General features: G+C 34.2%; 9 protein-coding genes and 2 pseudogenes across 18 annotated transcripts; all 11 read right to left on the bottom strand.

Annotated features, from left to right (window-relative positions):
- Positions 1–333: 333 nt before the first annotated feature.
- Positions 334–3541, bottom strand: LOC110617183 (G-type lectin S-receptor-like serine/threonine-protein kinase RKS1). 2 transcript variants are annotated; one of them, XM_043957487.1, is made up of 7 exons: positions 2208–3541; positions 1968–2102; positions 1716–1879; positions 1406–1616; positions 1033–1102; positions 788–938; positions 334–703 (listed from the first exon to the last, which is right to left on the bottom strand). In XM_043957487.1, exons 1-7 carry the CDS (start codon positions 3502–3504, stop codon positions 398–400), a joined length of 2334 nt encoding a protein of 777 aa, XP_043813422.1. In that variant the 5' UTR covers positions 3505–3541; the 3' UTR covers positions 334–397. The 2 variants fall into 2 exon arrangements, with proteins under 2 accessions (XP_043813422.1, XP_021615501.1); XM_021759809.2 differs by having other exon boundaries at positions 335–703; positions 1033–1270.
- Positions 3542–16883: 13342 nt separating this feature from the next.
- Positions 16884–29479, bottom strand: LOC110617324 (annotated as a pseudogene).
- A 6388-nt stretch (positions 29480–35867) lies between these two features.
- On the bottom strand, positions 35868–39264 carry LOC110617181 (G-type lectin S-receptor-like serine/threonine-protein kinase RKS1). Its single transcript, XM_021759807.2, has 7 exons — positions 37980–39264; positions 37748–37882; positions 37462–37649; positions 37127–37337; positions 36753–36990; positions 36508–36658; positions 35868–36395 (listed from the first exon to the last, which is right to left on the bottom strand). Exons 1-7 carry the CDS (start codon positions 39256–39258, stop codon positions 36090–36092), a joined length of 2508 nt encoding a protein of 835 aa, XP_021615499.1. The 5' UTR covers positions 39259–39264; the 3' UTR covers positions 35868–36089.
- Positions 39265–41531: 2267 nt separating this feature from the next.
- On the bottom strand, positions 41532–46358 carry LOC110617187 (annotated as a pseudogene).
- Positions 46359–50495: 4137 nt separating this feature from the next.
- LOC110617329 (G-type lectin S-receptor-like serine/threonine-protein kinase RKS1) lies at positions 50496–55903 on the bottom strand. Its single transcript, XM_043957464.1, has 9 exons — positions 55075–55903; positions 52573–53696; positions 52341–52475; positions 52055–52242; positions 51723–51933; positions 51349–51586; positions 51104–51254; positions 50702–50992; positions 50496–50570 (listed from the first exon to the last, which is right to left on the bottom strand). The coding sequence occupies exons 1-9, from the start codon at positions 55752–55754 to the stop codon at positions 50496–50498; spliced, it is 3093 nt and encodes a 1030-aa protein (XP_043813399.1). The 5' UTR covers positions 55755–55903.
- A 6520-nt stretch (positions 55904–62423) lies between these two features.
- On the bottom strand, positions 62424–65058 carry LOC122723816. The gene is made up of 2 exons (XM_043957465.1): positions 64418–65058; positions 62424–64068 (listed from the first exon to the last, which is right to left on the bottom strand). Exon 2 carries the CDS (start codon positions 64062–64064, stop codon positions 62424–62426), a length of 1641 nt encoding a protein of 546 aa, XP_043813400.1. The 5' UTR covers positions 64065–64068; positions 64418–65058.
- A 57-nt stretch (positions 65059–65115) lies between these two features.
- Positions 65116–74375, bottom strand: LOC122723820 (nephrocystin-3-like). 4 transcript variants are annotated; one of them, XM_043957497.1, is made up of 6 exons: positions 68262–68393; positions 68021–68170; positions 67175–67397; positions 66999–67090; positions 66684–66819; positions 65116–65169 (listed from the first exon to the last, which is right to left on the bottom strand). In XM_043957497.1, the coding sequence occupies exons 2-6, from the start codon at positions 68097–68099 to the stop codon at positions 65139–65141; spliced, it is 561 nt and encodes a 186-aa protein (XP_043813432.1). In that variant the 5' UTR covers positions 68100–68170; positions 68262–68393; the 3' UTR covers positions 65116–65138. The 4 variants fall into 4 exon arrangements, with proteins under 4 accessions (XP_043813432.1, XP_043813433.1, XP_043813431.1 ...); XM_043957498.1 differs by having other exon boundaries at positions 65124–65166; XM_043957496.1 differs by lacking the exons at positions 65116–65169; positions 68262–68393 and adding exons at positions 65841–66033; positions 74338–74375.
- LOC110617179 (G-type lectin S-receptor-like serine/threonine-protein kinase RKS1) lies at positions 68619–71887 on the bottom strand. The gene is made up of 7 exons (XM_021759803.2): positions 70495–71887; positions 70263–70397; positions 69977–70164; positions 69645–69855; positions 69282–69519; positions 69037–69187; positions 68619–68924 (listed from the first exon to the last, which is right to left on the bottom strand). Exons 1-7 carry the CDS (start codon positions 71774–71776, stop codon positions 68619–68621), a joined length of 2511 nt encoding a protein of 836 aa, XP_021615495.1. The 5' UTR covers positions 71777–71887.
- Positions 74376–82798: 8423 nt separating the features above from the next.
- LOC110617182 (G-type lectin S-receptor-like serine/threonine-protein kinase RKS1) lies at positions 82799–86330 on the bottom strand. The gene is given in 8 exon segments (XM_021759808.2): positions 82799–83288; positions 83402–83552; positions 83647–83884; positions 84021–84044; positions 84047–84230; positions 84352–84539; positions 84638–84772; positions 84870–86330. Coding segments are annotated over 8 exon segments (2499 nt in total). The 5' UTR covers positions 86143–86330; the 3' UTR covers positions 82799–82982.
- Positions 86331–88588: 2258 nt separating this feature from the next.
- LOC122721247 lies at positions 88589–110421 on the bottom strand. 5 transcript variants are annotated; one of them, XR_006351011.1, is made up of 4 exons: positions 110294–110421; positions 96115–96185; positions 89376–95493; positions 88589–88774 (listed from the first exon to the last, which is right to left on the bottom strand). XR_006351011.1 is itself a non-coding variant. In XM_043957490.1 (3 exons), the coding sequence occupies exon 3, from the start codon at positions 94174–94176 to the stop codon at positions 92227–92229; it is 1950 nt and encodes a 649-aa protein (XP_043813425.1). In that variant the 5' UTR covers positions 94177–96182; positions 98493–98642; positions 98734–98905; the 3' UTR covers positions 88589–92226. The 5 variants fall into 5 exon arrangements, 1 of the variants encoding a protein (XP_043813425.1); XR_006351008.1 differs by lacking the exon at positions 110294–110421 and adding exons at positions 98493–98642; positions 98734–98905 and having other exon boundaries at positions 89376–96182; XR_006351010.1 differs by having other exon boundaries at positions 89376–96185.
- Positions 99054–102627, bottom strand: LOC110617180 (G-type lectin S-receptor-like serine/threonine-protein kinase RKS1). 2 transcript variants are annotated; one of them, XM_021759805.2, is made up of 7 exons: positions 101183–102627; positions 100951–101085; positions 100665–100852; positions 100129–100339; positions 99754–99991; positions 99509–99659; positions 99054–99396 (listed from the first exon to the last, which is right to left on the bottom strand). In XM_021759805.2, exons 1-7 carry the CDS (start codon positions 102459–102461, stop codon positions 99091–99093), a joined length of 2508 nt encoding a protein of 835 aa, XP_021615497.1. In that variant the 5' UTR covers positions 102462–102627; the 3' UTR covers positions 99054–99090. The 2 variants fall into 2 exon arrangements, with proteins under 2 accessions (XP_021615497.1, XP_021615498.1); XM_021759806.2 differs by lacking the exon at positions 100951–101085.
- Positions 110422–120199: the final 9778 nt, after the last annotated feature.

The raw sequence follows: 120199 nt of genomic DNA on the forward strand, positions 1-120199 counted from the left end.
GTTTTATGTTTATAGTTATGGTGAATGTACAGGTTAAGTTTGGTGAATGAAAAAGTTTAAAAGTTTTTATGTATATGTATGATCATGTATGAGATTTAATAGGTATACAGGATCTATGTTAGGCTGGCTACGGGTCCCGACGACCTTAAGTAGATCTGGATCCTAGCGCCGATAGCGGTCCGATTTCGGGTTGTTACAGTTTCCTCTTATACCAGACAGTACCACATGCACAACATGTGCTTAGAGAGTTTAGCTCATACCATCAAAACAACATAGTTTAGATGTTCAACATAAAATAATAATAATAAACAGTAAAACGATGTAGCTTTAACAGTTACTACTAAATATCATAGATCCCTATACTAAAAATTTATGTAATTGATGATATATTGATTATTCAACGACATACCAACTCAGTAATTGTTTCCTCATCTACAGAATAAAATTCATTTTTCGTTATTGCTGAGTTATAACTAGTAATCGGTTTTCTAAAAATGAAAGGGGGTTGTTTAGGAGAAGGAAGACTAATTTCACTATTCAACATTACAACAACAGCTGACATGCTTGGTCTTTTCAATGCATCTTCTTGCACACACAAGAGCCCAATTTGAATGCATCTCAATACTTCATGAGCAGAACAAGACTCTTGCATTGATGAATCAACAATCTCTAATGCTCTTTCTTCTGTCCATAAATGCCACACCTGTAACATCAGCATATATGAGATGAATACTAACAATTAAAATAATCTTTAAGTTGTAATAGTTTACCAAATTTCTTAACTTACTTTTCCTGCCATGCTTAGGTAAGAATCCCCTTGACAAGAGCTATTGTTCTTTTTTCCCGTAACGATCTCTAATAATATGATCCCAAAACTAAAGACATCAGATTTTGTTGAAAACTTTCCAAATACCGCATATTCTGGTGACATGTACCCTCTGCATATGGAAAATACAATTTTAATGCAAGAAAGAATGGTATCCTTAATAGTGGTTCCATATGTCTTGCTACTAGGTGTCTAGGTATACTTACAATGTTCCGACAATTTTGTTTGTCTTTTCTTGAGTTTGATCACCTTTGAAGATTCTAGCTAGGCCAAAATCTGAAATTTTTGGATTCATTTCTTTATCCAATAAGATGTTGCTTGTTTTCAAATCTCTATGAATAATTCTTAATCTAGAATCTTGATGAATATATAAGATTCCACGAGCAATCCCGACGATAATATCAAAGCGTTTTCTCCAATCTAAAATTGACCTTCTTGTTTCATCTAATAAAAATATTTACATTTGAATTAGTACCATTTTCTACCGTCTATGTTTATAAATCTATTGCTTAAATAGATAGAATTAGATAATTTATCGAACACAATGCTCAAATAAAATAGGATATAGATAAGACTTACCGAAAATAAACGAGTCCAAACTTTTGTTTGGCATGTATTCATAAACTAGTATTGATTCCTCTCTCTGAATGCAACATCCTATAAGTTTCACCAAATTTTGATGTTGAAGTTTTGCAATTAACAAAACTTCATTTTTAAATTCTTCTATTCCTTGCTCCGAAGTTTTAGATAGTCTTTTCACAGCGATCTCCTGGCCATTAGACAATTGACCCTACAATCATATTTATAAGACAACCTTTTTACTCTATGTAATGAGATTTAGAGTTAGCATTCTTCTGAAAATCTCAAATGACATATAAATTACATATACCTTATAAACCAATCCGAAACCACCTTGGCCTAGTTTGTTAGCCGGAGAGAAATTGTCAGTCGCTGCAAGTATTATATTGAGATTGAAAAATGCAATCTCTGGATTACTCACTCCACCTCTATCTTCATTTGCTTTGATTGTATTAAGCAATTTTGCATTCCTCACTTCCTCAGCAAAAGTTATTTCCATCATAAAACAATTTAGAATGAAAAAAAAAAAAAAAACTGCATAAACAATAAGGTTTTTTCTTACCTCTTTTTCCTTTCTTCTTGAACCACAAATACACAAATAAAATGATTACGAACCAAGCTAAAAAAATAGATACCAAGAAAATAGCCAACAAATGCTTCTTCTCCAAAAATCCATTTGATTTTTGTGTAATTTCAGCTGTGATTGTTGGAATTTAAAAGAAGAAAAGAAAGAGAAATTGTTAAAGGCAAGATCATCCATATTGGTTTTATTCATAACTAGTGAAGAGCAAGAACAAATTACCTAATTCGAGGGCGTCAACACGAACATAGATGTCACTTCCTTCTTCCACATTAATTACAGTGTCCATTAATTCACCATACCATGCCAAGCACCCAGGTTCTTTTCCAGAAATAGAAGTGCTTGAATATGCATAACATGTACAATTCTTCTTGCATTCCAATTCACAATCCAAAAGACTCATATTCAAGCCCAACCAAACTGCTTCTGAAGTATCAGGTACCTTAACAGTTGCCACTTTCACAAATCCTTCTCCTTGATTACACAAAGAAGATGATTCTTTTCGCTTTCGAACACACCCACCTGACCCATCCTTCAAAATATTCCAGGCCCTTGGAGATTGAGGCTCGTACCCAGGTAAGCAATCACATTCAAATTTGCGATAAAGATATGAAGGATTACACTTGCTATAAGTACCACAATGGCCATATGTCTGACATTGATACTTATTTGGAGCTGACCATAATTCTTTCCATTTTCCTTCAGTTTCATGCCATGTTAAATGTATAATCAATCCTGAATAATCCAACTTTGTTCTCAGTATAACAGAAACATCAGCAGGAAAATAGGTTACAAATGTCTCTTTTTGGCTATCGACAAAACTGAAGTTCCTTCCATTAATATAACTTTTTACTGGCCATGGGACACCTCTCCAATATCGCTTTGTACCCTTGTATAGAATGCCCTGAGGTGATCCTTTTAGATTGAGCTCAAGCACGTAGTCTCCAGTTCCAGGGTCATCTGTTGATCTCCATGATGTTAAGAATCGGTGAATCCCTGTCTCTCTATTCAACCCAAGTTTCATTCCTGGTAGGAGAGTATCTGTAGGATGATCAAAGCTTTCCCACACAACTCTTCTACTTCTTTGTTGGACCAAAATCAAGTTTCCTGAATCCATGAGCTGAGCTACACAGCAAGTGTTTGTCTTTGTTACTTCCCGAGAGACATTTGCAGACCATACTAGAACTTTTTGGCTACCGCTGCTGTAGAGAACGAGATTTCCAAAATGATTTACTGAAAGAACTCCTGTAGAGCCATTGATAGGATGATTTCTGTTTGCTACCCATACGATAGTTTGCTCTCGTACTTTATAATACCAGATTCCAAGATATCTATACTTGGAATTGCCAGGACTGAAAAATCCAAGTGCAAAATTGTTTTCTTTGGAGATTAGAAGGCTGCCATCTTCAATAGTTTGATTTATGGCTATGGTGTCCATAGAAGCACAAAGCGCAAAATGGATTATCATCAAAAGGAAGAAAATGAGAAAACATTTTTCAGCTACCATAGTTGAATCCATTGATTTTTTGAACCTAGTTTGAGGTTTCTCTGTTGATATCTTGACAATAACATTATTAATAGTAGTTGTCCAGTTTCCCAACTTGACTTTTCCTTTCGTTTTACCCAATTTCCAATAGTCTAGGATTGCGATCAAGTTGTCCAATTTTATTAATTGTAGTGGTCCAACTTTTATTTTTATCTTTTCTAATTTTTGCGCTTCAAATATGTTTGAAAAAAGAAATTATTAGTTGATGTGGAAAATTTTATTTATTAGTTTCTCGATTTTGAAAAATATCTAATGTTTTAAAATTTCTATTAATTAGTTTTTTATTAAATATTTTATTATTTAATCCCTATATATTAAAAAAATTTATTAGTTGATTTTTCAGATTTTAAAAAATTTACTATTTAATATTTAATCTTTCCGTATTAGGAGAATTTTTAACTTTTTTTGCGATAATTAACGACTAAAATTAATAGAGGATCAACTAATCGACCTTATAAAACGTTATAGAGGTCTTAATGAATTTTTCAAAAATTAAGAAATCAATTAATAAATTACTCCATACTATAAGAACTAAATAATAATTCTCTCTTCAAAAAATTATTCTTTCGATTTATAATATATGATAAAGAATATAAAATATTTTGGATAAATTATATTTTTTTAATCAAATCTCAATTTTTTTAATTAATTTTAGTAAAATTGAAAATTATACATATAATTTTAGTATAATTTTGATCAAAGCTTTCCCACACAACCCTTCTACTTCTTTCTTGGACCAAAATCAAGTTTCCTGAATCCAGGAGTTGAGCTACACAACAAGTGTCTGTCTTTGTTACTTCCCGTGTGACATTTACAGACCATACTGAAACTTTTTCGCTATGATTGCTATAGAGAACGAGATTTCCATATTGGTTAACTGAAAGAAATCCTGAAGAGCCATTGATAGGACGGTTCCTATTTGCTACCCACACCACAGCTTGTTCTCGTAATTTGTAATACCAGATTCCAAGATATCTATACTTGGAATTGCCAGGGCTGAAAAATCCAAGCACAAAATTGTTTTCTTTAGAGATTAGAAAGCTGCCATCTTCAATGGTTTGATTTATGGCTATGGTGTCCATAGAAGCAGAAACTGCAAAATGGATGATCATTAAAAGGAAGGGAAGAAGAAAACCTTTTTCAGCTTTCATGTTGGAATTTCAATGATCTTTGACAATTATGTGGACTTCTGAACATGTTCTGAGGTTTCTGTCTTAATGTTTTGGAAAGAAACATGTGGACTTGACTTTTCCTTTCTTTTTAAACAAGTTTCAAAAGTCAAGGGTTGCCTGACAAGTTGAGGAATCGTGTGTTTTGAGCAATTCTTACAAGCATCTATATCAATACTTAAACCAAGATTGAAAATGCAAAAGCTCAATTAGTTGAAAGGAAATGACAAAATTAAATTCTGTGGAAAACTTTTGGTCTAGCCCCACCTCGTTGATCGGATTGGATTTAAGTTTTTTCTTCTATCTTGACTTCTGTTTCTTTCTGTTAGTCATCGGCTCAACCAATTCAGATTCACACCCAACAAATCTATTAATGGAGTAAAGCGCTCTCTTCACAATTTTAACAGTACTCTATATCTATAGTTTAAGGTTTCTAATTAAAAAAAGGGACTCGTATCTCTTGAAAGTTCACCAGAGATATTCAGTGATGATAAAGTGAGATCCTTTCGGTATTCCATATCTGGATACCTGGACAGGGACTCAATTCAATGGGTCGGCCATTGATCCATGATTAATTTAGTTAGTTCTTTTCATGTTTGATATTGAAAAAGGGAACTTGTAAGATAGAAAAGACGGTCAGGGGTCCACCGGAGATATTCCGGTGGAAATCCTCCAACACTTAAGTTAGATTAAGCATTATCTGAGATTTATTAATATAAAGAGGAAATAAAAGAAAATAAAATAGTAAAGTATTTTCAAAAAATTTCCAAAGGACCTCTATCTTAAGTGTTCTTCGGTGAATATCTGAGAGAGAGATTAGCTTTTTCCATGAGTTAAATCCTCTAAGGGAGAGTGAAATATGTGATGAGAGCTTAAGAGTGGAGGGAGTCTAGGAGTGAGAGCTGCCTTGGCGAGGTTGGTTGTGGGATATTTGTATCCCAATTCCCTGCTTTACCTCCCATCAGATTGGATGGTGGCGTGATGCGGCAGATATGTCAGGTAGCTAGCAGACGACTAATCAATGCAAAGTCGTTGAGCCCATACCCTTTGACAGGTATGCTAGGTGGCAAGACAGCCTTTCTGCACGTGTATTTAATATTTTGGAGAGGGTTAGAAGGGTCGACTATCGCATGGAGATCGATTGTCTTTATACTTATTGCTATTGTATGGCACGAGTATTGAAGAGGTCGTCCTGCTCGTTCCAAGTATTTGGGAGATCAGGGATGCTAATGGCCTGATCTTCAAACCCCTATGAGTTGGACTGTCTAGACCAGATAAAAAGGTTAGCTCGTCTCTTTCAAATCACATCAACGTGTGTCACACAACAATATTTTCTTTTTATATATTATCAAGTGGTGAGTTTGATAAAAAATAGAAGTGAAGAGGAAGAGCAATATCGTGGCTGTTTGATATCCAAAAAGGTCATAAGTAACGTATTGTTGCTTGTAGTTCGTTAGTATTATGGATGTCATTGAGCCATTGGATCTCTTTTGTCTCACCTACAAATTAGAGTGTTGGATACTATTGAGCTCATATCAACTATATATACTAAGTATAAATTTGAAATTCATTTTAGCTTATCCGATTTATTTAAATGTCTCATTATTTTACTGTAAATACTTGTAAGTCAATAAAAAATATATTTTCGATTAAAAAAATAAATTATTTAAAAAAAATTTCTTTTTAAAAAAATTATCTTTTACACTTTAAAACTTTTATTAAAATTTATATATAAATTTATTAATATATTTTATTTTTAAATTAAAATTAAATAATAAAAATAAATTATCTTATCTAAAAAATATTTTTCCAATAAAAATTTACTTTTTATAAATAAATAAAGTTTTAAATTTTTTATTTTTTTGTCAATATACGGCTTACTATTTGGTGACAACGGATCAATTTTCTTTAATTAAGCATTATAATAATTTTATTATTTTTATTTGATAAACTTTAAATAATTTTTTTTATCTTTGAATTGATTATTGCTTTTGCGATAGAGGCTATTATGCCGAAATCGGGCATCGATTGTACTGTAGGTAATAGACTTGGCAATTTTTGCGACAGAAGCTATTATGCCGAAATTGGGTATCGGTTGTAATACGGGTGATAGACTTGTCAGTTTTTGGGATGAAAACTGTTATGTCAAAGTCGGACACCGATTTTAACATGAGTGATAGACTTGGCAGTTATTGCGACCGAAGCTGTTATGCCGATATCGGGCACCGGATGGAACATGGGTGATAGACTTGGCAGTTTTTGCAATAGAAGTTGTTATGCCGAAATCGGGCACCGGTTGAAACATGGGTGATAGACTTGGGAGCTTTTGCAATGGAAGCTGTTATGTCAAAATCGGGCACCGGTTGTAACATGGGTGATAGACTTGACAGTTTTTGCAACGGAAGCTATTGTGCTGAAATCAGGTACCGGTTCTAGCATGGGTGATAGACCTAGCAGTTTTGGCGATAGAAGGTGTTATGCCGAAATCAAGCACCAGTTGGAACATGGTTGATAGACTTAAGTGTTTTTGCAACGGAAGCTGTTATGCCGAAATCGGGCACCGGTTGTAACATGGGTAGACTTTGCAGTTTTTGCAACAGAAGCTGTTATGCCGAAATCGGGTACCGGTTCTAACGTGGGTGATAGACCTGGAAGTTTTTGTGATGGAAGGTGTTATGTCGAAATCAGGCACCGGTTGGAACATGGGTGATAGACTTGGGAGTTTTTGCAACATAAGCTGTTATTCTGATATCGGGTACTGGTTGTAACATATGTGATAGACTTGGCAGTTATTGCGACGGAAGCTGATATGCCGAAATCGGGCACCGATTGTAACATGGATGAAAGACTTTGCAGTTTTTGTGATAGAAGCTGTTATGCCGAAATGGGGCATCGGATGTAACATGGGTAATAGACTTAGAGGCTTTTGGGATGGAAGCTATTATGCCGAAATTGGACACTCAGTTGTAACATGGGTGATAGACTTGGCAGTTTTTGCAACGGAAGCTGTTATGCCGAAATCAGGCACCGATTGTAACATGGGTGATAGACTTGGCGGTTGTTGCAACGGAAGCTATTATGTCGAAATCGAGTAGCAGTTGTAACATGGGTGATAGACTTGGCAGTTTTTGTGATGGAGGTTGTTATGCCGAAATCGGACACCGGTTGTAATATGGATGATAGACTTGAGAGTTTTTGTGACAGAAGCTATTATATCGAATTCGGTCACCGGTTGTAATATGGGTGCTAGATTTGACAGTTTTTGCAATAGAAACTATTATGCCGAAATCGGACACCGGTTGTACCGGGGGTGATAGACTTGTCAGTTTTAGCGGCAGAAACTATTATGCCGAAATCGGACACCGATTGTAACGTGGGTGATATACTTGACAGTTTTTGGGATGAAAGCTGTTATGCCGAAGTTGAGCACCAGTTTTAACATGGGTGATAGACATGGTAGTTATTGCGACGGAAGCTGTGATGCTAATATCGGGCACCGGTTGTAACACGCGTGATAGACCTGGCAGTTTTTGCGATGGAAGGTGTTATGCTGAAATCAGGCACTGGTTAGAACATAGGTGATAGACTTGAGAGTTTTTGCAATAGAAGTTGTTATGTTGAAATCGACCACCGGTTGTAATATGGGTGATAGACTTGGCTGTTTTTGCAACGGAAGCTATAATGTCGAAATCGGATACAGGTTGTAACGTGGGTGATAAACCTGGCAGTTTTTGCAATAGAAGGTGTTATGCTGAAATCAGACATCGGTTGGAACATGTGTGATAGACTTGGTAGTTTTTGCAATAGAAGTTGTTATGCCGAAATTGGGTACCGATTGTAACATATGTGATAGACTTGGCAGTTATTGCAACGGAAGGCACCGGTTGGAACATGGGTGATAGACTTGGGAGTTTTTGCGATAGAAACTGTTATGCCGAAGTCAGACATCGGGTGTAACATGGGTAATAGACTTGGTAGCTTTAGGGATGGAAGCTATTATGTCGAAATCGGACACCGGTTGTAACATCGACTTGGCAGTTTTTGCAACGTAAGTTGTTATGCCGAAATCAGCCACCGGTTGTAACTTGGGTGATAGACTTGGCAATTGTTGTAACGGAAGCTGTTATGTTGAAATCGGGTAGCGGTTGTAACATGGGTGATAGACTTGGCAATTTTTGGAATGGAAGCTGATATGCCGAAATCGGGTAGCGGTACATGAGTTTACCTCATGAAGGATAAAAGCCAAACCAGAAATCACTTAGACATGTTTTTGAACCAAGTCAGAACCCAGTTTAAAAAAAAAAGTGAAAATTATACGCACAGAGGAATCGAAATCACAAATCACCTTTGTCAATCACTTTTTCATGATAATGAGATAGTTTATCAAAAGATATGCTCATACAAGATATGCTCATACACTCCTCAACAAAATGGGATAGTAAAACAAAAACACAATCACTTGTTATAAGTCACTTGAGCACTTCTCTTCCAATCCCATTTGCCCAAAATGTTTTAGGCAGAAGCCATACCTATTGCAGCCTATTTAATCAACCGTATACCTTCCTCTATTTTAAATTGGAAAATATCCTTTGAAGTATTACATCAACAACTACCAGAATATCACCATCTCCGAGTGTTTAGGTGTCTTTGTTTCATCACCAACACCAAGCCACATAAAACTAAACTGGAACCAGATCCATTAAGTGCATATTTTTTGGAATAGCTCAAGGCAAAAGGCATAAAAAGTCATGATCCTCGAACTCAAAGATTGTTTTCCTCCAGAAATATCATCTTTTATAAGTTATTTTCCATTTTCAGTCCCAACAAACCAATTCCTCACCTGTCATTCCTTTACCAAATATTCTTGTCACTGATCATGTTCCTTTTGGCCAACCAGGTTTGGATATAACCACTACACCATCTCACCTAGATACACAGGAATCTCTTACACCACAACAAGAAACCAACCTGTACAACAGCTTCGCAGAAGCACAAGACCCACTTCTAGACTTGCATGGGTTGAAGATTTTGTAGCTCATACAATAATATTTAACTCTCTTCCAATGGTTGTCTTTCTGCTCATGGTTCTGCATGTATGCTAGTTCCTGAACCATCTTTTTCTCCTCATTGTCTAGCTTTTATGGCTATCATTTCAACTATCAAAGAACCTTATTCACATCTCCAATTAGCTAAAGATGACATTCAGTGGGTTCAATGCATGAACTAAGGGTTACAACCAGGTTGCAAGAATCGATTATGTTAATAGTTTCTCACCTATTGCTAAGGTAGTGACAGTCTGATTGTTCCTCGCCATAGCCTTAGTAAAAGGATAGCCAATACATCATATTGATGTTAATAACTCCTATCTACACTAGTTTATCGAAGAGGATTTATACATATCACCACCCGAGTGCTATACTAAAGCTAAACCTGGTGAGGTTTGTAAGCTCATTAAGTCTTTATATGGCTTGAAACAAGCGGAACAATGGAATCAACATTTCACCTCAAATTTGCAAGAATTTGGATTCAAAATGCAGTCTCCTTCATACTATTATTTGTTCACAAAAATTCATGAAGGGAATTTTCAAGCATCGCTTATGTTTGTGGATAACATGTTAATTACTGGAATGAATGAAGACTCCTAAATTGCAACCAAGAAATTTTTAGATGATGAGCTAACTATGAAAGACCTTGGATATATCAAATATTTTCTTGGAATTAAACTTGCTCATTCTTCTGGGTTATTCCTTAGCCATCATAAATATATTGAAGATTTGTTAAAAGAAACACATCTTTTCTAAGCAAAGTCAAATCTATTCCCTAAGATAAAGGGTCTTCATCTTACTGCAAATATGGGAGAACCAATGCTTGATTCAGAGAAACATAGACGGATTATTAGCAAACTTTTATATCTCAACTTGACTCATGCTGACATTACTTTTGTTGTTCAACAATTAAGTTAGTTCTTTCATTTACCTTGCATGGATCATTGTCAGGCAGTAATTCACCTCCTCAAATACTTGCGTGGTTGTTCTTCAAAAGGCATTTTTCTTCCTGTATCCTCTGATTTCTCACTCACAACATACAGCGATATAGACTGTGTAGCATGTACCATGAGCAGATGATCCATAACTGGTTTTTGTATATTTCTTAGACCTGTCCTTATCTTTTTGGAAAGAAAAAAAAATAGACCAAATTCAACCACTCCTCAACAGAAGCAGAGTACTATAGTATGACTAGCACCGTATGTGAATTGAAGTGGATTACATATTTGCTTCAAGATTTCCAAATAATTCCTACTTAGACCATCAAATTGTGTTGCGACAACCAAGCAGCAATACACATAAGCAATAACCTAACATTTCATGAGGGTAGTAAACACATAAACATTGATTGTCACGTGGTATGAGACTGCATCACAAGTGGTTCCTTCAAACAGTGCACACTTCCTCAAAGCAACAGCTTGCAGAGGTTTTTACAAAATCCCTATTGGCTACAATTTTTCAATTCATGATATTCAAGCTAGGTCTGGTTACTCCTAACCAGCCTCACAACTTGAGAGGCATGAAAATATATTTAGTATAACTATTATTTATTTGTAAATAATAAAACACTAGAATATCATAGAAGGTTGTAGAATAAAATGCCAAATGTTTATTAGTATAGTTCAAAGTATAGCTGGAAATTTGTTACAACAGTTTCATGAATTCCCTCCAGCATGTATATAAGGAGCTACATGTATACTGAGCAAAATAATAAGAAAACATTCTTTCTGCTCCCTACATTTATTTCCAAATTTGTTTGTAGAGAGACCATATTAGTTCAGGGAGTCATAAGGATGGTTCCACCTCTCAGGAGTAATAAGGCTGTTGTGCTAAGGCTTGAGTATTGGAGTGATAAGGGTTAATTTTTTAAATATTGAACAATTGAATGAGTCTTGTGATTAGGATTCTTAGGGTGATTCGTTCACTTACTGGTGATATTTTTCCATTATTCTCTCCTATTCAATAGGCAACTTTAGTTATCAATTCTCTTATTTAAATCATGTGTGTGCTGTAACGAATATATATATTCGTAAAAAAACATCTCTTTTTCACTTTGTTGTCTTGGTATCAGAGCTTTGACGATCTCTCACCATGGCTTCGTCAAATCTGAATGTCGCCTATTTCGTCACTTTGAAACTCAAACAAACAAACTATCCTCTGTGGAGAGAACAAGTTTTGAGTTTAGCTGAAAGTTAGGAGCTGTCAGATCACCTTGTTAGTGGCTTTCCTGAGGATCAGAAATTCAATAACCCTCCCAACCCAATTCCCGAAAATTATTAACCTCAACAATCAGACACATTCAAAGCATGGCAAAAGTCCAACCGATTACTTCATGGATGGATCTATGGAACATTAAGCGAGGAATCACTCGGCCTTGTCATCGGATTAAAAACTGTTCATACTGTTTGGAGCGCTTTAAAAGATGCGTATGCCCAAGATTCACAAGAAAGGGTATTTACCCTCCGACAGCAATTGACCTACTTTCGCAAAGAAGAAAGTCGGTCCATCACAGAATACCTAAGATTGTTTAAAGAGATCTGTGACAATTTAGCAGCAATTGGAAAAACAGTACCCGATGAAGAGAAAGTATTTTGTCTTCTTACCAGTCTGGGACCCCAATACGACACGTTCACCACAACGATGCTCAAGCCACCGCGACCAACGTATAATGAGCTAGTCTCCCAACTTAAGAATCTCGATCAGCGACATATGTGGTTTTCCATACAAACTGAAACAGGTCTTGACCAAATTGCTTCTCACGTGGCTTTCTATGGAAATCAACAGACTTCTTCAAATTCTTCTTCGAATCGACGTCCTCGATTCAACTCTCAAGGGCGTGGCTTCCAAGCTCAGCAGACACAGGGACAAAGACAGAACAAGGAACCAAGCCTCCCTCAGCGGCGACCTCCTCCCGCAGGGCGTAGAAGAATGACACCAGCCGAACGGGAATCGTACAAGAATGAAGTTTGTCAATACTGCAATAGGGATGGACATATTGCCAAAATTTGCTGGTGGATTCCACAAGATAAATTGAACAGCCCTGCTCCAGCTCTTATTGCCCTCACACTGGATAATGATGTTATTGACACTGACTGGGTTGCAGACTCCGGTGCGTCGAACCATATGACAGGTAACAAAAAGCTATTACATAAGCTTCATGATTATTATGGACCTGATTCCATAACCATAGGAGATGGAACTTTTCTATCTATCGATGGCGTTGGGAAGGCTTCCATAGAACAGAAAAATAAATTATATATTTCAAATGTTTTATCAGTTCCTGCTCTAAAACAGAATTTGTTGTCTATTGGACAATTAACTGATGATTATCCTGTCAATTGTGAATTTTCTAATGTTTCTATTTCTGTTAAGGATCGACAAACAGGACAGGTATGGCTACGAGGGCCACGGAAACATAATCTTTATATTTTGACTGGTGCACCCAAAGCGTATTTTTTCAATCGGTTTAAGACTGGTACTGCGGCCATATGGCACCAGCGATTAGGACATCCTCAATCATCTGCAATTTATGTTTTATTTAATAAGAACCTAATTGATGTAAAAGGGTCCTTGCATTCTAAATCTTTATGTGATAGTTGCTAGTTAGGGAAGTTGAGTAAATTTTCATTTTCTTTGTCCACAAATAATAGTTCCTCTGTCTTTGAAAAAATTCATTGTGATTTATGGGGATCAGTCCCTGTTCTATCTTTTGCAAAATTTAAATATTATGCTTGTTTGGTTGATGACTATTCTAAATATTCATGGCTAATACCCCTGAGGAAAAAATCTGAGTTTTTTGCTGCATATAAAGCTTTTGAACAATATGTGCTCCGCCAATTTGGTAAGCACATCAAAATTTTTCACTCCGATGGTGGAGGTGAGTTTTTAAACACTGCTTTATCTTCGCATTTTCTTGCACAGGGAATTAAACATCAAGTGTCTTGTCCTTATACACCTGAGCAAACCGGTGTTGTTGAACGACGACACTGTGTCATCCGTGAATTAGGCTTAACTATGATGTACCATAGTCATGTGCCGTTGTCAATGTGGGTTGAGGCTTTTCAAACTGCAGTTTTTTTAATAAATAGATTGCCCACTTCTGTGTTAGGACATGACACACCATATTATAAATTGCATGGGTCTCATTTTGACTATAGTTCTTTGCGAGTTTTTGGATCTAAGTATTTTCCGTATATATGGGACACAAGAAATCATAAGTTCGACCCTAAATCGTGCTTATGTGTCTTTATAGGATATAGTGAAAAATACAAACGGTACAAATGTTACAATCCTAAAACTAAGAAGATAATAATATCTAGGCACGTGAGTTTTGATGAAACAAGTTTTCCTTATAAATCTGCATCCTCTAATAAACTGTTTGCTGTCCAGCTTATAGATTCATGGTTACCCCCATCTAAGAATAACAATTTTTCTATAAGTTCTGTCACTGGTGCAGGTACTTCTACATTACCAGAAAATATTACAGCAGAGCATGAGAGTATGGTTTTGAGAAGTGCCTCTAGTACATCAACAGAACAGCAGGATGTTATCCTCGTACCTGAACTGCCACATGAACCTGTTCAAGCCACAACAACAGATTCTGCACCTGCTATTCCACCAGCAAATAACACTCCACAACAGGATGATTTTTACGCAGACTTGTTGCCGCAACTACCCATGACGACAGATCACGAACCTGCAACATCTTCAACTTCTATTTCATCAAATTCAGCAGCATATACTGATGCCAATACACCAACAGATGCAGCCTCTCTTACTAATCAAATTGCGAACTCCGAATTACCATCTTCAACTCCCAATTTCAGTGACTCCTCACCAGTAATTTCAGCTGCCGTTGATTCGGCGATCAGTCCCTCAGCAGTTCATACTGACCAAGGACAGTTGACCTCAGCTGTTGGAACCTCCAATTAGAATTTGTCTACTTCAGCTATCACATCTCCCGCAGAGAATTCAAACGATCAGAATCAGATTGCGGCACCGCACCCTCAACATTCGATGATCACCAGGTCACAATCAGGTATTGTAAAACCAAATCCCCGTTATGCTTTGCATGTGTCAATATCTTCTGATGTTCCACCCGAACCCAAGACTGTTAAAAGTGCTCTTGCACACATAGGTTGGAACCAGGCAATGTTTGAAGAATATCAAGCTTTACAATCTACTCACACATGGAAATTAGTTCCAAGACCAGCAAATGTAAATATAATAGGATGTAAATGGGAGTACAAAGCTAAACTCAACTCTGATGGGAAATTAGATAGATTAAAAGCTAGGTTAGTGGCCAAGGGGTTCCACCAAAAAGATGGTGTTGACTACACCGAAACTTTTTCCCCTGTAATAAAACCAGGGACCATTAGATTAGTTATATCTGTTGCTTTAGTAAAACAATGGCCAATAAGGCAATTGGATGTAAAAAATGCTTTTCTCCATGGTTTTATTACTGAAGACATTTATATGGAGCAGCCACCCGGAATGAAAGATCCCAATTACCCCAATCATGTTTGCAAACTCCAGCGTGCTTTATATGGTTTGAAACAGGCTCCAAGAGCATGGTTTAATCGGTTGAGTACTTTCTTACTAGATTATGGTTTTTTTTGTAGTTTAGCTGATCCTTCCTTGTTTGTCATGCATACATCGACAGGTATCTTGGTTCTACTAATCTATGTGGACGATATGTTGTTAACAGGGTCTTCTATGCCTCTAGTTCAGAATTTCTTGCAGGTTTTGAATTCGGAGTTTTCCATGAAAGATCTAGGTCCGCTGCATCACTTTTTAGGGATCCAAGTGCAGACAACGGATTCTGGTTTACATTTAAATCAAACGTGATATGCTCACACTATCTTGGAACGAGCTCAAATGGTGGATTGCCAGCCAATGCCAACTCCTCTTGTACAACGAATGGATGTTACTTCTGATACAACACCCCTTGGTGATCCCACACACTTTCGTGGCCTTGTAGGCTCGTTACAATATTTAACACTTACTCGTCCTGATTTATCATATAATGTTAACTATGTTTCACAATTCATGCACAATCCAACAATGTCTCACTTGAAATATGTTCGTCGTATTTTACGATATTTAAAAGGAACAATACATTATGGTCTTTCATTTACGGCAGATACATCACTTGCTCTTAGTGCTTTTTCAGATGCAGATTGGGCGGGTTGTCCAACCACACGGCGGTCCACTATCGGCTATTGTACGTTTCTCGGCGCTAATATCATCTCCTAGTGTGCCAAGAAACAATACACTGTTGCTCGCTCTAGCACCGAGGCAGAGTATCGTTCCATGGCTCACACAGTAGCAGAGCTCACTTGGCTTGGTTATCTCTTAGATGACTTGCGAGTTTATCCTCCCAAGCCGCCAATTTTATATGGCGATAATCTAAGTGTGTTACACTTGACAGTCAATCCAGTTTTACATACACGAAGTAAACATGTTGCCTTTGATTATCACTATGTCAGAGAACGCGTTGCTCAAGGAGTTCTGATCACGAGATACATTCCCTCAGCATATCAAGTTGCTGATATATTTACAAAGTCAATGACAAAAACTCGCCTAGCACAATTTCGACGCAAACTCTGTCTCCATCCTGGACACAGTTTGAGGGGGGATATTAGTTCAGGGAGTCATAAGGATGGTTCCACCTCTCAGGAGTAATAAGGCTGCTATGCTAAGGCTTGAGTATTGGAGTGATAAGGGTTAATTTTGTAAATATTGAACAATTGAATGAGTCTTGTGATTAGGATTCTTAGGGTAATTCGTTCACTTACTGGTGATATTTTTCCATTATTCTCTCCTATTCAATAGGCAACTTTAGTTATCAATTCTCTTATTTAAATCATGTGTGTGCTGTAACGAATATATATATTCGTAAAAAAACATCTCTTTTTCACTTTGTTGTCTGACCAAAACAGAAGAAACAGAGAAAAAAACAATTAAGAAAGAAAAATAACCATGCCACAAAATCTTCCTTTCTACTTACACATTGCTTAGCTAAAACATTTACTGTTCAAATAACTTCTCTAGGAACATTTTAATAGAAAAAGCTGGCAGAGTCTTGATAAATTTGCCTACAGAGTTGAGAACTGAAGTTTGTAGATTAGACTCAACATGCTTAAAAACATCTTTATTTCAGGCTTTAAGTTTTAACTTTAGCTTTCTATACAATTAATGAAGCATAAAATAATTAGCGACACAAAACTTTGGTAATTGTTTTGTTGTCTACAGAACAAGTTCCTCCTTTTCCTAGTAATGAGTTAGAATTATTACAACACTTATTAAGAATGAATGCAGGTTGCTTAGGTGAAGGAAGTGCAAGTTCGCTACTCAACATTAAAACAACAGCTGACATTAAGGGTCTTTCTCTGACATCTTCTTGTACACATAAGAGTCCAATTTGGATGCATCTCAGTACTTCAAGAGAAGGATATGATTCCTTTAAGGATGAATCAACTATCTCCAATGGTTTATTTTCTCTCCATGAATGCCATATCTATATAGTTCATAACATTAATTAGTAAGAGAAGAACTATCGAAGGATAAATATTTTGGAATAATAATTTATCTTTAACTTACTTGTCCTATCAAACATAGGTCAGAACCATCTTGAGAATAGCTATTGTTCTTTTTTCCTGTAATGATCTCTAATAATATGACTCCGAAACTGAATACATCAGATTTTGTTGAAAACTTTCCAAACACCACATATTCCGGGGGCATATAACCACTACATATCAAAGACATACACAATAAAAAAGGACTTAATGCTAAATTTCAACTTTTTACCCAAATTAGTGTACAAGTTTCAATTAAAGCCCAAATTAGCCTAAAAATAAAGATTTAAGCCCCTTGACATTGATTAAATCAAGAAATTTGGCTAAAAAATTTTGATATTTTTTATGAGCTTAAATAAAAACTGCTAGGCTAATTTGGAAAAAATTAAAAATGAGCTAAATTAAATATATACAATAAGTACAGTAGTGAAATTGAATATTTAGCCCAAAAAAATTGTCAATTTTCATTCCAATTTGTTGGATTCAAGAAAGAATAATATTCTTAGCAATATTAATCCTTTCTTTATCTTGTTTAAGGGTGTGAAGATATATATATATACTTACAACGTTCCAACTATTTTGTTTGTCTTTTCTTTAATTTGTTCGTCTTTAAAGATTCTTGCCAGACCAAAATCTGAAATTTTTGGATTCATTTCCGCATCCAGTAGAATATTGCCTGCTTTTAAATCTCTATGAATAATTCTCAATCTAGAGTCTTGGTGAAGATATAAGATTCCACGAGCAATCCCAGTAATGATATCAAGGCGTTTTCTCCAATCTAAGACAAAACTTCTCATTTCATCTAGCAAAAATTTCATTTCATCCAATATACAATTAGACAAATACTAAGAGAAATTTAAGGACCAAAGTAAAATATACAATGCCAACTTACCAAAAAGGAACGTGTCCAGGCTTTTGTTTGGCAAGTACTCATAAACTAAAATTGGTTGTTCACCTTGAATGCAACATCCTATGAGTTTCACAAGATTCTTGTGCTGAAGCTTTGCAATCAACATAACTTCATTTTTAAATTCTTCTACTCCTTGCCCTGAATTTTTAGATAGCTTTTTCACAGCAACCTCTATCCCATTAGGTAATTGACCCTACAATCAGGCTTAAAGGAGTAAATGTATTCCTCTGCATAATCAAATTTAAAGCTTGCATTCTTCTATAGAAACTGAAAATGGTAGATAGAAAATAGGACAAACATACTTAAATTGTTGATACCTTATAAACCAATCCAAAACCACCTTGTCCTAGTCTATTAGCTTGAGAGAAATTGTTAGTCGCGACAAGTATTGTGCTGAGATTGAAAAACACAATCTCTGGATGACTCATTCTACCTTCGCTTTCATTTCCCTTATAGTATGCATCATTGATTGTATCAAGCAACCTTTCATTCCAATTGTTCCTCACTTTCCTCATTAAAAAAATAATTATAATTCTAGAATATAAATATGAATGGAAAGGCATAGAAGAGAATAGATAATAATTCAAAAATGCAAATAAAGAGATTACAGACCAAGTTGAAATAAAGCAATTACATCTTTCTTTACCTATTCTTCTTTTCTTCTTGAACCACAAATATGCAAATAGAGTGATGACAAACCAAGCTGAAACAACAGAAACTGCTAAAATAGCCAATATATGCTTCTTCTCCATAAAACCTTTTGATTTTTGCGCAATTTCAGCTGTGGTAATGGGAAGTTAAACAAAAAATATTAATAGGTTACATGATGAAAGAACATTCCAACAAGGCTAATCGACATTTTTTATAAATCGATTTAGTTTAAACACTACTATATTTTAGGATTTAAACAATAGTATTTCGACAGCCCGTGTGAAATTATACTATAGTAATAAAAGCAAATATAGCATATAAAGTAGAAAATTATAGTCTATTAGGTAATAGTGAGACTTAGTGAAGAGCAAGATCACCTTACCTAATTCGATAGCATCAACACGAACATAAATATCACTTCCTTCATCATTACTAATCACAATGTCCATTAATTTTCCATACCATGTCACGCAACCAGTTTCTTTCCCAGAAATAACAGCGCTCGAATATGCAGAACATGTACAATTCCTCTTGCATTCCATTTCACAATCCACAGGACTTGTGTTCAAGCCCAACCAAACTGCTTCTGAAGTATCAGGAACCTTAACAGTTGCCACTTTCATAAATCCATCTCCTTGCTTGCATACTGAAGATGATTCTTGCCGCTTTTTAACACAGCCACCTGACCCATCCTTTAGAATATTCCAATCCCTTGGAGATTGAGGCTCATACCCTGGTAAACAATCGCACTCAAATTTGCGATTGAAATTTAAAGGATCACACTTGCTATAGGCACCACAATGACCATATGACTCGCACAGATACTTCGGTGCTGACCAAAATTCTTTCCATTTGCCTTCGGTTTCATGCCATATTAGGTGCATAAGAAATCCTGAGTAATCCAACTTTGTTGTTAGTATAACAGAAGCATCAACAAGAAAATAGGTGACAGATGTCTCTTTTTGGTTGTTGACAAAACTGATGTTTCGCATATCATTATAAATTTTTATTGGCCATGGGAGACTTCTCCAATTTAGTTTTCTACCCTTGTACAAAATGACTTGTGGTGATCCTTTTGGATTGAGTTCAAGTGAGTAATCTCCCGTTCCAGGGTCATCTACTGATCTCCATGATGTTAAGAATTGATGAATACCCGTCTCCCTATTCAACCCAAGTTTCATTCCTGGTAAGAAAGTATCTGTAGGATGATCAAAGCTTTCCCATAGAACTCTTCCACTTCTTTCTTGGACCAAAATCAAGTTTCCTGAATCCAAGAGCTGAGCTACACAACAAGTGTCTGTCTTTGTTACTTCACGTGAGACATTTGCAGACCATACTGGAACTTTTCCGCTATGATTGCTACAGAGAAGGAGATTTCCATATTGGTTAACTGAAAGAACTCCTGATGAGCCATTGATTGGATGATTCCTATTTGCTACCCATACCACAGTTTGTTCTCGTACTTTGTAATACCATATTCCAAGATATCTATAATTGGAATTGCCGGGGCTGAAAAATCCAAGCACAAAATTTTTTTCTTTGGAGATTAGAAGGCTGCCATCTCCAAAGGTTTGATTTATGGCTATGGTATCGATAGATGCAGAAACTGCAAAATGGATGATCATTAGAATGAACAAAAGAGGAAAACATTTTTCAGCTACCATGATTGAATTTCAACGATCTTTGCTAATATTGGAAACTGTTTTGAGTTTCTGTCTTGATATCTTGGGAAGAAATTATTAATTAATTGTCGCTGTCTTGATATCTTGGCAGTCGTCTTTGATTGCCGGTCAAGCTGTGGAATCGCGTGTTTCGGGCAATTCTTACCGACACCGATAGTCAAAACCAGCTCAAAATACAAAAGCTCCATTAATTTAAAAAAATTACAAAATTAAATTCTTGTGAAAATTTTTTTATCTGGTCCAATCTCGTGCATTAGTTAAGAAAGTTCGTCGATAATTCAATTGTCCGAATTTTAAATAATTCAAAAAAAAGTTGATAATTTATTTTATTAATATTTTTTCTATAATTTAATATCCTTTAACATTTAAAAATTTATAAATTTATTGATGACTATAATTTATAACCTTAACTCTTCATGAGATTAGATTGAAACTTGTTAATGGCTATTTCTAAGTTAAGATTCTCATGTGCACTCAATAGTTTTCTATTTCAATTTCTTTTGCTCTTCAAACATTATGAAAAAATTTGATTATTTCCTTTTATATATAATATATGTTAAGGAATATAAAAATATTTTACAATAGAAAATACAAGAAATATTTATAGGCGGACTAATAAGTTCATTGATTTAAAATTTTATTAGTTTTTTTTATCAAATATATAAGCTGATCCCTAAATTTTATTAAGATTTCATTGAGTTCAATTTTTCTTTTATTGAATACTAATAAGTTCATATTTTAAATCATAGCATCTCCTATCTCAACTTGCAAAAAACGAAATTAAATGCACGGAATAATTTTAGTTAGTATAGAGCGTGAATACATTTTGTGATTGAGTGAGTGAGACTTAAAATTATGTTCATTTTCTCTCTCATCTCCTCCAAAGAATGAAAATATCTATAGGTGGTGATGAAGCGAGATCCGGAGGGTATTCCAAATTTGGACATTTGGGCAGAGGCTCAATTCAATGGATTGACCATTGATCCATGGTTAATTCCGTTAGGTGTCTCCATGTTTGATCTCAAGGAAGGAGACCTGTAAGATAGAAAGAATGGTCAGGGATCCACCGGAGATACTCAGTAGTTATGAAACAAGATCCAGCCAGTATTCCAGCTCTGGACACTTAGGCAGAGGCTCAATTCAATGGGTTGATCATTCGTCCATGATTAATTCTGTTAGGTCTCTCTATGTTTGAACTTGAGGAAGGGAATATGTAAGATAGAAAGGACGGTCAAGGGTCCACCGGAGATATCTTAATGGAGATCCTCCGATACTTAAGTTAGATTAAACATTATCTAAGATTTATTAATATAAAGAGAAAATAAAAGAAAATAAAATAGTAAAGTATTTTCAATGAATCTCCAGAGGGCCTCTATCTTGAGGGTTCTTCTGTGAATATCTGAGAGAGAGATTAGCTTCTTCCATGTGTTAGATTCTCTAAGGGAGAGTGAAATCTGTGGTAAGAGCTTTAGAGTGGAGGGAGTAATTCCTCTGGGAGTGAGAGCCGCTATTTGTATCCCAATTCCCTGCTTTACATCTCATCAGATTGGATGGTGGTATGATGCGGTAGGTATGTCAAGTAGCTGGCCCATACCCTTTGACAAGCGTGTCAGGTGGCAAAGCAGTCTTTCTGCACGTGCATTTAATATCTCAGAGAAGATTAGAGGGGTCGACTATCGCATGGAGGTCGATTATCTTTATACTTATTTATACTATATAGCACGAGTATTAAAGAGATTGTTCTACTCGTTCCAGGTATTTGGAAGGTCAGAGGTACTAATGGTCTGATCTTTGGACCTTATAGATTGGACTGTCCAATCAGATCATGTGAAAATGTTAGTTCGTCTCTTTCAAATCATATGTACACCTGTCACGATCACAACTATCTTCTACTTTTTATATATTATCAGGCGATGAGGTTAAAAAATAGAAGTGAAGAGGAAGAGCAAATGGTGCCTGTTTGATACCTAGAAAAGTCAGAAGTAATGTATTGTTGCTTGTAGTTCATTGCTATTGACCTCATATCAACTATATATACCAAGTATAAATTTGAAATTCATTTTAGCTTATCCGATTTACTTAAATGTCTCGTTATTTTGCTGTAAATACTTGTAAGTCAATAAAAATATATTTTTGATTAAAAGAAAAACTAAATTATTTTTGAAAAATTCTTTTTAAAAGAAAATTTATTTTTTACACTTTAAAATTTTTATTAAAATCTATACATAAATATTAATATATTTTATTTTTAAATTAAAATTAAATAATAAAAAATAAATTATCTTACTTGAAAAGTATTTTTCAAATAAAAAATTATTTTTTTATAAATAAATGAAGTTTTAAATTTTTTTTATTTTTTATCAATATACGGGCTTACTATTTGGTGACAAGGGATCAATTTTCTTTAATTAAGCATTATAATAATTTTATTATTTTTATTTGATAAACTTTAAATAAATTATTTTTATCTTTGAATTGATTATTGGACACTTTTCATGGAAACATGGTTAGGGTTAAATTTGTTTTTCTTTAATTTTTTTTATTTAAATTTTGCATTTACTCTGAATTTAGGATCAGTTTAGTTTAATTATTAAATATAACGGATATCTATCGTTAATTGCTAATTTAATTGTAACGGAAAGCTATAATTGATTATAACTGATATAATGTTTAACAAATTATATTTAATTATTATTGTTTGAATATAAAATGATTATTTTTTTGAACTTTAATATAAAATGATTATTAAAAATATATATCAATCTATTACATTAATAAAATAAAAAAAATTAATTTATTATACAATATTTATAATAATTAAAAATAGATTTTTACAATATAATTATTTTTTATGCATATGTATAATGTTTATCATATAATAATAAATATTATAATTAATTTAATTATTATTTACATCATGTTTAATTAATATGTATGTACTTTTAATAGTTTTTTTTTGTGAAAATTTTAATTTTAAAAAATTATAATTAATAGATCAGTAAAAGAGTAATATAGTCTAAATAAAAATAAAATCAAATGGTTACCGCTGATAAAAAAAATTATTATAAAATTAGAATTGATTCAAAATGTAGTTTATAAATTTAATTTCAGCTATATATTTAAAAATTTATTAAAATATTTAATTTAATTTTTTAAAATCTATAAATTATTAATTGTATATAAGTGTTAAATTAAATATTTCTTAATTATTGAATTTTAGTAAAATTATATAAATTATATTTTTCAGGAAAAATGAAATTGATAATTAAATTAAAGTAAAAAATTAAAATACTTCAATCAATTTAATTCAATTCATCACTTTCTAATTTTATAAATCAAATTAGATTAATTGAATAACAAAATCATTGAAAACTCAGTTTAAATCGATTAATACTAAACTAGCCTTACTCATTATTCATTAAAAATATTTTTAAAATTAAATTTAATTATTTTTTATTATAAAAATACTAAAATAGTTTATTCCATGCTATTTTTCTCAATGAGCATCTTGATCTTTTTCTCCTAAAAGTCAACTTTGGCTGTGAGAATGGATAACGCTGAAACTAGAGAATCTAAGCAATCAAAAAGCAGAAAGACAAAGACTGAACAGGACAAGTAATTTGCTTTAAAAAAAGAAACGCACAAGTAAATTTCGATGGTAGCAGTTGACAATGGTGTACAATTTTTTCCATTAATTTTATTTTATATTCATAATTATAATATGGAGTTTAAATATATCGCTATTAATTTTATTTCGTATTCATAATTATTAGAGTTATTTTATTTTTTTTATTTTTTTTCTAAATATATAAATATGTAATATTCTTTTAATGCATTTCGTTTAAAAATTTATAAGAAAATAAGAAAATTAAAGTTTACGTAAAGGTAGCTAAATTGATAAATTATATTAAATTTGTCTGTTGATTACTTTTTCGTACTTAAATTTTAGATCGTGTCATTCTTAACAATAATAATGGGAAAAGAAAATTTTCTCAATATTTTGCTTTAAGAATAGTCAGAACAGAGGCAAGGAGAGGAATACAACTCAACAGTAGAGTGTTGCCATGTCCTATAAACCAAGTTAACCCTGTAAGAACTGTTAGTGTCTAGAACTTGACTACCTATTTGTGGAGAAACAGAAGAGCATCAACTGATAAATGTGACATCCAATTTCTACAGGCTGATGAATTGTGATAGTAATATTGAACCATTTGTTTATATTTCATCCTCAGCAAAGACAATCTTTTCTGCATGGAAAATTTCTCACCCTTTCTTTCTAAATTATCTAAGTAGTATACAATCTTCTTTAGGATTCTTTTGGGCGTGACGGAGTGTGTTGAATTCTACATCGGTTGTGGAAAAGAGTAATGTGCCCATTATATGAGCCATAGGCACTCCTGTGAGGAGGTGTGTTGAATCTCACATCAGTTGTGAAGAGAGGTAATGTGCCCCCTTATATGGGTCATAGGCACTCATCTCCTTTGAGCTAGTTTTGGGCCTGCCCAAATTTAATAGCAACCACAATCAAAGAGTTCCAGTATGGTCTACAAATGTCTGATAGATACATTTGTAACCGAGATCTTGATTAATTCAGGAAGCCTAGTTTTGGTTCAAGTTGGCAAAGCTTCAACTATCCCAGAAATACTTGATCTTAACTAGACATTTGACAAAACTGATATTGGATGTATCTAAGAAACTCTTCAAAGTCCCATGCATGCCTCACCAGTAACCTTTTGACTTGTGCTGATCCTGTTGAATTTAGCTGAATCGAGTAATCTCTAGTTCATGGATAATCTGCTGACCTTCTGGTATCAGAAACCACTGAAAACCCATCTTCCGTTTCAGCCCAATTTCAATTCCTTGGAGCAGAGTGTCTGTCCAGCAATAGAAGCTTTGTCATGTAGTTCTTTCACTTCTATCTTGGATTAAAATCAAGTTTCCTGAATCCAAAATCTGAGGTTTTGCATATACCTGTCACTTCCATCAATAAATTTGTAGATCATATAGGAAATTTCTAATGTTGGCGACAGAGCAATTACTCTTGAACTTTACGGCAAACTTGAACTGGACCTAACTTTTACTGCCGATGTCCGATAGAGACCCATCATAACTTTTCGAAAAGGGAATTTCGAGATGCACTACTATCAAAAGTGTGACGAGAGTTACAAGCCTGTCACAAAGTTCGATATGAAAATTCCATTGTTTAGAAGTCAATTTTGCATTTTAATTATTTTTTTAGATATTTTAGATATTTTCGTAATTTTGCATATTAGGGTTTTGTTTTCTATTATAAATAGCCTCCCTTAACTATTAGAAACTCACTTTTCGATTTTTGAGGAATTTTAATAAGACTTTGTCATCTAGCCTATTTTTTCTTTTATTTCGTCTTAACCGATCGATATTGATTAAAACTTCTGACGGAGTCTAAATAGTCCTTTATCAGTTGGTTACTACTACATATTATACATCACTATATTAAAAATTTATATAATTGATGATATATTGATTATTCAAAGACATACAACCTCAGTAATAGTTTCCTCATCCACAGAATAAAATTCCTTTTGTGCTACTAAAGGGCTATAACTATTACTTGGCTTTCTAAAAATGAAAGGGGGCTGCCTAGGAGAAGGAAGACTAATTTCACTATTCAACATTACAACAACAGCTGACATGCTTGGTCTTTCAAATGCATCTTCTTGCACACACAAGAGTCCAATTTGGATGCATCTCAATACTTCATGAGCAGAACATGACTCCTTTAGTGATGAATCAACCATTTCCAATGCTCTTTCTTCTTTCCATAAATGCCATATCTGTAACATCAACATATATTCAACAACTTTTAATAGTTTAGAACATAAGGTCCAAAAGAATATTCGATTTGTAATAGTTTACCGAATATTTTAGCTTATTATCTTAACTTACTTTTCCTGCTATGTTTAGGTAAGAATCCTCTTGATAATAGCTATTATTCTTTTTCCCTGTAACAATCTCTAATAATATGACCCCAAAACTGAAGACATCAGATTTCGTTGAAAACTCTCCAAATGCCACATATTCTGGTGACATGTATCCACTGCATATGAAAAATGCAATTTTAATGTAAGAAAGAATGGTATCCTTAGTAGTGGTTCTATGTGTCTTGCTACTAAGTGTATAGATATACTTACAATGTGCCAGCGATTTTTTCTGTTTTTTCTTGACTTTGGTCACCTTTGAAGACTCTCGCTAGGCCAAAATCTGAAATTTTTGGATTCATTTCTTTATCCAATAGAATGTTGCTTGTTTTTAAGTCTCTATGGATAATTCTCAACCTAGAATCTTGGTGGATATATAAGATTCCACGAGCAATCCCGACAATAATGTCAAAGCGTTTTCTCCAGTCCAAAATTGACCTTCTTGTTTCATCTAATAAAAAATATTTGCATTTGCATTAGTGCCATTTTATGCAGTTTGTGCCTATGAATCATATTGTTCAAATAGATAGAATTAGATAATTTATGGAACACAATGCTCAACAAAATAGGATATAAATAAAGCTTACCAAAAAGAAATGAGTCCAAGCTTTTGTTTGGCATGTATTCATAAACTAGCATCGGTTCCTCTCCCTGAATGCAGCATCCAAGAATTTTCACAAGATTTTGATGTTGAAGTTTTGCGATTAATAAAACTTCATTTTCAAATTCTTTTATTCCTTGCCCTGAACTTTTAGATAGTATTTTCACTGCGATCTCCCGGCCATTAGACAGTTGACCCTACAATCATGTTTATATGAGGACTTTTTACTCCATGTAATGAAATTTCAAGCCAGCATTCTTTTTGCAAATCTTAAAATGGCAGATAGAAACTAATACAATGTGTGAGGATCAGCTGTTTGATGTGTGACTGAGTACCACATTGGCAAAATTTCGGCAAATCGAATTGAATATAATAACCAGCACGAAACTACTAAATAATAACTTAGGTTAATCATTTTGGACCAAGTGAAAAGTGGGTTCAAAAGTTATTTAAATAAATTTGAGCTGGGCTGTTTTACGAGGGCCATTACAGTTTTGAGAAATTTGCACATAAGAAGTGTATACCTTATAAACCAATCCAAAGCCACCTTGGCCGAGTTTGTTAGCTAGAGAGAAATTGTCGGTCGCGGAAAGTATGGTACTGAGATTGAAATACACAATCTCTGGATAACTCACTCCACCTCCATCTTCATTTTCATTGTAGTATGGATCATTGATTGTATTAAACAATTTTGCATTCCATTTGTTCCTCACTTCCTCAGAAAAAATTACTCCCATCATAAAACAATTTAGTAGTGTAAATATATTTAGAAAGGCACAAATTTGCATAAACAAATAAAGTTTTTCTTACCTGTTTTTCTTTTCTTCTTGAACCACAAATATGCAAATAAAATGATTACAAACCAAGCTGAAACAATAGATACCAACAAAATAGCCAACAAATGCTTCTTCTCCAGAAATCCATTTGATTTTTGTGTTATTTCAGCTGTGATTGTTCCAAGTTAAAAGAGGATAAGGAAATAGTGAAAAGCATGATCATCCATATTGATTTTTCAATTAAATATAAAAACTGATTTTCTTACCTAATTCAAGTGCGTCAACACGAACATATATATCAATTCCTTCAGCTATATCAATTTCAGTGTCCATTAATTCACCATACCAAGCCAAGCAACCAGTTTCTTTCCCAGAAATAGATATGGATGAATATGCAGAACATGTACAATTCCTCTTGCATTGTAGTTCACAATCAACAGAACTCATATTCAAGCCCAACCAAACTGCTTCTGAAGTATCAGGAACCTTAACATCTGTTACTTTCACAAATCCTTCTCCCTGGTTGCACAGAGAAGATGATTCTTTCCGCTTCCGAACACACCCACCTGACCCATCCATCAAAAAATTCCAGTCCCTTGGAGATTGAGGCTCGTACCCGGGTAAACAATCACATTCAAATTTAGGATAAAGATACAAAGGATTACACATGCTATAGGGACCACAATGACCATAAAACTCACACAGATACTTCGGTGCTGACCGTAATTCCTTCCACTTGCCTTCATTTTCATGCCAGATTAGGTGCGAAACCAATCCTGAATATTCCAACCTTGTTCTTAATATAAGAGAAGCATCAACAGGAAAAAAGGTAAAAAATGTTTCTTTTTGGTTTTGGACAAAACTAATGTTGTTTAATACATTATTTTTCCCTGGCCATGGGACAAGTACTCTCCAATATCGCTTTGTACCCTTGTACAAAATGCCTTGAGGTGATCCTTTTAGATTGAGCTCAAGCACGTAGTCTCCAGTTCCAGGGTCATCTGCTGATCTCCATGATGTTAAGAATTGGTGAATACCTGTCTCTCTATTCAACCCAAATTTCATTCCTGGTAATTGAGTATCTGTCGGATAATCAAAGCTTTCCCATAGAACTCTTCGACTTCTTTCTTGGACCAAAATCAAGTTTCCTGAATCCTGGAGCTGAGCTAAACAACAAGTGTCTGTCTTTGTTACTTCCCGTGTGACATTTGCAGACCACACTGGAACTTTTTGGCTATGATTGCTATAGAGAACGAGATTTCCATATTGGTTAACTGAAAGAACTCCCGAAGATCCATTGATAGGATGATTTCTGTTTGCTACCCACACTACAGTTTGCTCTCGTACTTTGTAATACCAGATTCCAAGATACCTATACTTGGGATTGCCAGGGCTGAAAAATCCAAGCACAAAATTGTTTCCTTCGGAGATAAGAAAGCCACCATCTTCGATGGTTTGATTTATGGCTATGGTGTCCATAGAAGCAGAAACTGCAAAATGGATGATCATTAGAAGGAAGGGAAGAAGAAAACTTCTTTCAGCTTCCATGTTGGAATTTCAATGATCTTTGCTAATATTTGGTTGAGGTTTCTGTCTTGATATCTTGGGAAGAAATTATTAATTAATTGTGGTTTTCGTCTTTGATTACCGGTCAAGCTGTGGAATCGTGTGTTTCGGGCAATTCTTACCGACACCGATAGTCAAAACCAGCTCAAAATACAAAAGCTCCATTAATTTAAAAAATTTACAAAATTAAATTCTTGTGAAAATTTTTTTATCTGGTCCAATCTCGTGCATTAGTTAAGAAAGTTCCTCAATAATTCAATAGTCAGTATTTTAAATAATTCAAAAACAGTTGAGAATTTATTTTATTAATATTTTTTCTATAATTTAATATCCTTAACATTTAAAAATTTATAATTTTATTGATGACTATAATTTATAACCTTAACTCTTCATGAGATTAGATTGAAACTTGTTAATGGCTATTTCTAAGTTAAGACTCTCATGTGCACTCAATTGTTTTCTATTTCAATTTCTTTTGCTCTTCAAACATTATGAAAAAATTTGATTATTTCCTTTTATATATAATATATGTTAAGGAATATAAAAATATTTTACAATAGAAAATACAAGAAATATTTATAGGTGGACTAAGTTCATTGATTTAAAATTTTATTAGTTTTTTTATCAAATATATAAGCTGACCCTAAATTTTATTAAGATTTCATTGAGTTAAATTTTTCTTTTATTGAATACTAATAAGTTCATATTTTAAATCATGGCATCTCCTATCTCAACTTCCAAAAAGAGAAATTAAATGCATGCAATAATTTTAGTTAGTATAGAGCGTGAATACATTTTGTGATTGAGTGAGGGAGACTTAAAATTATGTTTATTTTCTCTCTCATCTCCTCCAAAGAATGACAATATCTATAGGTGGTGATGAAGCGAGATCTAGAGAGTATTCTAGATTTGGACATCTGGGAAGAGACTCAATTCAATGGGTTGACCATTGATCTATGGTTTATTCTGTTAGGTCTCTCCATGTTTGATCTCGAGGAAGGAGACCTGTAAGATAGAAAGGACGGTCAGGGGTCCACCGAAGATACCGGTAGTGATGAAGCGAGATTCAGCAAGTATTCCAGATCTGGACACCTAGGCAGAGGCTCAATTCAATGGGTGACCATTCGTCCATGATTAATTCTATTAGGTCTCTCCATGTTTGATTTTGAGGAAGACAATATGTAAGATAGAAAGGACAGTCAATGGTCCATCGGAGATACCGGTGGAGATTCTCCGATACTTAAGTTAGATTAAACATTATCTAAGATTTATTAATACAAAGATGAAATAAAAGAAAATAAAATAGTAAAGTATTTTCAAAGAATTTACAGAGTGCCTCTATCTTGAGGGTTTTTCTGTGAATATCTGAGAGAGAAATTAGCTTCTTCCATGAGTTAGATTATCTAAGGGAGAGTGAAATATGTGGTAAGAGCTTAAGAGTGGAGGGAGTAATTCCTCTGGGAGTGAGAGCCTCCTTGGCGAGGTTGGTTGTGGGATATTTGTATCCCATTCCCTGCTTTACATCCCATCAGATTGGATGGTGGCATGATGCGGCAGGTATGTCAGGTAGTTGACAGACAACTAATTAATATAAAGTTGTTGAGTCTATATCATTTGACAGACGTGTCAGGTGGCAAGACAGTCTTTCTGCACGTGCATTTAATATTTCGGAGAGGATTAGAGGGGTCAACTATCGCATAGAGGTCGATTGTCTTTATATTTATTTATACTGTATGGCACGGGTATTGAAAAGGTAGTCTTACTCGTTCCAGGTATTTGGGAGGTCAGGGGAACTAATGGTCTGATATTCGAACTCTTATAGGTTGGACTGCCTAATCAGACCAGGTAAAAATGTTAGCGCGTCTCTTTCAAATCACATGTATACCTGTCACGATCACAACTGTCTTCTACTTTTTATATATTACCGGGTGGTGAGGTTGATAAAAAAATAGAAGTGAAGAGGAAGAGCAAAATGGTGCCTGTTTGATGTCCAAAAAAGTCAAAAGTAATCTATTGTTGCCTGTTCATTAGTATTATGGATGCCATAGAGCTATTGGATCTCTTTTGTCTCACCTATAAACTAGAGTGTTAGATACTATTGAGCTCATTATCACTTATATATACTAAGTTTAAATTTGAAATTTATTTTAGCTTATTCGATTTACCTAAATGTTTCGTTATTTTGTTGTAAATACTTGTAAGAAACGCTTTTATTTATACGACTATATCATTATCAATACTATACAGAAATTTCCTTCAACATCTTGTCATATAGAGTCATTGACGGGGCTATTGGTTATGGGTTTAGCTAAATGAGGGAAACAGTAAGGGAAGGAAAGTGATAAGAAGGGAAATGGAAAGGGGCATTTTGAATGTTAAAAAATATATATCTCTTAAAAAATACACATGTAAGCTAATTACTGGATAATTGAATCCGTTTTTGATACGTTATGTGTGATTGCATAATACGCTCTGCTGGAAAGAAAAATTTTTATTAAAATTTATATATAAATTTATTAAAATATTTTATTTTTAAATTAAAATTAAATAATAAAAATAAATTATCTTACTTGCAAAATATTTTTCAAATAAAAAATTATTTTTTATAAATAAATGAAATTTTAATTTTTTTTTTATTTTTTGTCAATATACGGGCTTACTATTTGGTGACAAGGGATCAATTTTCTTTAATTAAGCATTATAATAATTTTATTATTTTTATTTGATAAACTTTAAATAATTTTTTTTTATCTTTGAATTGATTATTGGACACTTTTCATGGAAACATGGTTAGGGTTAAATTTGTTTTTCTTTAATATTTTTTATTTAAATTTTACATTTACTCTGAATTTAGTTTAATTATTAAATATAACTTTAATTGCTAATTTAATTGTAACGGAAAGATGGTAATTGATTATAATTGATATATTTATATTTAATAAATTATATTTAATTGTTACTATTTAAATATAAAATGACTATTAAAAATATATATCAATCTATTACATTAATAAAATAAAAAAATTAATTTATTATATGACATTTATAATAATTAAAAATAGATTTTTACAATATAATTATTTTTTATGCATGTATATAATATTTATCATCTAATAATAAATATTATAATTAATTCAATTATTATTTACATCATGTTTAATTAATATGTATGTACTTTATTAAATAATTTTTTTATATGAAAATTTTAATTTTAAAAAATTATAATTAATAGATCATAAAAAAGTAATATAGTCCAAATAAAAATAAAATCAACGGTTACTGCTGATAAAAAAATTATTATAAAATTAGAGTTGATTCAAAATGTAATTTATAAATTTAATTTCACTTACATATTTAAAAATTTATTAAATATTTAATTTAACTGTTTAAAATCTATAAATTATTTATCGTATAATTAAACATTCCTTAATTATTGAATCGATTCAAACCCAGTAAAGGCCTATAGGGTTTGAAAACCTCAAATTTAGTAAAATTATATAAATTATATTTTTCAGGAAAAATTAAATTGATGATTAAATTAAATTAAAATAAAAATTAAAATACTTCAATCAATTTAATTCAATTCATCTCTTTCTAATTTTATAAATCAAATTAAATTAATCAAATAACAAAATCATTCAAAACTTGGTTTAAATTGATTAATACTAAATTCACCTTGTTCATTATTCATTAAAAATATTTTTAAAATTAAATTTGATTATTTTTTATTATAAAAATACTAAAATAGTTTATTCCATGCTATTTATTTCATGCTATTTTTCTCAATGAGCATCTTGATCCTTTTCTCCTAAAAGTCAATTTTCGCTATGATAATGAATAACGCTTGATAGAGCATAATTTAGTTCATTTTATAATAATATTATTGATAAATATTTACATGATTTCTGTTTAATTTATTGTTTTTAATATTATTTTGCAGAAAATAGTGTAAAAGGACAATCCGAAAAAAATCCCCCTGAAACTGTCTTATTTGGAGTAAAAGAGGGTAAATCTGCCAAGCCGGATTCAAGTTAAATAAAAAGAAAACATTTTGAGGCTTAAATATTCAAGTCTGGACAGCCCACCAATGCTCAAGGACCGCGCCCCGCACGATGGCCTGCAAACGTGGCCCGTTTCCTCACTGCTCACGCACGGCCCGCGCATCCCCTCACCAAGCTCTCCTCGTATGGGCCGCACTCCACACATTCACAACACATGCACGTGGGCCCGCCTCAACACTCACGCCCCAGCCCATGCAAACTCACGCTCACGCGAACCAAAGCTCCTCAGCAATGCACTGACCAATTCACGCCACTCACGAAGCTCACGCATGGGCCCCGCCATTCTCTCCAGTGAACCAAGCCATCCGCACGTCCACCTGCCCCCTCCAGCACCTCACCACACTCGATCCACTCCCAGGCCAGCAATCTTCCAAAATAGTGCGCTCCTCTGCACCTATTTAAAAGCTCTTCAGTGGACAAGAATGAACAATTCCAATCTTCGGCAATTCCGCAGGCGCAAGGCAGAATTCTTTCTTCGGTTTTATTTCTTTTACCTTTTATTTATTTTCTATTTTTAATTTAGCCAATAAGTGGCTAATTTCATCCAGTTGAATATTGGTTAAAATTTTAATTAGTTAATGGATTGTGACACTTGATCAAATATTATTTAATTTTTAGAAATTCAATATTCATGTAATTTTATATTTAATTTTCATATTATTTTGTTATTAAAATCCACGTTGATTTTTTATTGCAAAATAATTAGTTGTTAGTTTGAATAATTTAAGTCCGTAATTGCTTGGGTTATTCTTACGTGAGGACACTTGGGATGGAACCCAAGGAAATTGCATGATCTAGCATTATCTTCGTACGTTTGGGTAGCTAGAATTGGGTCTCTCTATTTCTTAATGCAATTGACAATTGTTTTGATGCCTAAGGCCCAAGGACGTTCCTTGGCAATTTGTTAATTAGTAATTAATTAGAGGACATTCCCTAATTAATTTAATAATAAAGAGAGATAATGGTGGTGAGAAGCGTCTTCCATCTCCATAACTAATCTATTAGGTCAACCCAAAAGAGCAAAGTGTCTGTGATCAACCCCAACAACTAAAGTGGATCCAATATTTCAACTAGAGCTTTTCTCATATTGATTTACTCTTTTATTTTAATTATTTGCTTTCTATTATTACTCTCATTATTAGTTACTACAATCAATCTCAAAACCCCCAATTTTACTTTTATTGCAATTTATTTTTATTCTGTTTCCAGTTTATCTCATTTGATCCCACTTTCAGTCTTTTATCTCATCTTTAATTTATTATTGTTTCAGTTTATTTTATTGGTCTTGTTGAGAAAAATAAATAGGTAATCAATTCCCTGTGGATTCGATCCTTTCACCACTATCTGCAGTTGTAAATTGTTGATAACCAGAAAGGTTATTTTTGGCCGGTTTCGACAACCGCGATTAACGCTGAAACTAGACAATCTAAGCAATGAAAAAGCAGAAAAACAAAGACTGAACAGGACAAGTAATTTGCTTAACAAAAAACACAAGTAAACTTCATTTTATATTATGATGTTTAATGATATATTATAAATATTACGCTATTAGTTTTATTTCGTTGTCCCAAGGTAAGTGACCAATAGAGGAGTGAATAGGTCACTCTACCAATTTTTCAACCCTTGCTGAAAGCTTTAATGAAAAGTTATGGCTACTAATTTTGAGTGTGAAAGGTGATGGATTCAAATAAACATTTCAAGTATTTTCTTGGAAGATTTTGAAAAATACTTAACAATAAGTACACTAGAAACAATAGAAGCAAATTAAGGAAAGCAGAGATTAAAATAGCAAGCTAAGTTTATAAAATTCTCATCAACAGTAATTGATCAAACCAAAATTAGGCCTATTTTTCATATTATTATTGATGTTAAATTCCACATTTTCTATTTAATTTTGTAGTTTTAATATTGTTTTGCAGAAAATAGTGTAAAATGGTGATTTGGTGAAAAATGACCTAAAAACTGCATAAAGAGAATGGAAGAGAAATCCAAGAGAGCAAGTCTGGTGTGCCAAGCTCAGTTTGCCCAAACAACTGCCCAAACCAAGCTGCAGCAGAAACGGAAGAAGGATGAATAGTAGTGCAGACTTGCTATTTGACTAGTTGTTTGCCCAAACAACTGGGCAAATAAATCCTGCAGAACAGAGGTAGAATGACAGATAGCATGGAACTGGCTGTTTGACCGACTGTTTGCCCAAACAGCCGGGCAAACAGATTTTGCAGTAGAAAACATCAGAAAGGCGGGAAACTAGAATTTCAAACTCTACAAAGTCTATCCTATCCCAAACACTTCAGGACACCTCAGCAGCACCTCAAGGACAGCTCAATTCCTTGGAGCAGAGTGTCTGTCCAGCAATAGAAGCTTTGTCATGTAGTTCTTTCACTTCTATCTTGGATTAAAACCAAGTTTCCTGAATCCAAAATCTGAGGTTTTGCATATACCTGTCACTTCCATCAATAAATTTGTACATCATACAGGAAATTTCTAATGTTGGTTACTACTACATATTATACATCACTATACTAAAAATTTATGTAATTGATGATATATTGATTATTCAACGACATACAACCTCAGTAATAGTTTCCTCATCCACAGAATAAAATTCCCTTTGTGTTACTAAGGGGCTATAACTATTACTTGGCTTTCTAAAAGTGAAAGGGGGCTGTCTAGGAGAAGAAAGACTAATTTCACTAGTCAACATTACAACAACAGCTGACATGCTTGGTCTTTCAAATGCATCTTCTTGCACACACAAGAGTCCAATTTGGATGCATCTCAATACTTCATGAACAGAACATGACTCCTTTAGTGATGAATCAACCATCTTCAGTGCTCTTTCTTCTTTCCATAAATGCCATATCTGTAACATCAACATACATTCAACAACTTTTAATAGTTTAGAACATAAGGTCCGAAAAGAATATTCGATTTGTAATAGTTTACCGAATATTTAGCTTATTATCTTAACTTACTTTTCCTGCCATGCTTAGGTAAGAATCCTCTTGACAAAAGCTATTGTTCTTTTTCCCTGTAACAATCTCTAATAATATGACCCCAAAACTAAAGACATCAGATTTCGTTGAAAACTTTCCAAATACCACATATTCTGGTGACATGTACCCATTGCATATGAAAAATACAATTTTGAAGTAAGAAAGAATGGTATCCTTAGTAGTGGTTCTATGTGTCTTGCTGCTAAGTGTATAGGTATACTTACAATGTGCCAGCGATTTTGTTCGTTTTTTCTAGACTTTGGTCACCTTTGAAGACTCTAGCTAGGCCAAAATCTGAAATTTTTGGATTCATTTCTTTATCCAATAGAATGTTGCTTGTTTTTAAATCTCTATGGATAATTCTCAATCTAGAATCTTGATGGATATATAAGATTCCACGAGCAATCCCGACAATAATGTCAAAGCGTTTTCTCCAGTCCAAAATTGACTTTCTTGTTTCATCTAATAAAAAATATTTGCATTTGAATTAGTGCCATTTTATGCAGTCTGTGTCTATGAATCATATTATTCAAATAGATAGAATTAGATAATATATGGAACACAGTGCTCAATAAAATAGGATATAAATAAGGCTTACCAAAAAGAAATGAGTCCAAGCTTTTGTTTGGCATGTATTCATAAACTAGCATCGATTCCTCTCCCTGAATGCAGCATCCATGAATTTTCACAAGATTTTGATGTTGAAGTTTTGCAATTAATAAAACTTCGTTTTTAAATTCTTTTATTCCTTGCCCTGAACTTTTAGATAGTCTTTTCACTGCGATCTCCTGGCCATTAGACAGTTGACCCTACAATCATGTTTATAAGAGCCGGACCTTTTACTCCATGTAATGAAATTTCAAGCCAGCATTCTTTCTGAACTAATACAAGGCCATTAGAGTTTTGAGAAATTTGCACATAAGTTGTGTATACCTTATAAACCAATCCAAAGCCACCTTGGCCGAGTTTGTTAGCTAGAGAGAAATTGTCAGTTGCGGAAAGTATTGTACTGAGATTGAAATACACAATCTCTGGATAACTCACTCCACCTCCATCTTCATTTTCAATGTAGTATGGATCATTGATTGTATTAAACAATTTTGCATTCCATTTGTTCCTCACTTCCTCAGAAAAAATTACTCCCATCATAAAACAATTTAGTAGTGTAAATATATTTAGAAAGGCACAAATTTGCATAAACAAATAAAGTTTTTCTTACCTGTTTTTCTTTTCTTCTTGAACCACAAATATGCAAATAAAATGATTACAAACCAAGCTGAAACAATAGATACCAACAAAATAGCCAACAAATGCTTCTTCTCCAGAAATCCATTTGATTTTTGTGTTATTTCAGCTGTGATTGTTCCAAGTTAAAAGAGGATAAGGAAATAGTGAAAAGCATGATCATCCATATTGATTTTTCAATTAAATATAAAAACTTATTTTCTTACCTAATTCAAGTGCGTCAACACGAACATAAATATCACTTCCTTCAGCTATACCAATTACAGTGTCCGTTAATTCACCATACCAAGCCAAGCAACCAGTTTCTTTCCCAGAAATAGATGTGGATGAATATGCAGAACATGTGCAATTCCTCTTGCATTGTAGTTCACAATCAACAGGACTCATATTCAAGCCCAACCAAACTGCTTCTGAAGTATCAGGAACCTTAACACCTGTTACTTTCACAAATCCTTCTCCCTGGTTGCACAGAGAAGATGATTCTTTCCGCTTCCGAACACACCCACCTGACCCATCCATCAAAAAATTCCAGTCCCTTGGAGATTGAGGCTCGTACCCGGGTAAACAATCACATTCAAATTTAGGATAAAGATACAAAGAATTACACATGCTATAGGGACCACAATGACCATAAAACTCACACAGATTCTTCGGTGCTGACCGTAATTCCTTCCACTTGGCTTCACTTTCATGCCAGATTAGGTGCGAAACCAATCCTGAATATTCCAACCTTGTTCTTAATATAAGAGAAGCATCAACAGGAAAAAAGGTAAAAAATGTTTCTTTTTGGTTGTGGACAAAACTAATGTTGTTTAATACATAATTTGTCCTTGGCCATGGGACAACTCTCCAATATCGCTTTGTACCCTTGTACAAAATGCCTTGAGGTGATCCTTTTAGATTGAGCTCAAGCACGTAGTCTCCAGTTCCAGGGTCATCTGCTGATCTCCATGATGTTAAGAATTGGTGAATACCTGTCTCTCTATTCAACCCAAGTTTCATTCCTGGTAATTGAGTATCTGTCGGATAATCAAAGCTTTCCCATAGAACTCTTCCACTTCTTTCTTGGACCAAAATCAAGTTTCCTGAATCCAAGAGCTGAGCTACACAACAAGTGTCTGTCTTTTTTACTTCACGTGAGAAATTTGCAGACCATACTGGAACTTTTCTGTTATGATTGCTATAGAGAACGAGATTTCCATATTGGTTAACTGAAAGAACTCCTGAAGAGCTATTGATTGGATGATTCCTATTTGCTACCCATACCACAGTTTGTTCTCGTACTTTGTAATACCATATTCCAAGATATCTATAGTTGGAATTGCCGGGGCTGAAAAATCCAAGCACAAAATTTTTTTCTTTGGAGATAAGAAAGCCACCATCTTCGATGGTTTGATTTATGGCTATGGTGTCCATAGAAGCAGAAACTGCAAAATGGATGATCATTAGAAGGAAGGGAAGAAGAAAACCTTTTTCAGCTTCCATGTTGGAATTTCAGTGATCTTTGCTAATATGGGTGAGCTTTTGAAACTGTTTTGAGGTTTTCTGTCTTGATATCTTGGGAAGAAATTATTAATTAATTGTGGTTTTCGTCTTTGATTACCGGTCAAGCTGTGGAATCGTGTGTTTCGGGCAATTCTTACCGATACCGATAGTCAAAACCAGCTCAAAATACAAAAGGTCCATTAATTTAAAAAATTTACAAAATTAAATTCTTGTGAAAAATTTTTTATCTAGTGTAATTTCGTGCATTAGTTAAGAAAGTTCATGAATAATTCAATCGTCAGTTTTTAAATAATTCATAAATAGTTAATAATTTATTTTATTAATATTTTTTCTATAATTTAATATTTTGTAATAATTTACTTTTGACTCAACCGATAATTTTTTCAATGAAAAATAAGTTTGAATTTTAATTTTTTTTCTTTTAATTTTTTTCTCTTCAAATGTATTAGAAAAAGAATAAATTTCTCTTTATAATATATGATAAGGAATATAAAAACATTTATTTAATAGCAAATATAAGAAAAGTTTATAGCTTGGCTAATTAGTTTAATTATTTTGGGTTAAAATTTTATTGTTTTTTTTTAATTCTCTATTATATTCTTTTGTGAATGGGAGGGTGACACTTGAAAATCCATCTTTCTCTCATCTGCTTGGATGAAGGACAGCGTCCATAGACGGTTAGGCTACTTAATTTCAATAATTAATAAAATATTTTATTATTAATTGTATTTATTTTTTTTTTAAATGAAAATTAAAAATTGGGATAGAATCTGATATATCTCAAATTTATTTAGATTCATTTACCATCAGATTAAAACTGTGAGTATTTTATTATTAATTGTATTTATTTTTTTTAAATGAAAATTAAAAATTGGGGTAGAATCTGAGATATTTCAAATTTATTTAGATTCATTTACCATCAGATTAAAACTGTGAGTGCAATTATATCAGATTAAAACTGTGAGTTCAATTATATTTATTGATATTGAATAATTTTGAATGTTGAATTTAATTTTTCACACCTAAATATTTTATTGAGGAATTTTCTTGGTATTTAAAATGTGCATCACCAAATTCCCATGAAAAAAAGTGAATATTTCAAATACAATTCTTATTTACAGTGATTTTGCAATTTATTAATTATATTTATTGTTAGATTTGAATTTTCTTTGCATGAAAAATCAAATAGAGGAAAGACAGTGAGAGAACGAATCAGTGAAAGCGAGAAGGAAATGGAAAAAGTAGGGGAAAGATTTTTTTTTTTTTAATATTTTTTGATATTTGAAATGGTTGAACTGTGATCAAAGAAATAATAAGTCATTTTTCAATTTTAAAATTTTTATATATAAATTTATTAAAATATTTTTTTATTAAATTAAAATTAAACAGTAAAAATAAGTTATTTTGTTGAAAAAATAATATTTTTTAAATACTATAATTTCTCTAAATAAAGGAAGTTTTAATTTAGTATTATAATACTTTTATTATTTTTATTTGATAAAGTTTAAATAAAATTATTATTTATCTTTGAATTGATTATTAGACACTTTTCATGGTAATATGGTTAGGGTTAAATTTGTTTCTTTAATAATTTTTATTTAAATTTTGAATTGAATTCAAATTTAAAGTATGTTTGATTTAACTGTTGGATAAATAATTTATTTATTTTAATTTATATATATTAAATGTTTGATAAATTATATCTAATTAATAATGATATGTATCAGTTTATTATATTAATAAAATAAATATTAATTTATTATATAATACATATAATAATTAAAAATAGAATTTTAAAATATTATTATAATGTTTATCATATAATAATAAATATTAATATTTTTAATTAATATATTATGTATTATAATTTTAAATAATTTATTAATGTAAATATTTTATTTTAAAATTATAATTAATAAATTATAAAAAAGCAATATAATTAACAAATGATTTTAAAAATAATTTTAAAATTCGAACCCATTCGAAATGAACCAATGCTGTCATTATAAACTAAACCCTCAGTTTGAAATTAAAAAAATTTCACAAAAATTTAATTTAATTAATTTTTATTTTACTAATTCTATTACTTGGAATAAAAAATTTCAAATATTTTTTAACTTAAAAAACTTTCACTCTAAAATAAATTAAAATTTCAAATGATTTTGCAAGAGGCTTTTTGAATTTTTTTTTTTTACAAAATAAAATGTCTGGAGCTTGACTAGCTATTTTTGGAGAAATAGAAGAGCATCAACTGATGAATGTGACATCCAATTTCTGCAGGGTGATGAATTATGATATTAATATTGAACCCTTTGTTTATATTTCATCCTCAGCACAGACAATCTTTTCTGTATGGAAAATTTCTTATCCTTTCTTCCTAATTTATCTAAGTAGTATACAATCTTCTTTAGGGTTTGCATAACTTCTTCACTCACCGGATTCTTTTTCTCTTGAATTTTCAAAACCCGCTCGAGTAACTCCAACAACTCAGCATCTCCCCTCCTTAATCTGGTCTGAATCGATATCAAACAGTCTAGAGCCTCCCCTGCGCCATATGAACATCATATATAAATATATCAAATCACATGCAAATGCAGATGCAGAGGCTCATTGTGATTATATCACCACAAACGTAAATAATAAGCAGCCTACCAACTGGAAGAGTCTTTTTCGAATGCCTTTTCACGGATGCGTAAAACCTTCAAGGCAAGTTGCTCTGCTTCTTCATCTCGATTCAAATGGTATAAAGTCACTGCAAGATGCAACATTGGGAAGGTGATAGATTGATCCTCGGGGCTTACAGTTTTTGCCATGAGCTCCAGACTTATCCTCAACAACCGCTCAGCCTCAACAAAATTCTTCGATTGTGAATAAGAGGTAGCAAGATTTATAAGGTGGCTAACTGAGCTGGGATGATCTTTTCCTTTGGATCTTTCAGAGATCAACAAGCATTCCTCTAGCAATTCTCGGCCTTCTTTTCCTCTAAAAAACAAAAGAGGGAGGGGGAAGAAAGTTATCACCTTTTCAGAACACTTGTGTTATGTACTCTTTTCTAGTATTTGATTTATTTTAGGATTAGATTGCTTTATCCTTTATTTTAAGATTAGATTGTTTTATCTTATCTCTTAGTTTTCTTATTCCTTATGACTCCTATCTTAATAGAATTGTGTTAAAAAGTAACACTATTAACTATTTATTTCATCTAAATAGTTCAAAAGGTCAACCCTCCCTTTATTGAGCTCACAACAACTTGAACACTAATTTTACTGTAAGTAGACCATAACAACTTGCCTGTTATAACATAGTATATATTCAAGCTATCATAAGAAATATACTAGTTTCCGAGGTAGTCACATCTCCCCATAGTTTTCACAGAAATAAATAACTCTAAATGACATCCCAATTCCCACCCCAAAAGATGTCAAAAAATATTAATGACAAGGAAAAACATTACTTAGAAGGCTTTGGCATAGAAACCATATCCCTTCAAAATGTTCTAAAATCCAAAGGACACGATTCAAAAAATGAATTATGAAATTCAAAATTTGGTGGAAAATGTCCCGTGATTTTCTCAATGCATACTGAGTTTTTATTCCTATCATATTTTTTAGCTTTGAAAACAAATCAGCTTTGAGCGGCCAAGTGAAAATGTCTGCAACTTGATTTTCAGCAGTTTCATTTCAAAAGCATCAACAAAGTGAGAAAAAGGAGAGGGAAAGAGAGAGAGAAGATCCAGCACAACAAGCAATCAAAATGAAAAAGAGATCTGCCTTCACCTTCCTACAACATGAAGTAATTCTGCCAAATCAATCCTCATCTTCTCCATGATACTGTCATCCAAAGCTATATAATTTGTGTCCTTGATGAGCTGAAGATCCTTTTTATACAAGTCAATAGCTTCTTCAACGTTCCCTATGTAAAATTAGACATATGAACCATCGTCAAGTGTTTGCGTGTATATACATATAGAAAACTAGAGTTTAGCAGCTAATATTGCCCAAGAACTTAATAGCCTTAGATCAGAGAATCCACTGTCACAAGTGAGTCTTTCAAGAAGCTCAATGTAAAGGATGTCTGAATGCCTAGCTTACCGGTTGAGCACTTCGCATGGGCTAGAGAACACAAGGCCATGCCAACTCTTCCGTCATTTTCTCCATATAACTTCCTATATATGCTCAAAATTCTAGACAAACAAAAGAACAATGAAGTAAATAATCATACCTAAGCACTAACTATTCAGCAAAAGCAAAACAGAGATAAATTAACCTATTAAAATGAATTTCAGAATCTGTAGTTCTTCCTTCCTTCATCATAAGATTGCCAAGACCAAATAAAGGGACAACCAAGTCTTCGCTCTCAACGCCTTTGCTTGATTCTAAAATAGCTATTGAACGATGGTAGACCTCCATGGCTTTTTTGACTCTTCCAATAGAACCGAGAATTTTTGCCATCCCCAACAACGGTGAGATAAGAAATATACTACTTTTCCCTGGAAAACCAATGTAAAGATGCGTGTTGAGCTTTAGAATCTTTAATTGCTAAATAATTGAAGAAAATTTCCAAAGATCAATTATAGTACTGTGGTCAAATGTAAAATCTATTTGAAAAAATCATACAGTTGTTGATTTAGTCTCAATTTTCATTTACATGAATACATTGTTCTGCTAGTCAATGTGAAACTTCTGCATAACCACAGAAAAACTTTATACAGTCTAGCAACAAAATTAGGGTTCAAACTTCCAAGATGCATTCTCTAAACAAACTGGATGAGCGCAAAAACATGGATCAGTTGCAGACAGACATTCAAACTTTTAATTCCAGAAACACCCAGTGTAAAAGGAAATAATTTGCTATTGACCAAAAAGCAAAGTGTTAAAACAAGAAGAAAATTTTTAATTGCTTTTCTCCAGTAGGGGAAAACATATGCCTTCCAGCTTCAACACTTTAACACTGTAGCTCACCGGTGACAAAATTGTTAAAAATACGATGTTATACTATTAATAACAAGGTAGCCTGTCGCAATAACTTGATATAACAAGTACTATACAAAGTTGAAAAGACAGCAGAAAACTGATATGGTTAAATTCTAGTGCTGCACCAACAAAGACAAATAACAACAAATTTACACAAGATTGGACTTACCATGTTTGCTTTCTAGAACACCAATTGCTCTTTTATATACAACCATGGAGCTCTGAAACTTCCCCAAAGCTGAATACATGCTTCCCATATGTATTAGGACTGAATCTAGAAGGGGCTCATCATCTTTTAGACTTTCAACAACCTTGTTCATCTAGTCATCCACAAAAATGAAGCATCAGAAAGAAAGATATTAGTTAAGAATATGTTTGTCTTTGTCAACATGTTCATAATCTCCCACATTATTACAGTGCGTACAAATGCACTCAAAAACTGTTCAAGTGTAGCAGCTTCTTCGATGCCTCTACTACCTGCATTAATCTGCTCTTTCACAACTCCATAATTTGCTTGGAGTAGGTCCACTGCATCATCTTTGTTTCCCATCAAAGTCATTGCCTTAACTTCATCATACAACTCTTGCAATTGTCTCTCCAAATCATTCATGCCATCTGAAGCATTACTTGGGCTTTGAAGCAATGTCTTAGACCTGCTAATATAAAACTAAACACACGATCAAAGCCATCAACTTTTTAAACATATTAAGTTGCTAAAGCATTTATCTTGATATACGTTCAAATCTTAAAAGTGATCTCAGAATAGGAGACATCCAATCTTTCACAAAGTCAAGAAAAGATAAATATATAAATATCTAAAAGTTTCTCTTGTAGAGCAACTTCCTACCTTAGGAGATCACTTGGACTCGAGGCAGCTGATGAATTTCCTTCACATGCTACCTCCACATTTAATGAGGCAACTGAAGTAAATGTTCTCAATGTGCAGTAACGGCTAATGGCTTGAGCTGGTACCATATATAGTTTGAAATTACATTTCATGCCCGTCTGATGACTTGAATGCAAGTGAACAAAAGCTTGATTAATCCTGAAATGTTAAGAAAAGGATTTACAACCTTGCAAACCTATCATAAAACTAGAGCATGTTCAATTACGCACTAATTAATTTACAAGCGAAGCTAGAAGTAAAAAGAGAAGTATAAGCTAAACAATGTTGCACTCCAAGTCAATAGAAACCCATTAGGAGCTAGTCTTATCAGGCAAAACCTGTCCAGGAAAGAAAGAAGGAAGTTAATTTCCTTATCCTACCCTACACCCGTTTTCTCTTAAGATAATGATCAATCAACAAAAGGATTTTCTTTGCATAGAAAGAACAGAACGAAACCTCAGAAGTGCCCCTAAGAGAATCAGAAACCCATCATGAATTATATTTGTCCCAGTCTCTTTATCTACAAAAATTACATAAAATGAGGGTAACTTTCAGTAGTAGCAACATTATCTAAATGGGTCATCTTGTATTCACTATAAAAAGTGGATGCTCCTACTCAAGGTTTGATCCCTTCACTTTGATCATATTTGTCTCTTTTAATATGAGATGGGTTGCCATTAGAGCAAAGTTGTGGGAAGGTCATATTCCATTTTCGATAGCCTTTTTTCCTTCCAACTTTCAATCTTAAGCACCCATTAAAATTTTCTGAATACCGAGAAATAATAAACCCTAAACCCTTTATTGCTCTTTGAACAATTATGGTACGTATTTCAGTGGAAATCCAAGCGGAAAACAGTAAGAAGTGGCACTTGTGAAATCACCAACTCGAGTAAAAGCTTCTCTTCTTAAAATCCTACCTCTATCATTAACCATTAAATTTATGTATGGCCTTTTGGAATGATGGGTTTTAATTACCCTATTAAGATGAACCAGATAGCCAAATCCAATAAAACATTTCTTAAAGAAAAAGTGCAAGAGGAAGAAGAGAAGAATAGCATAAAAAAAAATTAGAGAAGAGACGGTACCGGTGGTTGCATAAAGAGGGAGAAGATAAGAGAGAGGCTGCCATTTCCAGGAATTGCAAAGCAGACAGACAGCGGCCAAGCTTAAGTGGAGTCGCTTGTACACGACCTGTGGAGTGGTAACCGAAACATGGCAATTCTTTAATGGTATCCTTGTGCTATTTTCTTTCTCTTTTTTTTGGAATGGGAAGCAAGATTAATTCATTTTTTTTGTTGATAAAAAGAAATCAATTTAAAAATGAAAAAATAAAAAAACCCTAGCCTTTCAAATTTTTATAATTACACTGTTTCTTGCTTTTTTTACTAATTAAATTCAATAAAATAGATAAATAAAATTGAAAAACTAAAATTACAATAAAATAATACAATAATTAAATATTATAAATATAAATATTAATAAATAAAATATTGATATTAATCAATAATTAATATTAATAAATAAAATAAAAATAATACTAAATAACAATCCCAAAATAAACCAAGAGCTCTCACTGTAAGACAGCACACGTGGCAAGAATCTAATGTATAAGAAACGCGACCATTTAATTCCTCTCTGCATGAGTTAGAGCCCTTCTCTATACCAGGCGGTCATTTAATTCTTCTCTACCCGCATGCGGACAAGCTGCGAAAGCGATTGGGTTTGCTATCTTTCCTCACGTCACATCACTGGGCTGGACTTCTTCCCACTGGATATGGGCTTGCGGGCGACCCGCCCTGTCCCACGTGTCTGGATCAAGGCTAAAAATGCTGGTCTGGTCTGCTGAAGTGGACTTCTGGAGCTTTGAGCATGCTCCATTTTCTTGGGCCTGGCCTCCCGAACTTGTTCATGAACTTACTTAATGAATTAGTTCATGAACTTACTTAAACGAGATTACTCACGAGACTATTTAACGAGCATGCTCAATGAGGCAGCTCGCGAGCCTGCTCAATGAGCCAGCTTGCGAGCTTACTCACGAACCTGAAAACGAGCCAGTTCGCGAGTCTTAACGAGTCGAATACTATTGAGCTCAAGCTCGACTCGTTTAGGTGACGAGCTTTAAAATTGAGCTCAAGCTCGGCTCTTTTCAAAAACGAGCTGAGTTCGGTCGAATTTTTATCGAATTAAGTCTCGAGTAGCTCATGAATAACTTAGTTCATTTACACCCCTAAATAGATATATTGCACAATCACTAACAAATCATAAAAAAACACAAAATTTAACATGATTCAGTATAATTTAGTTTGCCCCGTAATAAATCCATTAACAAAGAAAAAAGAATTTACTATTAATTATTGTTCTCCTCTCTCAGAAATCCCTTATGGCTCAATCACTCACAATTTAGCCTTAATATCGGCCACTACTTGAATAAAAGCTTAGGTAAAAATCCTTCTGACAAAAGCTATTATTCTTTTTCCCTATAATGATCTCTAATAATATGATCCAAAACTAAAGATATCATATTTGGTTGAAAACTTTTCAAATAACATGTATTTTGGTGACATGTATTGCGCTGCGTATAAAAAACACAATTAAAATAAGAATGAAATTCGTGTGTCTTATTGCTAGTTGTGTAGGTATACTTACAATATTCCACCCACTTTGTTCTTCTTGTCTTGAGTTTGGTCGCCTTTAAAGATCATATCTAAGCCAAAATCTAAAATTTTTAAATTCATTTCTTTATCTAATAAAATGTTACTTGTTTTTAAATATCTTTCTCAACCTATAAACTTGTGAATATATAAGATTTCACAAGTAATTTCAATAATCATATTAAGACATTTTCTCCGGTACAAGATTAACCTTCTTGTTTCATCTGGTAGAACATTTGAATCGGTGCCAATTCATGCCACCTATATCATCAATCAATTTAATTCAATTCATCACCTTCTAATTTTATAAATCAAATTAAAATAACCGAATAATAAAATCATTCAAAATCCAGTTTAAATCGATTAATACTAAACTAGCCTTACTTATTATACATTAAAAATATTTTTAAAATTAAATTTGATTATTTTTTATTATAAAAATATTAAAATAATAAAATAGTTTATTCCATACTATTTTTCTCAATGAGCATCTTGATCCTTTTCTCCTAAAAGTCAACTTTCGCTATGAGAATGGATAAACGCTGAAACTAGACAATCTAAGCAATGAAAAAGCAGAAAAACAAAGCCTGAACAGGACAAGTAATTTGCTTAAAGAAAAAAAAAGCACCAGTAAATTTCGATGGCAGCAGATGACAATTGAGTCCAAATTTTTTTCATTAATTCTATTTCATATTTATAATTATGATATAGAGTTTAATAATATATTATGATTCGTACACCATTAGCTTTATTCTATATTCATAATTATTAAAACTATTTTTTTTTTCTAAACATATAAATATATAATATTCTTTTAATATATTCTGTTCAAAAACTTATAGAGAAATAAAAAAATTAGAGTCACTGTGCACGTAACCAAATTGATAAATTACGTTAAATTTGTACGTTGATTACTTTTCATACTTAATTTTTAGATTGTGTGATTGTTTAATTTTTAATAATAATAGTGTGAAAAGAAAATTTGACCCTAAATAATTTAAGAATAGTCGCATTGAATTTCTCAATATTTTGCTTTAGGAATAGTAGGAATAAAGGCAAGGAGAGGAATACAACTCAACAGTAGAGTGTTGCCATCTCCTATAAACCAAGTGAACCCTGTAAGAAAGGTTAGTGTCTAGAACTTGACTACCTGTTTGTGGAGAAACAGAAGAGCATCAACTGATAAATGTGACATCCAATTTCTACAGGCTGATGAATTGTGATAGTAATATTGAACCATTTGTTTATATTTCATCCTCAGCACAGACAATCTTTTCTGCATGGAAAATTTCTCACCCTTTCTTTCTAATTTATCTAAGTAGTATACAATTTTCTTTGGGGTTCCTTTTCTCTTGAATTTTCAAAAGTCGATCGAGTAACTCTAACAACTCAGCATCTTTCCTCCTTACACTTTTACATTTTAAGATTTAACAACTCAACATCTTTCCTCTTTACACTTTTACATTTTAAGTTTTAGACGGTTGTGAAATCGTTTTCTTAATACTAATTTGATAACAGTTTAAAATTATCATAAAAAAATTCATTTTTTATTATATTCAATAATATACTTTAATAAAAAATTATATTTTATATTTAATAAAATTATAATTTTTATCGCACTTTTTATCAATTTTTAATTGTCCCCTAAAATTTATTTCTATAGTAGTTTTAATCTAGTCTGAATCGATAACAAACAGTCTAGAACCTCCCCTATTCTGTATGAACATCATATATAAATATATCAAATCATATGCAAATGCAGATGCAGTGGCTCATTGTGGTTGCATCACCATAAATGTAAACAATAAGGAGAAGCTTAAAAACTGAAAGAGAATCTTTTCGGAATGCCATCTCAAGGATGTGCAAAATCTTCAAGGCAAGTTGCTCTGCTTCTTCATTGCAATCCAAATGATATAAAATTATAAAATGAGGCAATGAGTAGGGTTTCATGAACCGTAATCCATATGTTCGATAAAATGTGGCAATGAGTAGGGATAGGGATACTGCTGCTGGGCTTCAAATTCAATATGCAAACTCATTAAACTTTTCTCCCGTGCATTTGGTTGGTTTATTGCTGGTTCACCGGATGAAATTCAGTTCAGTTTCTTTAGTCTCCCATGACTAAAAAATTTGTACCTGCATTTTTCAGCTTTTGTTCTTCCATAGACCACGTGATCATCAACCAGACCATGTGAGATGGTGATCTTTCGATCTCAAAAGAAGAGAATTTTTCATTAGTCCTTGAAGTTCCAGGTATACATATCTGATCAATGGTTCCTCAGCAGTTCTATCAATTAAACAATATCTAAATCTCAATCTCCATAGCAACCACAATCAAAGAGTTCCAGTATGGTCTACAAATGTCTGACAGATACATTTGTAACCGAGATCTTGATTAATTCAGGAAGCCTGGTTTTGGTTCAAGTTGGCAAAGCTTCAACTATCCCAGAAATACTTGATCTTAACTAGACATTTGACAAAACTGATATCGGATATCTCTAAGAAACTCTTCAAAGTCCCATGCATGCCTCACCAGTAACCTTTTGACTTGTGCTGATCCTGTTGAATTTAGCTGAATCGAGTAATCTCTAGTTCATGGATAATCTGCTGATCTTCTGGTATCAGAAACCACTGAAAACCCATCTTCCGTTTCAGCCCAATTTCAATTCCTTGGAGCAGAGTATCTGTCCAGCAATAGAAGCTTTGTCATGTAGTTCTTTCACTTCTATCTTGGATTAAAACCAAGTTTCCTGAATCCAAAACCTGAGGTTTTGCATATACCTGTCACTTCCATCAATAAATTTGTAGATCATACAGGAAATTTCTAATGTTGGTTACTACTACATAGTATACATCACTATACTAAAAATTTATGTAATTCATGATATATTGATCATTCAACGACATACAACCTGAGTAATAGTTTCCTCATCCACAGAATAAAATTCCTTTTGTGTTACTAAGGGGCTATAACTATTACTTGGATTTCTAAAAGTGAAAGGGGGCTGTCTAGGAGAAGGAAGACTAATTTCACTGTTCAACATTACAACAACAGCTGACATGCTTGGTCTTTCAAATGCATCTTCTTGCACACACAAGAGTCCAATTTGGATGCATCTTAATACTTCATGAGCAGAACATGACTCCTTTAGTGATGAATCAACCATCTCCAGTGCTCTTTCTTCTTTCCATAAATGCCATATCTGTAACATCAACATATATTCAACAAATTTTAATAGTTTAGAACATAAGATCCGAAAGAATATTCTATTTGTAATAGTTTACCGAATATTTAGCTTATTATCTTAACTTACTTTTCCTGCCATGCTTAGGTAAGAATCCTCTTGACAAAAGCTATTGTTCTTTTTCCCTGTAACAATCTCTAATAATATGACCCCAAAACTAAAGACATCAGATTTCGTTGAAAACTTTCCAAATGCCACATATTCTGGTGACATGTACCCACTGCATATGAAAAATACAATTTTAAAGTAAGAAAGAATGGTATCCTTAGTAGTGGTTCTATGTGTCTTGCTGCTAAGTGTATAGGTATACTTACAATGTGCCAGCGATTTTGTTCGTTTTTTCTAGACTTTGGTCACCTTTGAAGACTCTAGCTAGGCCAAAATCTGAAATTTTTGGATTCATTTCTTTATCCAATAGAATGTTGCTTGTTTTTAAGTCTCTATGGATAATTCTCAACCTAGAATCTTGGTGGATATATAAGATTCCACGAGCAATCCCGACAATAATGTCAAAGCGTTTTCTCCAATCCAAAATTGACCTTCTTGTTTCATCTGATAAAAAATATTTGCATTTGAATTAGTGTCATTTTAATCAGTCTGTGTCCATGAATCATATTGTTCAAATAGATAGAATTAGATAATTAATGGAACACAATGCTCAATAAAATAGGATATAAATAAGGCTTACCAAAAAGAAATGAGTCCAAACTTTTATTTGGCATGTATTCATAAACTAGCATCGGTTCCTCTCCCTGAATGCAGCATCCAAGAAGTTTCACAAGATTTTGATGTTGAAGTTTTGCAATTAATAAAACTTCATTTTCAAATTCTTCTATTCCTTGACCTGAACTTTTAGATAGTCTTTTCACAGCGATCTCCTGGCCGTTAGACAGTTGACCCTACAATCATGTTTATATGAAGACTTTTTACTCCATGTAATGAAATTTCAAGCCAGCATTCTTTCTGAACTAACACAAGGCCATTACAGTTTTGAGAAATTTGCACATAAGTTGTGTATACCTTATAAACCAATCCAAAGCCACCTTGCCCGAGTTTATTAGCTAGAGAGAAATTGTCAGTCGCGGAAAGTATTGTACTGAGATTGAAATACACAATCTCTGGATAACTCATTCCACCTCCATCCCCATTTTCAATGTAGTATGGATCATTGATTGTATTAAACAATTTTGCATTCCATTTGTTCCTCACTTCCTTAGAAAAAATTACTCCCATCATAAAACAATTTAGTAGTGTAAATATATTTAGAAAGGCACAAAATTGCATAAACAAATAAAGTTTTTCTTACCTGTTTTTCTTTTCTTCTTGAACCACAAATATGCAAATAAAATGATTACAAACCAAGCTGAAAAAATAGATACCAACAAAATAGCCAACAAATGCTTCTTCTCCAGAAATCCATTTGATTTTTGTGTTATTTCAGCTGTGATTGTTCCAAGATAAAAGAGGATAAGGAAATAGTGAAAAGCATGATCATCCATATTGATTTTTCAATTAAATATAAAAACTGATTTTCTTACCTAATTCAAGTGCGTCAACACGAACATATATATCACTTCCTTCAGCTATATCAATTACAGTGTCCATTAATTCACCATACCAAGCCAAGCAACCAGTTTCTTTCCCAGAAAGAGATGTGGATGAATATGCAGAACATGTACAATTCCTCTTGCATTGTAGTTCACAATCAACAGGACTCATATTCAAGCCCAACCAAACTGCTTCTGAAGCATCAGGAACCTTAACAGCTGTTACTTTCACAAATCCTTCTCCCTGGTTGCACAGAGAAGATGATTCTTTCCGCTTCCGAACACACCCACCTGACCCATCCTTCAAAAAATTCCAGTCCCTTGGAGATTGAGGCTCGTACCCGGGTAAACAATCACATTCAAATTTAGGATAAAGATACAAAGGATTACACATGCCATAGGGACCACAATGACCATAAAACTCACACAGATTCTTCGGTGCTGACCGTAATTCCTTCCACTTGCCTTCACTTTCATGCCAGATTAGGTTCAAAACCAATCCTGAATATTCCAACCTTGTTCTTAATATAAGAGAAGCATCAACAGGAAAAAAGGTAACGAATGTCTCTTTTTGGTTGTGGACAAAACTAATGTTGTGTAATACATAATTTTTCCCTGGCCATGGGACAATTCTCCAATATCGCTTTGTACCCTTGTACAAAATGCCTTGAGGTGATCCTTTTAGATTGATGTCAAGCACGTAGTCTCCAGTTCCAGGGTCATCTGCTGATCTCCATGATGTTAAGAATTGGTGAATACCTGTCTCTCTATTCAACCCAAGTTTCATTCCTGGTAATTGAGTATCTGTCGGATAATCAAAGCTTTCCCATAGAACTCTTCCACTTCTTTCTTGGACCAAAATCAAGTTTCCTGAATCCAGGAGCTGAGCTAAACAACAAGTGTCTGTCTTTGTTACTTCCCGTGTGACATTTGCAGACCACACTGGAACTTTTTGGCTATGATTGCTATAGAGAACGAGATTTCCATATTGGTTAACTGAAAGAACTCCCGAAGATCCATTGATAGGATGATTTCTGTTTGCTACCCACACTGCAGTTTGCTCTCGTACTTTGTAATACCAGATTCCAAGATACCTATACTTGGGATTGCCAGGGCTGAAAAATCCAAGCGCAAAATTGTTTTCTTTGGAGATTAGAAGGCTGCCATCTCCAAAGGTTTGATTTATGGCTATGGTAGCAGAAAGGAGTCAGAGTCCTCTAAGCGTCTGGAATACACATGAAAGATGGGAGGGTGACCTAGCACATGAGCGAAAGGTGTAGGAGTAGTCTGAGGAAACAGAGAGCGAACAGATGATGGCGGAAAAAACGGAGTGGACTCAAAGAATGTTACATCCGCAGACATAAGATATCGATTCAGATCAGGAGAGAAACAACGATACCCTTTCTGACGTCGAGAGTAGCCAAGGAAGACACATTTGAGTGATTTGGGATCCAATTTAGTAACCTGTGGACGAACATCACGAACAAAACAAGTACAACCAAAGATATGTGGCTCAATAGGAAATAAAGATTTAGTGAAAAATAAAATGTTATAAGGAATATCACCATGAAGGATGGAGGAAGGCATGCGATTGATAAAAAAACAAGCAGTGGATACAACATCAGCCCAAAAATATTTAGGTACCTTTATTTGGAATAAGAGGGCTCTGGCTACTTTAAGAAGATGCCGATTTTTTCTTTTAGCAACTCCATTTTGTGAAGGAGTGGCAACACAAAAGGACTGATGAAGAATCCATTTTCGTAACAAATAAGATGGAAATTCTCGAGAGAGATACTCTTTAGCATTATCACTTTGCAATATACGGATGGAAGTATTGAATTAGGTTTGGATTTCAGCATAAAATGCACAAAAAATAGAAAATAATTCCGAACGACTCTTCATTAAAAATAACCAACTAGTACGAGAGAAATCATCAACAAAAATAACAAAATACTTAAAGCTAGACTTAGACACAACAGGACAAGGACCCCAAATATCTGAATGGACTAACTCAAAGGGGGACGAAGTCCGTTTATTGACTTGAGACAATATAGGTAAACGATGATGTTTGGCAAATTGACAAGACTCACAATCTAGAATAAACAAAGAATGAAACTGTGGATATAACTTCTTCAAAGCCGAGAGAGAAGGATGCCCCAAACGACAATGAACATTAAAAGGTGTTAAACGCGTGGAGCATACCAGAGATCGAGGAGATCGAGGTAGTTGCTGATCCAAGACGTAAAGACCCTCTGACTCACTCCCTCTATCAAGAATCTGCTTCGTCGAAAGATCCTGAAAAATACAGTGATCAGGAAAGAATGAGACACAACAATTCAATGCACAAGTGAGTTTACTAACGGAAAGCAAATTAAATGTGAACTTAGGGAGACATAACACAGAGGATACAAAAAGAGAAGGGGTTAAATTGACATGAACAGAACCCATGACAGAAGATTTAGTGCCATCAGCAAGAGTAATATAAGAAAGCACGTAGTCTCCAAGACATAATTTGTCCTTGGCCATGGGACAACTCTCCAATATCGCTTTGTACCCTTGTACAAAATGCCTTGAGGTGATCCTTTTAGATTGAGCTCAAGCACATAGTCTCCAGTTCCAGGGTCATCTGCTGATCTCCATGATGTAAAGAATCGGTGAATAACTGTCTCTCTATTCAACCCAAATTTCATTCCTGGTAAATAAGTATCTGTCGGATAATCAAAGCTTTCCCATAGAAATCTTCCACTTCTTTCTTGGACCAAAATCAAGTTTCCTGAATCCAAGAGCTGAGCTACACAACAAGAGTCTGTCTTTGTTACTTCACGTGAGACATTTGCAGACCATACTGGAACTTTTCTGCTATGATTGCTATAGAGAACGAGATTTCCATATTGATTAACTGAAAGAACTCCCGAAGATCCATTGATAGGATGATTTCTGTTTGCTACCCACACTACAGTTTGCTCTCGTACTTTGTAATACCAGATTCCAAGATACCTATACTTGGGATTGCCAGGGCTGAAAAATCCAAGCACAAAATTGTTTTCTTTGGAGATAAGAAAGCCACCATCTTCAATGGTTTGATTTATGGCTATGGTGTCCATAGAAGCAGAAACTGCAAAATGGATGATCATTAGAATGAAGAAAAGAGGAAAACATTTTGCAGCTTCCATGATTGAATTTCAATGATCTTTGCTAATATGGGTGAGCTTTTGAAACTGTTTTGAGGTTTCTGTCTTGATATCTTGGGAAGAAATTATTAATTTATTGTGGTTGTCTTGATATCTTGGCAGTCGTCTTTGGTTACCCGTCGAGCTGTGGATTCGTGTGTCTTGATATCATTCAAAATTAAATCTCTATATAAGATAATTTGACAAAAATACTCTTCAAGTGCCTGTATAAATCCCTGCATAAGATAATTTGACAAGTAGACTATTAAAAAAATTAATTAATGAAAATATATTTTAATTAAAAAATTAAATTATTTAATTTTTATTATAAATCCCTGTATATTTTAAATATTAAAATATATTAGTGAAAATATATTTTAATTTAATTAAAAAATTAAAAAATTAATTTTTATTAAATTAATTTTAATTAATTTTTATTAAATTAATTTTAATTAATTTTTATTAAAAAATTAAAAATTAAAAAATTAAATTATTTATTTTAATTAATTAATGAAAATATATTTTAATTAAAAAATTAAATTATTTAATTTGACAAGTGACTGTATAAATCCCTGTATAAATCCCTGCATTAGACACTTTTCATGGTGATATGGATAGGGTTAAATTTGTTTCTTTAATAATTTTTATTTAAATTTTGAATTGAATTCAAATTTAAAGTATGTTTGATTTAACTGTTAAATAAATAATTTATTTATTTTAATTTATATATATTAAGTTTTTGATAAATTATATTTAATTAGTATTTAAATGTAAATTAATTAATAATGATATATATCAATTTATTATATTAATAAAATAAATATTAATTTATCATATAATACATATAATAATTAAAAATAGAATTTTAAAATATTATTATAATGTTTATCATATAATAATAAATATTAATATTTTAATTAATATATTATGTATTATAATTTTAAATATTTTATTTTAAAAATTATAATTAATAAATTATAAAAGAGTAATATAATTTAAATAAACAATAAAATTAAAATAATTAATAGATAATTGAAAATAATGCGTATCAGCTGTCATTAAAAGCTTACCAAGTGTTTGAATATCTATCCGTCATCAATCAATCATCAGTAAAAAAAGCCTACAGGGTTTGAAATCACATATCATATAATTATATTTTTTAGGAAAAAAATTAAATCAATAATTAAATTAAACTAAAGCAAAAAATTAAAATACTGCAATCAATTTGATTCAACTTTCTAATTTTACAAATCAAATTAAATTAATTGAATAACAAAATCATTCAAGCATCAAGCTTATTATCATCTAAATAAATACCCCTAAAATTAATTCCATTCAATTTCTCAGCTTAACGGAATAATGCAATTAGGTCACAAATTCACAATTAAAAAAAATACTTTTTAAATATATTAATTAAAATATTAAAAAATAATTTAAAATAAAATTTAACATTTCTATTATAAAATTTCAAATGATTTTGCAAGAGTTTTTTTTTTTTTTTTGAAATTTTTTTTTACAAAATAAATTATACCAAACAGAACCCATGTCTGGAACTTGACTAGCTGTTTTTGGAGAAATAGACGAGCATCAACTGATGAATGTGACATCCATCAGCACAGACAATCTTTTCTGTATGGAAAATTTCTCATCCTTTCTTCCTAGTTTATCTAAGTAGTATACAATCTTCAAGGCAAGTTGCTCTGCTTCTTCATCTCGATTCAAATGATATAAAGTCACTGCAAGATGCAACATCGGGAAGGTGATAGATTGATCCTCGGGGCTTACAGTTTTTGCCATGAGCTCCAGACTTATTGTCATACCCATTCTCTAATCTGTAGAGACGAATATGACCCGGAAAACTGACAGAACTTCCTCTAATATTTATACATATAAATACATATAACCTGCTATAATTTCCAAATAGAAAACTGATGGTGGATCTAGCCAATCCACAATATATTTACAAAAAATAAAATACATTCTTCATTGGGCTGTACAATCTATACATGATCTATCCAAAGTACAAAAAGAAATTACAAAAGACCTAGGATTGGTTCGACCTCCTCTAGACTCTGAGTGGATGATGTGGAAGGAAAGACTAAGCGGATCACCAAAAAGGAACTGAAATAGTAAAAGTATAAGGGTGAGTACAACATACTCAGTGAGCGGATAAATAAATAACAAAGGGGAAAAGATAAGGTTTAGGTATTTAATAGTACCATATAAATAAGTCAGCTGAATAAATACAATTTAAGTCAATCAAAATAATTGTGAAAAATAGAATCCACATACACTCATAACATGTTCCCTGCAGATAATGCTGGCATCTCAGGTGTAATAAAATAATGACAGCCTGAGAGCAATGCTGGTATCTTAGGCTCTATGATGACAAATTTGGTGATCATACACATGTGTAGAGCTACCCCAAAGGGTGACCAACTGACATACGCCCCAAAGGCTATCTGTATATCAAGTGTTGGGAGAGTCGAACCTTAGACCTTTCAAGGCTACAGGATGCACTTTCCACCAGGCTAAGCCTTGGAGTGCAAATATAAATTAACTTTATCCTTTCCCAATTTAAATAACAGAAAAATATCAATGTTATATATTTATCCACTCACCAGTACTGAGGATAGAATAACCTAGGTCGCAGGAGCACCCCTATTGTCTATTCTGGACGCTGGATCCTCTTCTAGAATTAAAAAGAAAAATAATATATCAAATAATAAATAAACATTCTAGGATGAAAATATAAAATGTAAAATACAAAATTTTAAATATATTTTTATATATATTTTTAAGAAAATTTCAGCAGTATTTCAGCATAGCTAGACCTCCCAAAATTACACAAACTCAACAAAAGTACTCAATAATGTATTTAGATCAATCTATGAAAATCATTAATCCAAAAAGAAATATAAAACCGTCAATGGATCTAACTAAAACATAACCCATTTTTATCCTCAAATCACAAAAATCACTATTAAAAGGTAGAGAAAATAAACTATATCGCAATAAATCGAATAAAGGGAATAAAACTTACCTACCCAATTTTGGAACCTCTGGAAGAAAATATTGAATTTTTGAGCAGAATATAGATTTAAAATAGGATCTAGCAGTCTATGGGTTGATTGGGTTGAGAGGGAGGAGATTTGGATTAAAGAGGAAATTTTTTTTTTTTTTATAAAAACAGAGCATTTCTATCGCCTTTGCTTCTCCCCACGAAGACGAAGGCTCTGGTTTCGGGAAGGAACCAGAGCCTTTTAATGTTTTAATTGTTTTTTTTTTTAATTTTTTAATTAATTATTTATTTATTTTTAATAATAAGAATTATATATACATATTTAAAAGTTATGGGCCTTTTCTTTTTTTTTTTTTTTCCTATGGGCCAGATATGATAATTCTCTCCTCCTAAAAGAAATTTCGTCCTCGAAATTTACATACCTGGTGAAGGGAATAAATGTGGAAATTGAATTCGCATATTCTCTTCTTTTTCCCAGGTAGCTTCTTTGGCAGAATGGTTACTCCATCGAACTTTAACCAGGGGTATTATCTTACTCCTTAGAACCTTCTCTTCTCTGGCAATGATCTCGACTGGCTCTTCTTCATATGTTAAATCTTCCCTCAACTCGATAGGTTGTTTCTGGAGAATGTGGGAAGAATCACTTCTGTATCTCCTTAACATGGATACATGGAAGACATCATGAATCTGAGATAGCTCTGGAGGTAGTGCTAAACGATAAGCAACTGGGCCAATTCTCTCTAAAATCTCATATGGTCCGATGAATCGCGGACTCAATTTCCCACGTTTGCCAAAACGTACCACCCCTTTCCAAGGAGAGATCTTCAGAAATACTTTGTCGCCAACATTATATTCAATATCCCTTCTCTTCAGATCTGCATAACTCTTCTGTCTGTCTTGTGCTGCTTTTAATCTACTTCTGATCATCTGAATTTTATCTGTAGTGTGTTGCACTAATTCTGGACCTTCTAATTGTCTTTCCCCTACCTCATTCCAACACAATGGTGTTCTGCATCTTCTCCCATACAAAGCTTCATATGGAGCCATGCCGATACTCGAATGATAACTATTATTATAAGAGAACTCCATTAAATGCACATACCTATCCCAACTTCCTTTACACTCCATCACACAAGCTCTCAGCATATCCTCCAATGTCTGAATAGTTCTTTCTGATTGACCATCAGTTTGAGGGTGAAAAGAAGTGCTAAACTTCAACTTAGTGCCTAAAGCATTTTGCAAGCTAGGCCAAAAACGAGAAGTGAATCTTGGATCTCTATCTGAAACAATAGAGACTGGAGCACCATGGAGTCTTACAATCTCACTGACATAGATCTCTGCTAACTTGTCTAAAGAATAATCCATCCTAACAGGAAAAAAGTGTGCTGACTTGGTTAACCTATCAACTATCACCCATACTGCATTATGTCCACGCGAAGTACGAGGTAACCCTGAAACAAAATCCATAGTAATGTGTTCCCACTTCCATTCCGGAATAGGGAGCGGTTGCAGCTTTCCTATTGGATGTTGATGTTCTGTTTTAATCTATTGGCAAACTAAGCATGTGGACACAAAGTCAGCTACTTCTTTCTTTATGCCTGGCCACCAATAGTTTTCTTTAAGATCTCTATACATTTTTGTACTGCCTGGATGCATAGAGTAAGCAGAACAATGGGCTTCCTCCATAATCTCTCTCTTCAAACTTCCCACTCTGGGTACACATAGTCTATCACCAAACCTTAAAGTCCCATCCTCCCTTAGAGAAAAGTCGGTACGGGTGCCATCTCTTACTTCATTGCTGATTTTACTCAACTGCTCATCTTGATTTTGGACTTCTCTGACTTTTTCTATCAATACTAGTCGAACTTTAAGAGTTGCTAACAATGCTCCTGCATCATCCACTGCTAGTTCTACCCTTAAGGATCTGATCTCTAGGAACAAAGGAAGTCGAACTGTTTTGAGATAGGCCAAATGACTAAAGAACTTGCGACTAAAGGCATCAGCTACCACATTAGCTTTACCTAGATGATATTCAATAGTACAGTCGTAGTCCTTAAGTAACTCAATCCACCGTCTCTGCCTTAAATTCAACTCCTTCTGTGTAAGAAGATACTTCAAACTCTTGTGATCTGTAAAATTCTGGCAAGTCACGCCATAAAGATAATGCCTCCATGTCTTTAATGCAAACACAACTGCAGCTAATTCCAGATCATGGGTGGGATAATTTAATTCATGTGGTCTAAGCTGTCTAGAAGCATAAGCTATCACCTTCCCATGTTGCATGAGTACACAGCCTAAACCCTTGTGAGAAGCATCACTATAAACCACAAATCCATCTGTACCTGAGGGTAGGGTAAGAACTGGGGCTGATGTGAGACATGTTTTAAGCTTCTCGAAACTCTCTTGACATTCATCTGTCCATTCAAACTTTGCATTCTTTCGAAGGAGCTTAGTCAATGGTGCTGCAATGATGGCGAAATCCTGAACAAAGCGACGATAATACCCTGCTAAGCCCAGAAAACTTCTAACCTCTGTAACATTAGTTGGAGGGTCCCAATTGACTACTACTTCAATCTTCTTAGGTTCAACCAAAACTCCATCTGCTGAGATAACATGTCCCAAGAAAACCACCCGATCCAGCCAGAACTCACATTTGCTCAATTTAGCATATAGTTGCTTATTCCTCAAAATTTGCAGTACTATCCGTAAATGCATCTCATGCTCTTCCTTGCTACGAGAATATACTAAGATGTCATCAATAAACACAATAACAAAACTATCCAAGTAGGGCTTAAACACCCTATTCATGAGATCCATAAAAGCAGCGGGTGCATTAGTTAACCCAAAAGGCATAACGAGGAACTCATAATGCCCGTAACGAGTTCTGAAGGCTGTCTTAGGTATTTCAGACTCCTTGATCTCCAATTGATGATACCCAGACCGCAAATCAACCTTAGAGAATACTTTAGCACCTTGGAGTTGATCAAAAAGATCATCAATGCGGGGTAAAGGATACTTATTTCGCACAGTAACTCGATTCAATTGTCTGTAGTCAATACACAATCTTAAGGAACCATCCTTCTTCTTCACAAATAGCACAGGGGCTCCCCAAGGTGAAACACTGGGTCTTATGAAACCTTTATCAAGTAGCTCCTGCAATTGTGCTTTTAACTCTTTCAGTTCTGCCGGAGCCATTCTGTATGGTGCCATAGAAATAGGAGCTGTACTTGGATTTAAATCAATAGAGAATTCAATCTCTCTATCTGGAGGCAACCCAGGAAGTTCTTCAGGAAATACATCAGGAAACTCGTTTACTACTGGTATATCCTCCAATTTAGGTCCTTCTAGGTTACTGTCCACCACATAGGCTAAATATGCTTGACAACCCTTCCGAAGCATCTTCCTAGTGGTCATGGCGAAAATCACATAAGAAGGAAGTAAACGCCTCTCCCCAAAGAAAGTGAACTTGGACCCTTCTGGACTATTAAATACCACTGATTTCTCAAAGCAATCTATTGTGGCATGATGACGGGATAACCAATCCATACCTAGGATGACATCCAGATCTTGTAGACACAAAGGAATCAGATCCACTAACAACTCATGGTCGCCCAACTTAACAACACAATCCCTATACACATGTTCACATACTACAGAATCCCAACTAATCCACAGTCTAAGGGTTTTAATTCTCTATTAGCATGCTCAGAGAAGGATTGAGATATGAAAGAGTGAGTGGAACCAGGATCTATAAGAATGTACGCATCTTTATTAAAAATAGTTAACATACCAGTCACCACCTCTGGAGATGCTCGTGCCTCCTGCTGTGTCATAGCAAAAACTCTGGCTTGAGTGCGAGGTCTGCCAGGTTGCATCATTGGTCTAGGCTGAGAAGATGAAGTAGCTCCACTGGCTTTGCTTGTACTTGGTCCAACTTGTGCCGTGGGTACTCCCTGTGATGGTGTCATACCATACTTTAGATTCTGAGATGCCACTGACCCTTGCTGAGAACCACTGTCTTTGGCTATCAGCAATGGACAATCTTTCTTAAAATGCCCCGAAGAGCCACATTCAAAACAACCCCTATCGAATTTTCTGCACTCCCCAGCATGATATTTACCACAGGTGGCACATTGAGGAAAATGTCTCTTCCTTTGCTCAAACCCAGAATTATATCCTTGCCCACGTGTCTGTGCCCCAAAGGAACTACCCACTGGTTGTGCTACTGAACTCTGACTAGATTGTGGTCGAGCAACCTGCTGCTCTGTGTTAACAAAAGAACCTCTACCACTACCTCTGTATCCCGCTTGGGACTGAAATGAACTGCTCCCTCTCTTAGCTGGTCTTTCTCTGAACCCCTGTGAACCCTGCATATGTTTTCTACTCATCCTCTGCTCATACTCTTTTTCTTCTTGCTTAACTTTCTCAACATTCAAAGCTGCTTCCACCAACTCTCTGAAATTATTACCTCTGAACCAGGTCATAGATGATCTGATATTAACATGTAGACCCTGTCTGAATCTGTCACATTTAGCTTTCTCAGAAGGCAGTATGTCTGAAACAAAGCAATAGAGGTCTTCAAACTTGTCAACATACTCTCTTATTGAGAGGCTTCCTTGAAACAACCTGAAAAAGGCATCCTGTTTCCCCTTCCTGTAACTTTCTGAAAAATACTCCTGGCGAAATTCATATATAAATTGATCCCAAGTCAGTCTGACTCTATGTCTGCGACGAATGCCATCAAACCAACCATCAGCTTTACCCTGAAGCAATCCATGTATATTATCTACTTTATCTGCATCAGTCAACTTCATTAATTCAAACACTTTTAGCACTTTCTTTAACCATTTATCTGCAATGTCAGCATCAGAAGAACCCTCAAAATCATAAGCTCCCAAACATCTAGTACGATCCACTATCTCCCACGGATCTCTAGGTTTGGCTGTAACAGCTACTGTAACAACTTGTGCCACAAAAGCACCCAGGTCTGCATTTATCTGAAAAGGATGGGCTGGTGCTACAGGTGGAACAAAAGGTGGAGCTGCAGGTGCGACAGGAGGTGCAACTGCAAGTGCTGAAGGAAATGATGGTGCAGTCGAATATGCCCCTGATTCAACACCATGAGAAACAGAATCTCCCTGTCCTTCTCTGCTCTCAGATAAATCATGATCTGCCACCCCTTCTAGAGGTGGAGGTGTAACTATAGGATCCCTATGAGGTCGACCAATATCAGCTAATCTAGCTGTACGAACGCCACGGCCCCGATTTCTAGTACCTACTCTGGGCGGCATTGTCCTACAAACGAAAATACGAGAAGAATTATGAGAATATAATTAAGAATACTAACTTGAGGAAAGTCTATAGAATCTATAAACCTAAGCTCTGATACCAAAAATTGTCACACCCATTCTCTAATATGTAGAGACGAATATGACCCTGAAAACTGACAGAACTTCCCCTAATATTTATACATATAAATACATATAACCTGCTATAATTTCCAAATAGAAAACTGATGGTGGATCTAGCCAATCCACAATATATTTACAAAAAACAAAATACATTCTTCATTGGGCTGTACAATCTATACATGATCTATCCAAAGTACAAAAAGAAATTATAAAAGACCTAGGATTGGTCCGACCTCCTCTAGACTCTGAGTGGACAATGTGGAAGGAAAGACTGAGCGGATCACCAAAAAGGAACTGAAATAGTAAAAGTATAAGGGTGAGTACAACATACTCAGTGAGCGGATAAATAAATAACAAAGGGGAAAAGATAAGGTTTAGGTACTTAATAGTACCATATAAATAAGTCAGCTGAATAAATACAATTTAAGTCAATCAAAATAACTGTGAAAAATAGAATCCACATACACTCATAATATGTTCCCTGCAGATAATGTTGGCATCTCAGGTGTAATAAAATAATGACAGCCTGAGAGCAATGCTGGCATCTTAGGCTCTATGATGACAAATTTGGCCCAAGAGCTAATAAAATACTGGTCATACACATGTGTAGAACTACCCCCAAAGGGTGACCACCTGACATACGCCCCAAAGGCTATCTTTATATCAAGCGCTGTCCCAAATACAGTATAAATATATATCATGCTGAAAATAAATCACCTGTCATCAAGGTGTTATCTGTTTGGTGCATATACAGAATGTAATCGGCTATTTATTCAGCTGTGCTTTGAATTCAATGTTCATTTATTCAAGAAATATAAATTAACTTTATCCTTTCCCATTTTAAATAACCAAAGTAACTATACACATATACATATATTAAAAAAAATATCAATGTTATATATTTATCCACTCACCAGTACTGAGGATAGAATAACCTAGATCGCAGGAGCACCCCTATTGTCTATCCTGGACGCTGGATCCTCTTCTAAAATTAAAAAGAAAAATAATATATCAAATAATAAATAAACATTTTAGGATGAAAATATAAAACGTAAAATATAAAATTTTAAATATATTTTTATATATATTTTTAAGAAAATTTCGACAGTATTGCAGCATAGCTAAACCTCCCAAAATTACACAAACTCAACAAAAATACTCAATAATGTATTTAGATCAACCTATGAAAATTATTAATCCAAAAAGAAATATAAAACCCCATTGATTTGATCTAACTAAAACATAACCCATTTTTATTTTCAAATCACAAAAATTACTATTAAAAGGTAATAAAAATAAACTATATCACAATAAATCAAAAAAGGGAATAAAACTCACCTACTCAATTTTGGAACCGCTGAAAGAAAAAATTGAATTTTTGAGGAGAATATAGGTTTAAAATAGAATTTAGCAAGTTTATGGGTTGATTGGGTTGAGAGGAAGGAGATTTGAATTTTAGAGAAAAATTTTTTTTTTTATAAAAACAGAGCATTTCTACCGCCTCTGCTTCTCTCCACGAAGACGAAGGCTCTGGTTTCGGGAAGGAACCAGAGCCTTTTAATGTTTTAATTGTTTTTTTTTTTAATTTTTTAATTAATTTTTTATTTATTTTTAATAATAAGAATTATATATACATATTTAAAAGTTATGGGCCTTTTTTTTTTTTTTTTCCTATGGGCCAGATATGATAATTCTCCTCAACAACCGCTCAGCCTCAACAAAATTCTTCGATTGTGAATAAGAGGTAGCAAGATTTATAAGGTGGCTAACTGAGCTGGGATGATCTTTTCCTTTGGATCTTTCAGAGATCAACAAGCATTCCTCTAGCAATTCTCGGCCTTCTTTTCCTCTAAAAAACAAAAGAGGGAGGGGGAAGAAAGTTATCACCTTTTCAGTAACACTATTAACTATTTATTTCATCTAAATAGTTCAAAAGGTCAACCCTCCCTTTATTGAGCTCACAACAACAACTTGAACACTAATTTTACTCTAAGTAGACCATAACAACTTGCCTGTTATAACATAGTATATATTCAAGCTATCATAAGAAATATACTAGTTTCCGATGTAGTCACATCTCCCCATAGTTTTCACAGAAATAAATAACTCTAAATGACATCCCAATTCCCACCCCAAAAGATGTCACAAAAAATATTAATGACAAGGAAAAACATTACTTGGAAGGCTTTGGCATAGAAACCATATCCCTTCAAAATGTTCTAAAATCCAAAGGACAAGATTCAAAAAATGAATTATGAAATTCAAAATTTGGTGGAAAATGTCCCGTGATTTTCTCAACGCATACTGAGTTTTTATTCCTATCATATTTTTTAGCTTCGAAAACAAATCAGCTTTGAGAGGCCAAGTGAAAATGTCTGCAACTTGATTTTCAGCAGTTTAATTTCAAAAGCATCGACAAAGTGAGAAAAAGGAGAGGGAAAGAGAGAGAGAAGATCCAGCACAACAAGCAATCAAAATGAAAAAGCGATCTGCCTTCACCTTCCTACAACATGAAGTAATTCTGCCAAATCAATCCTCATCTTCTCCATGATACTGTCATCCAGAGCTATATAATTTGTGTCCTTGATGAGCTGAAGACCCTTTCTATACAAGTCAATAGCTTCTTCAACGTTCCCTATGTAAAATTAGACATATGAACCATCGTCAAGTGTTTGCGTGTATATACATATAGAAAACTAGAGTTTATCAGCTAATATTGCCCAAGAACTTAATAGCCTTAGATCAGAGAATCCACTGTCACAAGTGAGTCTTTCAAGAAGCTCAATGTAAAGGATGTCTGAATGCCTAGCTTACCAGTTGAGCACTTTGCATGGGCTAGAGAACACAAGGCCATGCCAACTCTTCCGTCATTTTCTCCATATAACTTCCTATATATGCTCAAAATTCTAGACAAACAAAAGAACAATGAAGTAAATAACCATACCTAAGCACTAACTATTCAGCAAAAGCAAAACAGAGAGTAAATTAACCTATTAAAATGAATTTCAGAATCTGTAGTTCTTCCTTCCTTCATCAAAAGATTGCCAAGACCAAATAAAGGGACAACCAAGTCTTCGCTCTCAACGCCTTTGCTTGATTCTAAAATAGCTATTGAACGATGGTAGACCTCTATGGCTTTTTTTACTCTTCCAATAGAACCAAGAATTTTTGCCATCCCCAACAATGGTGAGACAAGAAATATACTACTTTTCCCTGGAACACCAATGTAAAGATGCGCGTTGAGCTTTAGAATCTTTAATTGCTAAATAATTGAAGAAAATTTCCAAAGATCAATTATAGTACTGTGGTCAAATGTAAAATCTATTTGAAAAAATCATGCTGTTGTTGGTTTAGTCTCAATTTTCATTTACATGACTACACTGTTCTGCTAGTCAATGTAAACTTCTGCATAACCACAGAAAAACTTTATACAGTCTAGCAACAAAATTAGGGTTCCAACTTCCAAGATGCATTCTCTAAACAAACTGGATGAACGCAAGAACATGGATCAGTTGCAGACAGACATTCAAACTTTTAATTCCAGAAACACCCAGTGTAAAAGGAAATAATTTGCTATTGACCAAAAAAGCAAAGTGGTTTAACAAGAAGAAAATTTCATGCCTTCCAGCTTCAACACTTTAACACTGTAGCTCACCGGAGACAAAATTGTTAAAAATACGATGTTATACTATTAATAACAAGGTAGCCAGTCGCAATAACTTGATATAACAAGTACTATACAAAGTTGAAAAGACAGCAGAAAACTGATATGGTTAAATTCTAATGCTGCACCAACAAAGACAAATAACAACAAATTTACACAAGATTGGACTTACCGTGTTTGCTTTCAAGAACACCAATTGCTCTTTTATATACAACCATGGAGCTCTCAAACTTCCCCAAAGCTGAATACATGCTCCCATATGTATTAGGACTGAATCTAGAAGGGGCTCATCATCTTTTAGACTTTCAACAACCTTGTTCATCTAGTCATCCACAAAAATGAAGCATCAGAAAGAAAGATATCAGTTAAGAATATGTTTGTCTTTGTCAACATGTTCATGGATATCAGTTAACCTTTTGACTTGTGCTGATCCTGTTGAATTTAGCTGAACCGAGTAATCTCTAGTTCATGGATAATCTGCTGATATTCTGGTATCAGAAACCACTGAAAACCCATCTTCCGTTTCAGCCCAATTTCAATTCCTTGGAGCAGAGTGTCTGTCCAGCAATAGAAGCTTTGTCATGTAGTTCTTTCACTTCTATCTTGGATTAAAACCAAGTTTCCTGAATCCAAAATCTGAGGTTTTGCATATACCTGTCACTTCCATCAATAAATTTGTAGATCATACAGGAAATTTCTAATGTTGGTTACTACTACATAGTATACATCACTATACTAAAAATTTATGTAATTGATGATATATTGATTATTCAACGACATACAACCTCAGTAATAGTTTCCTCATCCACACAATAAAATTCCTTTTGTGCTACTAAGGGGCTATAACTATTACTTGGCTTTCTAAAAGTGAAAGGGGGCTGTCTAGGAGAAGGAAGACTAATTTCACTATTCAACATTACAACAACAGCTGACATGCTTGGTCTTTCAAATGCATCTTCTTGCACACACAAGAGTCCAATTTGGATGCATCTCAATACTTCATGACCAGAACATGACTCCTTTAGTGATGAATCAACCATCTCCAGTGCTCTTTCTTCTTTCCATAAATGCCATATCTGTAACATCAACATATATTCAACAACTTTTAATAGTTTAGAACATAAGGTCCGAAAAGAATATTCAATTTGTAATAGTTTACCGAATATTTAGCTTATTATCTTAACTTACTTTTCCTGCCATGCTTAGGTAAGAATCCTCTTGACAAAAGCTATTGTTCTTTTTCCCTGTAACAATCTCTAATAATATGACCCCAAAACTAAAGACATCAGATTTCGTTGAAAACTTTCCAAATGCCACATATTCTGGTGACATGTACCCACTGCATATGAAAAATACAATTTTAATGTAAGAAAGAATGGTATCCTTAGTAGTGGTTCTATGTGTCTTGCTGCTAAGTGTATAGGTATACTTACAATGTGCCAGCGATTCTGTTCGTTTTTTCTAGACTTTGGTCACCTTTGAAGACTCTAGCTAGGCCAAAATCTGAAATTTTTGGATTCATTTCTTTATCCAATAGAATGTTGCTTGTTTTTAAGTCTCTATGGATAATTCTCAACCTAGAATCTTGGTGGATATATAAGATTCCACGAGCAATACCGACAATAATGTCAAAGCGTTTTCTCCAATCCAAAATTGACCTTCTTGTTTCATCTAATAAGAAATATTTGCATTTGAATTAGTGCCATTTTATGCGGTCTGTGTCTATGAATCATATTGTTCAAATAGATAGAATTAGATAATTTATGGAACACAATGCTCAACTAAATAAGGCTTACCAAAAAGAAATGAGTCCAAGCTTTTGTTTGGCATGTATTCATAAACTAGCATCGGTTCCTCTCCCTGAATGCAGCATCCAAGAATTTTCACAAGATTTTGATGTTGAAGTTTTGCAATTAATAAAACTTCGTTTTTAAATTCTTTTATTCCTTGCCCTGAACTTTTAGATAGTCTTTTCACAGCGATCTCCTGGCCATTAGACAGTTGACCCTACAATCATGTTTACAAGAGGACTTTTTACTCCATGTAATGAAATTTCAAGCCAGCATTCTTTCTGAACTAATACAAAGCCATTACAGTTTTGAGAAATTTGCACATAAGTTGTGTATACCTTATAAACCAATCCAAAGCCACCTTGGCCGAGTTTGTTAGCTAGAGAGAAATTGTCAGTGGCGGAAAGTATTATACTGAGATTGAAATACACAATCTCTGGATAACTCACTCCACCTCCATCTTCATTTTCAATGTAGTATGGATCATTGATTGTATTAAACAATTTTGCATTCCATTTGTTCCTCACTTCCTCAGAAAAAATTACTCCCATCATAAAACAATTTAGTAGTGTAAATATATTTAGAAAGGCACAAATTTGCATAAACAAATAAAGTTTTTCTTACCTGTTTTTCTTTTCTTCTTGAACCACAAATATGCAAATAAAATGATTACAAACCAAGCTGAAAAAATAGATACCAACAAAATAGCCAACAAATGCTTCTTCTCCAGAAATCCATTTGATTTTTGTGTTATTTCAGCTGTGATTGTTCCAAGTTAAAAGAGGATAAGGAAATAGAGAAAAGCAAGATCATCCATATTGATTTTTCAATTAAATATAAAAACTGATTTTCTTACCTAATTCAAGTGCGTCAACACGAACATATATATCACTTCCTTCACCTATATCAATTACAGTGTCCGTTAATTCACCATACCAAGCCAAGCAACCAGTTTCTTTCCCAGAAAGAGATGTGGATGAATATGCAGAACATGTACAATTCCTCTTGCATTGTAGTTCACAATCAACAGGACTCATATTCAAGCCCAACCAAACTGCTTCTGAAGTATCAGGAACCTTAACAGCTGTTACTTTCACAAATCCTTCTCCCTGGTTGCACAGAGAAGATGATTCTTTCCGCTTCCGAACACACCCACCTGACCCATCCTTCAAAAAATTCCAGTCCCTTGGAGATTGAGGCTCGTACCCGGGTAAACAATCACATTCAAATTTAGGATAAAGATACAAAGGATTACACATGCTATAGGGACCACAATGACCATAAAACTCACACAGATACTTCGGTGCTGACCGTAATTCCTTCCACTTGCCTTCACTTTCATGCCAGATTAGGTGCAAAACCAATCCTGAATATTCCAACTTTGTTCTTAATATAAGAGAAGCATCAACAGGAAAAAAGGTAACAAATGTCTCTTTTTGGTTATGGACAAAACTAAAGTTGAGTCCATTAACATGATTTTTCCCTGGCCATGGGACAACTCTCCAATATCGCTTTGTACCCTTGTACAAAATGCCTTGAGGTGATCCTTTTAGATTGAGCTCAAGCACGTAGTCTCCAGTTCCAGGGTCATCTGCTGATCTCCATGATGTTAAGAATTGGTGAATACCTGTCTCTCTATTCAACCCAAATTTCATTGCTGGTAATTGAGTATCTGTCGGATAATCAAAGCTTTCCCATAGAACTCTTCCACTTCTTTCTTGGACCAAAATCAAGTTTCCTGAATCCAAGAGCTGAGCTACACAACAAGTGTCTGTCTTTGTTACTTCACGTGAGACATTTGCAGACCATACTGGAACTTTTCTGCTATGATTGCTATAGAGAACGAGATTTCCATATTGATTAACTGAAAGAACTCCCGAAGATCCATTGATAGGATGATTTCTGTTTGCTACCCACACTACAGTTTGCTCTCGTACTTTGTAATACCAGATTCCAAGATACCTATACTTGGGATTGCCAGGGCTGAAAAATCCAAGCACAAAATTGTTTTCTTTGGAGATAAGAAAGCCACCATCTTCGATGGTTTGATTTATGGCTATGGTGTCCATAGAAGCAGAAACTGCAAAATGGATGATCATTAGAAGGAAGGGAAGAAGAAAACCTTTTTCAGCTTCCATGTTGGAATTTCAATGATCTTTGCTAATATTTGAAACTGTTTTGAGGTTTCTGTCATGATATCTTGGGAAGAAATTATTAATTAATTGTGGTTGTCTTGATATCTTGGCGGTCGTCTTTGATTACCGGTCAAGCTGTGGAATCGTGTGTTTTGGGCAATTTAAAAAATTTACAGTGAAATTTCGATTGATTTTAAATAATTCATAAATAATTGATAATTTATTTTATTAATATTTTTTCTATAATTTAATATTTTCTTGTAATTTACTTTTGACTCAACCGATAATTTTTCCAATGAAAAATAAGTTTGAATTTTAATTTTTTTTTATTTAATTTTTTTCTCTTCAAATGTATTAGAAAAAGAATAAATTTCTCTTCACAATATATGATAAGGAATATAAAAACATTTATTTAATAGCAAATATAAGAAAATTTTATAGCTTGGCTAATTAGTTTAATTATTTTGAGTTAAAGTTTTATTGGTTTATTTTTTTTTTAATTCTCTATTATATTCTTTTGTGAATGGGACGGTGACACTTAAAAATCCATCTTTCTCTCATCTGCTTGGATGAAGGAAAGCGTCCATAGACCTTTAGGCTACTTAATTTCAATAATTATTTTTTTTAAAATAAAATTACTTATTGTATTAATAAAATTAGAGTGATTCAAAATATAATTTATAAATTTAATTTCAGTTACATATTTAAAAATTTATTAAATACTTAATTTAACTGTTTAAAATCTATAAATTATTAATTGTATATAACAGTTAAATTAAATATTTTTTAATTATTAAATTTTAGTAAAATTATATAAATTATATTTTCAGGAAAAATTAAATTAAATTAAAGTAAAAAATTAAAATACTTCAATCAATTTAATTCAATTCATCACTTTCTAATTTTATAAATCAAATTAAATTAATTGAATAACAAAATCATTCAAAACTCAGTTTAAATCGATTAACACTAAATTAGCCTTACTCATTATTCATTAAAAATATTTTTAAAATTAAATTTGATTATTTTTTATTATAAAAATACTAAAATAATAAAATAGTTTATTCCATACTATTTTTCTCAATGAGCATCTTGATCCTTCTCTCCTAAAAGTCAACTTTGGCTGTGAGAATGGATAACGCTGAAACTAGACAATCTAAGCAATCAAAAAGCAGAAAGACAAAGACTGAACAGGACAAGTAATTTGCTTTAAAAAAAAAAAAAGCACAAGTAAATTTCGATGGTAGCAGTTGACAATGGAGTCCAACTTTTTCATTAATTTTATTTTATATTCATAATTATAATATGAAGTTTAATAATATATTATGAATCATACACTATTAGTTTTATTATGTATTCATAATTATTAATGTTATTTTATTTTTTATATTTTTTCTAGACATATAAATGTGTAATATTCTTCTAGTGTATTCCGTTCGAAAATAAAACTAAAATTATTGTGAATATTGATTATTTTTCATATTTAATTTTTAGATCGTGTCATTTTTAACAGTAATATTGTGATAAGAAAACTTAACACAAAATTAGTCGATTAATTTCTCAATATTTTACTTTAAGAATAATAAGAATAGAGGCAAGGAGAGAAATACAACTCAACAGTAGAGTGTTGCCATCTCCTATAAACCAAGTGAACCCTGTAAGAACTGTTAGTGTCTAGAACTTGACTACTTGTTTGTGGAGAAACAGAAGAGCATCAACTGATAAATGTGACATCCAATTTCTACAGGATAATGAATTGAGATAGTAATATTGAACTATATGTTTATATTTCATCCTCAGCACAGACAATCTTCTCATTTCTCACCCTTTCTTTCTAATTTATCTAAGTAGTATACAATCTTCTTTAGGGTTCTTTTTCTCTTGAATTTTCAAAAGTAACCGAGACTTTAAATACTTTTTTTTTAACTAGCTTTTAAATAAGTAGTCTAGAAGACTTATTGAATCGCACATCGATTTAAGACAAAATGTATTCGGTAATGATATGAATAATTTTATAGAGCTAATTTTATGAATAATTTTATAAAAAAATTAAATAAATTTTTATAAAATTTTCAAGAAAGAATTAGAAAGTATTTAAATTGGAATTTGAAAAAAAATGTCTGCTTCTACAAAATAGAAAAAACTTATTTGATTTAACCGTTAAATAAAACTTGTTATTTATTTTATATGAATTTTTTAAAAAAATTACATAATTACAGCAGTTGATATATAAATATAAAATTTTTTAAAAGTTCCGGATAGTCCTTGAAGTTTCAAGTGTACATACCTGATCAATGGTTCCTCAGTAGTTCTATCAATTAACCAATATGTAAATCTCAATCTCCATAGCAAGCACAATCAAAGAGTTCCAGTATGGTCTACAAATGTCTGACAGATACATTTGTAACCGAGATCTTGATTAATTCAGGAAGCCTGGTTTTGGTTCAAGTTGGCAAAGCTTCAACTATCCCACAAATACTTGATCTTAACTAGACATTTGACAAAACTGATATTAGATATATCTAAGAAACTCTTCAAAGTCCCATGCATGCCTCACCAGTAACCTTTTGACTTGTGCTGATCCTGTTGAATTTAGCTGAATAAACCCATCTTCCGTTTCAGCCCAGGGCTTTTTGTCAATTTAGGGGTAGAATATTTTTAATTTATATATTCACTATTGAGATAAAAATATTTGTAGATTTATAGTTGGAGTGTCAGGCGGCAGCAGAAAATATTGTTTGGCGCCTGTCAAACAGGCGCCAGATCCTGGCATCACTCTAAATGGCGTCAGGTCCTGGCGCAAAAATGGTGTGGCACCACTTAGAGTTCCGCCAGGCCATTTTTTTTTTTATATTTTTAATTATTTAAATATTATAATTATATTAATTAATTAATATATTATTTTTATATTATATTAATATAATAATTATATTTATATTATATTTCTTTATTATAATATATTTTATTAATTTTAATATATTTTTATAATAATATTATAATTAAATAATATTAATTATAAATATATAAAAATAATTCGATTGCGGTTAAATATATAAAAATAATTCAATAATATTATATATATTTATTGAGTGATAAAATTTTTTATTATTTGAATAAATTAATATAGTGGTTAAATAGTATTAGTAATTTTTTAATTATATAATAATATTATTTGATAATTGTATAAATTATTAAAATTAGTTATTATATTTTATAAAAATATTTTTAATATATAAGAATATTATAAAAATTAATAACAAAGAGACTGCACACAAAAATATTTAAAATTATAATATTATCTTAAAATCACTTCACTGAATTAATTACTTAATTTTTTTTTTATAAATTATAAACAATAAACATAAAATATTTAAAATTATTATATTATTTTACTATTAGATATTATATGAGAATACTGAATTATTTATAATTTATCAAAGAGAAATAAATAAATTAATTAATTTGATCGCATAATAAATTAATTAACAGCATAATTTTATTTTATAATTTTAAATATTAATATATTTTATATATTAATATTTAATAAATTTTATTATGGAAAAATTACTTTGTAGTCCCTGAGGTTTAACGTAACACGACCCGAAAATCGGACCGCTACCGGCGCTAGGATCCAGATCGGCTTAAGGCCGCCGGGACCCGTAGCAAGCCTTACATGAAACCTGCAAATCTGTTTAATCCCATACATGATCAACAATCATACATAAAAATTAAAACTTTTCTTTTATTCATTCCTCATACACCAAACTCAACCTGTGCATGCACTAAACATAATCATAATCATAAACTTGACCCCTCTGTGGGATCTCATCAATACCCCAATGGGCGATACATCATAAGTTGAGTTGGTTAAACATAAACATCAATAGACATTAAGATCATGTATCAACAAGGGATTACAACATCTATAGGGTCAAGCACAACTTCTAATTCTCAATATCATTATACATAACTTAACTATTTAACTTTACATCATTATACAATTTACCATGTCCACTATCTATCTATTACAAACATAAGACTTTACTCTTCTTGACTTCTCTGTCTAGCCCGTACCTGCAATCCTGGGGGATTAGGGAAATGGGGTGAGCTACTAGAGCCCAGTGAGCAGAATAAAAGAAAACAACATTTAAAATCTCATGCCATCATGTAATGCAACACATAACAACAAATCACATCTCGGATGGTATTGTCACCAATAGTCCTCCACATTCCAAAGTGCCGGGACGTAGAATGGGTACAACCGGTCTTTCTCTTAACATAACATATCATGCATACCAATGTGCCAGGGACGTAGAATGGGTACAACCTGGACTTCCATACCATATCATGCCGTAACATCATCATACCATATGAGGACTAAAGGATCATCCAATAACCAATCCACATCAACATCATAAATGCAATGCAACATATTCGTGATTTCTAATGCAAACAACCTAATTCATCACATGGCATTCATGATGCATGAACATGCTCAACTGTATAATTCATTTGCTTTAAAACATAAAAGTTTATTCTACTCACCTCTTGGCAGAAGCTTTACTGACTTAGAAGCAGCTGAACTCACTGCTGGGGTCCTCGGTTCCTCGGGTCCGAACCTACACAGGTGGACTCAAATGAGGGACCAAACAACTAGAACATAACTCTAAAAACATCCCTCAAAAACCCCCTAAAACACCTCAAAACAATCATGCAAAAACATGCAAAGGAAGGCAGAACAGGGCAGGTTCGGCGGCACCTTCGGCGACCGAAAGTCCCTCCAGAGCCGAAACCCAGGCAGGTTCGGCGGCACCTTCGCGGCCGAAAGTCCCAGACAGAGACGAAAGTCTCTTTTCGGGGGCAACTTCGACAGCCGAAAGGCCTGCCTCCCCAGCCATGTTCGGCGGCCGAAAGTTCCTTCGGCTGCCGAACCTGGTTTCTGCCAAAGGGCAAAAACTTGGCTCCTTTAAGCACATTTGCCTCCAAAACTTCCAATCATGCATTTAGCTCAACCAAAACATGCAAATATACATACATTGGCTCCTAGGGGTTTCAAACTAACTTAAATCCCAACTACAACACACAACAACAACACAAAACCAACATACATTGCTCAAAGCATAACATTACTCAAAAACCTAACTATGAGCTAAACATACATTCTACCCCATAGATCTTGCATAAAACTTACTTTAAACATGAAATGAGCTTAAGATCGGCTCTTACCTCTTGAAGATCGAGAGAGAGACGTCCTAAACTCGGAGGTGGGAGATTTTGAGTTCTTGAACCTCAAAGCTCCAAAACTTGCTTTAAACTCGAAAATCTTCAAAACAACATAAAAACTTGTGGAAATCTTGAAAGATTTGAAGGAAAGAACTCAAGGATGGTGAGGAACGGCGGAAGGGCTCACCTTGGCTGAAAATGGGGAGAAAGCTCGCCCATTTCGGCTAAGGGACTCTTTTATAGTGGCTGGCCAGGCCACATTCGGGAGCCGAACGTGCCCCCGCATGCATGCCATGTTCGGCGGCCGAACTTGAGGTTCAGCGGCCGAACCTGGGCTTCCCTCACTTATGCCTTCGGGGGCCTAAGGCTCACCCGAAAAGCATGCATGTTCGGCGGCCGAACTTTGAGTTTTGGCGGTCGAACCTGAGTTTCTTCCAAGGGTGTTTTTATTCAAAAAATCAATTCCTCTTTACTTAAAATCATCAAAAACATTAAAACATTTCATGAAAACATGGTTTTACCCTTCTAGAGGTCTCCGACATCCGAGATTCCACCGGACGGTAGGAATTCCGATACCGGAGTCTAGCCGGGTATTACATTCTCCCCCCCCTTAAGAACATTCGTCCCCGAATGTTCCTCAACTAGCACATGCATCGAGTCATCACAACATACACATAAGACACATGAAACATACAAGAACTAACCTTAGAAAAACACCCTCTTCTCCTTCTCCTTCTCCTTCTCCTTCTCCTTCTCCTTCTCCTTAATTCCTTCTCCTTCTCCTTCTCCTTAATTAATCTATTTTTTATTAATTATTTAATTCAGTATTCTTATAAATAAATTTATAATTAATATTATTTAATTATAATATTATTATAAAAATATATTAAAATTAATAAAATATATTATAAAAAATTTATTATAATAAAAAAATATAATATAAATATAATTATTAAATTAATATAATATAAAAATAATATATTAATTAATTAATATAACAATAATATTTTAATAATTAAAAAATAAAAAAATTATGGCCTGGCGCCACTGTGTTCTTAAAAATTAAAAACCATTCTTAAAAATAATAAAAAAAAACAAATAATAGCCTGCGCCACTTAGGCCATTTTTAGAAAAAATAATAATAAAATAGTCTGGCGTCATTTAGAGTGGCGCCAGGATCTCGCGTCTATTTAGCAGGCGTCAGACAATACTTTTTGCTATTACCTGGCACTCCAGCCCCAAATCCTACCCCTAAATTGATAAAAAGCCCTCAATTTCAATTCCTTGGAGCAGAGTGTCTGTCCAGCAATAGAAGCATTGTCATGTAGTTCTTTCACTTCTATCTTGGATTAAAACCAAGTTTCCTAAATCCAAAATCTGAGGTTTTGCATATACCTATCACTTCCATCAATAAATTTGTAGATCATACAGGAAATTTCTAATGTTGGCGACATAGAGCGATTAGTCTTGGATTTTACGATAGATTTGAACCAAACCTAATTTTTGCTGCCGACATCCGATAGAGATCCACGATAGCTTTTCGGAAAGGAAATTTCGAGATGCACGACTTTTAAAAGTGTGACGAGGGCTACAGGTTATCACAAAGTTCGATATGGAAATTCCATCATTTAGAGAGTCAATTTTACATTTTAATTATTTTTTTAGATATTTTGGATATTTTCATAATTTTGCATATTAGGGTTTTGTTTTCTATTATAAATAGCTGTCCTAGACTATTAAAAACTCACTTTTCAATCTTTGAGAAATTTTAATAAGACTTTTAATTTTCTAGCCTATCTTTTCTCTGATTTCGTCTTAGTCAATCAATATTGGATAAAACTCCTGACGGAGTCTAAATAGTCCTTTATCAGTTGGTTACTACTTGTAGAAAGATAATATTTTGTTATTCTCTCACAATAGAGATTACAACCTATTTATACATGAGAGACGGTATCTAAACAGGAAGGAAAATTAAGTCTATGATTATACAATCCCTAAGATTAAGCAACTAACTCATCTATCAATATTTACTTCCTATATTAACATATTTACTTTCTATAACTTATAACACTCCCCCTCAAGTTGGATCATAAATGTTAATCATGTCCAAGCTGTTACATATATAATCAATTCGAGTCCCATTTAGAGCTTTAGTGAAAATATCTCCTAATTGTTCTCCAGTTCGGATATTTCCTGTTGATATTATCTTTTGTTGGACCTTTTCACAAACAAAATGACAATCAATCTCGATGTGTTTTATCCTCTCGTGAAATACTGGATTGGAGGCAATGTGGATAGCTGCTTGATTATCACACCACGACTTAGCAGGCTCTGAATTTGTGAATCCAACTTCTTCCAACAGTTGACGTACCCATAAGATTTCACAAACGGCTTGTGCCATGACTCGATATTCAGATTCAGCACTAGAACGGGAGACCATATTTTGCTTCTTACTTTTCCATGAGACCAAGTTACCTCCCACAAAAACACAATACCCAGTAGTTGACCTCCTATCAACTTTCGAGCCTGCCCAATCAGTATCAGAAAAGCATTCAATATTTGAGTGCCCATGGTTACTATAGAATAGGCCTCTCCCTGGGGCCCCTTTAAGGTAACAAAGAATCTGTCCCAGAGCATCCCACTAGGCAACAGTAGGAGAGGACATAAACTGACTTACCACACTTACTGAATATGCAATATCAGGACGAGTCACCGTCAAATAATTCAGCTTGCCAACTAATCTTCTATACCTTCCAGGATCTGCAAATGGCTCACAGTCTTCTGTGGTAAGTTGAAGGTTGGGGTTATTGGGGCACTACAAGGCTTAGCACCCAATTTTCCTGTTTCTGCCAACAAATCAAGAACATATTTTCTTTGAGATAAGAAGATACTTTTCTTACACCGCATAACTTCGATTCCCAAGAAATATTTCAAAGAACCCAAATCCTTTGTATGAAATTGTGTTTTAAGAAATTCTTTTAGGGATGTGATGCCAGCAATGTCACTTCCTGTAATGACGATATCATCCACATATACTACAAGCAGAATTACTCCACTATCAGAATTTCTATAAAACACTGAGTGATCACACTTACTCATCTTCATTCCAAAGTGTTGGACTACCTCACTAAACCTGCCAAACCATGCCCAATGACTCTATTTCAAGCCATAAAGGGATTTTCGAAGTCTACAAACCTTACCTGACTCCCCCTGAGCAACAAAACCAGATGGTTGCTCAATATAAACCTCCTCCTGAAGATCACCATGAAGAAAAGCATTTTTAATATCCAGTTGATGCAAAGGCCAATCATGAGTAGCCGCCAAGAAAATAAACAATCGGACATATGCGAGCTTAGCAACTGGGGAGAATGTATCAGAATAGTCAACTCTATAAGTTTGTGCATAACCTTTGGCCACTAATTGGGCCTTGAGGCGAGCAATAGATCCATCAGAGTTTACTTTCACTGTAAACACCCATTTGCACCCAATAGCCCGCTTTCCTGGGGGTAAGGACATCAACTCCCAAGTACCATTAGTGTCAAGGGCCATCATTTTCTCTTCCATTGCAGCACGCCAACCAATATAGGACAAAGCCTCAATAACAGTTTTGGAAATTGAAATAGAATCTAAAGCAGTGACAAAACAACAAGAAGAGGAGGATAATTGATCATAAGAGACACAAGATGAAATAGGATAAGTGCAAGTACGTTTACCTTTACGAAGAGTAATGGGCAAATCCAAATCAGACAGTGAAGGATCAGTGTGAGCAGGATCAGTCAATGAAGAAGCGGGTAGCAGAAAGGAGTCAGAGTCCTCTAAGCGTTTGGAATACACATGAAAGATGGGAGGGTGACCTGGCACATGAGCGAAAGGTGTAGGAGTAGTCTGAGGAAACAGAGAGCGAACAGTGTATAACAATATGTCATCTTCCTCCTCCTAGGTATTATAAATAGATGATGGCAGAAAAAACGGAGTGGACTCAAAGAATGTTACATCCGCAGACATAAGATATCGATTCAGATCAGGAGAGAAACAACGATACCCTTTCTAACGTCGAGAGTAGCCAAGGAAGACACATTTGAGTGATTTGGGATCCAATTTAGTAACCTGTGGATGAACATCATGAACAAAACAAGTACAACCAAAGATATGTGGCTCAATAGGAAATAAAAGATTTAGTGGAAAATAAAATGTTATAAGGAATATCACCATAAAGGATGGAGGAAGGCATGTGATTGATAAAAAAACAAGCAGTGGATACAACATCAGCCCAAAAACATTTAGGTATCTTTATTTGGAATAAGAGGGCTCTGGCTACTTCAAGAAGATGCCGATTTTTTCTTTCAGCAACTCCATTTTGTGAAGGAGTGGCAACACAAGAGGACTGATGAAGAATCCATTTTCATAACAAATAAGATGGAAATTCCCCAGAGAGATACTCTTTAGCATTATCACTTTGCAATATACAGATGGAAGTATTGAATTAGGTTTGGATTTCAGCATAAAATGCACAAAAAATAGAAAATAATTCCGAACGACTCTTCATTAAAAACAACCAACTAGTACGAGAGAAATCATCAACAAAAGTAACAAAATACTTAAAGCCAGACTTAGACACAACAGGATAAGGACCCCAAACATCTGAATGGACTAACTCAAAGGGAGACGAAGCCCGTTTATTGACTCGAGACAATATAGGTAAACGATGATGTTTGGCAAATTAACAAGACTCATAATCTAGAATAGACAAATAATGAAACTGTGGATATAACTTCTTCAAAGCCGAGAGAGAAGGATGCCCCAAACGACAATGAACATCAAAAGGTGTTAAACGCGTGGAGCATACCAGAGATCGAGGAGATCGAGGTAGTTGCTGATCCAAGACGTAAAGACCCTCTGACTCACTCTCTCTATCAATAATATGCTTCGTCGAAAGATCCTGAAAAATACAGTGATCAGGAAAGAATGAGACACAACAATTCAATGCATAAGTGAGTTTACTAACGGAAAGCAAATTAAATGCGAACTTAGGGAGACATAACACAGAGGATACAGAAAGAGAAGGGGTTAAATTGACATGAACAGAACTCATGACAGAAGATTTAGTGCCATCAGCAAGAGTAACATAAGAAGGCGATGTATGAGACTCAAGGTTGGACAAAAGGGTAGAATTACCTGATATATGATCGGTAGCACCAGAATCAATAACCCATTTGGAGGATGAAGACACAAGACATGCAGTAGAGTTATCTGACTCGGTAATTGCAGTGATAGAGGAGGAATTAGAGGATTTTAGAGATGTCTGGTATTGGATGAATTGTGCATACTCATCTGCAGATATCAAAATTCTCTGATCGGAAGATCCATTCAATTTGTGTTCCGTGATTTTAGTCATCATAGGAATCACATCAGTTACGGTGGTGGTTTTAACTTCAGCCATAAAGATAACCAACCCAAAATGATAGCAACAAAAGAAACACAGAATTAGAAAACAGTACCCAGCGTGAACAGTACCGATGAATAGTACCCGTGAACAGTGCCGATGAACAAAACCCGAACGGCAAACAAATCTCAGATCTGACAAGGGAACGATGTGGCGACTCCAGCAATGGTGAGATCCAAATGTTACCCTTTATGGGTAACCCAAATGAACAGAGCCTTAAGTCTCCAAATTTTTTTTTTTTTAAACTTAACTAGAGAGAAAAAAAAATTAAATCTCTACGAGAATGGCTCTGATACCATGTAGAAGGACAATATTTGTTATATTTCACAATAGAGATTACAACCTATTTATATATAAGAGACGGTATGTAAACAGGAAAGAAAATCAAGTCTATGATTATACAATCCCTAAGATTAAGCAACTAACCCATCTATCAATATTTACTTCCTATATTAACATATTTACTTTCTATAACTTATAACACTACTACATATTATACATCACTATACTAAAAATTTATGTAATTGATGATATATTGATTATTCAACGACATACAACCTCAGTAATAGTTTCCTCATCCACAGAATAAAATTCCTTTTGTGCTACTAAGGGGCTATAACTATTACTTGGCTTTCTAAAAGTGAAAGGGGGCTGTCTAGGAGAAGGAAGACTAATTTCACTATTCAACATTATAACAACAGCTGACATGCTTGGTCTTTCAAATGCATCTTCTTGCACACACAAGAGTCCAATTTGGACGCATCTCAATACTTCATGAGCAGAACATGACTCATTTAGTGATGAATCAACCATCTCCAGTGCTCTTTCTTCTTTCCATAAATGCCATATCTGTAACATCAACATACATTCAACAACTTTTAATAGTTTAGAACATAAGGTCCGAAAAGAATATTCGATTTGTAATAGTTTACCGAATATTTTAGCTTATTGTCTTAACTTACTTTTCCTGCCATGTTTAGGTAAGAATCCTCTTGACAATAGCTATTGTTCTTTTTCCCTGTAACAATCTCTAATAATATGACCCCAAAACTAAAGACATCAGATTTCGTTGAAAACTCTCCAAATGCCACATATTCTGGTGACATGTACCCACTGCATATGAAAAATACAATTTTAATGTAAGAAAGAATGGTATCCTTAGTAGTGGTTCTACGTGTCTTGCTGCTAAGTGTATAGGTATACTTACAATGTGCCAGCGATTTTGTCTGTTTTTTCTTGACTTTGGTCACCTTTGAAGACTCTAGCTAGGCCAAAATCTGAAATTTTTGGATTCATTTCTTTATCCAATAGAATGTTGCTTGTTTTTAAATCTCTATGGATAATTCTCAGCCTAGAATCTTGATGGATATATAAGATTCCACGAGCAATCCCGACAATAATGTCAAAGCGTTTTCTCCAGTCCAAAATTGACCTTCTTGTTTCATCTAATAAAAAATATTTGCATTTGAATTAGTGCCATTTTATGCAGTCTGTGTCTATGAACCATATTGTTCAAATAGATAGAATTAGATAATTTATGGAACACAATGCTCAATAAAATAGGATATAAATAAGGCTTACCAAAAAAAAATGAGTCCAAGTTTTTTTTGGCATGTATTCATAAACTAGCATCGGTTCCTCTCCCTGAATGCAGCATCCAAGAAGTTTCACAAGATTTTGATGTTGAAGTTTTGCAATTAATAAAACTTCATTTTTAAATTCTTTTATTCCTTGCCCTGAACTTTTAGATAGTCTTTTCACTGCGATCTCCTGGCCATTAGACAGTTGACCCTATAATCATGTTTAGAAGAGGACTTTTTACTTCATGTAATGAAATTTCAAGCCAGCATTCTTTCTGAACTAATACAAGGCCATTACAGTTTTGAGAAATTTGCACATAAGTAGTGTATACCTTATAAACCAATCCAAAGCCACCTTGGCCGAGTTTGTTAGCTAGAGAGAAATTGTCAGTCGCGGAAAGTATTGTACTGAGATTGAAATACACAATATCTGGATAAGTCACTCCACCTCCATCTTCATTTTCAATGCAGTATGGATCATTGATTGTATTAAACAATTTTGCATTCCATTTGTTCCTCACTTTCTGAGAAAAAATTACTCCCATCATAAAACAATTTAGTAGTGTAAATATATTTAGAAAGGCACAAATTTGCATAAACAAATAAAGTTTTTCTTACCTGTTTTTCTTTTCTTCTTGAACCACAAATATGCAAATAAAATGATTACAAACCAAGCTGAAAAAATAGATACCAACAAAATAGCCAACAAATGCTTCTTCTCCAGAAATCCATTTGATTTTTGTGTTATTTCAGCTGTGATTGTTCCAAGTTAAAAGAGGATAAGGAAATAGAGAAAAGCATGATCATCCATATTGATTTTTCAATTAAATATAAAAACTGATTTTCTTACCTAATTCAAGTGCGTCAACACGAACATATATATCAATTCCTTCAGCTATATCAATTTCAGTGTCCGTTAATTCACCATACCAAGCCAAGCAACCAGTTTCTTTCCCAGAAATAGATATGGATGAATATGCAGAACATGTACAATTCCTCTTGCATTGTAGTTCACAATCAACAGAACTCATATTCAAGCCCAACCAAACTGCTTCTGAAGTATCAGGAACCTTAACATCTGTTACTTTCACAAATCCTTCTCCCTGGTTGCACAGAGAAGATGATTCTTTCCGCTTCCGAACACACCCACCTGACCCATCCATCAAAAAATTCCAGTCCCTTGGAGATTGAGGCTCGTACCCGGGTAAACAATCACATCCAAATTTAGGATAAAGATACAAAGGATTACACATGCTATAGGGACCACAATGACCATAAAACTCACACAGATTCTTCGGTGCTGACCGTAATTCCTTCCACTTGCCTTCATTTTCATGCCAGATTAGGTGCGAAACCAATCCTGAATATTCCAACCTTGTTCTTAATATAAGAGAAGCATCAACAGGAAAAAAGGTAAAAAATGTTTCTTTTTGGTTGTGGACAAAACTAATGTTGTTTAATACATAATTTGTCCTTGGCCATGGGACAACTCTCCAATATCGCTTTGTACCCTTGTACAAAATGCCTTGAGGTGATCCTTTTAGATTGACCTCAAGCACGTAGTCTCCAGTTCCAGGGTCATCTGCTGATCTCCATGATGTAAAGAATCGGTGAATACCTGTCTCTCTATTCAACCCAAATTTCATTCCTGGTATATGAGTATCTGTCGGATAATCAAAGCTTTCCCATAGAACTCTTCCACTTCTTTCTTGGACCAAAATCAAGTTTCCTGAATCCAAGAGCTGAGCTACACAACAAGTGTCTGTCTTTGTTACTTCACGTGAGACATTTGCAGACCATACTGGAACTTTTCTGCTATGATTGCTATAGAGAACGAGATTTCCATATTGATTAAATGAAAGAACTCCCGAAGATCCATTGATAGGATGATTTCTGTTTGCTACCCACACTACAGTTTGCTCTGGTACTTTGTAATACCAGATTCCAAGATACCTATACTTGGAATTGCCAGGGCTGAAAAATCCAAGCACGAAATTGTTTTCTTTGGAGATAAGAAAGCCACCATCTTCGATGGTTTGATTTATGGCTATGGTGTCCATAGAAGCAGCAAAATGGATGATCATTAGAAGGAAGGGAAGAAGAAAACCTTTTTCAGCTTCCATGTTGGAATTTCAATGATCTTTGCTAATATGGGTGAGCTTTTGAAACTGTTTTGAGGTTTCTGTCTTGATATCTTGGGAAGAAATTATTAATTTATTGTGGTTGTCTTGATATCTTGGCAGTCGTCTTTGGTTACCCGTCGAGCTGTGGATTCGTGTGTTTCGGGCAATTCTTACCGACACCGATAGTCAAAACCAGCTCAAAATACGAAAGCTCCATTAATTTAAAAACTTTACAAAATTCAATTCTTGTGAAAATTTTTTATCTGGTCCAATTTCGTGCATTAGTTAAGAAATTTCGTCAATAATTCAATCGTGAGTATTTTAAATAATTCATAAACAGTTGATAATTTATTTTATTAACATTTTTTTTATAATTTAATATCTTATAGTAATTTACTTTTAGCCCAACCGATAATTTTTTTAAAATAAACTTGAATTTTTTTTCATTTAATTTTTTCTCTTCAGATGTATTTGAAAAAGAATAATTTCTCCTTATAATATATGATAAGGAATATAAAAATATTTATTTAATAGAAAATATAAGAAAAAAAGGCAACCTATTTACTTTGACTGTGGATATTTTTATACTTTATTTCTATTTACATACGTTCAGAGAAAAAGAGAATATTGCACTCACAAGTTTAGTCTGATGGTAAATACATTTAAGTAAATCTAAGAGATTTCATCTCAAGTTCTATCTTTCTAATCTTCAATTTTTTATTTAAAAAAAACATAGAGTGTTGAATTTAATTGTTGACATGTAAATATCTTATTGAGAAATTTTCTTAGTCATTGAAAATGTGCATCACCGAATCTCCATGGAAAAAAGTGAATATCTCAATATATGGCTTAGCAGTTGGTGACGAGGAATCAATTTTCTTTAAATTCTATTTATTTCATGGAAAAAAATATTTTTAATATTTTTTAATCTTTGAAATGTTCAAATTGTGATAAAAAAATTATTATAAAAGAGAAAGTGATTTTTAAATTTTGAAATTTTTATTAAAATCTTTATATATAAATTTATTAAAATATTTTTTTATTAAATTAAAATTAAACAGTAAAAAATAAGTTATTTTGTTTTTATAAAAAATATTTTTCACAGATAATATTTTTTAGATACAATATTTTCTCTAAATAAAGGAAGTTTTAATTTAGTATTATAATACTTTTATTATTTTTATTTCATAAACTTTAAATAAAATTATTTTTTATTTAAAGTATGTTTGATTTAACTGTTAAATAAATAATTTATTTATTTTAATTTATATATATTAAGTTTTTGATAAATTATATTTAATTAGTATTTAAATGTAAATTAATTAATAATGATATATATCAATTTATTATATTAATAAAATAAATATTAATTTATTATATAATACATATAATAATTAAAAATAGAATTTTAAAATATTATTATAATGTTTATCATATAATAATAAATATTAATATTTTAATTAATATATTATGTATTATAATTTTAAATATTTTATTTTAAAAATTATAATTAATAAATTATAAAAGAGTAATATAATTTAAATAAACAATAAAATTAAAATAATTCATAGATAATTGAAAATTATGCGTATCAGCTGTCATTAAAAGCTTACCAAGTGTTTGAATATCTATCCGTCATCAATCAATCATCATTAAAAAGCCTACAGGGTTTGAAATCACACATATCATATAATTATATTTTTTAGGAAAAAAATTAAATCAATAATTAAATTAAACTAAAGCAAAAAATTAAAATACTGCAATCAATTTGATTCAACTCTCTAATTTTACAAATCAAATTAAATTAATTGAATAACAAAATCATTCAAGCATCAAGCTTATTATCATCTAAATAAATACCCCTAAAATTAATTCCATTCAATTTCTCAGTTTAACGGAATAATGCAATTAGGTCACAAATTCACAATTAAAAAAAAATACTTTTTAAATATATTAATTAAAATATTAAAAAATAATTTAAAATAAAATTTAACATTTTTATTATAAAATACTAAAATAATAAAACTGTTCAAACAAAATTTAACATTTTTATTATAAAATTTCAAATGATTTTGCAAGATTTTTTTAATTTTTTTTTTACAAAATAAATTATACCACAAATGTAAACAATAAGAAGCAGCCTACCAACTGGAAGAGAGTCTTTTCCGAATGCCTTCTCACGGATGCGCAAAACCTTCAAGGCAAGTTGCTCTGCTTCTTCATCTCGATTCAAATGATATAAAGTCACTGCAAGATGCAACATCGGGAAGGTGATAGATTGATCCTCGGGGCTTACAGTTTTTGCAATGAGCTTCAGATTTATTGTCACACCCATTCTCTAATCTATAGAGACGAATATAACTCGAAAAACTGACAGAATTTCCCCTAATATTTATACATATAAATATATATAACCTACTATAATTTCCAAATAGAAAACTGATGGTGGATCTAACCAATCCACAATATATTTACAAAAAACAAAATACATTCTTCATTGGGCTGTACAATCTATACATGATCTATCCAAAGTACAAAAAGAAATTACAAAAAACCTAGGATTGGTCCGACCTCCTCTAGACTCTGAGTGGACGATGTGGAAGGAAAGACTAAGCGGATCACCAAAAAGGAACTGAAATAGTAAAAGTATAAGGGTAAGTACAACATACTCAGTGAGCGGATAAATAAATAACAAAGGGGAAAAGATAAGGTTTAGGTATTTAATAGTACCATATAAATAAGTCAGCTGAATAAATACAATTTAAGTCAATCAAAATAACTGTGAAAAATAGAATCCGCATACACTCATAATATGTTCCCTGCAGATAATGCTGGCATCTCAGGTGTAATAAAATAATGACAGCCTGAGAGCAATGCTGGCATCTTAGGCTCTATGATGACAAATTTGGTGGTCATACACATGTGTAGAGCTACCCCCAAAGGGTGACCACCTGACATACGCCCCAAAGGCTATCTGTATATCAAGTGTTGTCTCAAAGACAGTATAAATATATATCATGCTGAAAATAAATCACATGTCATCAAGATGTTATATGTTCGGTGCATATACAGAGTGTAATCGGCTATTTATTCAGTTGTGCTTTGAATTCAATGTTCATTTATTCAAGAAATATAAATTAACTTTATCCTTTCCCATTTTAAATAACTAAAGTAACTATACACATATACATATATTAAAGAAAAATATCAATATTATATATTTATCCACTCACCATTACTGAGGATAGAATAACCTAGGTCGCAGGAGCACCCCTATTGTCTATCCTGGACGCTGGATCCTCTTCTAGAATTAAAAAGAAAAATAATATATCAAATAATAAATAAACATTCTAGGATGAAAATATAAAATGTAAAATACAAAATTTTAAATATATTTTTATATATATTTTTAAGAAAATTTCGGCAGTATTTCAGCATAGCTAGACCTCCCAAAATTACACAAACTCAACAAAAGTACTCAATAATGTATTTAGATCAATCTATGAAAATCATTAATCCAAAAAGCAATATAAAACCCCATTGATTGGATCTAACTAAAACATAACCTATTTTTATCCTCAAATCACAAAAATCACTATTAAAAGGTAGAGAAAATAAACTATATCGCAATAAATCGAATAATGGGAATAAAATTCACCTACCCAATTTTGGAACCTCTGGAAGAAAAAATTGAATTTTTGAGCAGGATATAGGTTTAAAATAGGATCTAGCAGTCTATGGGTTGATTGGGTTGAGAGGGAGGAGATTTGGATTAAAGAGGAAATTTTTTTTTTATAAAAACATAGCATTTCTACCGCCTCTGCTTCTCCCCACGAAGACGAAGGCTCTGGTTTCGGGAAGGAACCAGAGCCTTTTAATGTTTTAATTGTTTTTTTTTAATTTTTTAATTAATTTTTTTATTTATTTTTAATAATAAGAATTATATATACATATTTAAAAGTTATGGGCCTTTTCTCTTTTTTTTTTTTCCTATGGGCCAGATATGATAATTCTCTCCTCCTAAAAGAAATTTCGTCCTCAAAATTTACATACCTGGTGAAGGGAATAAATGTGGAAATTGAATTCGCATATTCTCTTTTTTTTCCCAGGTAGCTTCTTTAGCAGAATGGTTACTCCATCGAACTTTAACCAGGGGTATTATCTTACTCCTTAGAACCTTCTCTTCTCTGGCAATGATCTCGACTAGCTCTTCTTCATATGTTAAATCTTCCCTCAACTCGATAGGCTGTTTCTGGAGAATGTGGGAAGAATCACTTCTGTATCTCCTTAACATGGATACATGGAAGACATCATGAATCTGAGATAGCTCTAGAGGTAGTGCTAAACGATAAGCAACTGGGCCAATTCTCTCTAAAATCTCATATGGTCCGATGAATCGCAGACTCAATTTCCCACGTTTGCCAAAACACACCACCCCTTTCCAAGGAGAGATCTTCAGAAATACTTTGTCGCCAACATTATATTCAATATCCCTTCTCTTCAGATCTGCATAACTCTTCTGTCTGTCTTGTGCTGCTTTTAATCTACTTCTGATCATCTAAATTTTATCTGTAGTGTGTTGCACTAATTCTGGACCTTCTAATTGTCTTTCCCCTACCTCATTCCAACACAATGGTGTTCTGCATCTTCTCCCATACAAAGCTTCATATGGAGCCATGCCGATACTCGAATGATAACTATTATTATAAGAGAACTCCATTAAATGCACATACCTATCCCAACTTCCTTTAAACTCCATCACACAAGCTCTCAGCATATCCTCCAATGTCTGAATAGTTCTTTCTGATTGACCATCAGTTTGAGGGTGAAAAGAAGTGCTAAACTTCAACTTAGTGCCTAAAGCATTTTGCAAGCTAGGCCAAAAACGAGAAGTGAATCTTGGATCTCTATCTGAAACAATAGAGACTGGAGCACCATGGAGTCTTACAATCTCACTGACATAGATCTCTGCTAACTTGTCTAAAGAATAATCCATCCTGACAGGCAAAAAGTGTGCTGACTTGGTTAACCTATCAACTATCACCCATACTGCATTATGTCCACGCGAAGTACGAGGTAACCCTGAAACAAAATCCATAGTAATGTGTTTCCACTTCCATTCCGGAATAGGGAGCGGTTGCAGCTTTCCTATTGGATGTTGATGTTCTGCTTTAATCTATTGACAAACTAAGCATGTGGACACAAAGTCAGCTATTTCTTTCTTCATGCCTGGCCACCAATAGTTTGCTTTAAGATCTCTATACATTTTTGTACTGCCTGGATGCATAGAGTAAGCAGAACAATGGGCTTCCTCCATAATCTCTCTCTTCAAACTTCCCACTCTGGGTACACATAGTCTATCACCAAACCTTAAAGTCCCATCCTCCCTTAGAGAAAAGTCGATACGGGTGCCATCTCTTACTTCATTACTGATTTTACTCAACTGCTCATCTTGATTTTGGGCTTCTCTGACTTTTTCTATCAATACTAGTCGAACTTTAAGAGTTGCTAACAATGCTCCTGCATCATCCACTGCTAGTTCTACCCTTAAGGATCTGATCTCTAGTAACAAAGGAAGTCGAACTGTTTTGAGATAGGCCAAATGACTAAAGGACTTGCGACTAAGGGCATCAACTACTACATTCGCTTTACCTGGATGATATTCAATAGTACAGTCGTAGTCCTTAAGTAACTCAATCCACCGTCTCTGCCTTAAATTCAACTCCTTCTGTGTGAGAAGATACTTCAAACTCTTGTGATCTGTAAAATTCTGGCAAGTCACGCCATAAAGATAATGCCTCCATGTCTTTAATGCAAACACAACTGCAGCTAATTCCAGATCATGGGTGGGATAATTTAATTCATGTGGTCTAAGCTGTCTAGAAGCATAAGCTATCACTTTCCCATGTTGCATGAGTACACAGCCTAAACCCTTGTGAGAAGCATCACTATAAACCACAAATCCATCTGTACCTGAGGGTAGGGTAAGTACTGGGGCTGATGTGAGACATGTTTTAAGGTTCTCGAAACTCTCTTGACATTCATCTGTCCATTCAAACTTTGCATTCTTTCGAAGGAGCTTAGTCATGGTGCTGCAATGATGGCGAAATCCTGAACAAAGCGACGATAATACCCTGCTAAGCCCAGAAAACTTCTAACCTCTGTAACATTAGTTGGAGGGTCCCAATTGACTACTGCTTCAATCTTCTTAGGATCAACTAAAACTTCATCTGCTGAGATAACATGTCCCAAGAAAACCACCCGATCAAGCCAGAACTCACATTTGCTCAATTTAGCATATAGTTGCTTATTCCTCAAAATTTGCAGTACTATCCGTAAATGCATCTCATGCTCTTCCTTGCTACGAGAATATACTAAGATGTTATCAATAAACACAATAACAAAACTATCCAAGTAGGGCTTAAACACCCTATTCATGAGATCCATAAAAGCAGCGGGTGCATTAGTTAACCCAAAAGGCATAACGAGGAACTCATAATGCCCGTAACGAGTTCTGAAGGCTGTCTTAGGTATTTCAGACTCCTTGATCTCCAATTGATGATACCCAGACCGCAAATCAATCTCAGAGAATACTTTAGCACCTTGGAGTTGATCAAAAAGATCATCAATGCGGGGTAAAGGATACTTATTTCGCACAGTAACTCGATTCAATTGTCTGTAGTCAATACACAATCTTAAGGAACCATCCTTCTTCTTCACAAATAGCACAGGGGCTCCCCAAGGTGAAACACTGGGTCTTATGAAACCTTTATCAAGTAGCTCCTGCAATTGTGCTTTTAACTCTTTCAGTTCTGCCGGAGCCATTCTGTATGGTGCCATAGAAATAGGAGTTGTACTTGGATTTAAATCAATAGAGAATTCAATCTCTCTATCTGGAGGCAACCCAGGAAGTTCTTCAGGAAATACATCAGGAAACTCGTTTACTACTGGTATATCCTCCAATTTAGGTCCTTCTAGGTTACTGTCCACCACATAGGCTAAATATGCTTGACAACCCTTCCGAAGCATCTTCCTAGTGGTCATGGCGAAAATCACATAAGAAGAAAGTAAACGCCTCTCCCCAAAGAAAGTGAACTTGGACCCTTCTGGACTATTAAATACCACTGATTTCTCAAAGCAATCTATTGTGGCATGATGACGGGATAACCAATCCATACCTAGGATGACATCCAGATCTTGTAGACACAAAGGAATCAGATCCACTAACAACTCATGGTCGCCCAACTTAACAACACAATCCCTATACACATGTTCACATACTACAGAATCCCCAACTGGAATACTCACAGCTAATCCACAGTCTAAGGGTTTTAATTCTCTATTAGCATGCTTAGAGAAGGATTGAGATATGAAAGAGTGAGTGGAACCAGGATCTATAAGAATGTACGCATCTTTATTAAAAATAGTTAACATACCAGTCACCACCTCTGGAGATGCTTGTGCCTCCTGCTGTGTCATAGCAAAAACTCTGGCTTGAGTGCGAGGTCTGCCAGGTTGCATCATTGGTCTAGGCTGAGAAGATGAAGTAGCTCCGCTGGCTCTGCTTGTACTTGGTCCAACTTGTGCCGTGGGTACTCCCTGTGATGGTGTCATACCATACTTTAGATTCTGAGGTGCCACTGACCCTTGCTGAGAACCACTGTCTCTGGCTATCAGCAATGGACAATCTTTCTTAAAATGCTCCGAAGAGCCACATTCAAAACAACCCCTATCGAATTTTCTGCACTCCTCAGCATGATATTTACCACAGGTGGCACATTGAGAAAAATGTCTCTTCCTTTGCTCAAACCCAGAATTATATCCTTGCCCATGTGTCTGTGCCCCAAAGGAACTACCCACTGGCTGTGCTACTGAACTCTGATTAGATTGTGGTCGAGCAACCTGCTGCTCTGTGTTAACAAAAGAACCTCTACCACTACCTCTGTATCCCGCTTGGGACTGAAATGAACTGCTCCCTCTCTTAGCTGGTCTTTCTCTGAACCCCTGTGAACCCTGCATATGTTTTCTACTCATCCTCTGCTCATACTCTTTTTCTTCTTGCTTAACTTTCTCAACATTCAAAGCTGCTTCCACCAACTCTCTAAAATTATTACCTCTGAACTAGGTCATAGATGATCTGATATTAACATGTAGACCCTGTCTGAATCTGTCACATTTAGCTTCCTCAGAAGGCAGTATGTCTGAAACAAAGCAATAAAGGTCTTCAAACTTGTCAACATACTCTCTTATTGAGAGGCTTCCTTGAAACAACCTGAAAAAGGCATCTTGTTTCCCCTTCCTGTAACTTTCTGACAAATACTCCTGGCGAAATTCATATATAAATTGATCCCAAGTCAGTCTGACTCTATGTCTGCGATGAATGGCATCAAACCAACCATCAGCTTTACCCTGAAGCAATCCATGTACATTATCTACTTTATCTGCATCAGTCAACTTCATTAATTCAAACACTTTTAGCACTTTCTTTAACCATTTATCTGCAATGCCAGCATCAGAAGAACCCTCAAAATCATAAGCTCCTAAATGTCTAGCACGATCCACTATCTCCCACGGATCTCTAGGTTTGGCTGTAACAGCTGCTGTAACAACTTGTGCAACAAAAGCACCCAGGTCTGCATTTATCTGAAAAGGATGGGCTAGTGCTACAGGTGGAACAAAAGGTGGAGCTGCAGGTGCGACAGGAGGTGCAACTGCAAGTGCTGAAGGAAATGATGGTGCAGTCGGATATGCCCCTGATTCAACACCATGAGAAACAGAATCTCCCTGTCCTTCTCTGCTCTCAGATAAATCATGATCTGCCACCCCTTCTAGAGGTGGAGGTGTAACTGTAGGATCCCTATGAGGTCGACCAATATCAGCTAATCTAGCTGTACGAATGCCACGGCCCCGATTTCTATTACCTACTCTGAGCGGCATTGTCCTACAAACGAAAATACGAGAAGAATTATCAGAATATAATTAAGAATACTAACTCGAGGAAAGTCTACAGAATCTATAAACCTAAGCTCTAATACCAAAAATTGTCACACCCATTCTCTAATATGTAGAGACGAATATGACCCTGAAAACTGATAGAACTTCCCCTAATATTTATACATGTAAATACATATAACCTGCTATAATTTCCAAATAGAAAACTGATGGTGGATCTAGCCAATCCACAATATATTTACAAAAAACAAAATACATTCTTCATTGGGCTGTACAATCTATACATGATCTATCCAAAGTACAAAAAGAAATTACAAAAGGCCTAGGATTGGTCCGACCTCCTCTAGACTCTGAGTGGACGATGTGGAAGGAAAGACTGAGCGGATCACCAAAAAGGAACTGAAATAGTAAAAGTATAAGGGTGAGTACAACATACTCAGTGAGCGGATAAATAAATAACAAAGGGGAAAAGATAAGGTTTAGGTACTTAATAGTACCATATAAATAAGTCAGCTGAATAAATACAATTTAAGTCAATCAAAATAACTGTGAAAAATAAAATCCGCATACACTCATAATATGTTCCCTGCAGATAATGTTGGCATCTTAGGTGTAATAAAATAATGACAGCCTGAGAGCAATGCTGGCATCTTAGGCTCTATGATGACAAATTTGGCCCAAGAGCTAATAAAATACTGGTCATACACATATGTAGAGCTACCCCCAAAGGGTGACCACCTGACATACGCCCCAAAGGCTATCTGTATATCAAGCGCTGTCCCAAAGACAGTATAAATATATATCATGCTGAAAATAAATCACCTGTCATCAAGGTGTTATATGTTCGGTGCATATACAGAGTGTAATCGGCTATTTATTTAGCTGTGCTTTGAATTCAATGTTCATTTATTCAAGAAATATAAATTAATTTTATCCTTTCCCATTTTAAATAACCAAAGTAACTATACACATATACATATATTAAAGAAAAATATCAATGTTATATATTTATCCACTCACCAGTACTGAGGATAGAATAACCTAGGTCGCAGGAGCACCCCTATTGTCTATCCTGGACGCTGGATCCTCTTCTAGAATTAAAAAGAAAAATAATATATCAAATAATAAATAAATATTCTAGGACGAAAATATAAAACGTAAAATATAAAATTTTAAATATATTTTTATATATATTTTTAAAAAAATTTCGGCAGTATTTCAACATAGCTAGACCTCCCAAAATTATTAATCCAAAAAGAAATATAAAACCCCATTGATTGGATCTAACTAAAACATAACCCATTTTTATCCTCAAATCACAAAAATTACTATTAAAAGGTAGAGAAAATAAACTATATCGCAATAAATCGAATAAAGGGAATAAAACTCACCTACCCAATTTTGGAACCTCTGGAAGAAAAAATTGAATTTTTAAGCAGGATATAGGTTTAAAATAGAATTTAGCGGTCTATGGGTTGATTGGATTGAGAGGGAGGAGATTTGGATTACAGGGGAAAATTTTTTTTTTATAAAAACAGAGCATTTCTTCCGCCTCTGCTTCTCTCCACGAAGACGAAGGCTCTGGTTTCGGGAAGGAACCAGAGCCTTTTAAAGTTTTAATTGTTTTTTTTTTTTTAATTAATTTTTTATTTATTTTTAATAATAAGAATTATATATAAATATTTAAAAGTAACTCTAAATGACATCCCAATTCCCACCCCAAAAGATGTCACAAAAAATATTAATGACAAGGAAAAACATTACTTGGAAGGCTTTGGCATAGAAACCATATCCCTTCAAATTGTTCTAAAATCCAAAGGACAAGATTCAAAAAATGAATTATGAAATTCAAAATTTGGTGGAAAATGTCCCGTGATTTTCTCAATGCATACTGAGTTTTTATTCCTATCATATTTTTTAGCTTTGAAAACAAATCAGCTTTGAGCAGCCAAGTGAAAATGTCTGCAACTTGATTTTCAGCAGTTTCATTTCAAAAGCATCGACAAAGTGAGAAAAAGGAGAGGGAAAGAGAGAGAGAAGATCCAGCACAACAAGCAATCAAAATGAAAAAGCGATCTGCCTTCACCTTCCTACAACATGAAGTAATTCTGCCAAATCAATCCTCATCTTCTCCATGATACTGTCATCCAGAGCTATATAATTTGTGTCCTTGATGAGCTGAAGACCCTTTCTATACAAGTCAATAGCTTCTTCAACGTTCCCTATGTAAAATTAGACATATGAACCATTGTCAAGTGTTTGCGTGTATATACATATAGAAAACTAGAGTTTATCAGCTAATATTGCCCAAGCACTTAATAGCCTTAGATCAGAGAATCCACTGTCACAAGTGAGTCTTTCAAGAAGCTCAATGTAAAGGATGTCTGAATGCCTAGCTTACCATTGAGCACTTTGCATGGGCTAGAGAACACAAGGCCATGCCAACTCTTCCGTCATAATTTTCTCCATATAACTTCCTATATATGCTCAAAATTCTAGACAAACAAAATAACAATGAAGTAAATAATCATACCTAAGCACTAACTATTCAGCGAAAGCAAAACAGAGAGTAAATTAACTTATTAAAATGAATTTCAGAATCTGTAGTTCTTCCTTCCTTCATCAAAAGATTGCCAAGACCAAATAAAGGGACAACCAAGTCTTCGCTCTCAACGCCTTTGCTTGATTCTAAAATAGCTATTGAACGATGGTATACCTCTATGGCTTTTTTTACTCTTCCAATAGAACCAAGAATTTTTGCCATCCCCAACAATGGTGAGACAAGAAATATACTACTTTTCCCTGGAAAACCAATGTAAAGATGCCTGTTGAGCTTTAGAATCTTTAATTGCTAAATAATTGAAGAAAATTTCCAAAGATCAATTATAGTACTGTGGTCAAATGTAAAATCTATTTGAAAAAATCATGCAGTTGTTGGTTTAGTCTCAATTTTCATTTACATGAATAAATTGTTCTGCTAGTCAATGTGAAACTTCTGCATAACCACAGAAAAACTTTATACAGTCTAGCAACAAAATTAGGGTTCCAACTTCCAAGATGCATTCTCTAAACAAACTGGATGAACGCAAGAACATGGATCAGTTGCAGACAGACATTCAAACTTTTAATTCCAGAAACACCCCGTGTAAAAGGAAATAATTTGCTATTGACCAAAAATCATGCCTTCCAGCTTCAACACTTTAACACTGTAGCTCACCGGCGACAAAATTGTTAAAAATACGATGTTATACTATTATTAACAAGGTAGCCAGTCGCAATAACTTGATATAACAAGTACTATACAAAGTTGAAAAGACAGCAGAAAACTGATATGGTTAAATTCTAATGCTGCACCAACAAAGACAAATAACAACAAATTTACACAAGATTGGACTTACCGTGTTTGCTTTCAAGAACACCAATTGCTCTTTTATATACAACCATGGAGCTCTCAAACTTCCCCAAAGCTGAATACATGCTCCCATATGTATTAGGACTGAATCTAGAAGGGGCTCATCATCTTTTAGACTTTCAACAACCTTGTTCATCTAGTCATCCACAAAAATGAAGCATCAGAAAGAAAGATATCAGTTAAGAATATGTTTGTCTTTGTCAACATGTTCATGGATATCAGTTAACCTTTTGACTTGTGCTGATCCTGTTGAATTTAGCTGAATCGAGTAATCTCTAGTTCATGGATAATCTGCTGATATTCTGGTATCAGAAACCACTGAAAACCCATCTTCCGTTTCAGCCCAATTTCAATTCCTTGGAGCAGAGTGTCTGTCCAGCAATAGAAGCTTTGTCATGTAGTTCTTTCACTTCTATCTTGGATTAAAACCAAGTTTCCTGAATCCAAAATCTGAGGTTTTGCACATACCTGTCACTTCCATCAATAAATTTGTAGATCATACAGGAAATTTCTAGTGTTGGTTACTACTACATATTATACATCACTATACTAAAAATTTATGTAATTGATGATATATTGATTATTCAACGACATACAACCTCAGTAATAGTTTCCTTATCCACAGAATAAAATTCCTTTTGTGTTACTAAGGGGCTATAACTATTACTTGGCTTTCTAAAAGTGAAAGGGGGCTGTCTAGGAGAAGGAAGACTAATTTCACTATTCAACATTACAACAACAGCTGACATGCTTGGTCTTTCAAATGCATCTTCTTGCACACACAAGAGTCCAATTTGGATGCATCTCAATACTTCATGAGCAGAACATGACTCCTTTAGTGATGAATCAACCATCTCCAGTGCTCTTTCTTCTTTCCATAAATGCCATATCTGTAACATCAACATATATTCAACAACTTTTAATAGTTTAGAACATAAGGTCCGAAAAGAATATTCAATTTGTAATAGTTTACCGAATATTTAGCTTATTATCTTAACTTACTTTTCCTGCCATGCTTAGGTAAGAATCCTCTTGACAAAAGCTATTGTTCTTTTTCCCTGTAACAATCTCTAATAATATGACCCCAAAACTAAAGACATCAGATTTCGTTGAAAACTTTCCAAATACCACATATTCTGGTGACATGTACCCACTGCATATGAAAAATACAATTTTAATGTAAGAAAGAATGGTATCCTTAGTAGTGGTTCTATGTGTCTTGCTGCTAAGTGTATAGGTATACTTACAATGTGCCAGCGATTTTGTTCGTTTTTTCTAGACTTTGGTCACCTTTGAAGACTCTAGCCAGGCCAAAATCTGAAATTTTTGGATTCATTTCTTTATCCAATAGAATGTTACTTGTTTTTAAATCTCTATGGATAATTCTCAACCTAGAATCTTGGTGGATATATAAGATTCCACGAGCAATCCCGATAATAATGTCAAAGCGTTTTCTCCAGTCCAAAATTAACCTTCTTGTTTCATCTGATAAAAAATATTTGCATTTGAATTAGTGCCAATTTTATGCAGTCTGTGTCTATGAATCATATTGTTCAAATAGATAGAATTAGATAATTTATGGAACACAATGCTCAATAAAATAGGATATAAATAAGGCTTACCAAAAAGAAATGAGTCCAAGCTTTTGTTTGGCATGTATTCATAAACTAGCATCGGTTCCTCTCCCTGAATGCAGCATCCAAGAATTTTCACAAGATTTTGATGTTGAAGTTTTGCCATTAATAAAACTTCATTTTCAAATTCTTTTATTCCTTGCCCTGAACTTTTAGATAGTCTTTTCACTGCGATCTCCCGGCCATTAGACAGTTGACCCTACAATCATGTTTATATGAGGACTTTTTACTCCATGTAATGAAATTTCAAGCCAGCATTCTTTCTGCAAATCTTAAAATGCAGATAGAAACTAATACAATGTGTGAGGGTCAGCTGTTTGATGTGTGACTGAGTCCCACATTGGCAAAATTTCGGCAAATCGAATTGAATATAATAGCCAGCACGAAACTACTAAATAATAACTTGGGTTAATCATTTTGGATCAACAGAAAAGTGGGTTTAAAAGTTATTTGAGTAAGTTTGAGCTAGGCTGTTTTACAAGTCCATTACAGTTCTGAGAAATTTGCACATAAGTAGTGTATACCTTATAAACCAATCCAAAGCCACCTTGCCCGAGTTTGTTAGCTAGAGAGAAATTGTCAGTCGCGGAAAGTATTGTACTGAGCTTAAAATACACAATCTCTGGATAACTCACTCCACCTCCATCTTCATTTTCAATGTAGTATGGATCATTGATTGTGTTAAACAATTTTGCATTCCATTTGTTCCTCACTTCCTCAGAAAAAATTACTCCCATCATAAAACAATTTAGTAGTGTAAATATATTTAGAAAGGCACAAAATTGCATAAACAAATAAAGTTTTTCTTACCTGTTTTTCTTTTCTTCTTGAACCACAAATATGCAAATAAAATGATTACAAACCAAGCTGAAAAAATAGATACCAACAAAATAGCCAACAAATGCTTCTTCACCAGAAATCCATTTGATTTTTGTGTTATTTCAGCTGTGATTGTTCCAAGTTAAAAGAGGATAAGGAAATAGTGAAAAGCATGATCATCCATATTGATTTTTCAATTAAATATAAAAACTGATTTTCTTACCTAATTCAAGTGCGTCAACACGAACATAAATATCACTTCCTTCAGCTATACCAATTACAGTGTCCGTTAATTCACCATACCAAGCCAAGCAACCAGTTTCTTTCCCAGAAATAGATGTGGATGAATATGCAGAACATGTACAATTCCTCTTGCATTGTAGTTCACAATCAACAGGACTCATATTCAAGCCCAACCAAACTGCTTCTGAAGTATCAGGAACCTTAACACCTGTTACTTGCACAAATCCTTCTCCCTGGTTGCACAGAGAAGACGATTCTTTCCGCTTCCGAACACACCCACCTGACCCATCCTTCAAAAAATTCCAGTCCCTTGGAGATTGAGGCTCGTACCCGGGTAAACAATCACATTCAAATTTAGGATAAAGATACAAAGGATTACACATACTATAGGGACCACAATGACCATAAAACTCACACAGATTCCTCGGTGCTGACCGTAATTCCTTCCACTTGCCTTCACTTTCATGCCAGGTTAGGTGCAAAATCAATCCTGAATAATCCAACTTTGTTCTTAGTATAAGAGAAGCATCAACAGGAAAAAAGGTAAAAAATGTTTCTTTTTGGTTGTGGACAAAACTAAAGTTTTGTCGATTAACATAATTTTTCACTGGCCATGGGACACCTCTCCAATATCGTTTTGTACCCTTGTACAAAATGCCTTGAGGTGATCCTTTTAGATTGAGCTCAAGCACGTAGTCTCCAGTTCCAGGGTCATCTGCTGATCTCCATGATGTTAAGAATTGGTGAATACCTGTCTCTCTATTCAACCCAAGTTTCATTCCCGGTAATTGAGTATCTGTCGGATAATCAAAGCTTTCCCATAGAACTCTTCCACTTCTTTCTTGGACCAAAATCAAGTTTCCTGAATCCAGGAGCTGAGCTAAACAAGTGTCTGTCTTTGTTACTTCACGTGAGACATTTGCAGACCATACTGGAACTTTTCTGCTATGATTGCTATAGAGAACGAGATTTCCATATTGATTAACTGAAAGAACTCCCGAAGATCCATTGATAGGATGATTTCTGTTTGCTACCCACACTACAGTTTGCTCTCGTACTTTGTAATACCAGATTCCAAGATACCTATACTTGGGATTGCCAGGGCTGAAAAATCCAAGCACAAAATTGTTTTCTTTGGAGATAAGAAAGCCACCATCTTCAATGGTTTGATTTATGGCTATGGTGTCCATAGAAGCAGAAACTGCAAAATGGATGATCATTAGAATGAAGAAAAGAGGAAAACATTTTTCAGCTTCCATGATTGAATTTCAATGATCTTTGCTAATATGGCTGAGCTTTTGAAACTGTTTTGAGGTTTCTGTCTTGATATCTTGGGAAGAAATTATTAATTTATTGTGGTTGTCTTGATATCTTGGCAGTCGTCTTTGGTTACCCGTCGAGCTGTGGATTCGTGTGTTTCGGGCAATTCTTACCGACACCGATAGTCAAAACCAGCTCAAAATACGAAAGCTCCATTAATTTAAAAACTTTACAAAATTCAATTCTTGTGAAAATTTTTTTATCTGGTCCAATTTCGTGCATTAGTTAAGAAAGTTCGTCAATAATTCAATCGTGAGTATTTTAAATAATTCATAAACAGTTGATAATTTATTTCATTAATATTTTTTTATAATTTAATATCTTATAGTAATTTATTTTTAGCCCAACTGATATTTTTTAAAAATAAATTTGAATTTTTTTTTTCTTTTAATTTTTTCTCTTCAAATGTATTTGAAAAAGAATAATTTCTCTTTATAATATATGATAAGGAATATAAAAATATTTATTTAATAGAAAATATAAGAAAAAAAGGCAACCTATTTACTTTGACTGTGGATATTTTTATACTTTATTTCTATGTACATACGTTCAAAGAAAAAGAGAATATTGCACTCACAAGCTTAGTCTGATGATAAATACATCTAAGTAAATCTAGAGATCTCATCTCAAGTTTTATTCTACTAATTTTCAATTTCTTATTTAAAAAAAATAGAGTGTTGAATTTAATTGTTGACATGTAAATATCTTATTGAGAAATTTTCTTAGTCATTGAAAATGTGCATCACCGAATCTCCATGGAAAAAAGTGAATATCTCAATATATGGCTTAGCAGTTGGTGACGAGGAATCAATTTTCTTTAAATTCTATTTATTTCATGGAAAAAAATATTTTTAATATTTTTTAATCTTTGAAATGTTCAAATTGTGATAAAAAAATTATTATAAAAGAGAAAGTGATTTTTAAATTTTGAAATTTTTATTAAAATCTTTATATATAAATTTATTAAAATATTTTTTTATTAAATTAAAATTAAACAGTAAAAAATAAGTTATTTTGTTTTTATAAAAAATATTTCTCACAGATAATATTTTTTAGATACAATATTTTCTCTAAATAAAGGAAGTTTGAATTTAGTATTATAATACTTTTATTATTTTTATTTGATAAACTTTAAATAAAATTATTTTTTATCTTTGAATTGATTATTAGACACTTTTCATGGTGATATGGTTAGGGTTAAATTTGTTTCTTTAATAATTTTTATTTAAATTTTGAATTGAATTCAAATTTAAAGTATGTTTGATTTAACTGTTAAATAAATAATTTATTTATTTTAATTTATATATATTAAGTTTTTGATAAATTATATTTAATTAGTATTTAAATGTAAATTAATTAATAATGATATATATCAATTTATTATATTAATAAAATAAATATTAATTTATTATATAATACATATAATAATTAAAAATAGAATTTTAAAATATTATTATAATGTTTATCATATAATAATAAATATTAATATTTTAATTAATATATTATGTATTATAATTTTAAATATTTTATTTTAAAAATTATAATTAATAAATTATAAAAGGTAATATAATTTAAATAAACAATAAAATTAAAATAATTAATAGATAATTGAAAATAATGCGTATCAGCTGTCATTAAAAGCTTACCAAGTGTTTGAATATCAATCCGTCATCAATCAATCATCAGTAAAAAGCCTACAGGGTTTGAAATCACATATCATATTTTTTAGGAAAAAAATTAAATCAATAATTAAATTAAACTAAAGCAAAAAATTAAAATACTGCAATCAATTTGATTCAACTTTCTAATTTTACAAATCAAATTAAATTAATTGAATAACAAAATCATTCAAGCATCAAGCTTATTATCATCTAAATAAATACCCCTAAAATTAATTCCATTCAATTTCTCAGCTTAACGGAATAATGCAATTAGGTCACAAATTCACAATTAAAAAAAATACTTTTTAAATATATTAATTAAAATATTAAAAAATAATTTAAAATATGATGACCGCTAGATTTCTCCACCCCGATCTAAGGCCAGACCCATGATGACAGCTCATGATCTGAAGGCTTCTAAGCCTCCCGAATGAACCAGGTCTGGCCCGCTCATCTTCTAGACCGGACTCCCCCTTTTACTCTCCCAATCAAGTCGGCCAGCCCTTCCGGCCCTAAGACCAGACCTCCCTTAGGCTCCAGTCCTACTCTCACATTCCAGCACAGCCCGAAGGAGGAAAGGCAACCAGCCCATTCGCCTAGCGGGTCCATCCGCATGCGTGCCAGGGGAGAATTAAATAGTTGTTACGCATGGAGCAGATATCTAATATCCTTGTACGTCCGTATCTATGTGGCAGAGACAGATGACCCAATGGCAGTGAGACCGTTACACGTCACTGACAGACGAAAGAAAAGAATAAAAGGAGAGGGGCGTTCTCCTCTCAAGCCAAGCTTGGAGAACCCTTGTAAAACCCTATTTTCTGGATCTCAGATCATTAATTGGCGCCGTCTGTGGGGAACGAAGGAGATCTTTTCATCGCCGGAGTTCCACTCTTACAATACCCACTGAGATCCACAATGGGTATTGTAACAAGTTGTCACACCCATTCTCTAATCTGTACAGGCGGATATGACCCGAAAAACTGACAGAACTTCCCCTGATTTTATACATATAAATACATATAACCTGCTATAAGTTTTTAAAATATTAAACATATAAGAGAAAACTAATGGTTGTTCTAGTCAATTCATAATATATTTACATTAAACAAAATACGTTCCTCACTGGAATGTACAATCTATACATGATCTTTCAAAATTATACAAAAGATATGACAAAAGACCTAGGATTGGTCCGACCTCTCTAGACTCTGAGTGGACGATGAGGAAGAAGGACAAACAAGAAGATGAGGACTGCTGAACGAATCACCAAAAAAGAGCTGTAATATTACAAGTATAAGGGTGAGTACAAAATACTCAGTGAGCGGATAAATAAATAACAAAGGGGAAAAGATAAAGTTTAAATACTTAATAGTACCAAATATTTAGCTAAAATAAGTCAGCTGAATAAATACAATTTAATTCAATTAATATAAAATGAACTGTGAAAAATAGAATCCGCATACATTCATAATATGTGCCCTATAGATAATGCTGGCATCTCAGGTGTGATAAAATAACGACAGCCTGAGAGCAAAGCTGGCATCTTAGACTCTATGATGACAATTTTGGCCCAAGAGCAAACAAAATTCTGGTCATACACATGTGCAGAGCCACCCCTAAAGGGTGACCACCTGACATACGCCCCAAAGGCTATCTGTATATCAAGCGCTGTCCCAAAGACAGTATAAATATATATTATGCTGAAAATAAATCACCAGTCATTAATGTGTTATCTATTCGGTGCATATACAGAGTGTAATCGGCTATTTATTCAGCTGTGCTTTAAATTCAATTTTCATTCATTCAAGAAATATAAATTATCGTTATCCTTTCTCAACTTAAATAAACAAAATAACATATATGAGTATATATATATTTAAGAAAAATATCAATGTTATATATTTATCCACTCACCAGTACTGAGGATAGAATAACCTAGGTCGCAGGAGCACTCCTATTACCGATCCCAAAAGCTGGATCCTCTCCTAGAATTAAAAAGAAACTAATATATCAAATAATAAATAAATATACTAGGATAATAATATAAAACGTAAAATACGAAATTTTAAATATATTTTTATATATATTTTTAAGAAAATTTCAGCAGTATTTCGGCATAGCTAGACCTCCCAAAAATGAACAACCTCAACAAAAATACTCAATAACCTATAAAAAAATCATTAATCCCCAAAAGAAATATTAAATCTCATTACTTGGGTCTAACCTAAATACATCCCTTTTGATTCTCAATTCACCAAATAATTCTTAAAAGGTAGAGAAAATAAATTATATCGCAATAAATCGAGTAAAGGGAATAAAACTCACCTACCCAATTTTGGAACCTCTGGAAGAAAATATTGAATTTCTGAGCAGGATATAGGTTTAAATCAGGATCTAGATGAAGGATCTTAGAAGTTTGTGGGATGATCGGGTTGAGAGGAAGGAGATTTGGATTAAAGAGAAGGATTTTTTTTTTTTTTTTTTGAAATAACAGAGCAATGCTCTGCTTGCCCCTGCATCTGCTGCTTTTCTTTCTTTTTTGTTTTTTTCTCTACTTCACGCAAATGAAGGCTCTGGAAGAAACCAGAGCCTTTAATGTTTTAATTTTTTATTTATTTATTTCTTTATTTATTTTATGGGCTATTTTTTTTTTTTTTTTTGTGGGCTGGGCCAAGGCCTGATAATTCTCTCCTCCTAATAGAAATTTCATCCTCGAAATTTACATACCTGGTGAAGGAAATAAATGTGGAAATTGAATTCGCATATTCTCTCCTTTTTCCCAAGTAGCTTCTTTGGCAGAATGGTTACTCCATCGAACTTTAACCAGGGGTATTATCTTGCTCCTTAGAACCTTCTCTTCTCTGGTAATGATCTCTACTCGCTCTTCTTCATATGTTAAATCTTTCCTCAACTCGATAGGCTCTTTCTGGAGAATGTGGGAAGGATCACTTCTGTATCTCCTTAACATGGATACATGGAAGACATCATGAATCTGAGATAGCTCTGGTGGTAGTGCTAAACGATAAGCAACTGGGCCAATTCTCTCTAAAATCTCACATGGCCCTATGAATCGCGGACTCAATTTCCCACGTTTGCCAAAACGTACCACCCTTTTCCAAGGAGAGATCTTCAGAAATACTTTGTCGCCAACATTATATTCAATATCCCTTCTCTTCAGATCTGCATAACTCTTTTGTCTATCTTGTGCTGCTTTTAACCTACTTCTGATCATCTGAATTTTATCTGTGGTGTGTTGTACTAGTTCTGGACCTTCTAATTGTCTTCCCCTACCTCATTCCAACACAATGGTGTTCTACATCTCCTCCCATACAAAGCTTCATAAGGAGCCATGCCGATACTCGAATGATAACTATTGTTATAAGAGAACTCCATTAAAGGCACATGCCTATCCCAACTTCCTTTAAACTCCATCACACAAGCTCTCAGCATATCCTCTAAGGTCTGAATAGTTCTTTCTGATTGACCATCAGTTTGAGGGTGAAAAGAAGTGCTAAACTTCAACTTAGTGCCTAAAGCATTTTGCAAGCTAGGCCAAAAACGAGAAGTGAATCTTGGATCTCTATCTAAAACAATAGAAACTGGAGCACCATGAAGTCTTACAATCTCACTGACATAGATCTCTGCTAACTTGTCTAAAGAATAATCCATCCTGACAGGCAAAAAGTGTGCTGACTTGGTTAATCTATCAACTATCACTCATACTGCATTATGTCCACGCGAAGTACGAGGTAACCCTGAAACAAAATCCATAGTAATGTGTTCCCACTTCCATTCCAGAATAGGGAGCGGTTGTAGCTTTCCTGTTGGATGTTGATGTTCTGCTTTAATCTGTTGGCAAACTAAGCATGTGGACACAAAGTCAGCTATTTCTTTCTTCATGCCTGGCCACCAATAGTTTTCTTTAAAATCTCTATACATTTTTGTACTGCCTGGATGCATAGAGTAAGCAAAACAATGGGCTTCCTCCATAATCTCTCTCTTCAAGCTTTCCACTCTAGGTACACATAGTCTATCACCAAACATTAACGTTCCATCCTCCCTTAGAGAAAAGTCGGTACGGGTGCCATCTCTTACTTCATTACTGATCTTACTAAACTGCTCATCTTGATTTTGGGCTTCCTTGACTTTTTCTATCAACACTGGTCGAACTTTGAGATTTGCTAACAATGCTCCTGCATCATCCACTGCTAGTTCTACCCTTAAGGATTTGATCTCTAGTAACAAAGGAAGTCGAACTGTTTTGAGATAAGCCAAATTACTAAAGGACTTGCGACTAAGGGCATCAGCTACCACATTAGCTTTACCTGGATGATATTCAATAGTACAGTCGTAGTCCTTAAGTAACTCAATCCACCGTCTCTGCCTTAAATTCAACTCCTTCTGTGTGAGAAGATACTTCAAACTCTTGTGGTCTGTAAAAATCTGGCAAGTCATGCCATAAAGATAATGCCTCCATGTCTTTAATGCAAATACAACTGCAGCCAATTCCAGATCATGGGTGGGATAATTTAATTCATGTGGTCTAAGCTGTCTAGAAGCATAAGCTATCACCTTCCCATGTTGCATGAGTACACAGCCTAAACCCTTGTGAGAAGCATCACTATACACCACAAATCCATCTGTACCTGAGGGTAGGGTAAGAACTAGGGCTGATGTGAGACATGTTTTAAGCTTCTCGAAACTCTCTTGACATTCATCTGTCCATTCAAACTTTGCATTCTTTCGAAGGAGTTTAGTCAATGGTGCTGCAATGATGGAGAAATCCTGAACAAAGCGACGATAATACCCTGCTAAGCCCAGAAAACTTCTAACCTCTGTAACATTAGTTGGAGGGTCCCAATTGACTACTGCTTCAATCTTCTTAGGATCAACCAAAACTCTATCTGCTGAGATAACATGTCCCAAGAAAACCACCCGATCAAGCCAGAACGCATATTTGCTCAATTTAGCATATAGTTGCTTATTCCTCAAAATTTGCAGTACTATCCGTAAATGCATCTCATGCTCTTCCTTGCTACGAGAATATACTAAGATGTCATCAATAAACACAATAACAAAACTGTCCAAGTAGGGCTTAAACACCCTATTCCTGAGATCCATAAAAGCAGTGGGTGCATTAGTTAACCCAAAAGGCATAACGAGGAACTCATAATGCCCGTAACGAGTTCTGAAGGCTGTCTTAGGTATTTCAGACTCCTTGATCTTCAATTGATGATACCCAGATCGCAAATCAATCTTAGAGAATACTTTAGCACCTTGGAGTTGATCAAAAAGATCATCAATGCGGGGTAAAGGATACTTATTTCGCACAGTAACTCGATTCAATTGTCTGTAGTCAATACACAATCTTAAGGAACCATCCTTCTTCTTCACAAATAGCACAGGGGCTCCCCAAGGTGAAACACTGGGTCTTATGAAACCTTTATCAAGTAGCTCCTGCAATTGTGCTTTTAACTCCTTCAATTCTGCTGGGGCCATTTTGTATGGTGCCATAGAAATAGGAGTTGTACCTGGATTTAAATCAATAGAGAATTCAATCTCTCTATCTAGAGGCAACCCTGGAAGTTCTTCAGGAAATACATCAGGAAACTCGTTTACTACTGGTATATCCTCCAATTTAGGTCCTTCTAGGTTATTGTCCACCACATAGGCTAAATATGCTTGACAACCCTTCCGAAGCATCTTCCTAGTGGTCATGGTGGAAATCACATAAGAAGGAAATAAACGCCTCTCCCCAAAGAAAGTGAACTTGGACCCTTTTGGAGTATTAAATACCACTGATTTCTCAAAGCAATCTATTGTGGCATGATGATGGGATAACCAATCCATACCTAGGATGACATCCAGATCTTGTAGACACAAAGGAATTAGATCCACTAACAGCTCATGATTGCCCAACTTAACAACATAATCCCTATACACATATTCACATACAACAGAATCCCCAACTGGAGTACTCACAGCTAATCCGCAGTCTAAGGGTTTTAATTCTCTATCAGCATGCTTAGAGAATGATTGAGATATGAAAGAGTGAGTAGAACTAGGATCTATAAGAATGTACGCATCTTTATTAAAAATAGTTAACATACCAGTCACCACCTCTGAAGATGCTCGTGCCTCCTGCTGTGTCATAGCAAAAACTCTGGCTTGAGTGCGAGGTCTGCCAGGTTGCATCATTGGTCTAGGCTGAGAAGATGAAGTAGCTCCACTGGCTCTGCTTGTGCTTGGTCCAACTTGTGCCGTAGGTACTCCCTGTGATGGTGTCATACCATACTTTAGATTCTGAGGTGCCACTGACCCTTGCTAAGAACCACTGTCTCTGGCTATCAGCAATGGACAATCTTTCTTAAAATGCCCCGAAGAGCCACATTCAAAACAACCCCTATCGAATTTTCTACACTCCCCATCATGATATTTACCACAGGTGGCACATTGAGGAAAATGTCTCTTCCTTTGCTCAAACCCAGAATTATATCCTTGCCCATGTGTCGGTGCCCCAAAGGAACTACCCACTGGCTATGCTACTAAACTCTGACTAGATTGTGGTCGAGCAACCTGCTGCTCTGTGTTAACAAAAGAACCTCTACCACTACCTCTGTATCCAGCTTGGGACTGAAATGAACTGCTCCATCTCTTAGCTGGTCTTTCTCTGAACCCCTGTGAATCCTGCATATGTTTTCTACTCATCCTCTGCTCATACTCTTTCTCTTCTTGCTTAACTTTCTCAACATTCAAAGCTGCTTCCACCAACTCTCTGAAATTATTACCTCTGAACCAGGTCATAGATGATCTGATATTGACATGTAGACCCTGTCTAAATCTATCACATTTAGCTTCCTCAGAAGGCAGTATATCTGACACAAAGCAATAAAGATCTTAAAACTTGTCAGCATACTCTCTTATTGAGAGGCTTCCTTGAAACAACCTGAAAAAGGCATCATGTTTCCCCTTCCTGTAACTCTCTGACAAATACTCCTGGCGAAATTCATATATAAATTGATCCCAAGTCAGTCTGACTTTATGTTTGCGACGAATGCCATCAAACCAACCATCAGCTTTACCCTGAAGCAATCCATGTACATTATCTACTTTATCTGCATCAGTCAACTTCATTAATTCAAACACTTTTAGCACTTTCTTGAACCATTTATCTGCAATGTCAGCATCAAAAGAAGCCTCAAAATCATAAGCTCCCAAATGTCTAGCACGATCCACTATCTCCCACGGATCTCTAGGTTTGGCTGTAACAGCTGCTGTAACTACTTGTGCCACAAAAGCACCCAAGTCGGCATTTATCTGAAAAGGATTAACTGGTGCTACAGGTGGAACAAGAGGTGGAGCTGCAGATGCGACAGGAGGTGCAACTGCAGGTGCTGAAGGAAATGAAGGTGCAGCCGGATATGTTCTTGATTCAACACCATGAGAAGCAGAATCTCCATGCCCTTCTCCGCTCTCAAGCAAAACATGATCTGCCATCCTATCTAGAGGTGGAGGTGTAACTGTAGGATCCCTATGAGGTCGACCAATATCAGCTAATCTAGCTGTACGAACACCACGGCCCCGATTTCTATTGCCTACTCTGGGCGGCATTGTCCTACAAACAACAATACGAGAAGAATTATCAGAATACAATTAAGAATACTAACTCAAGAAAAGTCTACAGAATCTATAACCTAAGCTCTGATACTAAAAATTGTCATAACCATTCTCTAATCTGTAGAGGCGGATATGACCCGAAAAACTGACAGAACTTCCCCTGATTTTATACATATAAATACATATAACGTGCTATAAGTTTTTAAAATATTAAACATATAAGAGAAAACTAATGGTTGTTCTAGTCAATTCATAATATATTTACATTAAACAAAATACGTTCCTCATTGGAATGTACAATCTATACATGATCTTTCAAAATTATACAAAAGATATGACAAAAGACCTAGGATTGGTCCGACCTCCTCTAGACTCTGAGTGGATGATGAGGAAGAAGGACAAACAAGAAGATGAGGACTGCTGAGCGGATCACCAAAAAGGAGCTGTAATATTAAAAGTATAAGAGTGAGTACAAAATACTCAGTGAGCGGATAAATAAATAACAAAGGGGAAAAGATAAAGTTTAAGTACTTAATAGTACCAAATATTTAGCTAAAATAAGTCAGCTGAATAAATACAATTTAATTCAATTAATATAAAATGAACTGTGAAAAATAGAATCCGCATACACTCATAATATGTGCCCTATAGATAATGCTGGCATCTCAGGTGTGATAAAATAATGACAGCCTGAGAGCAATGCTGGCATCTTAGGCTCTATGATGACAATTTTGACCCAAGAGCAAACAAAATACTGGTCATACACATGTGCAGAGCTACTCCCAAAGGGTGACCACCTGACATACGCCCCAAAGGCTATCTGTATATCAAGCGCTGTCTCAAAGACAGTATAAATATATATTATGCTGAAAATAAATCACCAGTTATTAATGTGTTATATATTCGGTGCATATACAGAGTGTAATCGGCTATTTATTCAGCCGTGCTTTAAATTCAATTTTCATTTATTCAAGAAATATAAATTATCGTTATCCTTTTCCAACTTAAATAAACAAAATAACATATATGAGTATATATATATTTAAGACAAATATTAATGTTATATATTTATCCACTCACCAGTACTGAGGATAGAATAACCTAGGTCGCAGGAGCACTCCTATTACCTATCCCAAAAGCTGGATCCTCTCCTAGAATTAAAAAGAAAATAATATATCAAATAATAAATAAATATACTAGGATAATAATATAAAACGTAAAATACGAAATTTTAAATATATTTTTATATATATTTTTAAGAAAATGTCGACAGTATTTCGGTATAGCTAGACCTCCCAAAAATGAACAACCTCAACAAAAATACTCAATAACCTATAAAAAAATCATTAATCCCCAAAAGAAATATTAAATCTCATTACTTGGGTCTAACCTAAATACATCCCTTTTGATTCTCAATTCACCAAATAATTCTTAAAAGGTAGAGAAAATAAATTATATCGTAATAAATCGAGTAAAGGGAATAAAACTCACCTACCCAATTTTGGAACCTCTGGAAGAAAATATTAAATTTCTGAGCAGGATATAGATTTAAATCAGGATCTAGCTGAAGGATCTTTGAAGTTTGTGGGTTGATCGGGTTGAGAGGAAGGAGATTTGGATTAAAGAAAAGGTTTTTTTTTTAAAAAAAAATAACAGAGCAATGCTCTGCTTGCCCCTGCTTCTGCTGCTTTTCTTTCTTTTTTGTTTTTTTCTCTACTTCACACAAATGAAGGCTCTGGAAGAAACCAGAGCCTTTAATGTTTTAATTATTTATTTATTTATTTCTTTATTTATTTTATGGGCTATTTACTTTATTTTTTTTTTGTAGGCTGGGCTAGGGCCTGATAATTCTCTCCTCCTAATAGAAATTTTGTCCTCGAAATTTACATACCTGGTGAAGGAAATAAATGTGGAAATTGAATTCGCATATTCTCTTCTTTTTCCCAAGTAGCTTCTTTGGCAGAATGGTTACTCCATCGAACTTTAACCAAGGGTATTATCTTGCTCCTTAGAACCTTCTCTTCTCTGGTAATGATCTCTATTGGCTCTTCTTCATATGTTAAATCTTCCCTCAACTCGATAGGTTGTTTCTGGAGAATGTGGGAAGGATCACTTCTGTATCTCCTTAACATGGATACATGGAAGACATCATGAATCTGAGATAGCTCTGGTGGTAGTGCTAAACGATAAGCAACTGGGCCAATTCTCTCTAAAATCTCACATGGTCCTATGAATCGCGGACTCAATTTCCCACGTTTGCCAAAACGTACCACCCCTTTCCAAGGAGAGATCTTCAGAAATACTTTGTCGCCAACATTATATTCAATATCCCTTCTCTTCAGATCTGCATAACTCTTCTGTCTGTCTTGTGCTGCTTTTAACCTACTTCTGATCATCTGAATTTTATCTGTGGTGTATTGTACTAGTTCTGGACCTTCTAATTGTCTTTCCCCTACCTCATTTTAACACAATGGTGTTCTACATCTCCTCCCATACAAAGCTTTATAAGGAGCCATGCTGATACTCGAATGATAACTATTGTTATAAGAGAACTCCATTAAAGGCACATGCCTATCCCAACTTCCTTTAAACTCCATCACACAAGCTCTCAGCATATCCTCTAAGGTCTGAATAGTTCTTTCTGATTGACCATCAGTTTGAGGGTGAAAAGAAGTGCTAAACTTCAACTTAGTTCCTAAAGCATTTTGCAGCTAGGCCAAAAATGAGAAGTGAATCTTGGATCTCTATCTGAAACAATAGAAACTGGAGCACCATGAAGTTTGACAATCTCACTGACATAGATCTCTGCTAACTTGTCTAAAGAATAATCCATCCTGACAGGCAAAAACTGTGCTGACTTGGTTAATCTATCAACTATCACCCATACTGCATTATGTCCACGCGAAGTACGAGGTAACCCTGAAACAAAATCCATAGTAATGTGTTCCCACTTCCATTCTAGAATAGGGAGCGGTTGCAGCTTTCCTGTTGGATGTTGATGTTCTGCTTTAATCTGTTGGCAAACTAAGCATGTGGACACAAAGTCAGCTATTTCTTTCTTCATGCCTGGCCACCAATAGTTTTCTTTAAGATCTCTATACATTTTTGTACTGCCTGGATGCATAGAGTAAGCAGAACAATGGGCTTCCTCCATACTCTCTCTCTTCAAGCTTTCCACTCTGGGTACACATAGTCTATCACCAAACATTAACGTTCCATACTCCCTTAGAGAAAAGTCGGTACGGGTGCCATCTCTTACTTCATTACTGATCTTACTAAACTGCTCATCTTGATTTTGGGCTTCCTTGACTTTTTCTATCAACACTGGTCGAACTTTGAAAGTTGCTAACAATGCTCCTGCATCATCCACTGCTAGTTCTACCCTTAAGGATCTGATCTCTAGTAACAAAGGAAGTCGAACTTTTTTGAGATAAGCCAAATTACTAAAGGACTTGCGACTAAGGGCATCAGCTACCACATTAGCTTTACCTGGATGATATTCAATAGTACAGTCGTAGTGCTTAAGTAACTCAATCCACCGTCTCTGCCTTAAATTCAACTCCTTCTGTGTGAGAAGATACTTCAAACTCTTGTGGTCTGTAAAAATCTGGCAAGTCACGCCATAAAGATAATGCCTCCATGTCTTTAATGCAAATACAACTGCAGCCAATTCCAAATCATGGGTGGGATAATTTAATTCATGTGGTCTAAGCTGTCTAGAAGCATAAGCTATCACCTTCCCATGTTGCATGAGTACACAGCCTAAACCCTTTTGAGAAGCATCACTATACACCACAAATCCATCTGTACCTGAGGGTAGGGTAAGAACTGGGGCTGATGTGAGACATGTTTTAAGCTTCTCGAAACTCTCTTGACATTCATCTGTCCATTCAAACTTTGCATTCTTTCGAAGGAGTTTAGTCAATGGTGCTGCAATGATGGAGAAATCCTGAACAAAGCGACAATAATACCCTGCTAAGCCCAGAAAACTTCTAACCTCTGTAACATTAGTTGGAGGGTCCCAATTGACTACTGTTTCAATCTTCTTAGGATCAACCAAAACTCCATCTGCTGAGATAACATGTCCCAAGAAAACCACCCGATCAAGCCAGAACTCATATTTGCTCAATTTAGCATATAGTTGCTTATTCCTCAAAATTTGCAGTACTATCCGTAAATGCATCTCATGCTCTTCCTTGCTACGAGAATATACTAAGATGTCATCAATAAACACAATAACAAAACTGTCCAAGTAGGGCTTAAACACCCTATTCATGAGATCCATAAAAGCAGTGGGTGCATTAGTTAACTCAAAAGGCATAACAAGGAACTCATAATGCCCGTAACGAGTTCTGAAGGCTGTCTTAGGTATTTCAGACTCCTTGATCTTCAATTGATGATACCCAGACCGCAAATCAATCTTAGAGAATACTTTAGCACCTTGGAGTTGATCAAAAAGATCATCAATGCGGGGTAAAGGATACTTATTTCGCACAGTAACTCGATTCAATTGTCTGTAGTCAATACACAATCTTAAGGAACCATCCTTCTTCTTCACAAATAGCACAGGGGCTCCCCAAGGTGAAACATTGGGTCTTATGAAACCTTTATCAAGTAGCTCCTGCAATTGTGCTTTTAACTCCTTCAATTCTGCTGGGGCCATTCTGTATGGTGCCATAGAAATAGGAGCTGTACCTGGATTTAAATCTATAGAGAATTCAATCTCTCTATCTGGAGGCAACCCAGGAAGTTCTTCAGGAAATACATCAGGAAACTCGTTTACTATTTGTATATCCTCCAATTTAGGTCCTTCTAGGTTACTGTCCACCACATAGGCTAAATATGCTTGACAACCCTTCCGAAGCATCTTCCTAGTGGTCATGGCGGAAATCACATAAGAAGGAAATAAACGCCTCTCCCCAAAGAAAGTGAACTTGGACCCTTTTGGAGTATTAAATACCACTGATTTCTCAAAGCAATCTATTGTGGCATGATGACGGGATAACCAGTCCATACCTAGGATGACATCCAGATCTTGTAGACACAAAGGAATTAGATCCACTAACAGCTCATGATTTCCCAACTTAACAACACAATCCCTATACACATATTCACATACAACAGAATCCCCAACTGGAGTACTCACAGCTAATCCGCAGTCTAAGGGTTTTAATTCTCTATCAGCATGCTTAGAGAATGATTGAGATATGAAAGAGTGAGTAGAACCAGGATCTGTAAGAATGTACGCATCTTTATTAAAAATAGTTAACATACCAGTCACCACCTCTGAAGATGCTCGTGCCTCCTGCTGTGTCATAGCAAAAACTCTGGCTTGAGTGCGAGGTCTGCCAGGTTGCATCATTGGTCTAGGCTGAGAAGATGAAGTAGCTCCACTGGCTCTGCTTGTGCTTGGTCCAACTTGTGCCGTAGGTACTCCCTGTGATAGTGTCATACCATACTTTAGATTCTGAGGTGCCACTGACCCTTGCTGAGAACCACTGTCTCTGGCTATCAGCAATGGACAATCTTTCTTAAAATGCCCCGAAGAGCCACATTCAAAACAACCCCTATCGAATTTTCTACACTCCCCAGCATGATATTTACCACAGGTGGCACATTGAGGAAAATGTCTCTTCCTTTGCTCAAACCCAGAATTATATCCTTGCCCATGTGTCGGTGCCCCAAAGGAACTACCCACTGGCTATGCTACTGAACTCTGACTAGATTGTGGTCGAGCAACCTGCTGCTCTGTGTTAACAAAAGAACCTCTACCACTACCTCTGTATCCAGCTTGGGACTGAAATGAACTGCTCCATCTCTTAGCTGGTCTTTCTCTGAACCCCTGTGAATCCTGCATATGTTTTCTACTCATCCTCTGCTCATACTCTTTCTCTTCTTGCTTAACTTTCTCAACATTCAAAGCTGCTTCCACCAACTCTCTGAAATTATTACCTCTGAACCAGGTCATAGATGATCTGATATTGACATGTAGACCCTGTCTAAATCTATCACATTTAGCTTCCTCAAAAGGTAGTATATCTGACACAAAGCAATAAAGATCTTCAAACTTGTCAACATACTCTCTTATTGAGAGGCTTCCTTGAAACAACCTGAGAAAGGCATCCTGTTTCCCCTTCCTGTAACTTTCTGACAAATACTCCTGGCAAAATTCATATATAAATTGATCCCAAGTCAGTCTGACTCTATGTCTGCGATGAATGCCATCAAACCAACCATCAGCTTTACCCTGAAGCAATCCATGTACATTATCTACTTTATCTGCATCAGTCAACTTCATTAATTCAAACACTTTTAGCACTTTCTTTAACCATTTATCTGCAATGTCAGCATCAGAAGAACCCTCAAAATCATAAGCTCCCAAATGTCTAGCACGATCCACTATCTCCCACGAATCTCTAGGTTTGGCTGTAACAGCTGCTGTAACTACTTGTGCCACAAAAGCACCCAGGTCGGCATTTATCTGAAAAGGATTAACTGGTGCTACAGGTGGAACAAGAGGTGGAGCTGCAGATGCGACAGGAGGTGCAACTGCAGGTGCTGAAGGAAATGAAGGTGCAGCCGGATATGTTCTTGATTCAACACCATGAGAAGCAGAATCTCCATGCCCTTCTCTGCTCTCAAGCAAAACATGATCTGCCATCCTATCTAGAGGTGGAGGTGTAACTGTAGGATCCCTATGAGGTCGACCAATATCGGCTAATCTAGCTGTACGAACACCACGGCCCCGATTTCTATTGCCTACTCTAGGCGGCATTGTCCTACAAACGACAATACGAGAAGAATTATCAGAATACAATTAAGAATACTAACTCAAGAAAAGTCTACAGAATCTATAACCTAAGCTCTGATACTAAAAATTGTCACACCTATTCTCTAATCTGTAGAGGCGGATATGACTCGAAAAACTGACAGAACTTCCCCTGATTTTATACATTTAAATACATATAACCTGCTATAAGTTTTTAAAATATTAAACATATAAGAGAAAACTAATGGTTGTTCTAGTCAATTCATAATATATTTACATTAAACAAAATACGTTCCTCATGGAATGTACAATCTATACATGATCTTTTAAAATTATACAAAAGATATGACAAAAGACCTAGGATTGGTCCGACCTCCTCTAGACTCTGAGTGGACGATGAGGAAGAAGGACAAACAAGAAGATGAGGATTGCTGAGCGGATCACCAAAAAGGAGCTGTAATATTAAAAGTATAAGGGTGAGTACAAAATACTCAGTGAGCGGATAAATAAATAACAAAGGGGAAAAGATAAAGTTTAAGTACTTAATAGTATTAAATATTTAGCTAAAATAAGTCAGCTGAATAAATACAATTTAATTCAATTAATATAAAATGAACTGTGAAAAATAGAATCTGCATACACTCATAATATGTGCCCTATAGATAATGCTGGCATCTCAGGTGTGATAAAATAACGACAGCCTGAGAGCAATGCTGGCATCTTAGGCTCTATGATGACAATTTTGGCCCAAGAGCAAACAAAATACTGGTCATACACATGTGCAGAGCTACCCCCAAAGGGTGACCACCTGACATACGCCCCAAAGGCTATCTGTATATCAAGCACTGTCCCAAAGACAGTATAAATATATATTATACTGAAAATAAATCACCAGTCATCAATGTGTTATCTATTCGGTGCATATACAGAGTGTAATCGGCTATTTATTCAGCTGTGCTTTAAATTCAATTTTCATTCATTCAAGAAATATAAATTATCGTTATCCTTTCCCAACTTAAATAAACAAAATAACATATATGAGTATATATATATTTAAGAAAAATATCAATGTTATATATTTATACACTCACCAGTACTGAGGATAGAATAACCTAGGTCGCAGGAGCACTCCTATTACTTATCCCAAAAGCTGGATCCTCTCCTAGAATTAAAAAGAAAATAATATATCAAATAATAAATAAATATACTAGGATAATAATATAAAACGTAAAATACGAAATTTTAAATATATTTATATGTATATATTTTTAAGAAAATTTCGGCAGTATTTCGCCATAGCGAGACCTCCCAAAAATGAACAACCTCAACAAAAATACTTAATAACCTATAAAAAAATCATTAATCCCCAAAAGAAATATTAAATCTCATTACTTGGGTCTAACCTAAATACATCCCTTTTGATTCTCAATTCACCAAATAATTCTTAAAAAGTAGAAAAAATAAATTATATCGCAATAAATCGAATAAAGGGAATAAAACTCACCTACCCAATTTTGGAACCTCTGGAAGAAAATATTGAATTTCTGAGCAGGATATTAGGATCTAGCTGAAGGATTTTAGAAGTTTGTGGGTTGATCGGGTTGAGAGGAAAGAGATTTGGATTAAAGAG

This window comes from Manihot esculenta, chromosome 6 (genome assembly GCF_001659605.2).
Source record: "Manihot esculenta cultivar AM560-2 chromosome 6, M.esculenta_v8, whole genome shotgun sequence".
Classification (NCBI taxonomy): Eukaryota; Viridiplantae; Streptophyta; class Magnoliopsida; order Malpighiales; family Euphorbiaceae; genus Manihot; species Manihot esculenta.

Excerpts from the sequence above, each read along its gene's own strand:
- LOC110617183 (XM_021759809.2), bottom strand. The coding sequence starts at position 3,504 with ATGGATTCAACTATGGTAGCTGAAAAATGTTTTCTCATTTTCTTCCTT. Across the intron at positions 1,880-1,967 it reads CAAGAAGAAAGGAAAAAGAG|TGAGGAATGCAAAATTGCTT; the intron begins GTAAGAAAAAAC and ends TTGCTGAGGAAG. Across the intron at positions 704-787 it reads ACCTAAGCATGGCAGGAAAA|GTGTGGCATTTATGGACAGA; the intron begins GTAAGTTAAGAA and ends CTGATGTTACAG.
- LOC110617181 (XM_021759807.2), bottom strand. The coding sequence starts at position 39,258 with ATGGAAGCTGAAAAAGGTTTTCTTCTTCCCTTCCTTCTAATGATCATC. Across the intron at positions 37,883-37,979 it reads TGTTGACGCACTTGAATTAG|CTGAAATAACACAAAAATCA; the intron begins GTAAGAAAATAA and ends GAACAATCACAG. Across the intron at positions 37,338-37,461 it reads GCTTTGGATTGGTTTATAAG|GGTCAACTGTCTAATGGCCA; the intron begins GTATACACAACT and ends ACATGATTGTAG.
- LOC110617329 (XM_043957464.1), bottom strand. The coding sequence starts at position 55,754 with ATGGAAGCTGCAAAATGTTTTCCTCTTTTCTTCATTCTAATGATCATC. Across the intron at positions 53,697-55,074 it reads AATTATGTCTTGGAGACTAC|CCCTGGCAATCCCAAGTATA; the intron begins GTGCTTTCTTAT and ends TGGATTTTTCAG. Across the intron at positions 51,587-51,722 it reads TTTGGACTCATTTCTTTTTG|ATGAAACAAGAAGGTCAATT; the intron begins GTAAGCCTTATT and ends ATTTTTTATCAG.
- LOC122723816 (XM_043957465.1), bottom strand. The coding sequence starts at position 64,064 with ATGCCGCCCAGAGTAGGTACTAGAAATCGGGGCCGTGGCGTTCGTACA.
- LOC122723820 (XM_043957496.1), bottom strand. The coding sequence starts at position 68,099 with ATGTATTCAGCTTTGGGGAAGTTTGAGAGCTCCATGGTTGTATATAAA. Across the intron at positions 66,820-66,998 it reads CCATGCAAAGTGCTCAACTG|GGAACGTTGAAGAAGCTATT; the intron begins GTAAGCTAGGCA and ends AATTTTACATAG. Across the intron at positions 66,034-66,683 it reads TTACTTCATGTTGTAGGAAG|AGGAAAAGAAGGCCGAGAAT; the intron begins GTGAAGGCAGAT and ends TTTGTTTTTTAG.
- LOC110617179 (XM_021759803.2), bottom strand. The coding sequence starts at position 71,776 with ATGGAAGCTGAAAAAGGTTTTCTTCTTCCCTTCCTTCTAATGATCATC. Across the intron at positions 70,398-70,494 it reads TGTTGACGCACTTGAATTAG|CTGAAATAACACAAAAATCA; the intron begins GTAAGAAAATCA and ends GAACAATCACAG. Across the intron at positions 69,520-69,644 it reads CTTGGACTCATTTCTTTTTG|ATGAAACAAGAAGGTCAATT; the intron begins GTAAGCCTTATT and ends ATTTCTTATTAG.
- LOC122721247 (XM_043957490.1), bottom strand. The coding sequence starts at position 94,176 with ATGAGTAGAAAACATATGCAGGGTTCACAGGGGTTCAGAGAAAGACCA.
- LOC110617180 (XM_021759805.2), bottom strand. The coding sequence starts at position 102,461 with ATGGAAGCTGAAAAATGTTTTCCTCTTTTCTTCATTCTAATGATCATC. Across the intron at positions 100,340-100,664 it reads GCTTTGGATTGGTTTATAAG|GGTCAACTGTCTAATGGCCG; the intron begins GTATACACTACT and ends ACATGATTGTAG. Across the intron at positions 99,397-99,508 it reads ACCTAAGCATGGCAGGAAAA|ATATGGCATTTATGGAAAGA; the intron begins GTAAGTTAAGAT and ends TTGATGTTACAG.